Below are 118,385 nucleotides of genomic sequence, written 5' to 3'. Positions count from 1 at the left end.
TTTTGAAAGCAAAATGTTTTGCACTGTAAATGCTTTTAATACATTAAGTTTTCTTTTAGCTGGAAATAACATTCATGTGTCAAATATAATATGAGTATGAACATGTTATACATGTACTTTTATTTTTTAAATACGTAAATACGTAAATACTATCAAAATGATAGATGTATCTGCATCGAAAGTACAGCTTTATTCTGGTAAGATTGTGTTTCATGACTTAAAAAGCTGTGTAAGCTCATTAGAAACATTAATACAAAAATGGATTCTCTCTGATAAAATGGAAGCCTCCAAACTATGCATTCTTTTCTTCTCTTTTTGTTGTAACCTCACCATGTTTTATAATATTATTGTGTATGTCTATGTATTTCTGTATACCATTGTATCAACATAGGTTCTTCAGAATAAAATATATATATGAAATAAGTGCAAATATGGTTTTGTACTTATCACAAGGTAATCTTCAGGTCGTTTTGCCTTCCATCATTATAAAAACAACCCGTCAAATTTGAAGTTATACTCATTCAATCAATAATTAAAAAGGATTTATAAAAGGTACGATGACGCTTCAAGAAGCCATACGATCGCTTTGTACCCAATAAACAATTGGCCTCTCAATAACTCAAATATTGTTCTAGTCTTCATATCTATTATACATTCAAGATGAAATAAACGAACTAAAAAAAAAATTGAACAGGGCATTGTCATTTAACCATGACTTAATTGAGAAAGTTATGAACCAACATAAGTATCTCAAAGTACAAAACTGTAGGTGTTTACGGATAACCGCTTACTGTAAAATGAAAATGAGGACAAAGTCATATAATATATATAAGGTGACACTCGATAGCTTTGGTCAAAACTTTAATATATCCAGTGATTTTTTTTAATTAAATAAGCAAAACAAAAACAAAACGTCTTTCAGCATATACCTAATCATTTGATTTATATCATTTCAATACTTTTTCAAGATTGCAAGATCTAATCTCCTGACTTTTATCGACACATATAAATTGATTTATCTTAACATAAAAAGGAGAGTATTTATTTATCTTTCATGGTCATTTCTTAGATAAAATATCACATTTGAATGAAGCTTTGATTTTCTTCTCCTCTCATACCTTACACCTGTCTTCGCATCTTATAAATTACTAATAAATAGTATACGGAAGTACATAAAGAAAGTTACCATTAACATGACCATCAGATTTTAATATTTAAAACGTCTATCTCTAACAAACTTTTTGCGATATTATGGTAAAACATATATATAAATGCTGACTATAGCCTATTGCATTGCCTATAAATGCTTACATGCACATCATTTGAACTCTGATGGATAGTTGTCTCCTTTGCATTCATACCACATATCTATGTTTTCATTTGAAAGAAAAAAACAAACTCAATACGCGAGACGCTTACGTTTATCATGTTTATACTAATAAGACTCACCAGTGAAGTTCATAATAAAACAATTAGAAGACAAAAATCAAATGTGGTGTTTAGGAGCATTGAAAACAAGACATTTAATATGTATTGTTTTACATTTCCCAGCATGCATTCTGTTGAAATGTTCAACTTATGATTTGGCATTGAAACATGATATCATGTTTTTCAAACCAAAACTACATGTTCATAACACCCTTACATCCAGTCAGTCCGTTGGACGCATACTGATTGATACTTAAGTCTAGGAGAACTTGATCTTTTTATTAGTTGATATTGGCTTTGATAAGCTTTCAGTATAAAAAAAGAAGATGTGGTATGATTGCCAATGAGACAACTATCCACAAGAGACCAAAATGACACAAACATTAACAATTATAGGTCACCGTACGGCTTTCAACAATGAGCAAAGCCCATACCGCATATAGTCAGCTATAAAAGACCCCGATAAGACAATGTAAAACAATTCAAACGAGAAAACTAACGGGACTTATTTATGTAAAAAAAATGAACGAAAAACAAATATGTAACACATAAACAAACGACAACCACTGAATTACAGGCTCCTGATTAGTTGGGAATACTTTTGGGTCGGTACTATGTTTCTTTCGTCTTTACGTTAGATGTTTTTGGGCTTTGTTTTGATCTGATGATTCTATTCGTTTCCTATTTATCCTTATAGTTTATTCTTTTTGTGATTTTACGCCATGGCCAAAGGTTAGAGGTTAAGCGGTCCAAACATATGCAGCATGTGCCTGTCACAGTCAGTTAGAGGTTGAGCGGTCCAAACATATACAGCATGTGCCTGTCACAGTCAGTTAGAGGTTGAGCGGTCCAAACATATGCTGCATGTGCCTGTCACCAGTCAGTTAGAGGTTGAGCGGTCCAAACATATCCTGCATGTGCCTGTCACCAGTCAGTTAGAGGTTGAGCGGTCCAAACATATCCTGCATGTGCATGTCACCAGTCAGTTAGAGGTTGAGCGGTCCAAACATATCCTGCATGTGCATGTCACCAGTCAGTTAGAGGTTGAGCGGTCCAAACATATGCTGCATGTGTCTGTCACCAGTCAGTTAGAGGTTGAGCGGTCCAAACATATGCTGCATGTGTCTGTCACCAGTCAGTTAGAGGTTGAGCGGTCCAAACATATCCTGCATGTGCATGTCACCAGTCAGTTAGAGGTTGAGCGGTCCAAACATATCCTGCATGTGCATGTCACCAGTCAGTTAGAGGTTGAGCGGTCCAAACATATGCTGCATGTGCATGTCACCAGTCAGTTAGAGGTTGAGCGGTCCAAACATATGCTGCATGTGTCTGTCACCGTCAGTTAGAGGTTGAGCGGTCCAAACATATCCTGCATGTGCCTGTCACCAGTCAGTTAGAGGTTGAGCGGTCCAAACATATCCTGCATGTGCATGTCACCAGTCAGTTAGAGGTTGAGCGGTCCAAACATATCCTGCATGTGCATGTCACCAGTCAGTTAGAGGTTGAGCGGTCCAAACATATGCTGCATGTGTCTGTCACCAGTCAGTTAGAGGTTGAGCGGTCCAAACATATGCTGCATGTGTCTGTCACCAGTCAGTTAGAGGTTGAGCGGTCCAAACATATCCTGCATGTGCATGTCACCAGTCAGTTAGAGGTTGAGCGGTCCAAACATATCCTGCATGTGCATGTCACCAGTCAGTTAGAGGTTGAGCGGTCCAAACATATGCTGTATGTGCATGTCACCAGTCAGTTAGAGGTTGAGCGGTCCAAACATATGCTGCATGTGTCTGTCACCGTCAGTTAGAGGTTGAGCGGTCCAAACATATCCTGCATGTGCATGTCACCAGTCAGTTAGAGGTTGAGCGGTCCAAACATATGCTGCATGTGTCTGTCACCGTCAGTTAGAGGTTGAGCGGTCCAAACATATGCTGCATGTGCATGTCACCAGTCAGTTAGAGGTTGAGCGGTCCAAACATATGCTGCATGTGTCTGTCACCGTCAGTTAGAGGTTGAGCGGTCCAACCATATCCTGCATGTGCATGTCACCAGTCAGTTAGAGGTTGAGCGGTCCAAACATATGCTGCATGTGAATGTCACCAGTCAGTTAGAGGTTGAGCGGTCCAAACATATGCTGCATGTGTCTGTCACCGTCAGTTAGAGGTTGAGCGGTCCAACCATATCCTGCATGTGCCTGTCACCAGTCAAAAACCTGTGATTTAGTGTTTGTCGTTGGTTGCTGTCTGTTATATCTAGTTATCGTTTATTGTTTTGTCTTAAGATATACATTTTTTAATTTTTGTTTGAGCTTTTGATTATTTTGTCCAGTCGGGGTCTTAACAGCTCATGTTGGGTTCTGTTATAGTCCATGTCGGGGTCTGTTATAGTCCATGTCGGGTTCTGTTATAGTCCATTTCGGGGTCTTTGATCGCTGACTGTTCAGTTTTGAACATTGTTGAACATCCTACGGTGATCTGTATTTTCTTTAAGCCTTGTCATTTAGAATTTGTTCAATAGTTCTCCTATTGGCAATTTTACCACATGTATTTGTTTTACAGAAAAACATAGCGCAAACGCAGTTACAAAGTGAGCTAGTCAATTCCAATATGCAATTTAAAGTGTATACATTTCAAAGTTTTTTAAAACAATGAAGATTCTTCAATAAATCTTTAAAATGAAGTGTGATATTATTTATTGGGAATGGTTGTTTACTTATTCACGTGGCAACGATTCGAACTTCGAAAATAAATAAATCATAGCCGAATTAACCATCAAGTACTCAATAGAGCAATTGTTATACGTTAACTGTTCGTTCTCACAAGTTGCTTATATAAAATGTTTATTCGTCAGACTTTTTTTATTTACTGTTCCTTTGAGAAGCCAGTAAAAACATATAACATCTGCAACGAAAATCTCTTGGATAATTTGATAATTGGGCATCAGTTCATTTCTTAACTTTGAAGTTTAATTTTATTATCAAGTACTTGTCTTTTAGAATCTTCTTATCCTTAGTCAAATTGTTAAGCTTTATCGAGTAGTTAAAAATGTCGTATGTTCAATTCAATAAGGTTTACTACGCAGAAAATGTTTTCTTTGCATATTTCCTTTGTAAATGTTCGCAATCAATTATTTATGATGTGCATATAAATAAGATCCATTATCGCTACATCTCTAAAGTTTTAATAAATTACACTTGTTTTTGAAGGCTTTACTCGGTTAATGAACATAATGATCCTTATTATAAACAGTTTCGTTAAGTCGTTCACACAGTCACTTGTACCGATACCTTCACTAAAAAATAAAGGCACCGTATCAAAATATAGAATTTCGCTGAATTTATAACCTTGTTAAACTTTGCTGAGGCAAAACATGTAAATTGAGTAATTGGTTTAATACATTTTTAATTCGGAATCTGCGCTGAAACCAGCAAGTGTTCATTAGTGTTGTAATATCATAAAAAAAATGTTGTTTGTAGCCTCTTCTAATGCTTGCGGTTGTTACATTGTAAGTAGTGAAAAAGTTACGAAGCTTTACTCTTGGTCTCCTTCCCTCTCCTAATTGGATAGATTATGGACGACTTCAAACCTTTTCTAATTATTTTAGCTGATATGCACTCTGGTTTCCTTGGACACAAATAAAGGCAACAGTAGTATACTGCTGTTTGAAAGTCATACATCGATTGAGAGAAAACAAAACTATAAAATTACTTTTGCCATTTGCCTGACTTGGTACGGGACCATTTTAAGAAAAAAATGATGGATTGACCCTGGTTTTTGTGGCTTGCCAAACCTTGCGCTTTATTGGCAATGTGAGATATAACTCTTAAAGAACAACATGACATGACAGCACTGCAGTACAAATAAATACAAGAAAAACAGTAATACGACTTATAGGCCAGGAATTGGCTGACTTATGTAAGTTTAAACACTTTTTCAAGAAATATCATATAATAAAGCCATATACATAAATATTTTAAGCTAGAGGCTACCTTGCCCACCTTGGTCTCTGTGCATACATGTTTTGAACAAAGGACACTGATGGATTCATGACAAAATTGTGTTTTGATGATTGCGATGTGTTTGTAGATCTTACTTTACTCAACATTCTTGTTCCTTACAATTTTCTCTATCTATAATAAACTTGGCCCTTTATTTACGTTTTGTAAAAAAATTACAAAAAATTACCAAAATTAATGAAAATTGTTTAAAATTGACTATAAAGGGCAATTACTCCTCAAGGGGTAATCTGACCATTTTGGTCATCGTGACTTATTTATAAATCTTACTTTGCTGGACATTATTGCTGTTTACAGTTTTTCTCTATCTATGACAGTATTCAAGATAATAACCAAAAAAAGCAAAATATCTTGAAAAATACCAATTGGTAAAGGGGGGAGGGGCAGCAACCCAACAACCCATTGTCAAATTTATCTGAAAATTTTAGGGCAGATAAATATTGACTTGATAAACAATTTAACCCCAGTCAGATTTTCTATAAATGCTTTGGTTTCAGAGTTATAAACCAAAATCTACATTTTACCCCTATGTTCTATATTTAGCCATTGCGGCCATCTTGGGTGGTTGGCCGAGTCACCGGACACATTCTTTGAACTACATACACTAATGATGACTGTGGCTAAGTTTGGTTAAATTTGTCCAAGTAGTTTCAGAGAAGAAGATTTTTGCAAAAGATTACAAAAATTTACGAAAAAATTGGTACAAAATGACTATAAAGGGCAATTACTCCTTAAGGGGTCAACTGACTATTTCGGTCATGTAGACTTATTTGTAAATCTTACTTTGCTGAACATTACTGCTGTTTACAGTTTGTCTCTGTCTATAATAGTATTCAAGATAATAACAAAAAACGGCAAAATGTCCTTAAAATTACCTATGGGCCAGGTGAGCTAAAAAGCATATTCTCATTGTACACATGACGTTTTAGTCATAGGTGTGAACGCCGGTACCGATAAATTTTCGAAAATATCTATTAAAACCAGACACCCGTGTATGATGCTCAATAATTATGATATGAATCATCTTTTTGATAAAAAGGATTTGTTGATCGCAAGTTTCAATTGTGAACTTAGAAGTTTTATTATCAAGCTAGTGGCATAAAAGACTGAACTTCTTTTTTTTCTCCGACCTAAACATTTTTATTCTGATCCCTAGAATACTGGATTGAATTTGAAATTCTGATTATACATAATCATAAAATACATTAAAAGAATAGCAAGAAGTAAAACGTATTTCGTTATATCGGCGTTATGTTTTCCTTTAAGGATGAGTCTAGTGTAAATGTTTGGTGTTATCTGTACTAGCCAATATTTTCAAACTACACTGTCTGTTTTAGATGAATAGATATAGGAAGATGTGGTGTGAGTGCCAATGAGACAACTCTCGATCCAAATAGCAATTTAAAAAGTGAACCATTATAGGTTAAAGTACGGCCTTCAACACGGAGCCTTGGCTCACACCGAACAACAAGCTATAAAGGGCCCCAAAATTACTAGTGTAAAACCATTCAAACGGGAAAACCAACGTTTATTTCATTGGAATATCAACTCCTCTTGACGAGCAGACTAATCCACTCACAAGAGGGGCGTTCGTATGGCTGTGCGGATGTATAAAAATTCAGCCATGTCCGGTTGGAATATGGATATTAAAACTGACGCTATTAAGAAGATTGCATGGTTCCCTGCACGTCTGTTTACTAGTTGGAACAGCTATTTGAGTGTTCCGTACGTACACTTTTTGAAGCCGAAAAATTATATATCCTTATTCAACATACTCTTTTCCCAATGATGGCAATCTTAACTTTAATCATTTTCATTAATCCCAGTCATTCCAATTTTTGAATGATAATTATATAGCTCATCCAAAGTTTCGGTTCTTATACATTCTTGACATGCAAATATTTGGCTTTGAGTGTTTATGATAAATATCAATCCAGAAAAACGCTTAGAACAAATAATATTTTAAAGTGTTGTTTTTATTTTTGTTTGTTATGTAATCCTCGTCTTAGTATGTTTTACGAAATCAATCAAGATATGTCATTTAAAAAAAAATTCTGTCGAATTTCCTGATATATCGTATAAACTTTTGTTCTTGAATATGTGTTTGCCACATGAGAGCAGTAAGTTATAAGCATTATATTTAAATGGACAAAGTATGTTGTTTCAAATTGCCTGATCAATATTTGCTTGATACAATTGTTGAAGCTTCTTGTTTTCAACTCTTTTGAAACCCCATACCAAAAATAGATGAAGTTTATTTTAACAAGCTGGTTTAGGTATATCGCCCGTAATTGTGCTAAAAAAACTATTCTTATTTATTGAATATTTAATATAATCATTTTCCCCACCATGTGAGTTCTCAAAAATATGTTATAAAAACGGGGCATATGTACTGTATACTCTGCTTGTCTTGTAATTCGTAAAAACGTACGACATATGCAAATTTAGACGCGTTTGATTTAACTCCATCGCTAAAAGTTCACCAAATGCAAAAGCTGCCTTCTTGGAATAGATATAACTAGACCTTTACATTCACTATGAGTGACAAAACAATCCAATGGCAACTTTGCTAGGCCGATTCGCAACCAAATCCGCTTATATTAATTCCTCAAAAACAGTTGATAAAATTAAGCGGTTTTGATATTATATTTCAGTTGATTTTTGGCCTTTGTTGTATTTTTCTGTACATTGCAACGGCAGAAATATAGAAAAGTCAGGATCGGGATAATACCATAAGGATGATTTCCAAGAAAAGAGTTCACGTAGTCATTTAATTGAAAAAGGAAACAAACAATTAATAAAACAGAAACAAAGATAACAAATTCCTAGATATCTACCAGCAAATTTTTCTGTTATCCAAATGAAAGTTATATCTCGTTGTGTTTTATCAAACCAATATATAGTATTGTAAATGAAGACATAACAGCTATATATTTGACCAGACATATTGGTAAAGATGGTAGATTAACAATGATTAACGATGATAGGATTCCTCACCGAATTGTCTGAAGTTTTACAAACTAATAAAGCTTCCTTAATTATCATTGCATGTCAAAAGGTAGTGAGGAATGACAGTAGAGAATTATCTTAAAGACAAACTTATCAGACTTCCTATTCAAATCATTAAGACGACATTATATATATACAAATGTTCCTGTTTCTAACTTTGAAAGTTGATGTTTAGATTTTTCTTATGAATGACACAAGTGACAAATCTCTAATCAAATCGAACTTTTGAGATCGAAATAGTTATAAAAGAGAGGCGAAAGATACCAAAAGTATAACCAAACTCAAAAGTCGAAAACGATCGGAAAATAGTAATGACAAAAAACGACCAAGAGATAAGCAACAGTTTTCAAAAACACTTATAGAAAACAAGCACCAACCCCCTATCAAGGAAATCATGATAGAAAATGAAAACTTTTAAATATAGTATCGACTGGGAGGTATATAATTCATATGCAGGCGCTGCTTGGACTATGCTACACTAAAATGGAAAGTTCACAATTCAAAAGATTTTTTTCAACCGACATATTATATTTCTAGCCTAAGTCAAGAGATGAGGAACACTTTATTTCAAATTCGACAGGATCAATGTGTTCAACCAAACGTTCAACTACTTCGTAAGGACACCATCTATATAAGCAGAACGTGAAGTTAAAAACTAAAAAGTTTGTTTTGTTCTTCCGATGATACACACGAACAAAAACCACACATAGCATGGTAAATTGAATTCATTAGAATGAAAAAGCAGTGTGAATAATAAAAAGTGTGACTCGTTATATGACCTAAATGCTAAACTACAAAGCTTTCAGATAAATGCAAAATATCTTCTTTTCATATCTAATGTCCATTACGATAATTTAATTAGACTTGAGTAGAAAAGAATTAATAAAGCCTCCTAAGTGTCAAATAATGGACGAGTCCCTGTTTACTTTTTTTTTTTTTTTTTTTTTTTTTTTTTTTTGAAGTAATCATACTTTATTGATATTTTTACATTTGTTAGTGGATACATCAAATACCGGTACCTTATCCCGGCCTCGTTAACCGTTAGTAGCATATAATTAATTTGATTAGTATTTGTTAGTTTCTTAACTGTAATATATACATTCATAAATCATTGTAAATTATAATATATCCAACTAAAAACATTATCAATATAGAATGATCAATAAATCTGAATAGATAAAAAAAAATTAATAAATTATAAAGAATAAATAAATAAAAAAAAAAAAAAAAAAAAAAAACACAGAAGTTTTGAATTTTGGAAAAAAAATTAAAAAAATAAAAAATAATAAATATATTTTACTTGCAGGATATATTTATTCAAATATTTGTATACAGGCAATAACTTAGAGGAACCTACATGTAGTTATAAACATAGACAAAACATCAAGCATATATATAAAACCAGCATATAACAGTATTAAATTATAACATAGGTGGTGGTGTGGATAAGGAAAGGAATGTACGTATAAATAATTCTGGTACATAATGTACCAATTTTTGATAATAAACTAGTCTTCTAAAATCGGAAGCCAGGGGTCCCAGCAGATATTGGCCTTATGGAAAGGTTTTCTTTTAAAAAATAAATTCTTTTCTAGTACCAGAGATTCTTTGAGGTAGTTTTTAAGTCCTGTAAAATTTACAATATTTTCACAGAGTTTAGTTCTGTAAATATAGAATTTTGTCAGGAGTATTATTAAGTTTTTTATCCTGTCATTTCCATTGTTACCTAAATTTCCAAATAAAATAATATCTATATTAACTGATATCAATATTTGTGTTTGGTTATAAATCCAATCACCAAGTTCAATCCATAAATCTGAAATTTTATGGCATGTCCAAAATATGTGCTCAATATCTTCAATAGCTTCATTACAGAAAGTACATTTATCTGATTGTTTTACCTTAATTTTAAATAAAAATTCATTTGTGCCTATGATTCTGTGCACTATTCTGTACTGGAACCAATGAAGTTTAGAGCTTTTTGTGGTGTAGAAAGACATATTATGCACCTTTTTCCAATCAAATTTTTTTTTTAATCTTAAAGACCATTTATCTTCACAAGTAGGCCTAGTATTACTTTTTTCTAAGAAAATATTATACATATCTTTTGATCCTTTAACTGACAAAAAAAATGTTCTAATATTATTTGGTAGAACTGGTCCATGAACTTTATAAAGATTTTCTATAGAGATATTATGTTTAAGTGAATTTTGATATGATTTTATTGCTGATATAACTCCATTATAAACTAGAAAGTTAGATTTAATTTCATAAATATTTTTCCATTGTTCAAACGACATTAATTTACCCTCATTATCTACCAGATCGTTAATTAACAAAATACCGTTATTTGCCCAGTCTTTATAGAACACAGATCTGCTACCTATTTTAATATTTTCATTATTCCAAAGTGAAACTGTTAAAAATTCTTCTTCATTTTTTGTTTTAAGTTTATATTGCATTTCTGTCCATGCTTTAAAAACATCTTTCCAAAAGGGGTTTTTACATTTGTTTGGTGGGCCTAGAAATACTAGATCTTCAATATTAATATTTTCTGTACTTTCTATAAGTTTTTTGAGTTTTGTATTGTTTTTTAGCAACCGTCGGACCCACGTTAATTTTAACCCTTTTATATATTCTTCAATGTCTAACATTTTCAGCCCCCCAAATTTATGTTCCAGACATAATATTTTTCTTTTAATCTTGTCAGGCTTGTTTTCCCAAATAAATGAATATAGTGTATGAATAAGTTGTTTAAGAGTAGTATTGCATGGTGTTGGTAATGTTAGAAATAGATGATTTAATTTTGAAATAATTAGTGTCTTGATAATTGTTATCTTTCCCACTGGAGTAAGTGTTTGTCTAGACCAAATATTGATTATATTTCCAATTTCTTTTATTTTAGGATAATAGTTCAAAGATTCCATTTCTTGCAAATTGACAGAAAAGTTTATTCCTAATAGTGTAAACCTACTGGAACCCCATTCCAATCCCCACTTTACACACATGGTATCTTGACTATATTTTTTCTTTCCTATCCACACCACCTTAGTTTTGTCTAAGTTCATTCGGAGACCAGACATTTCAGCATATTTATGTAATAAGCGGAGAGATGTTCCTGTTTACTTTTATATTTCTATGGTAATGGCCATGGTTTGTAATGTACACACAAACAACACTTGTAGACGATGATTTCTCAATCAGTAAGTATGCATCATGGTGGTTGTGAGAATTATAGAGATTTATATGGGATCTTTAATACCCAATATTGTCTGACTTGGTGCATTGAGGACGAGTTTTTTCTTCAGTAAGCACTTCTCGCTAGAGAGATACTTCGTAGTTTTACTTATTTAATTTAAAACCGTCCAAAATTAACCAACACAAATACGATTGTCATTGATGAAACTGCTCAACATTCCAGATATTAAGAGCACCAATATACTAAGGAGCGAATCAAAATAATCAGCCAAAGATCAAAGAACAAATATGAAGAGATAAACAAAATTGAAAAGTGAAAGAGAGTCTTTGGAAACACTGTGAAACTGTTTAGTGGTATTTACCATATATGGATTCAAAAAATTTCCGAGGAACCTCTTGATAATTTTAAATGTCGATCTTTCTCTATAATAAGTAATATCATAACTAAATATATTTTTCAACTCTGTATACCACTATTTCCCATGTGAAATTGAAAATCGTATAAAAGAAATAATCCACAATGATTTCAACATAAAAAAATTGAATTGAAATGTTGTAACATACCGCTTGTTGATTTCTTACTAGATGTTTTCTTATGTCTTTGGTTTATCACACCATTGATGTGTACATTTTTTCGTTGTTGATCTCTTATTACTGTACGAGGGTATGTATTGGGGGCGTATGTTATTCAGTAAACATTTAATTTTCACCCCTTTTTTCTCTAATCTTCAAAAAATAAACCACTTTTCTCGAATCTTCATTGTTTTTGTCTGTTATTCTCTAATCTTCTTTTTTAAGGGCATTATTCGTTAATCATTTAACCCCATCCAAACCCTCCTGTATTGTACTCTTTCAAATTGGCTTGTCGGGCTCTTGATCCTTCAGGTTCTTGAATTTGCCTTTACAATTGCATGACATCATCTTTTCAACCATTACTGACAGACTCATCACAAATTTGAAGATGGGTTCCATTTTATTTTGCACGGTACTTCATTTCTGTAGGTTTATGCAAGTGCGGAATTACTTTTTTGCAATTTACCGGAATCTAATTTGGTATTCAGAGTAGCAATTTTTTTTTTCTAGTTTGTAATTTCTGTTAGAAAAAAAAATATGGAAAAAACCACTTGTACTGTATGGCAAATGAATTACAATTATTGTGCTTTCGTAATCTTTAGAAAAGTGCTTATCGTGTTAACATCGCCATGTACTTTTAACAAAAAAAAATCTGAACTGGAAAATTGAACCTGTATAAGCAAGGTGTTAAAATAATTAAAGTCTTAAGCTAGACATTTTTTACTTTCAATAAAGTTAAAAGTTAATTAGTCGAATGAATTTATCCAGCCGCATTTTCGCGTCTGTCCCTAGTTAGGGGTATGACTCTCGTTAGTCTTGAATGTATTTTAAAACTTATGTTCGTTTATATATGTTCTGGAGTTTAATATTAAGTTCATCTTCACTAAAATATTACATATTTCATTTAAGGGCCAGCTGTGGCCTATCTTCGGGTAAATAATTTTCTCGCTGCGTTGAAGACCCATAATGGGCCATCTGCTGTTATCTGCTCTTTGGTTGGGTTGTTTTCTCTTTCACATATTCCCGATTCCCATTTTCAATGTTATGCATGCTCTAAAAAAACTCTTTTGAATATAACTGCATACGATTTTGTTTTATAAACCTGGACTACTTAATTCACACAAGATGTCATCCATAGTGAAACTTTTTTCTTTAACAATAAAATACATATGAAGTATATTTATGATAACAAACAAAATTTACATTGACTGACGTTTATCTAAACATTTCTTTCTTTTTTTCTGACAGATTCGTTTGCGAATAATGTGTTTTGCAGCGTATAGGTAATATATTTCAAATGTATGAATGATCTTAATTCATTCTACAAGTTAAACATACATACATACACTATTTCAAATAGGTTTGTTTCTTCAGTCAGACTGTGTCATGTTATCACATCATATAAAATTGATAAATCAGAAAATACTTATTTATTGAAATTGATTTGACATTAAGTATCATTTTAAAAGGTGGACTGTTGTACAATGTTATAGTTAAGATAATAAAATAACATGGCACATATTATGCTGTAACATATATATTTGGAAATGTGAGTAGTAAGTTATACCTCAGGGTCCAAACTGCATCACATTTGTTAACTTATTTGGTTATTTTGCCAGGTTGTTGTATTGCTATTGACAAAACTGACAATACCACTATTTTCATAAACAAATAATGATGCACATAGATGATTTGATTCAAATTATAAGAAGCCTGTTTTATGTTTAAAATTCTACAGGGAAATACCAAATAAAGAGAACATTTAACGCTCATGAACATTTTATGCACAAACAATTGTGATATGGTTATTGATTGTTCTTCATCAATTGCTGCTTAATTTGATAAATTTTATTTGATACATACAAACCCCTTAGATTGTGTAGTATCTCGAATATGGAATCAAACAAATCAGCATGTCATACTATCTCATTCCTAATGAAAAACAGATAATAAATCCAGAGAGGTTACTTGTGTTTAAAATAGATTCCGAAATGTTCCGGTGATGTAATTAAGATCCCTCTGGATTTCAAAACTTTCAATAATAATTTCATTCAAAAGTTAAGATTATCTTTATTTTGATTACCGCTTGAATTGATATATTAAAACACTGTTTTGAATTAAGTTATATGATGAAAATATCTTCAAAATTTGATCAGATTTAAAACCTTCTATCAGAAGGTCACCATGATTTGGTGGAATGATCTTCCAATTTGATTCTAAAGATTGCTTTAGTAATTACTTTTTCATTTAACAGAATATAGCATGCAATGACAATGTGATCGAAAAAAGGTATTAACCACATAATGAACACAACATATCGTGTTGTGCTCTTCTATCAATGTACTGGCGATTTACCAGTTTGTTGTCTAGGTCTATGGCTATTCTTGGACCAATATACTTTGCATTTTTTTTTTTTTTTTTTTTGGATTCGAGCGTCACTGATGAGTCTTTTTTAGACGAAACGCGCGTATGGCGTATTTACAAAATTTAGTCCTGGTATCTATGATGAGTTATATACACATAAGATTTCTATAAAATCTGTTATTGTATTCTGATACGATATTTTAAATCAACACTTTGTACGTATTTAAACATCCGAACACTAAAAAACTTAAGCCTCTGCGTTTATGAACACTTTTTTGAAACAGTAAGGGATGCACTGATATCAGTTCAAATTCCATTGGAATAAGTTATAAGGACACACATAGGTTTGAAACAAACGAAATCACATGAATCATGAACCGAATGAGACAAAACTATAATACCACAAACTAAGTATCAAAGATTCGGAAGATAACAAATGTGGATGAATTATACATCATTCAGGGTGAGGTCGGTAAAATTGTGGAAAATAAACTTATATGCCGAAAGAAACAAAATGCAGTCGACAAAACACTACAAACAAAAGTAAAAACTGAGCATTGAAAACCACCCAACCACAAGTTTGATATCATCTGCTCTGGCAGGTTAAGCATATTTATCCCCCATAAAACACCTGTCCTGTTGTTCATGATACACATTTCAAGTGAGAGGTTTCACTAGCTATAAAACCAGTTTTAATCCTCCAGTTTCTACATAATAAAATGCCTTTTCCAAGTCAAAATTATGATGGTTGTTATCTATTCTTTTTATATATCACATATTTAAAAAGGCGATTAAGGTTGTAGGTATGTATGATTTCTCGTTCAATGAAAGAATTATTTATTTTTTCTCGTCAGGGAATGAGAAAACCCTTTATACCAGTATGTGTTTGGAAATTAAGTTGTAAAAAATTGACGAACTTGCCGTTATGGAAAAGGAAAAACTACAACCGATCCTTACTTCAGGATTATTTTTGTGCTACACCAATTGAGGGAGGCGTCTTACATTGGTTACATTTAACTAGCACATGTCTTTTTATATGTTTCTAAATATACTTTTTTTTACAAGTATATCAAAGACGACACAAAAGTGAACAACCAGATAAAATTTCTAAATAATGTTATGATACCTATCAATTTATAATGTACATTTCAGTATTTTTGTGTTTTTACTTTTTTTCTACTTCTTTGCCTTTTTTTTTAACCGAAATTGATACCTTCGCATAACAAATTATAGAGAAAATAGTAAATAGTTTTTTTTTTCGGATATGAAATGGCTCATATCTTGATATCAATTACAGTATGAGGCAATAATGTTGATAAATCAAAAGTATTAATAGTTATATCTGATAGAGGAATGCTTTATGAACATATGACGGTAGTTATTTGAGAGATTCATAATACCTTTTGATTACAAAATAAATGGCCCTCTAATAACTTTTTCAAAAATAATTCCTCCATAATTAATTGTTATTTAGAAACTACACAACCCCAAACTTATGCAATATATATATATATATACGATCTTCAACTTCGAACTTTTTGACTTTCTTATTTGATAGTCACAAATTTAGACGAAACGCCCGTCGGACGAACATAACTATAATTCAGGTATCTATGATGAGTTTATTGCATTGTTTCATTGGAAAGTATTTTCCAAGAAATACTCTCTTCTATGCTTGTGTGCTTATTGTAACTGGAAACACTTAAACACGTACATTGGCACGCGCCAAAATATATTTTATGTGTATTTATTGCTAAAAATGTCCATTGATAAGTATTGACTAATTCCTAAGACTAGAAAAATCGCCTACACAACAAAAACTCAGATGTTCAATAAAATAATAAATATTTGTAAGCAAGATAGATGAATTGGAAGGCTCAAACAATTTGACAACTCCATATCATTATTAGATTATTTTTTGTGTGTAAGAATAATACGCCTGTCATGAGATAGTTGTTATGAAATATATTGAAATATCAAATTCTTATATCTCTGTTTTGATCAATGAATTTTTAATAAATGATCTGGCGATATAACATGAACCCTGACATTATGTGTCTGCAATCACAGGGAGTTAACAAGGTTATGCAAGGTTTATTTACTTTAGATTAGACTTTTTGTACATCATGTCGATCTTTCTACTTGATAATATATATTTTTCATTTCCGGGGAAAATTCTGTCTTTAAGTTAGCTTAATTAATTCATGTTATAATTATCTAAATATCTCAATGTTTTCTTTACTTAGTTTGATTAATGATCATAAAACTTCTCGTATGTAATCACAAGGCAAATAAATAGATTGAAATTTCATTATCTAAATAGACTGTGTAAGGAAGTTCATACATAGATATTGAAAGAAAAAAAATATAATATGAAATAGAATACGACTAGATGAATAAAGTGTATGTGAAAATCATATGGTTTTCATAAAAAAAAACTTTGTAAACGTTGCGACATGAAAAAAATATTTTTAAAACACAAATTTATGACATTTCAAGGTCACTCGAAGTAATTCTAGTCCAGCCAATCTAGCATAAATTTGACCCTCACCTGAAAGTATTAGCAAAAGAAGATTTTTAAGTTTTAATCTTTAGCATTATATCCCAAATATACACAAAAAAAGTCCCATAAAATCTTTCTTGAGGAAGACTTTAAAAAATCACCATTTAAAATTCCTATGAAGATTTGCATTGAAAAGGGAGCTAAATCTTACGAAAAAGACAGAAATATCAATATAAAGTGATACAAAATTATAACTTGACCGCTTCTATTCATCAGAATGTATTGATTCTTCATTTTTTAGTGGTCTTTAGAGTATATCAAACAACTCTTAAGGTGTTTTCATATCTTTTATCAAGCTATAATCTAGATTTTGTAAATCACTAATTGACCATTTATTGAATTTTTCAACATGTCAAGGTAAAGAATCTCAAATGTATTAAAAATAATTAATAGATATAGGAAGATGTGGTGTGAGTGCCAATGAAACAACTCTCCATCCAAATAACAATTTAAAAAAGTAAACCATTATAGATCAATGTACGGACTTCATGTATTCTTCTTTTTGTGGTTTAAAGTTTCTTTAGATAAGTATGATACTGAAAAAATATAATATAAAGATATAACCAATACCACTTTTTCACATCATTTTTTCAAAATGGTCACAAAACTTCAAATTTGCAATTTGTTTAATGAAAAAGCCACCAAAAATAAAACTACCCATAACACTTCGGTTTTGTACATTTCATGAGCAGAAGATTATATAATTTAGTCAAATACAAACTTATAACCCCATCAAAGTATTATACTTTACATAAATTTCAAGAAAATCAACCAAAAACTGACAAAACAAAGACTCATGTTTTGCAGAGATATCTTCCCTTCCAGTGTTAATTTCCATAGGAAGTTAAAAATACTGATTTTCAGTTTTCCTTAAGTTAGATTTTATGGAACTTTTTATCTGTGTATATTAATAGCATAATGCTCAGATTAGAACTAAAACATTTTCTGTCGCAATTAGTTTTAAGTTTAATCTAAGTTTGACTGGACTATGCTGGAATTTAGGGATATAGGTCGACAGCAAATCAAAATGGCGAAAATAACTTTTGATGTCTTTCTAAATATATTTGGAAGTAAAAGGTATTCTTCCCATGTATTTAAATATATAATAAAAGATAAATTTGATTTTGCTCGTAGATGAAAAAAAGTAAAATCACAAAAAATACTGAACTCCGAAAAAAATTCAAAACGGAAAGTCTCTAATCAAATGGCAAAATCAAAATAAATAATATAAAACATCAAACGTTTGGACAATAATGAAATCACAGTAGAAACAAATGAAACTCACTATATCAATGTAAGGTGTTTTCATTAAATTTGTAATTTTGCATCTTTAATTATTAGCAAAAGCAATCTTTATTTCTATGCATTTCATTGATACATTTTTTTGCTTTGTTGCTTTTCTGCCACTACCGTAAAGGATTCAGGGCTGGTGATACCTTGGGGACATACATTCCAACAGTTAAGATATGGACATTGAAACGATTTTACTGCAACGGATATGCATTTCGATAATGTATCTTCAACGATGCCAAAGTAAAAAAAAAGTTCAAAATGTTGAAATTCTGATATAAACCCAAAGGAAGAAAAGTAATAACCTTGAAAAACTTCAAAAAATAAATCCCTTATGGTCATTATATATATGATAACTATGAATAATGTTGATGAAGACTGCTTCAGTTACACATCAACTCTTTATAGTATTCAATGGAAAAATGACCTATGGGGACATCCGATGAAAAAAATATTAAAGCTCTCTTGCAAAATAAGATATGACCATCTTCATTTAATTAGCTGTAGTTGCAAAAAGTATGTATTATAACAAAGTTAAATTATAGGAGTTAAACATGCATGACATAACGCAGATACCCTCTAAAGCACTTCGTATGACACGTGGTGGATCATTTAAATATGTCGGAAATAGAAGATGCTCATCGTCAATCTATGTACATAGTCTTAATGAATTTGTATGATACAAACTAGTTACCCTCTATGTGTTTCGGATGGAGTGGAACGGTTACAAGATTGATTGAAAGGGTCGAACAAGTAGATATATGACAACAAACGGAAGACTGAAATGATATTAAACCACTAATGAAACCAATTTTAACATATCAATAAAAACAAATTCATAAGGTTAGCTCAGTTTCTAAAAACACGAAGTAAAGTACACTCATTGGGTAAATAATGGAAAATATCATTACATTATCAAGTACCCCAAGATTTTTTTCTCGGATTTAGGATTATTTACATCGATAAACAACTGTTGGATCTTTTTCCACAAAAAAAATTTAAATGGTATATGCTAGTATGATAAGAATTTGCGAATTGATTAACAAAAATGATCTTCGAAACTTAAAAGACAACAGAAAGACTAACGTTTGCAATGATTTTTTTAATTAAAAACTCAAACATAATACTTAATCCAACCAAGCAAACTATTCTGCAGGTGTTATCGAACTTTCTACGACATTTCTAATCACCAAAAACAATATCTTAATTGCAAATGACAGTATAGCATAGCGAGGCTGATGACAACATTTTCTTCGTTTAAACATGTTTACAAATCGCTAATACTTTCAGTTTATTTTCAATCTATGAGTTTGAATGTCCTGTCCGTCTGTTATCTTTCGTCCCTCTTTTAATTGATTTGTGGAAGAGATAAGATTAATTTGCACAGTAATTGGTACAATTCGGATATAAATGGGTTTTTTTCCTTTTTAAAGGCCTTATTCGTTTGGAGTTCCTACGATCCATGTTAAGTTCACTCCAATTTTCTATACATTGATTGATCGGATTTTAACTGAACATAGACATACTACATTAATGATAACATCTTTCATATCATTTACTGCCATAAATAGATAGTTCAATTGAAAACAGTAAAACGTGAAATAACATAACTGTGTATGCTATCTTTTATAGCTCACGAATGAAACCCAAAACATGTTGTTGTTTCTAACATTTTATTTTAAAACTATGTAAGATCTTAAACTTTTTCAAAGGATAGATATTTGAGGACCATAATGTATAAAGGTATTTAAAAGTCAAAACCTATGTCACGAATATGTGAGTTGTATTTTCTTTGTTTTTGGTTTTGTCCGTTTTCATGGATATTGAACTGCATTGAAGTCTTGTACATTTGTTTTTCTTTTTTTTAATCGATCTTCTCATATACCTATTGTGTTTCTCTAACTTGCAACATTGAAGATAGCATTAGAAGTTCATGTAAGGGTGAAACAAGATTACAGTTAGAATGTAGCGTCGGGATTACGTATTTATGTATATTTCAAAATAGTCTGATTTTATGCTATTGTTTCAGAAAAAGGGAGAAGGTTTGTTACCATTAAAACCTTTAATCCCGCTGCAAATGTTTGCATCTGTCCTAAGTCAGGAATTTGATGTATAGTAGTTGTCGTTTTTTATATAACTTATACGTGTTTCTCGTTTCTCGTTTTTTTTATACAGATTAGACCGTTGGTTGTCCTTTTTGAAATAGTAATTTTGGGGTCCTTTATAGCTTTTTGTTCGTTGCGAGCGAAGGCTCCGTGTTGAAGGCCGTACATTTGACCTTAAGTGGTTTACTTTTATAAATTGTTATTTGGATGGAGAGTTGTCTCATTGGCACTCACACCGCATCTTCCTATATATGAGCCAATTTTACTTGACGAGCTACATAGCTACATTGTTTATAACCTAGAGCGGGTTTAAAACAAAAATGGCAACATTAGAAAGTTTGGACAATATGTGCTTAGTTTTATTTACATCAATTAGAAAAAAATGGATCTTCAACTAAAAGATAATCCTTGGACGGTACACAATCGTTAATTTCATAAAGGTTTACAACAATAGCAGCCAGTGCTTCGGTAAATGCTTGATTTGAATTGTTGATTTATGTTTTAAATTTTAAGTTTATTAGTTTTGTAACAGATCAATATATAAGAAAAGGAGTTGTGGGTAAACGTTGATAAACGAACAACTCACCAAAAAATGTAACAAAATGACACTTAGTAGGTGAAATTTGGTCATTTAAAATTCACAACGGGTAATGTGACACAGAAACATTAATCCTGCAAATTAATGTATTCTTGCAACACAACTTCATTACCATGGTTCACTTATAGAGATTTGATGAATGTTCATAGATGATTTTATATAAACTCATCATTGATACCAGGCCTTACATTTTGTCCGCCACGGTCTCGTCTACATAAGACCCAGTTAAGCTAGAATAAAAAAGAAATAAAGAGGCCAAATGAAGACCCACAATTCCAAAAGGTTTTACAACATACACACAAGGATGTCTTTTCAAAGAGTATTTCGAAAAAAAGACCAACAAAATAAGAAAGTAAAATAGAAATACAAGATTATACAAAATGAAAACAAAACTATAAAAGCCCGCTCTTCTGGACCCAATCACATTGAGAACCCCAAAAGCCAACACAAAAGCTGGATGAATAAAAAAAAGATCCACGGCAATAGACGTATGACCCCAAGAAACATACTGTACAGTAAGACAATTAACCGGAAACTGTAACGTAAATACAATGATACACAACGTCAGTATCTATTACTCAAGACCATCCTGTATTATTTTAAATGACACTGATATTTATCTTTAAGGTTTTGGTACTTTGCGTAAAACTTTATTAGAAAAAGGACATTTTTTTACAAAACCTGGCTCATTAATATTTCGCTCACACGTCGATGATCTTTTTAAAAGTCTGAGTAGCATCTGCAAGATCTTTTATAACGTACTATGCAAGAAAAGTACACTTCACTTTACTTTCCTCTATATGGATGATGTTCTCTTACTATATACATCATAATTTGGTGACTATGTGGAACGAATCTATCTCATCGAACTAGAGATAAAGGATACTACAGATACAGTTAATTCTGCCTTATATCTTGACTTACATTTAGAAATTGACAATGAGGGTCGATTTAAAACCAAAATATTACAACAAAATAGATGATTTCAGCTTTCCAATTGTAAAATATTCATTTCTATGTAGCATCATTTCAACAGTGCCTGCATACGGAATATGTATCTCTCAATTAATACGATATTCCATGGCTCGCATTTCCTATCATGATTTCCTTAATAGAGGATTGCTGTTCACAAGTAAGCTATTAAATCAAGAGCTTTAAATGGAGAAGTTGAAATCACACTTTTGTAAGTTTTACGGACGCCGTCATGAGATTACCGTTTCATAGATGATATCAGAAATATGCTATGTCGTAACTACAATCCCCTTCCTCTTTCACGAATGTGATCTACCGAATTAGACTATTTACCGGATTTGTAATAGCATAAGCAACACGACGGTTGTCACATGTGGAGTAGAATCTACTTACTCTTCCCGTGCACCTTAGATCACCCCCAGTTATGGATGGGGTTCATGTTGCTTAGTCTTAAGTTTTCTATGTTGTGTCTTACGTACTATTATTTAAAATTGAGAATGGAAATGGGGAGTGTGTATCCAAGAGACAACAACCCGACCAAATAAAAAAACAACAGCAGAAGGTCACCAACAGGTCTTCAATGTTGCGAGAAATTCCCGCACCCGGAAGCGTCCTTCAGCTTGCCCATAAACAAATATATACTAGTTCAGTGATAATGAACGCCATACTAATTTCCAAATTGTACACTAGAAACTAAAATTAAAATAATACAAGACTAACAAAGGCCAGAGGCTCCTGACTTGAGACAGGCGCAAAAATGCGGCGGGTTAAACATGTTTGTGAGATCTCAACCCTCCCCCTATACCTCTAACCAATGAAGAAAAGTAAACGCATAACAAAACGCACATTTAATTTCAGTTCAAGAGAAGTCCGAGTCTGATGTCAGAAGATGTAACCAAAGAAAAAAAACAAAATGACAATAATCATGATAATACATAAATAACAACAGACTACTAGCAGTTAACTGACATGCCGGCTCCAGACTTCAATAAAACTGACTGAAAGATTATGATTTCATCATATGAACATCAGGCACAATCCTTCCCGTTAGGGGTTTAGTATCATACCATCATAAGATATATGAGAAGAACAAAACCCGTGCCATGCCAACAACTGTTTTTAGAATAAATGTGTTTAGTTCCGACGCAGAGACCTTATCAGTGACTCAATATTAACGCCAAAATATGCAATCTTTAATGACTTTACAACAGTATCGTAATTATATCCCTTCTTAATAAGTATATTCAAAGGTTTTGTAAGTTTCTGAGGTGAATACTGACACCTTTGTGCTTGATAAAGAATATTTCCATAAAAAATTGGATGTGAAATACCTGAACATATAAGAAGTCTGCATGTTGAGCTATATTTACGATAATTGTCTGTTTGTGTTTTTCTTGTTTAGACATGGTGTTGTCAGTTTATTTTCAATCTATATATTTGACTGTCCCTTTGGTATCTTTCACCCTTCTTTATGAATGAGTGCTTATCTTTGTTGAAGTTATTTGCATCTTGACTCGTGGAAAATTCCTACATACCCAACTATATCAGTCCTATTCAGGACCGATAACTCTGTCGATAGATATTATCGGGTATACAATATTGTTAAAACCAGACCAATCGTATTATACGTCTCTGTTGGAATGTATACAATAACTTTTTTTTTACGCAATTTAAACTTTATATCGATGCATTGCCTGGATTAAGCTTTAAATATTGAATTAAAAAATAAATAATAATAAAATCATATTCAATGATCGAAATTCATTTAAATTAAAATTTGAATCAGAATATTTCTTTGAAATAATTATAGAAACATATAAATATTTGAATGCCTTTTAAGCAATAAATATTTTTTTTAAAGAAATTTTCATAACATTCATATTTTCCTGAAGTTTATTATGAACCATACTTCTTCTGATTTGACATGGGAAGTTTTGTACATTTATGAAAACATTTGTATATCACAAAATTTAAACTCTGGTAAAACATGTATACACACTGACAGGATGTTGAATGTCACCTGGTTGCTTTTGGTTTGCACGTCTACCTGACAATATATTATGATGTAACATTATAATCCAAGTTAGATTTCACCTGTTCGGTCAACGAATCAAATTTTGAAGGTATAGAATATTTAGCTATTATAAATTAATTGGACATTATTTTTTTTTCTCTTAGGATGAAATTTTTTTATGTTTTTGTTTTAAAAGAAATGTATAAATATATTTCTAAAGAAAGATAAAATATACAGAATACTTGGATACACCTTTAAAAACGAAGAGAATATTTTTTATGATAGATATTGAAACTATTTTCTGGTAACAGTATCTCCTAGATGAATATCTGTCAAAATAAATGTTCCCGTGTCACACTTAATAATATATTTTTTTTTATTAAGAAATTTTGAAATCAAGGATATTGAAATATTTCTAAAGGAAAATAAAAGAATCATCAGAGATTCTTTATAAAAAAATAGTTATAATCTAGGAAAGTCTTACTATAGAAATCATTGATGTGATGCAACATTTTCATAGGATACATCAGCCGCCATTTTGAAAAATCTCGGAAAATTCCCTTTTTTAACTCGATGTTTGACCGAATTTGCCCTGAAATTAAACTGTTTTAAGTACTATTCTTCGCCAGCTATATGTTTAAATATACTTAATCGATTTGCAAAGTTTGTGTTTTATTTACAGAATTTCTTTATTTGTTATAAAAGTAGACATGTATATCGGTAATTTAGCATTGAGTCAACGGAGAAATGACGAGAAAAAGTGCATGTTTTACGATTCCGATTTGACCGAATTAAATCAAAAATTAAACTGTTAAGACCAACATTGTTTGATAGAAATATGTTTGAATATCAAGGATTGATTTGCAAAATTAAGAAAACGGATCAGGTTTAAGAGAAAATTAAACTTTATTGAAGCATATATGCATTTTGTATGGGGAAATATAATACAAAATGGCGGCTTTTATACGTCACAAAAGTCACGTGATGTCTAACTTAGTTGGATATGGCCTGGAAAATAAATTTCACTGAAAACTGTTAATCTCTTTTGTTTTGTTTTCTTGTTTGATTTCTGTCTATCTCGTTGTATTCATATTAGAATGGCATTTGGTTATATTTGTTTTTTCATACCATTATAAAAATAGAATATCATATAACTCAAAAAGCTATTTATTAGGAATTATCTTTACTTTTGCAATTTCATATTACAAATATCAACCTAAGTGATACATATATAATATTTGTCAAAATTAGGTAATATTTATTTGATATTTCCGTAATAGATTTGGACAGTTAGATATCTTGTTTAACAACACTGGCACTTTTGGTTAAAACATGAAGCAAAATCAATAATAGTTGCATCACATCGTGTTATTTAGTTTGTCTGGAAAGCGTGTTATCTGTACTATTTCAAACTCGTAGTCTTCGGTGAAAGTAGTCATCTTTGCTATGTGCGATGTAAAGGTGCACTGCCATATCTGGATTTTCGGAGAACTATGTAATTCAAATAAAATCGTAAATAAATAAACTAAACCGCGTTAAAAACAAATGAATGTCTTTCATCGATGCAAGATAGAATAACAAACAAAAATACTTCTGTTTTAAAATAATGAATTTTAAAAGTCAATGAATATCCCTTTTTCAAGCAGGTGACGAAACCGGTCTCAATAGCTTTTGAGTTTATGCGATTCCCTCTGTTTCTGTATGTTGCCTTCAATTGTAATACGATCCTTTGCTAAAAAAAATAATAGGAGAAAAATAGTGTCGAGTATAGCCAACTATTGAAGGCGCCAACATTACAATTTTGAAACGATTCAAACGAGAATTGCTATTGGAATTGATACCAAAATTGCAAAAAAGTCTTTAATTCAGTGTCATTAATGTTTGATTTGTACTGCTGTTTGATATCTATTTTATCAGTATATTTTATACTTGATAATTCTTGTATTTTCCTGATCAAGACGAACATTACCTCGCTCATACTTTGAGTCTTGTCTGTTCTCTTAGTTTGTATATGCCTTTAATGCGAACTACCGTCTCACTTCGTTTGTCCCTTCCGTCCGTCGATACATCTTGGGAAGAAAACTTTGGTCAACGATTTTTTTGTGTCTTCAATGGAATGGAAAGATTTAATATATCTGGTATGCAGCTTAATACTGTTAATTTGCAGCGAGTAAGACATTTTTACATCCGTCATGCAAGAAGTAACTTGCTGATGTTTTTTTTAAGGCAAATCGTTTTAACATTTGGTCTACAGCTTTTATAATTTTGAGTTGTAGCAGGTTAGCAATGTTTAAATCTACCGTCTACTCACTTTGTTTTCAGATAATTTTGAAATTTTACAGCATTCATTATTGTACAACGAACATTGTAATCAAAATATTCTTGAAGTAGTTTTATGTTTTGTCTGCAGGTCGATTACTTTCAGTCAAAATGAGCAAGCAATATTTACAGCCTTCATGCAGCCACATCCCATTTGTCCATATTTTGAAACTCTCCTTGTACAAGGATGATTTCCGTCACTTACTTTTGTCATAAATGGAAGGGAATGATCAGTGTACATGTTACTTCAATAAATTGCAAACTGCGACGTGTGTCTAGATCTGGAAATGGTCTTTTTTATATTTGATTTGACAATTGAAAATTGATTAATGATTTATTGGATGAATGCCATCGGCTATCAAGTTTAATTCTAGAAATATAAATTCCTTAGCATCATTCCTCGACTGATTTTACCTTCTGAAATTCACTTTCATGAAGACATTACCTTGTTTTTTCGTTATCCTTTCTCTAGCATTACAGACTATCTGCTTCCAGTCATTTTACACTACTCCTATGTTGGAAGTCGAGCTCTTAAAATACACCACGATAAATATGGGTGACAATCAGGATTTTATTGTTTAGATGAAAACCGCTGTAGTGTTGGTATTTCTGATCAAATGGGATATTTAGTACTGTGAGTAATATCCTTCATGACTTTAGGAAAACCTTAAATATCTACCTCTTGGAGAAAACGTTTGTATTATGAAGGATTCCTACATGACTAAGATAATAATAATCAGTATTATGTATTGGTACACATTGTAGATATATCTTTTGCAATATGGGTGTAACTTTTGACCAACATAAGGTTTGATTTCGTTATGGAAAAGATCACTTATGTTCTATTTGGCAAAACCCTTCGGAATGTTTTATCCTGTATGCTGCACTTTATTAAGCCTTTCTAACTTTTTTTGAAAAAAAAAATAACAGATAAGTCTTTTGGCGTCAAAATTGCGATACTGGAATCTCACAAGAGACCAAACGACGCAGAAATTGACAACTGTAGATCGCGATACGTCCTTTAACAATGAGCAAAGCATTTTCTTCTTGCTTAGTCTTAAGTGTTGTGTTTTGTGTACTGTTGTTTGTTCTTTCGTCGTTTTTCTAGTGTTATCTTTTTTGCCATGGCATTGTCAGTTTGTGTTCGACTTATTAGTTTGAATATACATTTAGTATCTTTTTCCTCTCTTTGAGAAGACGCCAGTTTATATAAAAACAGTTATCAGTGAGCAGTTACAGCATAAATAATCTTCCAATAAGAATTGTCGTTCATCTGAAGACGTTAGAGTGTCAAGGTTACACTAACTTAGGGATGAATAAGTTATTGTTGTATTATTATCATTATAATTATTATCATTGTTTAGTATTCTATTTCAAATATCAACAATACAAAACTCATATTAATAATATATTGGTAATGAAAGAAAAGATAGTTTTACAATGAAAATCTCGTTTAATTTGTTTTATTTACATAAGCTCAATTTTTTGTCAATGACATCGGTACTAAAAGAAGTGAAGTAAATATATAATTCAGTTGTGTCAATGCGACTATGGCCATATGAAAGAGAATTCTACCATGTAAATTATGATGAGTATCACATCAAATATAAGAAATGTCTGAAGGTGGCTTTTCATGCTGGTTGCTTATGGTGATACTAAAGAATATGTTATTTAACTAGCTTGGACTTATCCATTTGTACATAATTATAAGAAATAGTAAAGTCACAGAAAATAAATGTTAAGAAACAAAGATAGAACAACAATTTACAAAATAAAAACAAGTGTGGTGGTGGTTTCAAATCAAACAACAGATCAGAGAACCTATTTTAATTTATGTTAATTCACGTAATCTGTAGATTCTTTTGTATTACCATTTAACTTTGATAAACACCAAATCCAAGTAAGCATTGTGTGTAATGACCACTTTCTATATGTCCATTAACCACGTGACCTCCGTTGTGACAAAAAAAAATCAGTTTTGAGTAATCGCAGGCTCTTTCGACAGTTCGTATTGCTTATAATTTTATATTTGATAATTATTTTCAAATGAACCTTCACCAGAATATATAATCATTTTCATAACAGCGTGGACTTACCGCAATGCTTATTTTTGTAATAATATTGAATCATTTACTTTTAACTTGTTTGTCAACTACTATCAATAACAGTGATTTTAGGCTAATTCAGTCTGTCAGATGCCTTCGAGTGGGAATTTAAATAGAATAAAAGAGTGAAGTACATGCAGGTGCACGAGAAGAAATAAGGAAAGTTTAAGTTTTCATCATTTAAATCAACACACAAGTTTAAGTTCTCTACTAGTTATTTTTGCAATTATAATCTTTGGAGACCTTACAGTTTAAATGTATATAACACGAACGATATGACATCGGGCGTTGCAGACGAAAATTCACCTAATCTGACCCAGTCAATTGCTAACCTGAGCGCAGCAAGAAATTTTAATGTCCACGCTGTTATGAAAATGATTCTATATTTATTAAACTGAAAGCATATCAACCTATTTACACTGTATTATTTACCGACATATATCACGTGATAGAATCATCCGGGTTCTGTGTTGGAAGTCTTACATAATAATGACCATTATCGTGTTTGGCTACTTGTGATTGGCTGTTTTCAGGAAGATCAATCATTACAGCATTCGTATAACTAGAGGAACGTTTTAATGATCGCCTGTTCCATCGAGGATTGTCAATATTCGTTAATTGTACCGATTCATCAGAACCATGTCTAATATGTCTTTGTTTAAAAGCTTCATTAGCTGAACTAGGAGAATGTTCCTCTTTCGCTTTGTTTTCAATATCATTATGAATTTGTACATGTCTGTTTAATGATAATGCAGGTGCGCCATTAAGCTTATGGTTCTCTCGACATGCACCTTTTACTGTTGTCACAGTTCTGTAAAAGAAAACATGAGTAAAGCATTTTCACTGATCATACAATCATTGGACTTTAAAAAAACTAACTTAATTTGCATGCGAATCGTTTCCGGTATTTTTTCTACATCTCCTTCCATCAAGTCTTTTTTTTTTTTTTCTTCTTCTTTTTTTAATCAACTTGGTTCGAATATTCCAAGTGGAATAACGAGTTAAGAACATCGGTAATTTACTGTCGCCTTTTATTTGACTGTAACCAGTCTTATATAATTAGTTTTTGTTATTATATTGCTAATGGTTTCATCATGCATCTTTTCCCAGAACGTTTTTCAGTTTGAAACAAATTCAGATTTTAACATTTGTAATTATTATTGACTCTTCATAATGCCTTTAAAAATATTCTTAATTGTGTCACTTCAAATAAGAAATATTTTAGAGAAGAGTACTTTTTCATGTATATTTTTTTTTTCATCTGAAAAGTATTTTAAATATTTATTCAAACAAAGAGGCCCTTCTTATCAACAGTTTTTTAGGGGACAACCGTTTGTTTTTCTTGTAGCCAGGAGTTGGGTTTTTTTTCTTTTTATCTGAAAAGTATTTAAGATATTTATTCAAACATAGATTCCCTTCCTATCAACGGTGATTTAGGAGACAACCGTTTGATTTTCTACAAGCCAGGAACTTTTTTTATAGATTAGTTATTCATTTTCATCTGATATAAAACAAGCTTATTTTTATTTCATTCTTACTTTTGTACACAATTGTGTCCTGATTGCATTTTGTGTTGCAGAATATTCATTTTATTAATCCTGTCTAAAGCAACGTTATTCATATTCAGCTCTTACCGATCCAGGTTTATTTTTGTTAAATATTCCATCAATCCGAACTCCACTCCCGATAATCAAATGGTTATCCCTTCCTGATTACAAGTTTCGTTTCCTTCTATCATTATTTTAAGTTTCTAAAAGTCTTACCGTAGTTGGTCTTGTAATTTCTGAATTTTTAACAACGATAAATCTAGCTCGTGCTTCGTTTTCCATATTTGAAGTTCACACACAGCATTTTTACATTTGTGCTTTCGGTGTATATCTAATGCTTCCCGGACTGACTGTTCAAAGTTCAATGATTTTCCCATACTCTAAAATTGCAATAATAATAAGTATATACTTATAGTACATAAACAATGTACATTATTAAAAAAAAAACCACTAGAGAAGATCACAAAATGATTTTAAATCAGGATTTCATCAGTGCTTTTGATTGTCTTTAATGTTTCTTGTTCTGTTGAAAATCTGGTTATGGTAGTAGTTATTTAAAATAAAAATCATTGTATTTATACATCGGTGTGACTAGAGATGACCAGGATAATGACGAACGAACGTACGAAAGCGTAACTTGACGAATCGTACGAAGCGGGAGCGGTAGTTTATACATATTAATGAATTAGTCCAACATAAAATCGTCCAAGTGAAAGAAATCGCATGGTTCTGCATGTAGTTTAAAGAAATATTACCTGTTTATAAGCTTACTCCGATCATAAATAGCTTAATGTTTGCTACAATAGAAAAAGGTTCACTCGATATTTAAGACTCTGTTTTAAAATTCGATGTCCCAAAAGTGTTTTAAGGGTAAAAAATGGTGAAAGCATAGATATCAAATTTTACCATATTGATATAATTTATTTTTAATTTTAAATCTTGTTTTCTTTTCCGAAATTTATCTGTCTTCGTTGGCTTATGCCCCTAGACAAGCCAGATAAGGCTAATTACAAGGAACCCTGATCAAATCAAAGAAATAAGTTCCTAAATTTTGTTTTTTGAAATTTTTTGCATGTCGTAAAAGGGGATGCTATAAAAATAGATATTGAAGTTTATTACCACTGTATTGATACTTTTGCTAATCAAAGTGCAGTTGCGTCTCTTATGGTTATTATATTTTCCGCTCATTTGATTAGCTTATTCGTTATATTTGCAAACTTATACGAATACTATTATCCAATTTACCACGTCATAGGAGGCGCATACGGGTGAGGGTCAAATCTTTGAGCACACAGATGGACCTATGGTACATTTCAACTGCCTGAGTATCACATTATTGCATAAAAAAAAAATTCAGACAATATAATTAAAACATCATTTTAAAATGTTGGTTTAGACATTCTTGAGACAAATACATTTGTTTGTGTGACATTTGTCCGATTGCTATATGGCTTAATGTGAAAATCGACAATTGAGGACAAAGCTCATATTTAAATTATAGTAAACATGGAATTACCGGAAATTAAGTTATTTTGTACCTATTTATCTACACTAAGTCAATGGATATATTACTAAACAAAATCCTTTCTCATTTTAGACGTCAAAAATAATGACCTATAGACTTGAAAGGCTTTTATTGGGAAGAAGCAAAATACATTATTTTCTCGCCGAAACTCCAAAAGTGACAACCAAGTTTACAATTTACGAATGACATACATTTGTACTCGATGCCTCAACAGCACTTTCTGGGTTTGAATCGTTTATTGTATTCTGTTACTTATACCATTGGTGTCTAGGATCATAACTAAAATTCTTAAACGAAATTTCCTTCCACGAGGACCAAAACTGCATTGGCTAGAGGTAAAAGGTATGATTGAGATCTCACAAAACACGTTTAACCTAGCCGCATGTTTGCTTTTATCCCAAGTCTCTGGCCTTTGTTAGTCGTGTATGCATTTTTTAATTTAAGTTCGTTTATATGTGTTGGAGTCTAGTATGACGTCCATTTTCACTGAACTAGTGCATACTTGTATTATGGGGTCAGCTGAGGCCCACCTCCGAATGCGTGATTTCTCGCGGAGTTGAAGACCTTAAGTAGCCTTCGCCTGTTATCTGCTCTTTGGTCGGGTTGTTGTCTTATTGACATATTCCCCATTTCCATTCTGAATTATATTTAGAAATATTGTTTGCTGATTTTATTTTGTAACAGCGGTCCAGGTTTTTGCCTAATTGTGAAAGGAGAATATGTCAGGAAATCACAATAAGGCTTGCAATTTCAAGGGACCATTTTGATTATTTGTTGTATTGTTATTTTGTGATAATTTAACAGAGTTACAGCCTTGCATTGAGTGTGTAGGTAGCTAAACATTGAAGTCAATATTATATAAGGTATACTACCCTCCTTTTATTGTGGGCCAAAGAACGGCCTTCAACACGAAGCCTTGGCTATAATGTATGTTTTTTATTCATAAGCTTGGGTGGGAGTGGGGTGTTCTACCTCACACTACCCCACAACCGCTATTGGTATTTTTTTATACACATTAGCATCTGCAATTATCTTATAAATTTGTTGTGAGGTTCCAATGTCGTCATTTGCATTTTTGAAGGACCAAGTAAGCCTTGTATTAAATCTCATGACCAGTTAAACACTAAAAAGATTGCTCCATCAGAGGTTGACAGGTATGATAAAAGACTACCATATGAGTTTTGGGGGTTAAAGGGGGTGGTGGCTAGGATGAAATTTGAAAAAGCAGGACATGAATGTGGTGTAAAAAAATGACAATTTATGTAATAAAAAAGTCAGGATAAACCTATATAAAAAGGCAGGACCGAATAGGGTGAAAAATAAAAAGGACAGAGATCACAAAGAGTGCAGGACAACATTTAACAAACTGCCCCACCCCCTCCTCATTTAGAATTTTTTTTTGAACGGGCTAAAAACGACATATTTTTTAAATATAAACTGATCGATGAGATTACATATCATAAAACTTGAATACCCAATTAAAAAGACAGACAAAGAAACGATCCCACAGCATCACATTTACATATTGTTTGAGATAATCTAAATTATGCCTTCATATCTGTACGAGTAAAGTAAAAGTTGTCGGTGCACTCGAATACTCCTGAGCGTGATGTTTATTTCATCATGCGTCCAACGATTACGAAAACTACATGTATACTATGATATCGTGACATACGTAACACTTGTATACGTCTTTTATCGATAAATCATGAAAACCATTTAAAATTGGTATATTTAATGTATTTCTCTCTATTATCTTGATTGCATCCGAATACATTTCAAACATATAAATCATTACATAACAACACTTTTTTTTTTAGGTACGTTTGTAAACATACAATTACCGCTCCTTATACGTTCGTTCGTCGAGATAGGTTCGTTCGTCAATATCCTGGTCATCTCTAATATAATGAAGTGTTAGGTATTTTGTCAAATAATGTGCTGCATAAAAACACATTCAATAATGAAACATACATGTAGCTGTCAAGATGCTGACTCAAATTATTTAAGTGCGTAAACAAGGTGTATAGTCATTAACTGACAAGTCTAATTCAAATGTATGACTGTGCTCATGTTTAGCTTGTTACATGATGTGGCATGTGTTCATTTTTGATGACATACGTGTCCTCATAACATATATTAGTTACTTTTCGTTGTTGTGTTGGTATCTGATTTACCTTTAAAACTCATTATGTTTGTTCTAATTCACGGTACATCCTTACAGAAATAATCTAAGAAAAAAGCAGTTCAGATGTCGGTGACCGTGTATACATCTGAACTGCTTTTTTCTTGGATTATTTATGTAACGTTTGACTTATAAGTTCCCAATAATGCGATTTGGTACCCAACACAACGCAGAAAGAGTCTGTTTATCGAGAATAGTATTGATGATTTTTTTAAGGATAAATTATATCATGGGAATTGAATTTTCCAACCCATTTGTAAAACAGACAATACTAATAACATTACCAAGTAGACATAGAAACCGAAAAAGGATAGTTATAACGGACAAAAAAAGAAAAGAATTTGTTTTCCAAATTATTTCCCAACTAATCCTAAATATATTATCATTACGGATGACTATAAACTACAGTTGACATACTGCTTTTAAGGTTTACGGCAAAATAGATTAATTTGGTACGTATAACGTAAACATATGGGTCACTACTAGTTGTGCATTATTATCAGATGTTGTATGGATAATACATTGAAAAACATAGAAATAGAAAACTAAACGATAAATTAAATATGAGGTCATAGCTCTTGTGATCTTTGTAAGCTTTCTATAAAATAAGTGCACCTTACTCGTTTGTTTGTTAATCTCACCTTTAATTGTTTGGATTGAAATAAGAAGATGAAACTTAGATTTTCTGTCAAACAATCTGCACATTTAATAAAGATGTAGACCGTTTTCAAAATCTTACTTGGCGGGAGATCCATAATTAGACAATTAAAGAAAAAAAAATGAAATCTTATTCCAGTCATATTTCATGTGGATGCAAACTTACCAAGCTTATTAGTGCACAACATCCACTTTTGTCATAACGTCGCAGACAACTTCTACCAAATTTAAAATATATATGCTCTAGAAGAAGGAGTAAACTTCCAAGAAGCATACCACCAGCTAGTAATATAAAGGCGCTGGTAAAGTTTAAGATACCAATATTTTGACTATGTTGACCTCGTTTTTGCTTTCTATGGCAAGCACCTGCTAACCAGAATTTCCTTAACCGTTCCAATTCCCCTAAAACAAAATAACACTTTATTAAAATGTATTTAAAAAAGAATATGTGCTGTGATTGCCAATGAAACAATTCTTCATAAGAGACTATAAATGGCACAGATATTATCATCTTAGGTCACCGTTCGGCCTCCAACATTTAGCAAATTCCGTACCTCATAGCATAGTCAGCTATACAAGTTCCTACCTTAATAAGGAAAACTCAAACTCAAAACTTCGAAAGTTAATTATAAGGAAATAGCTTAAATGAATACTTGTACGATTATCTAAACTGTCAAAAATGTATGTGCTTTTTTCAAGCGTCTTCACAATAAATGTATGATGCCGATAAACAGAATGAATTCTGTAATACTGCATTGGAATCAAGTTACAAGAAATGTTTGTCACATTTGCAAATCTCCTAAGATTTATTTTGCTTTTCTATTATGGAACTTTGAATTTTGCCTATTATTTTTTAGTTTTATTTTGACAATATGTTATGAGAACAACGCCAACTATTTATAGAACTGTTACCATTTTCCTGTAATTCTAATATTATTTCATTGATCTCCGCCATCAGATCTGATCCTTTGGGAACACCTACTCCATATCCTGTCATAGCATATCTCTCCCCTACTGTGATTAAATTACAATCTTTGTCTATACCCACTTGGTACTCTAATGGTGTAGCATCGTATATGAAAGCGTCGATCTTCCTATGGAGAAATCAAATCTCAAAGTAATTACAGATAAAAAAAAAATGGATGTGATTGCAGTTGTGAAGGAACGAGCAGTCTTATAAGAATTTCTGATATAATCAGTTATGAACTTTAGCTTGGCCAATGCAATATTGTCAATATTATGAGCAGCAGTATAATTGATTATTAAAATATTACTTAATTTTATTATCAAGATAAAATGCAGAACTTCAATTTAACTAATAACACTTTAATAAATCATACAAGCGTTTGAGTTTCATCTTTATGAAAATGTGGATGCATTTTTTTGGTTAAAATCTAAATTAAGATTTCAAGATGATGAAAGTTATACAATTGATTTGGAATCTTTGTGTCTTGTGTTTCGTGTAATATCTGTATCTCCCGATTCTCTACTTTTTTTGTATTCCTCGATTTTCATACGGCAACATTACATTGAGTTACCATTTCTGCCATTACTATGAATAAGGTATAAAACAATATATACTTAAAGGAAAAAAGAAACTGCAAGACGTAGGCGGCATACAAAAGAAGGCAGACAAACATACAGACAGACAGACTGAAGAAGACGGGCAAAAGAAGTCAGACAATATCATGCCTGAAAGTAAACAGAGAAAAAGCCCAACACAAAAAAACTTACACAAAAACATAAGATTGAGAAGCACAAGCCAAACAAAGTGATTTGATATTTGTATTAGGGTATTCTAAATTACTTATATAATTTCCTTTTTCTTATTCTGTTTTTTGTTAAAGTTGTATTCAGCTTTCGTATTTTGTTCTCCCATTGATTGAAATAAGATTGGAGTTCAAAACAATATAACTACTGCATGTGTATCTAAACCGTATTTCTTTGAAGTTCGTGACGCTTTGTTTCCTTTATTTGGATTTAAATAAACATGGTAAACCGTTCAGTGAAATATAGGGCTTACAAGAGACGGAATAGACATTTTTCGTATCTTTTGTTGCTAAAATTCAGAAAACAAATCTCTACAGCAAATGACACATTAATTTCATCGACTGTGTCTTTTCGCTACAAAAGAAACAAAGGTATCCACAAGAACTTACTGTGCTTTCAGTGACTCTATGCCCTCTGCAACCGTGGGTTTATTATATGTTTTCATGTATGTGAACATCTGTTTGTGATTCTGTCTCAAGTTCTCCTCTGTACTACCATTTGGTACTGTAGCGAACTTAAAGGGAGGCTTCAAGGACTTAGGATTTCTAAGCTGCAATTGTAAAATATAGGTTTACTTCAGCTTTTGTTGGAACTAAATTTCAAAATAATGTATTTTCATATCACTTTTTGTATACGTTGGAATTTCACAATGCAATCTCAGATCTGTTTTAACTCTTATTTGTCGAAAGTGCGTTTTGTGTGTTTTTGTTTGGTTGTTTATGTTTTTTTGTTTTTGCTTGCTTATTTGTTTGTTTTTTTGTTTTTGGTTTAGCTATGTTTTGTCTTTCTTTTTTTAGGGGTCGTTATTACATTATATAAATCTCATGAATTATATAATCAATTATTATATAATCAGCGACATGCAGTTTACAAATATAAATGATGATTTTATATGATATGTGCCTTTATTTTTCGGAAAACCATTAAACATTCACAAATAAAGCATACATTTACATCAGCGTGGTGCCACTGTAAAAATGAATGTGACAAGCTATTTGGTTTACTATGATTCTAAAATTATATTTATAAAATAAAGAGAGAAAGCGATTTATAAATTGGGGCAAAATGTGTAAACAAAATCTCACAAAAACTCAAACAGTTGCAACTGCCTCATGCAAAGTTCACTTTGCAAAATACCTTTTTTTTTTGTCTTTTCTTTCGTATTTTGGCTATAGGTTTCCTTTTAGTGGCTGTATGTGTTCTTTCATTCGATGAATCTTGTTATTATACTGTAGTTGTCAAATTTTACTGTTGTACCAATATAATAAAGATGGAGGGTAGATGTATATGAAGACCTTTAATCAAGATGCATGTTCTTGATCGTATCCCGAATTAGGATTTTATTCAGTTGTATCTTTGTTATGACCTCTGATAACCTTACTGACATGATTTTTGTACTCTGTGTCGATTTAAAATTTAACATTGTATGAACTCATCTGTATTATTGAACTCATTAAAACAAACTTTGATATTTCTGTGTTGTTTTCGTTTGGTTCCAGTATACTTGATATCTCGCCTATATCTCACATTATTCAAACGTAGATTAGTTGTATTTAAATGATAATAAATCATTTAAAATTGATAACCAATTCACACTTTTGGATTAATAAATTTTATATTGCAACAAAATGTCGTCACATTAAAGCTGACAAAAAAAATGTTATTAAAGTATTTTGTTGAAATATCATCAACTAAAGTTGGTAATGAAAACAGTTTGTTTTAATGAACGACTGAAATCACTTCCCTCTTTCATTTTGTAAAATTCCGTATTGACAAGAAACTTATGTTACAAACACAAATTTTACCCGCCAATCTGTGATACCAGATAACTTATAATACTCGTCTTTTGTTATCATGAAAGCAGCAAGATTGGCAGTATAACTAGCCAGGAATACCAGAGCAAACAAAGCCCACACATTGGTCATAAATCTACTGGCCACTCCTCGTGGATTATCTGTTGAAACCGAGGCTCCGAACAACATAGACCAAATCAACCAAAATGATCGGAATAAAGAAAATTTGTGATCTGAAAATAAACATCATAATGAAACATATGTCGCTTTAAGAACAGTTATAATATAAACAAGCATTTAGGTCGGCAATATAAGATGAGACATAAAACATAGTCAAAGCATAATTAAAAGAAATTTATACTCGAGCAACGTTTAAAGGAGAAAATTGTCATGGACTGCTTGTTATTGTCCGAAGATAAACACTATAATCAAAAAAATACACAATTAATGCAAAATTATTGTGGTTAGCCTAGTCGCTTTTATTTTGACAACTTAATCAAAGTAATAAAGGTCTTAAACATCAATACAAACTCTTCACAAACAAAAATTAATTATATGACCATTTTATCTGATGAGTAACAAAACATACATTTACTTAGGTCCTACTCCCACAACATTCTTCAGATACAATTTTATCTTTTTATGTTAGAGCTTATTCATATATGTTTGAAGAGGGCTTTTAACCTTAATAATAGAACTATATTAATATCCTTGTGTTTAAGTATTACATCGATATTTGTCTGAACACTTAAATCAAAATTCGAATAGTCTATCATTTGATGAATTAGAAACAGCAATATAATTTAGCTCAACTTGAAGCTTTATACAATAATTAGAGGGTCTTTGACAATAGTCTGACACTTGAATTAGGTTTGTACAAATATGATGCCATCAAGAAATGACATTATAACCTTTTATGCCAAACGATAGAATGACTTCACTTTCTTAATACTATTTATCCTAGAAATTGGAAAAATATTTGATTATTATTGTACCGAACATTTCGTATAGTATTCAGTTACATTAATTGCAATCATTTTATTTTAAGTGTTGCTAGTTGATAGCAACAGTTCTTTGGTTAATACGATGGCTTCATTTTTTACATTGAAAAACTTGTTCAAATTGTATCCTTAAACTGCAATTAATCTTTATTGCATCAATAACGATATATAATTCGTATTAAGTTGTATCAGCCATTAATATGAATTATGGAAGTAAAAAAATACTTTTTGATTGTTTCTAGCTTAAATTGAAACTATAACTTAACGGTTGATTTCGAATTACATCAACGAATCTTTTTAATATTAAAATTAAGTCAACAATATTTGATAATCGTTTTGTGTTATATAATAATGGGTAAACAGTTACGCTTGAGAACAGTTTGAGAAGCCATTAACAAACATTATGTTCTAGAGTATAAAAACAACCAGGTTTTTACTTAAAGTTACGTCCACCTCAAACCATTATAAGTAAATGAAGGCGAAAACATATAAAACAGAATGTAAATTTCGCACATCACGAAACGCTTGCAATTTAATTCTTGACTAATTGATACAAAAAATAACACTTCTTATTCAAAACATGTAAGTCTGTCATTTTCGTCACGCACTGCTTGGTATAGTTGAGATGGCTTAGATCATTACTAAATTTCTGACCTATGTAAAAGTGATATCAAAGATATTTAAAACAATGATGCCCTCTTAAACATTAAAAGGGAATAATTGAAAGTGAAAAAGTGACATGATAATTCGTTTTAGCAGTCAGTCTAATTTAATTTTGTCTATATCAGCTAGACTTGAAATATCGCTAATGAATTATATACTTACAAGGTCTTATAAGGTTAAAAGTAAAATCACAAAAATACTGAACTCAGAGGAAAATCAATTTGGAAAGTCCATAATCACATGGCAAAATCAAAAAACAAAAAACAAAACGCATCAAAAACGAATGGACAAGAACTGTCATATTCCTGTCTTGGTACAGGCATTTTCAAATGTAGAAAATGGTGGATTAAACCGATGATTAACTCATTTAATTTAAACTTAAATGTTAATATCAAACATACCTAGAGAAAATCAATTGCACGTGGTTGCAATCTATTTATATGTATGGTTATGTAACCGTAATGCAGTCTTCGGAGGTCATTTCGATGGTTAACTATATGACGTCCAGACTAAAAAACACGCGAAATTCAGATGTATATTATCAACTCCGTGCATTGTTAACTGACTTTTGATTTTTGTCCATGGATTTATGTATTTTTAACAGCGGTATACTACTGTTGCCTTTACTTATAGATATTGGATATACATTTCAGTATGTTATAAATTAAATAGAATAATCGTCAATTTCTAACGTAAGGAAAATGTAAAACAGTGGTGTCTTCTTTTTTTCTATTTTTTTTGCTATATGTTGTAACTGTCTTTGTGTAATAGCTACCGTTGACTAAATTCATCGCTTTAATCATTAGAAACCCCGTTCAATTATACCCGACACTACAATTTACCTCAAAGTTACCTCGCAAGCTTGTACGTCCTCTATTAAGGCCACTTGGACTTAACCATTCGTATATGAAGATTGATGCTCCTGTTGCGTGTACGCTGAACACCAATATCAGGCACCATGATGGATAATCATACGGTTCTGCAAATGAAAACAGGATTTTCCTTCAACAGTTTTCTGTTCACAGACATCGTACATAAAACTAGACATAAAAAGCGGTTATAACCTAACATCATTTTCATACAAGATATTGCACTAATCACATTTTATAGAAAACAACATTTAAACATTTTTGCAATTTTTTCATGTTTTTTGTTACTTCAAACGGACATCAAAATTATCGTTAAAAAAGTATTTATTATTAAAAATGAAGTTTACATTTTTTCATTTGTTGATTGTTTAATATGTAGGACACGCAACTATCACATTAAACTGAAAAGTGAACAAAAAAGTTGTGGATAATACGTTTATGGTATCATCATATTATAGAAATTTCAAAGCACAATAAAACGGTTTTCACATTACTTTACAAAACTTTTTCAACCCTGATATATATGATGAATTTATTTACAACCACTGGGTCGATTCCACTGCTAGAAGACTTTTAATTCCACGATAATATCACCAGCCAACCAGTCAGCACTTCTGTGTTGACTTGAGTTATCATTAATTAAGTTTAAATCATAAATTAACTGTTAACAAAACTTAGAATTTTCGAAATACTTTTTTACTCAGGAATAGATTACCTTAGCTGTATTTGGCAAAACATTTAGAAATATTTGGTCCTTAATGCTCTTCAAGTTCGTACTATATATATTTAGCGTTTTAAAAAAAAAACCATGTGATAAGTCTATTGTTAGACGAAACGCGGGTCAAATATAAAATTTCAATCCTGGTATCTAGGATATTAACTTTTTATTGCAATTGCAATTATTGATATCAAATTGTAAAGTAACAACTTTTTGTGTTGAAAAAAAAACACACACATAACGGAGAGGGTATTGTTTTACTATCTATCATACATAAACTTAACACAGCTTATAATTTTCTTTACCTAGGAAAGCAGTAGGTGATATGGCTCCCTTACGAATGGATACAATGATTGTTATTCCTGTCTCAAGGAATGGGATAGAAAATTCTATATGTTCATTTCGTGCTGGTGTTATCTTTAAAGATGTCAGAACCATGTCTGCTTTCCGATCTTTAACCTCTTTTATAAGACCGTTCCACTCACCAGTTACCTATAATGTAAGCACATGCTATGTTTAAAACTTGTTTTTTTCAAATTTCAATGATTGTGTTCTTAAAAATAATAAGACTAAAATTTAAACAACAAATGTTATTTTTTTCTATTATGAACGGATTTTTTAAATCCAAAATCATTACTCCTGGTATTCTTGAAAAAAAATCTTATCCACTTTTAAAGTCAGCAAATGAATTTTATATTTCTGCTGATCATTTTTTTCATTTCCAAGTTCTTTTAAACTTAAGCAATCAATACTCAAGGTAAAACGTTCATTTTTTTCTCTTGTTGATTTGTATCTTTCTCATTGACCTAAGGCAATAGAACTATCAAAATGTAAAACATAATACCGAACTGCATGGTAAATATTAAAAGGGATACCCGTAAAAGGTACCAAAATCAAGTTTCCAATCAATGGAATGAGTGAAAAATAAATAGTGATATTCCTGACTTGATACAGGCAGAAACAAATGTGTGTTTAACCTGAATTTATAGCTGGCTTACAAAAATGTATTGTCACGATTTTTTATTAAGTTTTTTTTTCACATTTGTTACAAATGCAACTAACTGACACTATTATCCTTTTATGTAACAAATTCCACAAGCCTCCGCACTTTATATAATGTAATAAAAAGGAATTGTTCACAAGAGAAATGCCATTTTGATACCAATTAAATTTGTTCCTCTAAGCTGAAAGAAGCACTTGTCAGCATGTAGTGAAAACTATCCCCATCTGTACCCTTGTCTTAACGCTGTTAAAGAGCTTAATTTCTTAGCACATTGACAATACAAAACGATGTGTTCTCCTTAAACTTAATTGATTACGCTTCATCTTGTGCCAATGAGTTTTGTAATCCGTATCGTCTAACGTTTAAAACTACTTCAACCAATTTCTTTAAAATCGTTACTAATTTGACGTAAAATCTTATTGAAACAAATCAATTTCACAAATTAGGTATCACATTTATCAACTTTGAGCAACACTATTAATTGTTTGAAAACCATTATCGTTTTGTAGGCTGGTATTGTATAATTTGTGTCTTTGAATATTATAGGCACTTCTGGCAAGACAATTTCATTCTTCAGTTGCTTTAATAGAATGAAAAACTTTAGGATCGATCTTTTATTTGAGGTCATGCATTTAAACTTCCTGTTTCATCAGATGTTAATGAATAAAAGAGGTTTTGAACAATATTTTTACAATAAAGTACCTGGTCAGGGAGGCCCCAAGTCTGATCCGGGACTTCATAAAAATCGTAATCGAATTTCATCTCTGTGCTGAGAATCTTCAATAGGTCAACACATAACCCGGCGCAGCATCGCAAAACTGTGTTGTTTGCTAAGGTACTATCGTTTCCACTGAAAAAGAAAAACACAACATTAATCATGTCAGTTGTTTCAGTACAAGATGAAGAATTGACATGTTCTAAACATGGTCTGTAGATTATTTCTGAGATTTGACTATTTAACAAACAAAACCACACCGAGTATGACTACATTTTGTAACATAACAATACGACAATATGTGTGATTAAAAAACAAATTACACCATTTTGTTTTTAAATCATTTTTTGTTGTTGATAAGATTAAAAGAAATGAAGGTTATGTGTCGATTTGACCCTGCCTATTTGTCTTTCATATACAAATTAGAATCCATTAAATTGTTCTTCGATGAAAATCCTACAAGCACATTAAATATTTTAATATACTGCATCATGATAATAGTCTTCAACATTGACGAGTAGCACTGAAAAACATTTTGTTTTAAAAATATTTGATATAAAGCATTTAAGATCATTTTACATTAATATTATGATAGTTCCAGTAGATTTAAACAACTTTCCATAAAACAAATGTGTTTAGCTTTATCTGTTTTAATTGGAATATGCACATGATTTACATGCAAATGTCATATTGTTCACCAAAATGAGAAGTTTTGCGTTTCAGTTTCTGGTAAATCGTGTCAGCATCAAATTATCTGCTAGGCAGTTCTTAAGACGCAATAACTTTATATTTTTAATGTGTCAATGAAACAGCATGGGATACAAAGAAAATTATTCAAATAGATAAACAATGAACCTTTAAACAAATCTTAATGCTTTTTTACGCAAATGACAAATCCAATTTGATAGTTATTAAAATGTACATTCAAGACATGATAACGATATCAAAAGTGTTAAAAAATCTATTTCTTTATTACGCAATTTTGGCATATCAATTAATATCTCATGAAAGATACCCCTGACAATCTGTAAATTACAAACAAAATTTATGGGCCCTGAAAACCTTGATCAATAATTCAGTTATCAGTTGAAATTAATGCATTTATCTTAAATTTCTCTGCTCCATATTTTCCAGACATTGGATCTAGAGATAGTGATTTTATGGGAATAAAATTGCCAGCCTAACCATAAATTTTCTTGAGAGATTTGGATCTTTTTGAGATGCCATCATCTGCTAACAGAATTTATATATTTTTTTAAAGAAAAAACATTAAGAAAAACAACGATTTTCAAACTATTATTTTTGTGATTTCAGTTTGTTTATAATGATCTTCGATATTTATCAATTGTTATATATATATGTCAATAGTGGAACAATTGGATTATTATTTTTGTCTGTGTGTATTAGTAATCTTTATTCTTTTTCCGATTAATTAGGTAAATGCCAAAGTTAACAAGATTTTTCTATTACATGATATTGTTAAAATTGTTATACTGTTCATGCAAAATAACTAGACTTTAACACAAAGCCTTTCGGAAATTGCAGACTATCCAAAATCCTGATTCGTAAATCCAGAGTTTTAGATGTTTTTCTAAGATCAAACATTATCTTACCTCTTTTACATTTATTGGAAAATGATTGGTTAAACGCAATCGCGCGGTTAGTACTTGTGTAACATTTATAACAACACGGTGTAATGGAAAAATCTTCAATAGACAAAGAAATTGATGACGAACGACTGAAATAAATTATAAAACACATTTAGAACTACAAAAATGTAACAAGTTGTTTATTGTTGGCATTTGTTTTTGTAGAGACCAATGGAAGTAGGTTCTTAATACTAACAGAATTGAAGACGTGATGACTCTGATAGGCCACTAGTCTAAATACTTATGTTAAGATAGTCGGTTAGATAAATAATTCGTTACATAGTGTGTTAGTGATCCAATACGATATGTATGGAATTATGGAATTTACTGACCCCATCTATATCGTATAAGGTCACTAACACACTATGTAACTAATAGTACAAATACCGTCTAGCAAGCTATAGGAGCAATACCAAATATGAATTATTTACTAGGCTAGTAAAAGACTTCAATCACCAAACCAAAAGAGTTGTCCAGGAATAATTGTGAGTGGCCTTATGGTGCAGGTGCGAGTTCATGTGGTAAAAAAGAAGAAGAATGTTTCCATTTTAGGCATAATTTTTTTTTTTAAATTGATACAATTAGCTATGCATCCTCTTTTCTCAACTATTCACCAAAACTACGTCTGAATGAGAGTATAACAACGAGTCAGATAAAGAAAAAAGTAAAGATTTCATAGCCGTCATCGACGAAAAATTGATCCTCGAAAGACCTCTTGCGAATTGTTACATGACTCTCTTGAAACATCTTCTATTGCCAAGTTGTACGAGTGTAACCTTTGACTATGGAAGATGCTCTCATTGCACATTTATGGCTTTTTGTTTTATGCATGCAGTTTTTTTATGGTTTTTTACTTTTATTACAAAGTCTTTTTATTTAGATTGTATTCATTATGTAGTAATATCATAAGTATGGGAATCCTTTTTAATTTTTGATCTAATGAAATATTTCGTTTAACAATCAGTTTGTCTTTCTTTCGAATATTTTAATCGACTTTTCATTATGGTGAAGTATAAAAAAAATGTTTAAGAATTTTACAGCAACGGAATCTTGATTACATGTCATTTAGTGTTGTTATTTTAGCGGTATATTTATCCTTGCCTTGAAGCGCGAAGTTCTGCAACCTCCAAAACCATGTTCAACCGCCATTTTTTTCTTTAAACGTCCTGTACCAAATCAGGAATATGGCAGTTGTTATCTTATAGTTCGTTTCTGTGTATGTTGCATCGTCGTTTTTTTTCTGCACTTAATCGTTTATGTTGTTTCGTTGTTTACCTTTTATAGTCGATGTGTTTCCTTCGGTTTCAGTCAGTTTGTAACCCGGATTTGTTTTCTCTTAATCTATTCATGACTTTTGAACATTGGTTTACTACTGTTGCTTTTATTTTTATAATCTCTGTGTTATGAATCTGTTTACTGTATTTTTGGAATCAGCATGTACTACTAGAAATGTGTTTTTCGTAATATCCAAAGATGCCTAAATTGAATAGTCACTGTCGTAGTTCCCTAAGACCAGCTTTGAGGTCTAAATTAATTTTCATGAAAGCTTTGAATTGATCTGGGTTATTCTTTAATTAAATAGTATTACAAAAGAATTGCGTTATTCATATCCAAACTTGAGAATTTTTCAACAATACTATGAATTGCATCATTCACAAATCTAATGATATTTATCAATACTTGGGTCAAGGGTCGCGATATTTATATGACAATTTCTTGGATTATGAATAGGAATTTGATTGATGTCTCCATTATTGTCAATAAACAAAAAGACAAAACTTCTTCGCAAATTCTAATCTAGATAAATAAAGGTTAGGAAATTCTGTCGCTATGGAAGTGGTATTTCTGATTTAGGATACTAGCTTTGATTTGATTTTTGACATTGCGTGTTTTCGTATTGTCATTATCACAGCATCAAATATTATGTTATCAGTATATTGCCTGAAACTAATACTATATTTCTATAGTCAATAATGCAATGTGTCTTTGTCTGTTCTTAAACAAAACATGAATAGAAAAATTACGGGTGTCATAGTTTTTAATAAAAGTTAATAATACAAGATGTGCAAAATAATATTTATCTTTTGATCTTCCAGCACAGTTTAAGAATAATAAAACCTTATAATTGTAAGCAGTCGTTCTTTTTCAGTTATACTAGCTGCTAGACTTTTTTTCTCAATGAGACTGTCACAGTTCATTATATTTTCAATTGAAGATATTTTTTTGACCTACGTTTTACTGATGTCAACAAAAAGATGGCGATGTTGTTAGATTACAAATGAGACAACTAACAATAATGATCAAAGGACAAATATATAAACCATTACAGGTTAGCCTCGATTTAGATCTATGTAGGCCTCTGTTGTCATATTTTTCTATTTGGTAATTGTCTCATTGAATACGAACTGTCACAATTTTCAGCTTTCATTGATCGTATCAGTATTGATGTATTAAACATTTTACTAGGAAGTAGAGTTGTTTGGTTTCAACAAACAGAAAAGGTCTTATAGTAATCTAAGAACGATTATAAAACCTTATAATAATATAACGTATTATTATTTACTGGAGTCAGAATAATCATTTGTTATTTATTGATAAACAGTATATAGCAGTAAAAGTCATTCAGTAACCGAATAGTTGGTGTTTGTGAATGGTACTACAAAATGTAAAACATTCAAACAAAGCTGGTCGTATAGTGAAAGACATTCTTTTACTAGTAACATCATTTAAAATAGTTGTTACATTAACCAATTCTCATTTTTACAGATGTATAAACAACTTCTATACAAATGTGACTTTTATCTAGCTACACACAAGGTTTAACACACTATTTGTGTGTACCGAATCAGTTATTTTCTATTTTTTCCGTTGGTTGATGTAGAACCAAGAAACTTTTAAAAAAAAATCATTTCTATGTCATTTAAAGAATCCAACTTCATGAGTCATCCATATGGACATTCCAGAGATGCAAACGAACGGTCACAACTTTCAGCTTTTATTTGTCTGCTTAATATTTAATGTACCAAACATTTCACAAGGAAGTAGAGTTGTTTGGTTTCAACAAAAAGAAAATGAATTAACGTTATTTAAGAACAGTTTATATAATGTAACGTATGATGTATTACTGGAGTCAGAATAATCATGTGCTAGTTATCGATTAACAGAATATAGCAGTAAAAGACATTCAGTAACAGAATAGTTTGTTTTTGTTTTGGTATGCTTACACCAAAAAGTAAGATTTGGCGTAATTGCCAATGAGACAACTCTAGGCCAGATAACAAATGACTATAGCTTTTAGTGAATGGTAACTGCACGGTATTCAAAAATGAGCATATTCTGAACTGGGACAATGGTGTAACACTAATACATATGAAAATAACTATAAAAATCAGTTGAAAAGGACCTTTATCATCAGATCCATACAAAGCAGAAAAAAATTAACAAAAACAAAGACCGGACGCGGTGGGATATTTGTACATCCCTACAACAAAAAGACACTTAGAACATATCGCAGTTACTGTTCAATGCAATAATAACAAAAACAAATCAGGCAGTGGGTTTTTAATGTATTAACCACTTTATAATGAAGAAGAGTTTGTTGTTTTCAACACACAGAGAACACCTTTTAGTAATCTAAAAACAAATTGATCTATTACCAGCGTATTTAGTATTATTAGTTATTGATTAACAGTATATAGCAGTTAGAATCATTCATTTAAAGAGGGGTCTGTTTTAGTGTGTGATGTTTTTTGTGAATGTTACTACAATATATAATATAAAACAATTAAATAAGGCTGGTGGTATTACGAAAAGGCAAGCTGTTCCAAGTACCACCATCTCAATTATTGTCTCATTAACCAATTATGTCTGTATTGGATGCTCAACCAATTTTATCAATTTTAACGGAGCAGTAAAAAACTGTCAAACAGGTAGGACGTTTGGCTATGAACCATGTTCATTCCATCAGTTTCTTCTGATCTTTGGAAAATGCCAGTACCAATAAAATTGAGAATGGAAATATAATAGGGAATGTGCTAAAGAGACGACAATCCGACAAAAGAACAATTAACAGCTCAGGAATATGAAATCAGGAATATAAAGATAGTTTTCTATTCCTGTTTATGGTTGATATAGACTTATACTTGATTTTGTCAAGGTGTATGGCATTCTTGTATTTGAATATACGTTTGAGTTTAGTAATTTTCTTATCTTTTATAATAATGTGTAATGTAATATTATTTAGTTAACGCTTTATACAAATTAGGACTTACTGTAATGAAGGGTTGTATACCAAACGACATGGCACTTCATGATGTCCACATTTCTTTTCTGAATTTAGTTTTCTGTACTTGACATATGGTTCTTCTTTAAGAGTGACGATTCTAAAATGACGACGATCCGGTTTCCCCTTGGGTGGTGATTTACTATCCCCAGGCCATGTTATATCATTCATTTCAATATCCATTTCAGTTCTACTTCCTGACTGTTTTGGAACCCAGTTACCTACCTAATATAATAGGTTAATTTACCATATTAACAACGTATGATTCCTCTTGTTATGTTTCAGTTAAAATAAAACTGTCTTAAGAAAAGCACGCATTTGGCCAAAATATAATTATACTATAACTGCAAGTATTAATCATTGTTTATAATTTTTTTCATCAAAACTTGTGACATAACAAATTCAACGTAACTTTTCATTTGTCATGAATTTATATAGCTATAAATAAGCATATATTTTCTCGATAGAAATTGGGTTCTTTCTTAAACACAACAATGCTTGATTGTTATGCATTTTCTTTACCTTAATAAGGTCCTGTTTATTCATAAATGTATATATAAATTTATTTATTTTCATTTACATTTTTTTTTCGTTCAGAGTTTATGAAATTGTCTTCCGTAGTAACCAGTCTATGTATTACCTGTCTCCAAACTTTATCTGTTCTCAAGTTCGTTGTTTTACTTTGAGTGTTGTAAATAACTAACTTTATAAACTGATTTAATCCGATTGGGTTAAACCTAACCGGCGGTATGTCTGTACTTATCGAGCTAACATCTCTTATATTTTTCATGTGCCTGCAATAAGAGCAAAGTAAATGTTTATAAATTATGCAAGGTGCAAGTGATTTTGTTTTAAAAACAATTAGGGGAAATTGCTGTTCAAATGCACATCCATTAAATTATTCGTTTGGCACATTGCAATCTTGTTTTATTCAAATATATTAACCCTCTAACGTCAAACGCATCGTTTCTGATACCTCCTTCTATAGGGAATATATTTAATAGTTGCCAAATTTATACTATACAAACTTTAACTTAACCGCATACATTTTATATACGTGTTGATTAAATGTGTTGATCTTTGAGCCGCGATGGTCCTCCGAACCGCGATTAACCTAATTATTGCAAATCTATAAATTTTAAACTGGCCATTATGTTTCATATGAACCATTGTACATCAGCGAAGGGACTGCCTCACTTCTGTACAGACCATCATATTTCAGCGAATGTCTTTCACTTTTTTTCATCCTTTTTTACTAGGAAACATTGTTTAAGATTGTCAAAAGATTTTTGAGGGATACAGCAACATCCAAAGATTACTTTGACAGACAATCATGAAATAGTATCTCAGGCATTTTTCTCGAACTTAAAAGGTCTCTGATTTGAAAAAGCCAAGAGACAAGATTATGAAAGATACAGTTTTGTGAATATAACCGTATGGTTAATCGGTTTTAAAAAAGAGGAAATTAGTGTGTAACAAGGCAAAAAGGATATCGCTATGGACAAATGACGTGACAGGCGATTTGATGGAGTCGGTTAAAATCACTTTATAAGTTTATCACCTGCTTAAAAGAAACCAACACATATAAATTTTGATTTGTCTCGAAAAATGAGCAAAACACAAGAGCAATAGTGAAAGAACAATATAATTGTTATAAACGCTGATTATTGAGCCGACTAAATTTTTGTATATTTCTATAGTTACAATATGGCCTTCTTTATAACGTATCATATATGATATCATAGATCTTGGCCTTAACTGCCATTAAGTGGTGAAGGACGTTTGGATATATAATGTCCCTTCAAATTTCAAAAAATAGCGATAGAACAAAGATTTGATACAAACAAGTAAAGGATGGTATGGAACACCTAATACGCATCAGTAATGATTATAGAAAATACAATACAAATATCGAAAACTGAGTCAATCATGAGTTTTGATCTATAATGGATAAATGGTTTCAATAATTGTTTGTTTTTACATACAATACTCAATATCAGTTGAAAATATGTTGAAATAAATTAGAGTAAGGTGGTATTTTCATAAAATATTTACCTGAAAAGTGCTAATCCATCATTCCAGAAGTTTAAATGTGACTGGTTACATGACATTTTAGGTGTAATTGTATAATTCATAAGGTAAGGTGCCATACTTTTCAGTGCTAATCCCCATACGTAAATGGATGTTTTCAATGCTATGTCTAACACAGATTCTAAGGTTTGACCGTCAACACCATAATGTTTGAATCCTATATAAAATAAAACAAAAGAGAAATATTCAATAAACTTGAATTAGTCTCATAATTTGATAAACGATATATTTTGAATGAATGCAGTATATGCTATTTGGAAATCACATGTATTACTTCACCTGACAAAATAACGAAAAACAGACGTAAAAAAAAGGACAACGCTTGCTAAACCATTTGTGTTTCTAAAATATACAAATAATTTTATTTATAATATTTATATATATAGGAATATATATGCATGTAGAGTAGCCCATACTTTAACATACATATGTTGTTATTTCAATTATGGAATTATCAACCATGCTCCTGTTTATCATTAATGAACATAATCATTGTAAAAATATGTCTTATACGTATTTATCTACAACACTGAAATAATGCTAAAACACATGAAATTTGCTTGTTTTTGTTTGATCAATTACATATCACTTTTCCTTTTATTCTCCATTTTGATATTGCTCAACATACGACATACCTAAGACTCCGATAGGATACGATTGCTCAGAATACATGCCTTAAACGTAATCATATATTGATTATTTCTACAAAAGACATACCTAGAAGTCCGAGCGGATATGATGGTGCAGCACGCCTTGCTTTTGACACAATGTTACCAATACTTGAAGATGATATTATCCACATATACTCTTTACTGGTCAGTCCTAATTCAGTAGCACAATCAAACAAGTTCTTTGCCTCTGCAGAACTAAAATAGAAGAACACTAACATCATTATCAATTGAATACATTTTAGTTTTCGCAGATTTAAAAAAAAAAAGAAGAAAAAAGTCTCTGAGATACAAGCAAATGAAATGTCAGCCTTGTTCAAATTGGTAATATTTCTTACAGAAATGTAAGGAATTGCATAAATTACATTTCCTAGTTTATTCTTTTTGGATTTATGACAAAATTAATTATTATTGCATAGTACCTTGAATGTAACAAAAAAACTCTGTTTTCTTTTACATTGTGTTTTTCCAAGTCATTCCTCATTTTGACTTTCATTTTGTCTTCATCATGTGACGAGGTATCTATAAGAATCTTTGACAATAGTTGTAACCTGAAATAGTGAAAAAGTATAGTACATATATATTTGTAACTGCAAATATTAAAAAATGTCAAATCATTTGTTATGCATATACGTTGCAAAGATTTGATAGTAGATATATTGATAATACATAGTTATAATTGATTTCTATAGTATATATATTTGTAATAAATATAAACAATTGATTTGCTTTGTAGATATAAGTGTCATACATATTTGTAATTGATATCTGTAGTAGATGTACACCATCGATATCTAAAGTATAGATATATTCGTAGTATACATTCACAACTGATGTAAAGAGTAAAACTCATAACACATAATTAGACCTAAAACGCCCTACATTGAAAATGTAAATCAGGCAACAGTAGTATACCATTGTTCAATAGACATAATTCGGTTAAGCGAAAACAATCCGGGCTACAACTTAGAACCTAAGGAACACGTCAACTATAGGAGGAAAACAGCGGAACAACAGAACACTAAACTGCAATAAAAAAAAACGTCAAAATACATAGAAACTGACAGTAATAACATTTGCCATATTCCTGACTAGTTAAACAACACAAGCGAGAAAATTTACGGCCTGATTTATGTACAAGGTAATAAACGACAAAAAAAACATGACCAACCACAACAAACAAGAACCACTGAATCACAGGCTTCTGACTTTGGACAGACACATGCAGAATAATTAGCCCTCCACCTAAACTGGGACAGTAGTTTAACAGTACAACAGTAGAGGAACCTGAGGTCAATTGTAAATGTATTATAGGTCTAAATATTTTGAGAAGAAGTAAGCTTCCATACTGGCCATAAGTATCAAGCCTTTCAAATTTCATTTTATGTCTAAATAGGTGACTTTATATTTTGATATATCTTATAAATTTGATGATAAAAGGTTTAATAGTTGTTCACATACTTCACAAAACTGTCCACTTTAAATTGCAATCACAATACTGTTGCCTTTAAATTCCGTAAACATCTTATAGTTTTGTACTTTAATCTATCTTAAAGCATTAGTAAAGTTGAAACAACAATTACAGCAAAATCCATTATTTTATTCAAAAAGACGTCACTATTAAAGACATGAAAGAAATGATCATTTATATTGCTTACTTACATCATCATTTGACTTAATGTTTACTTGGAAGGAGCTAACGGATATCCCAAAGGAATATATATAAATTGTAGAGTCTGGTTTGGATATATAGAAATAAGCACTGGTAATACAAATAGATGATGGAAATTTTCAGAATTGAATTTTTCTAAGGCGATCAAATTTGTGAAAATATAAAATTATTTTCATCCCAAAAAAGAACACGATTCTAAAAGAGGAATTTATTATTGAAGTATACTAATACACTTAGTTAATCTTTTCACCACAAAAAGACATACTATCGAAACAACATATTTTAACAGGCTGATGTCCACTAGAACTAAATCGCCTATATCTATGGCTATTTCAAGTTTTCTTTTAAAGACAAACTGATCAAAATCAATACGTTCAATGTGAAGACAATTTCTATCATAGAAGAGAAATCTGCATGTTTCTTCCTTCATTCACATTTTCTACATACGGAAATGCAAGTACCCAGTCAGATACTACATTCGTTTTCTAACTTTCCGTTTAAAAAATTTTAGGAGTTCGGAATTATTGTTATTTTACGTTTTGTCAATTAATTTTTAACCGATTTAATATCAAAAAGTTGAAAAATGAGTGTATTACTTACAAAGTAATAAGGAAATATCAGCAACGAATTACTACTAATTTTGATAAAGCAGTCGCATGTACTCAAAAGATGAAGCGAGAGGAAGTGCTTCTACATAAAACATTTATTGAACTGCTAACAATACCTGTCATACAAATCATTTAAATACGACAAAAACGTTTACAAAAATACCGAATTCTAAGATATATTAATTAAGGGGAGGTCCAAAGAAATTAACAAAAGCCAACGTTATCAATCACAGGCACCAGTGAAAAACAACTGCCATTTTCCTGACTTTTCAAATGACACTTAGTTGAAATTTCTACCTTGTTTTAAGATTAAATTTACAATAGTATAATGTTTTAGTTGATAATTGTAAGTTACGTAACCTCGACTTTTTAAATTTAAAAAATGCTTTAAGATTTGGAAATTTGGAAATATATATGTCGGTGCTATCGGAGGATTTGCAATATAATAGACCTTTTTAGATATCCCAGGCAATACAACGATTAAAAATGGAATGTAAATCGCGATTTGTCTAAATAAGGTCCATGGATGAATGGTGCATAGGCAAGATGGATAAGATGTGTTATGAAGTTTTATCTATTTCAACACTTATACATACTTTTAAAAATGATAATAATACACATTTTTTAGAAATAGAGTAATGTTCATTTGTACGTTATTGATGAACGTTAATCCATAAAAAAAACTTCGAACGCATGAAATAAATCAGAAGTTGTTTCTATATTTTTGTAGTGAACATGTTGATTGTTTATTTGAAGAACCAATTCCCTATATAGACAACTTTTAGGAAATCGCTTACATTACTATCAGACATTTACAAAATTCAATAGATATGATTGACACATTAATTTTGTCTATTCTTTCAGACAATATTTTGTATTTGAATAAGAAGTATATCATTAGCCATCAATACTACGATAGAAATAGCTACTTTTAATACATTAGACAAACGCGAACTCTGGGTTTATAAAGCTGACGATTTTTTGTGCACTTTTGGGAATTTGGACTTTAGAAAGTTTGTTATTATTGAAATTAATCGTAGTCAGCTGTTAGACATATGCCTGCATAATTGTTAGTTTATTGAGTTACGTTATCAGCAATATAAAGGCGCGAATGACTGGACGTCCATGAATAATATTTACAATGCACTGATAAACTAAACCAGAGACCAATAAAGGGACATTTACGTAAAATTAAAAAGAATGGATCATAGAGTTGTTTTACAAATGTTACAACGAGAAAAAAGATGTCTTTCGATAAAAGTACAAAACAAAGTTAATTGAAGATCTATTACACCAAGTGATATTCAAATGTATATTCTTAATTGCCTAGATAAATACGTAACAACTTTTTGGAAGATTTCGTGATGTGTTAACTTTCTCGTCGTAATTGTAGAAAACAAATTCTGATAACTCAAAAACAGATATGACCACATGTTTCTGTTTTTGTTTTAAAAATGAATATTAGATTGTTAAAGATATGGACGCTGCCGATATGATCAACTCGATATAATTACAATTGCAGCACATTACATATAACAATTCTAGTATAACCTTTGATTGATATCAAATACAAAAAGTAAATGTTATTTCTTCTACATAGAACATGGATAATTTGTTTGGTTAGTTTTGCTTTAAGGTCCAATTTGATACCTAGATTGTAAAGTGTACATGACATCTGTATATGCAAAACTGTTGATTTATGTATAACCCTTCTTCCAATAAAACATAAGTGATGACATACATTTGTTTCAAAACATTTTTTTTAATTACACATATAAATAACATAAGATCGAACTATTATTACTTGAAATAAATTAAATGCCGATGGGGGAACAGTTTTGGAAGCCATATTAATATCGGCAACAGTAGTTCACAATATGCATATCAGTAGACGCCGACCCTATCCACACATACCGTCTCCCTTTTGTAGGTCATGTGGTTTATTCAATTTGATTTGTTATTTTTGTTTTTGCGTAAGACGCGTGGTCCGTCTACAATAGACTCATAAGTGACGCTTAAATCATAAACAAATTAAAAATGTCAAATAAATTACGAATTTAAACTTTTGTCGGTTTAATATACAGATGTTCACGAAGAAGACAGCAATATCGCAACCTATGGTTTTATACGTTCAAATTTGCTATTGCAGAAAAAACAACTTTCTATCTTTATCCTTGAAACTATGTATGTATAATTAGGATAAAATCTTTCAAAGTATCAGTGATACAACTCTACGAAAGGCAATTTCAAATACTCTACTATCACAATTTTGCTGCCGAAAGTTGAGCAATAAGACGATTATGTAAAATGGTCTTTAAAACCGGCAAAACATGTATTCCAATTTCTTATTATGTTAATGTAATTGACGTGTATTATGTTTAGTTTTTCAATATTGAAATGAGTAAAATCAACTACTTAAGTTTTATTAAAAGACAAACATATTTTATTTATGTTAAAGTTTACTCAAAAGGAAATAATACATCCTCCACAAAACATTTTGGAACAAAGCAAGATTTTAATGTCCAAGATAATCAAACTTTTATTTATACAGTTTTACAAAATACTTAAAAACATTGCATATTAAAAATGGTATTTGACATTCTAAAGGAGTAGGTCCGGTAAGGGCCGATTTTGGCCTGAAATTTCAAGTTCATCTAACGGAAGATTTTGGACACTTTTTATTAAACACTTAAGTGTCTATTTCAATTGAATTGATTAGTTTTTGTGAAAGATATTAACTGAGTGTGTCATTAAAAGCCATATGATTGAAGTTTAAATGTGAAAAATCTATCAAATATGCCAAAAAACGTCACTTTTCAGATGGTTTTCACGTTTGAATGGTTTTACACTAGTAATTTTGGGGCCATTTATAGCTTGTTGCTCGGTGTGAGCCAAGGCTCCATGTTGAGGGCCGTACATTGACCTATAATGGGATTTTTTATAAAAAAAAATGTTATTTGGATGTAGATGTCTCATTGGCACTCACACCACATCTTCCTATATCTATCAATTCACGGATTTTTATTACAATGAAATATTAGGGTTTTTTTTCTATTTTTAAACAATTGTAGTAATTACATTAACGGTATGTGTTCTCAAAGAAAACATCTCTTGTAAACTTTTAATGTTGCAATTAACCCAAGAAAGTAAACTATTGACATAAGGAAACGTCGGGTAAATAATCTGTCAAAAATATTGCCTTTTATGCATATGGATCATCAAATTTACCAGGATCTTAATATAATATTAGTTACATGGTGTGTTAAAAAAATGAAAACAACACGTTTAATAATTTAGTGCTTCCGAAGCGCTTTTCTGGGATTACGTATAAGTACCGAAACAGCTGAAGAGCTATATGACAAAAATTCCAAAAATTAATAGCCAAATTCATCTAAAGTCAACTTTGCCTGAGAGAGTTAAAACCTTAGTTATTTAATAATTTGTAAAAATTGTAACTGGATAATTTTAGAAAAGTTTGTTAAACTATGTCATTGCCGAAGTACTGACTACTGTGCTAATGATACCCTCGGGGACTAATAGTCCACCAGCAGAGGTGTCGACCTAGTGATGTAAAAAAAATAGGAAACAACACGTTAAATAATTAAATGCGTCAAAAGCGCACTTCTTGATCTACCTTCATCAGGTGTTAGTGACCTAATACAATATGTATGGGGTCAGTAAATTCCACATGGGGTGAGAGCTGAGCTCGAATCTCCATATGGAATTATCTCACCCCATATATATCGGATTACGTCACTGGCACACCGTTAAACGAGTTTTTCTCACCGATTATCTTTACATGTGGTAATTTGACAAGCGGCCTATCAAAGTTATCAAAGTCTTCAATGCGTAGTATTAATATCCTACTTCCATTTGTATTTAAAGAAAACAAATGCCAGCGGAAACATCTTTGTAGCCTTAAATTTATTTTATGAATTCGTTCCAATCGTTCATTACATATATCAATTTCTTCGTCTGTAGTATCCTTTCTGATTAGTATTTTCAAAGGGAAGTTACTCCGTTATGCCAACAATAACAACTTGTTAGCTTTATGTTTTATGAACTTATTTTAACCTTTCATCATCAATTTCTTCGTCTGTTGAACCCTTTCAGATTTCTCCTAAGAGTAAACTTTAATTTTCAATTAAGTTTCATGGATATAATCTTATAATAATTTGTAATATCTCCTAGATTAAACATCATATCAGAAAGTGTGAACACGGTTTGAAAATTATGATTCCATTTTACAAAATACAAGATGTGATTTCAGGGATAACTGTATGGTTTGTTCCAGACAACATTTTAGAAGAAAAAGACTACTTCGAAACAAAAAAGAACTGCTTTAGAAAGCATCAAAGCATAAGGGCATATACGGAACTTCTAAATTTCCATCCTTCAGATAATTTGCAAACATAAAAAAATAAGAGACAAAATATATTAAATTCGGAATGCAAATAACCTACAGATGTGTTGTAACACGTACTCAGTTGGTGAAATTTTTTTTTTTAAAAATCAATTCATTTAAAGGACAAATTAATCATGTTCTGCAATATGTCAATTACTTAAAAGCCTAACACAGTGTTCGTTCTCAGATTTTCAATGTCCCAATTGTGTATTTTAAGTATTTCTAAAACATCTAAATTTTTAAAGTGATATCCATGTGTCATCGATGAAGTAAAAGGCAATTAAAAAAAATTGTTTTATCTGTTTCTGTTATATATTAAATTTCTTTAATGACAAAAAAAAGCATAAAAACTAAAAGAGTAGGTTTATTTTGTTGATTTTTAATCGAGCTGCCTTTCTTCCTTATATTGCTGTTGCTGGCATGCCTACTTTTGAACAGTTTTTTAAGATACCAGAGTGCTTGTCTGATCTGTTTATTTCCCTATTGAGTCCTACTGTGAAGCATGACATTTTGAAAAAGACGTGGTTTGCAGGCAGTTTGTGCATTCGAAAAATGATATGCTTCTTTTGTCGACAAACCCGGTCGGACTCTTTTTGAAGTTCTTTCGATTCCCTCAGTATGTTTTCACTTGTTTTGATACTGTAAACCTACTTATTTTCGCGACTTTCGCGAGTAGAAAAATAATAATATAAATCGTCGCGAATATGTAAATCTTTGACTTTTCCTTAATAAACTTCATCAAGAAAGCAGATAATCGCGAAATTAAATAGCAGCGAAGAGGTCAAGAAAGGGTAAAACGCGAAATAAAGTCTCCATTAAATAAGTTGGTTTACAGTACTTAAGCATCTAAGTATCTTAGAGACATCGATATATTACTGTTGCCACTTATTCGACATATTTCAGTGTACAACTTAACGTATATTGGTATTGATGGTGTGTCAAATTATTTGATTCGACAAATAGTGCTAATAAGGTTAACTAAAATTATGTTTTTTTGATTTTGTAACCGCAATACATCGCATACAAATTATATTTGAATGTCATCGAGATGGCTAAAAAATGAAATAATACAACAGAGAAAATAAAAGACAGAATTTAAGCTTATACCGTTATACAAAATACTGTTGTACTGTATTTTTTCTTTTTTTCATGATTTTGATAAAATTTGAAAATTTAGATGTTATTTAAATAGCGTTACACATGATATTTACGTGAAACTTACATGAACCGATTTCGCATGTAACCACGTTTCATGTGAAGTTCAGGTGAATTTCATGCGAAATAACCATGAAATTAAATTCCCGTGAAAATGACGCGAGTTCAATATCCCTGCGTATATTATATGAGACAAACTGCGAAATTAAGGTTAAAATATTTTAGATTTGATATGATTTATAACAAACCTTTCTGAAATTGTCCGTTTGAAAATTTTCAAATTATAAAGAAACTCAGGTTTTAAATCCTACCAACAAAATTTACATTTGATGTTCAACTTTTATTTTAAGGTGGTTTTTGGTCATATAGCTCTTTAACTGTTTCGGTTTTTATACATTCTTGATTTACGAGTTCTTCACAAAGCGTTTTCAAACGCACGGAAATTATGAAACATTGTTTTATTTCTTATATAAAGTAAATGCAAACACATTACGATACCTGAAACACCTACCTTGACAGACGTGTTATATGGGGATTTTCGTTGTGTTCTTTAACCAATAACTCGATGGAATTAAAGAAATCTAAATACTGTACAGTTGTCGTTGAGATGATAGTAAACGATGTCCAGTTGTATCGTAGTAATAAATTAATCATGGCGTGACTCTCGTGAGATATCGTTGGTGCCATCTGTAGGATATGGGTGTTCTTTGCTTCCTACAATAATGATGAAATATTGTAAATACATTTTATTATATTGTATGATACTTTAATTGTGTATGTAAAAAGTAAAAACACAAAAATACTGAACTCCGAGGAAAATTCAAAAAGGAAAATCAAAAATCAAAAGGCAAAATCAAAAGTCCAAACACATCAAACGAATGGATAACAACTGTCATATTCCTGACTTGGTACAGGCATTTTCTTATGTAGAAAATGGTGGATTGAACCTGGTTTTATAGCTAGCTAAACCTCTCACTTGTATGACAGTCGCATCAAATTCCATTACATTGTCAACGATGTATGAACAAAACAAACATACGCAAAGAGTAAAAATGTCAAAAATAGGGGTACAGCAGTCAATATTGTGTTATCATCTTAATATCACTATAAAAACAACAAATGTAGCGAAGAATCGCAAAAAGGCGTGATCTTATTGGCTGACAGTGGGTTTTTTTTATCAGCTCATAGACATAACTTTGTAATGGTACTGTGACGTCATCAACGTTTTTTCAAGATTAAGTCCGGTTTTAAATGGAATTTTGAATTAAATTATAAGGAATGACTGTAGTATTTTTCTTTCTATTCTAAGCAACATCAAGAAACGTGGTGCTCACTTTAAAATAAACCGCTACGCGAGATCACCACATTTTGGATGTTTTTTTCTTCATAGACAATAATTATTACAGTTATTACATAAAAATGAATAAGACTATTTACCGGATTAAACTATTTATCGTATTTGCAATAACATAAACAACAAGACGGGTGCCACACGTGGAGCAGGATCTGCCTACCCTTCCGGAGCACATGAGATCACCCCACGCTTTTGGTGGGGTTCGTGTTGCTTAGTCTTTAGTTTTCTATGTTGTGTCTTCTGTACTATTATTTTTCTGTTTTTCTTTTTATATTTTAGCCATGGCGTTGTCAATTCATTATCAATCAATGTTACTTGGTTACTCATCTTGTGAGTAAATGAACAGCAGATTAAAGACTCATATTTACTCATATTTACTCAATAATAGGTGGAGTAAACGTTAGATACTGAACTGAACGACAGATCAGAGTCACGGGACTTTTAACATATCAACTGAAGAGTGAACGATAAATTAATTTCTAAGGACTCAATTACTAACTTATAAATGAACTGCTGTCCAACAGTGAAACATTTACATTGTACATGAAAAGTGAGTTGTAGATCAGCTCTAGGACTCAATGTTAAAAGTGAATAGAAGTTCAGAAGCTTCATCCCACAATGAAGGGTATACCGATACAGGTCTCTGAATTACTTACCTTGAAAGTGAACGGAAAAACTAAAAAAAAAAGGCTAAATGATACATTTTTAAACCAATCAGTCCAACAATCAATTCCCGTCTGAAGAGTAAATAGAAAACCAGATCAGCGGTATTTCTGAGCGTGAACGACAGGTCAATATAAGGAAACATAACTAACCTGCAACGCTAATGATAGATCTGGGTCCCATGATATAAATGGATATCCAAGATCCTGTGTTAAACTCATGACGTAGTCTCCAGCTGAAAAACCTTTATCTGGGTTTATATTTAAAAACATAACTGTATTTATCTTTTTTGGAAAAATGTCTTCACAAAATATTTTCAATATTTCGTCTGGATTTTCATTATGTAGAAACTTGCTTACAACTTTGAAGTCATATGTGCCTCTTAGCTTCTTGCCCAACATATAACTTTCTTTTGTAACTTTCTGAGAAATTTTATCATATTGACGACTATATGGAACTATAACTAAAAATTCAACGTCTATTAAACTATGTGACGTCACAGGAAATAATCCAAATATGGTCAAAACGGTTGTTATGAAGATGTTACATAAATAATGTATGTTCATGTTGTCAGCAGTCTGCTTATGTACGAATCTCGTACTTCTGACCTCGTATCAACGTGATCAACTTTATTATCATAGTGCATAGTCTGAAGGCAATCTGTCACCACGCTGTGATATACATCATGAAGCTTTTGTCATAACAGTATCTGAAAGAAAATTTATATTACAATAGATATTAATATAAATTATCAAAAACAACATTATTGATAATTGTCGGGTTTTATTAACAATCAATCTTTAGTTGAAAAAACGGAAAAGAAACACTTGCTATTTAAAAAGGAAATCGTGCAATAAATTTGTTCTAATAATAGAGAATTTTTTACGTTACTTTATCATTATGAGTAATTTAACAGGATTTCTCGATCTAAATAAGCAATAAGAAAAAAAAAGAAGAAAGGGTGGAGATACCAAATACCAAAGGGACAACCAAATACCATTGCACATCCGTATCTTATTCTGTACGCGAAGTCTGACTATTTCTATTGAATGATGAAAAATCAACAAATTAAACATAAGGTTTTACTCAATACTTGATAAAGAAATTATTTAATTTGTTGATTAAAAAGGTACATCTGGTATTGGGAAATGTATTCATATCGCATGAATCACGTTAAAGCAATTAAACTATATGCATATAAGTTACATATCTATATTGGTAACATGCAACAGATTTCCACCAAAAAAAAGAAACCTTTACAATCGAAAATTAAATTAATCGCATTGCTATCATATCAGGTATGGAACCCCTAATGTATGTCTTGTCAGAAAGAACAAATTTTAAACAAAACATTCCAATGCAAAGCTTAAACTTTGTAAAATATTTTGATTATTTTGATATCATATACAAACTCAATGATTTGGAATCACTATAGATACACTCATCATAGATACTAGGACTAAATTTAGTATATACGCCAGACGCGTGTTTTGTCTACAAAAGACTCATCAGTGACGCTCGAATCCAAAAAAGTTAAAAAGGCAAAATAAAGTACGAAGAGCATTGAGGACCAACATTCCTAAAGGTTGTGCCAAATACAGCTAAGGTAATCTATGCCTGAGGTAGAAAACCCTTAGCATTTCCAAAAATTCTAAAATTTGTAAACAGTAAATTTATTAATATAAATAGAACCCGTCTTGACACCTTTTTATTTTTACATATATAGTTTAAGAAATTATGATAGGAGGGCACATTTGTCCTGTTTTTCATATTATAATTATTTGTTTTAGGTCTGTACTAGTGTCTAATTGTATTTGATTTGTATTGCATATCTGAAATCAAAGGTATATTTAATTTTTCAGCATATGTCCGGATAAGGTTTTGATTTACATGAAATGAATTTCACATTATTTGAATAGTCTTTAAGACAAAGTAGCCATTAATGCTTGACCTGCACATAAAAAGCAACGGGGCTACGAATTAGTTGTTTTATTCCATGAGGCTATAACAGACTTCTTTTCCGTGTCTAAATACATGCGTCTTCTACCACTATATACGCAGATATTACAGGTTTTTAAAGCCAGAATTAATGTAATAAGAGTTTCATTAAGTTTAAGAGAATGCTTCGAAATCAGTTAATTGTTTCAACCTTGCCTCAGCCTCTGCTACGAAAATGTGATTACTTAGGCACACTTATTCAATTTGTTCTTCACATTATTACATAATTAATATGACTTGCTTCTGGACTTATTTCTCTTCGTTCTATAAAATGTTTAAGTTACAAAGTTAATTGTAAATCCAGAAATGATCATAGTGGTATATAAATATTTTGCCTATTAGAGATTAAGCATCGATTTTTACGATAATACAAGTAATTATAGTCTGAGAAAAGAGTTCTTCTAAAACCCTCATCTTACGCCTCGTTTAAACAATTTGTCAAATTGATATTTTATAGCAAAAGATGTAATTCAATTTATTGGAAAGAAAAACTTCAAACTAACTCATCAAATACCATGACATAATGTTTAACTCAATTTTTGTTGATTTCCATTTTGACGTCGCTTTTATACCGTTATTTCTCCTTTATATGATTAAACTCGTCTGTATTTGATCAATCAGTACCAATTGGCAAAGTTGAAACCATAACATAGATGTAAAAGATTAATTTGATGACATTGTGCTGCTCAATTTGCTCTTCTGTACTACAAAATTGAAAACAAGATTTGTTTAACAAAAACCAATTTAAACAACCATGTCCTTAATAAATCGCTAAAAATAACACTCTTAAAAGATATCTGCGGTGTTTTTTTCTCTATTAGGCATATTTATTAAACAATTATTATGATTATAGGCAGGCAAACTTACTGAACTATAGTTTATTACTATATGGATAAAACAGTTACAGTTACAGTCTAGAAGATATTTGATTATAAGTTCGGTTCGTTTGAAAAAGAAATCATCGTAAATCTTTAACATAGCGATGATAAGACACTCTTAATTCAATCAGAATTTTTATAACAAAGGCAATTGCTTTTGAATGATAATTTTCAAATCATTTATTAGTGATTTTAATCTGAATGTTATGATACGAGTGAACACACAATTAAATGAAATAGAATTGGTCTAGCAATGTTCGGAAAATATCACAACCAAAAGAAATAATCAAATAAAAGATAGAAAAGCGTATGAGTACCCCAAGGAGTACCCTTACCGTGTTAGATTTAAAGGAGTACCCTTAACGTGTGAGATTTATTAAATTGAATGAAGTATTTGTTAAAAATCAATTATATCTATGTAACTGCAAGACATCTTCTTCAAAACATATGGGTAAAATTAATTCGTCCTAGTTTGCTTTATTTATTGTAGTGATCATCAATCATATGGGAGAATGCTGCAATCAAACTTGTCAGAGTTGTCGTTTCAAACTAAAATGTTTTAAGTACCCACTAAATTGATTGAGTGTATTGAAGAGTCCTTCTATGGAATCTATTAACCTTCAAAGCCTTGAAAATGAAGATTGATAATTATTTTAATTGATATATCATATGACCTTGAATGATCACAATCCCTGAAAGTCTGATATTATCTAACAATCGTCTTGAAATACGTAAGGTTTCTAATCTCTAGCTGAATTGGAGATTGTAACTCCATGACATTTTCAGAGCTCGATATAAGCAATACTGGTGATTTTGAAAGACACTCTTTTACAAATATGTTGTCTACTCAATATTTTTTCCAAAATGTGAGAAATAAGCACATCTGATTACGTAAAATATCAAAACGATATAGTACAATTTCAATTCAGACATTGAATTTACATTTTGATTTTGTTCACTATGAATCAGATTGCTCCTACAGCACAAAATGCATTCTTCCGATTCATATGAGACTAAGTAATCATCCTCCGAACCTCAAAATAATAGTTTTCAAAGGTACCAGGATTATAATTTAATACGCCAGACGCGCGTTTCGTCTACATAAGACTCATCAGTGACGATCAGATCAAAATAGATGTAAAGCCAAACAAGAACAAAGTTGAAGAGCAGTGAGGACCCAAAATTCCAAAAAATTGTGCCAAATACGGCTAAGGTAATCTATGCCTGGGATAAGAAAATCCTGGTGATCCTGGTGATACCCTCGGGGACGAAACGTCACCCAGCAGTGGCATCGACCCAGTGTTGTAAATAGTTATCAAATAATACATGCGTTCTAATGAAACCGTAAAACCAATATTAAAGTTTCCCTCTTATTTTAATGGTTTTATTTCATGATGGATTTTTTTTTAAGTTTCTTTAGTAAATATGCATGCCGCCATTTCATCAGAACATAATCTGTTGTTTCAGTGGAGGCAACATCAATATCTGCTATACACTCACACATTTCAAATTTCATGAAAGTTCACAATTAGTGTAGTTAGACTAAACGATTATTTACAGGAAACCCGTTGTACTTATAGGATGGGCAAAACTATAATTGTGTAACACCATGAATTCAATACCTTTTCTTTTTTAAGAAACAAAAAATCGAACAAAAACGTTATAATGATGTTCAAACTTAACAAACCCTTACGAGTTAAAATATCAATTCTATAAGAATGTTATATATCTCTCTCGGGTACAATCTTGATATAACATTGTAAAACAATTAACGCTAGTTCAGACTAAGTTTACACATTAGACTACATCACTTCTAAATGATAAATATATCAAACCTATTCCCAAAAGCTTTACAAAATAATTATTAGGTAATCAAAGCAAAATATTTTTTCATAGATAACTGCAGTAGAATAAATTATGAGATCCAAACAGGCACAATTTCTTTCTTGCCATGGAGTCCTGCTTTTCTCATCTTGTGTGTTTTAAACTTCCGACTGTGAAAAAATATCTTTTGGCTGATCAGTGCAGCTTTTTGTTTGAAACTCATTTGCTTAAATTTATCCTGGTTTAAAAAGACATGTTCTGAATGAAGAAAAAATTACTACTTTATAAAAGTTAGGCATCCAAGCACTTTTCTAGATTTACCTTCTACAGAATCTCTCTATTCCAGAAATATTTGAAAGCCCCGGATGTAAAAGAACAGAATCAGTTGGAGAGCTATATGACCAGAATGTACCTAAAATAGTAGCCAAAAGTTTCTGAGGTCAAGTTTGCCCGAGTGGGCTGAAAGCTTAGTTTCTTTGTGATTTATAAATAGCCCATTTTAGACTGTAATGAAGAAAATTAATTTCCGATATGTTCGTTTCTGACTTAATCTGAAGCATAATTTGATTACATACTTACCTATGTATATCTTAACATAAAATAAACAACTAAAGAACGGTATCCTGGTTAACTCATTTTTACTGCTCCACGTCGGAAATTTTATTTTTTATTATCATTTCTTTATTTATCTTCTTCGTATAAAACCCTTATAAATAAGGACATTTGATATGAATGTCAATGATGCAACTGTCAAACACAATCAATTTAAGCAACTGTTGGCTTTAACATTCTAAACGCAAAACCTAAATCGTATATTGCAGCCATAAAACCTATCGAACTGCAAAATACAAAAAAACTCACCGGCGTGATGTATGACACCACAATAAATGAAAAATAAATATGACGGACAACAACTAAAAAAAGGACTGAGTTACAGGCTGTGAAAATATATAAAATATAGTTGGGTTAAACATTTTCTAATAGCTCAACATTACCACCCCTCCCCTTTTTTCACATTGGGAAGTGGTGTATAAGTACAAAACAAATTGTAAAAATTGGTTGGATATTAAATTCTCTGTATGTAAACATTTGCCATAAAAATAACGCAAATTGTCCCCTTTTGATTTTACAAATACCTAACTGTAAGGATACTGAATGGCGTGAAGATTGTTTTCAAATGTCAAAACAATGAATGTCTAACCAATCGTACAAACTATTTTTTTGTATTGGTGTTTGAGCAATGAATTTAAACAGAATCCGAAAATTCTGAAGAGGCTGTTTTTCAATTTAAATGTGTTTTCTTCCTATATATTTTTTCAAAAGAAAAGATTCAACAAGTCTATGCTTAACATAACTACTGAGCGCAAACATTCAAGCAACTGTAAAGGTACATACAGTCATAAAAATGTGGTTACTTTTACATGTACTAGTTATTTTCCAGCATTTTCTTCGGAAATTGTCTCATTGAACTGATTATGCAATATCATTTGAACAGCGGTATGCTACTGCTACCTTCATATGCTACACATATTTCATTGTCATATGGTAGAAGTACCACTAAAAAAACCTTATGCTCGAAGAAGCCTGAATCACTCGTCTGGTCAAATATTCTAATTTGATATTACCATAACAGTAACTGTCTGGACAATTTTCCCATAAATATGTATAAATTTTGTATCGATGATAATCTGTCTATGTGTTCTTAGTGGAAGGTAAAAATGCTTAATCGCAATTTAAAACAACTATTCAATTTGGGTTTTTGTAGATCCTGTATAGTTGATCATGTTTGCTGTTTACAGTTTCTATCTTTCGTTAAAAATAATCAATTTAGGGTAACAGGTCATGTAGAGGACAACTATTATTATTTACGTTTTGTAAATCGTGTATTACTCATATTTTTCGCCATTTACATTTTCTGTACTTATAGTTTAGATTATATAAAATGCTACAATTAGTCAAATCTGCAATTCTTGTGAAAATTCCTTTAAAGGGTATCTACTTATTATTTTAATGTAACAGTTTATTTTATTGTATAACCAAAAAGGATATTGAAGCCACACAACTAGATATGAAAGCACGATCTATATATGCCCATGGAATAATATAGAATTCATACTATAAAATGTAATGTTCAATATTTTTATATAGTTTCAAAAAACAAACAAAAGGTGAACGAAGCATGATGCTTTCAAAGGTCTGGTAAGTTGAGTGCATTGTTGCTTTTGGTTTCCTTCTAGACTATAAGCTTAAATTCAAACACTACCTAACCATTCGTCCAACACTGATATATGTAAATCTATTTTAGTCAGGATTTTTTAAAAGGAATAACTGTTCATCTTTATATTTTACTCTCAATTCTGTAGAAGAAAAGAAAAACAAAAAGAAGAGCGTAAAACATGAACGGCACAACTCAACACACCTGAACGTATTGACTAATCACAAATTCATCTCTAGCCTGAATGTGTGGAATTTATAACAGAGATTTGTTGTAATCACAACGTGTTTTTAAATTATTCACCTTATAAAAAAGGACTTTGCCCAAAGACGTTTAAACAAATATACCCCTTATGGTACTTCTTCTAAAAAAACAATGACAAGGTTTTGATTTAAAGCTGTATAAAATTCTACGTTGAGAGAATGTATCAGCGTGTTGTTAAATATAATAAGATGCATATTCTCTAAACAGCATAATGAAATTTACGATATAGGATTAAAAAAAAAAAATTAGACATGAGAAAATATTTTTTCAAGGTATATGATTTTGCAAGAAGTGGGATTGCATTGATATTTTTTGTTTAAAAAATAATCCGACAGATCATTATATACTTTCAATGACTATCATTTGAAAGGTGCTCTGCTTTTAACAGAATATTACTTGATAACCCCAGTGTTCTAGTTTAAGTTTTATTTTATCGTATTACAATTTACCAACTAAATTAAAACTCTACAAGGATCAAATTTTATTAGTTGTTTCAGAAGAGAGTTATTTAAATAGTTTTACGACAGATAACGACGACGACGGACGCCATGTGATGACAAAAGACGGGGATGCTTTTATAGATCCATATTTTAAATGAATTATACAATTTGTTATTGCTCTAAAAGCAATTATTTCAGGCGAAAATGTTATTACGCGTTCCTCGTTTTATTCCCCATGAGAACATACACTGTTATTTTAAGAAATCGTATCTATAAAACGGCTGAATAAAACTAATGGTTCTATCTTAAATTGTTATTCTTGCTCTTTATCATCAGGCAAAGAGTGCTTGTTTCGTATGTTGATAATTTGAAAGAAACTCTACCGATTTTAGTATACGACTAGACATTCCATTGAAATAACTTAACACTTTTCAACGGCAATTTTGAATCTGTTCATAAAGTTAAAATATTGCATTCTCTTTCCTATTTAGAATGTCAAAGAAACATAATGAAAAAGTAATTTAGTTTCAAATGAAGAGTTAGTTTTGTCAATTTATATTGCTATCTAAAATCATAACATTTTATAATCTAGAGTTAGCATCTATTGATTATTATATCAGCAACGAATTGAGACTTGAATAGTAAAAGCAACATAGTCATAATGGCATAGGCAACAAATCCCTAGATATACTGACGAAGAAACAACAAATTCTCTTACGAGCTTAAACAACACAAATTCTCAAGTAAAAATTGATGCACCTAGAGTTTATTACATTCGTTGCATTACACAAGAAGCAATGGGAAAGTGAATGGAGCAACCGTTTAAATAGAATAAATATAAAAAGGAAAAATGTGATACGAAAGCCATACACTAAAGAACAAAGATTTGAAAAATTACCATACATATGTCAAGTGTGCATAAATTTGATGCTTGAAGTTATAATGTGAAATTCAGTCCGTTTTTCATAGATTTGAGAACTTATGTGAAAGTTAGTGGACAAAGGAAAGAAGCTGTATTTAGACAATGAAAGATGTATCGATAGTTTTTACCTTAATCTCCAACTATTGCGGCGATATAAATTGAATCAACTCAGAACATTATAGATCAATAATATAGAGATGAACACCAATATAATAAATATAATGAAACGGTAAGGGGGGAAATATAAAGATGATCGCCAATATAATATATATAATGAATCAGAAAGGGGGGGAATATAGAGATTATCACCAATATAATATATATAATGAATCGGAAAGGGGGAATATAGAGATTATCACCAATATAATATATATAATGAATCAGAAAGGGGGGGATATAGAGATGATCACCAATATAATATATATAATGAATCGGAAAGGGGGGGAATATAGAGATTATCACCAATATAATATATATAATGAATCAGAAAGGGGGGGAATATAGAGATGATCACCAATATAATATATATAATGAACCGGTAAGAGGGGAAATATAGAGATGATCACCATATTAATATATATAATGAATCAGAAAGGGGGGGGGATATAGAGATGATCACCAATATAATATATATAATGAATCAGAAAGGGGGGAAATATAGAGATGATCACCAATATAATATATATAATGAATCGGAAAGGGGGGGATATAGAGATGATCACCAATTTAATATATATAATGAACCGGTAAGAGGGGAAATATAGAGATGATCACCAATATAATATATATAATGAATCGGAAAGGGGAAATATAGAGATGATCACCAATATAATATATATAATGAATCAGAAAGGGGGGGGGGATATAGAGATGATCACCAATATAATATATATAATGAATCGGAAAGGGGAAATATAGAGATTATCACCAATATAATATATATAATGAACCGGTAAGAGGGGAAATATAGAGATGATCACCAATTTAATATATATAATGAACCAGAAAGGGGAAATATAGAGATGATCACCAATATAATATATATAATGAATCGGAAAGGGGAAATATAGAGATGATCACCAATATAATATATATAATGAATCGGAAAGGGGAAATATAGAGATTATCACCAATATAATATATATAATGAATCGGAAAGGGGGAAATATAGAGATTATCACCAATTTAATATATATAATGAATCAGAAAGGGGGGAATATAGAGATGATCACCAATATAATATATATAATGAATCAGAAAGGGGGGAAATATAGAGATGATCACCAATATAATATATATAATGAACCGGTAAGAGGGGAAATATAGAGATGATCACCAATTTAATTAATATAATGAATCAGAAAGGGGGGAAATATAGAGATGATCACCAATATAATATATATAATGAACCGGTAAGAGGGGAAATATAGAGATGATCACCAATTTAATATATATAATGAATCAGAAAGGGGGGGGATATAGAGATGATCACCAATATAATATATATAATGAATCAGAAAGGGGGGGAATATAGAGATTATCACCAATATAATATATATAATGAATCGGAAAGGGGAAATATAGAGATTATCACCAATTTAATATATATATAATGAATCAGAAAGGGGGGGGGGATATAGAGATGATCACCAATATAATATATATAATGAATCAGAAAGGGGGGGATATAGAGATGATCACCAATATAATATATATAATGAATCAGAAAGGGGGGGGGGAAATATAGAGATGATCACCAATATAATATATATAATGAATCAGAAAGGGGAAATATAGAGATGATCACCAATATAATATATATAATGAACCGGAAAGAGGGGAAATATAGAGATTATCACCAATATAATATATATAATGAATCGGAAAGGGGAAATATAGAGATGATCACCAATATAATATATATAATGAATCAGAAAGGGGGGGGGGATATAGAGATGATCACCAATATAATATATATAATGAATCAGAAAGGGGGGGGGGGAAATATAGAGATGATCACCAATATAATATATATAATGAATCAGAAAGGGGGGAATATAGAGATGATCACCAATATAATATATATAATGAATCGGAAAGGGGAAATATAGAGATGATCACCAATATAATATATATAATGAATCAGAAAGGGGGGGGGGGGGGATATAGAGATGATCACCAATATAATATATATAATGAATCAGAAAGGGGGGGGGGAAATATAGAGATGATCACCAATATAATATATATAATGAATCAGAAAGGGGGGGATATAGAGATGATCACCAATATAATATATATAATGAATCAGAAAGGGGGGGGGAAATATAGAGATGATCACCAATATAATATATATAATGAATCAGAAAGGGGGGGAATATAGAGATGATCACCAATATAATATATATAATGAACCGGAAAGGGGAAATATAGAGATTATCACCAATATAATATATATAATGAATCGGAAAGGGGGGGGAAATATAGAGATGATCACCAATATAATATATATAATGAATCAGAAAGGGGAAATATAGAGATTATCACCAATATAATATATATAATGAATCGGAAAGGGGAAATATAGAGATGATCACCAATATAATATATATAATGAATCAGAAAGGGGGGGGGGGGGGGAAATATAGAGATGATCACCAATATAATATATATAATGAATCAGAAAGGGGGAGGATATAGAGATGATCACCAATATAATATATATAATGAATCAGAAAGGGGGGGGGGGGGAAATATAGAGATGATCACCAATATAATATATATAATGAATCGGAAAGGGGAAATATAGAGATGATCACCAATATAATATATATAATGAATCAGAAAGGGGGGGGGGATATAGAGATGATCACCAATATAATATATATAATGAATCAGAAAGGAAGGGGGGGAAATATAGAGATGATCACCAATATAATATATATAATGAATCAGAAAGGGGGGGGGAAATATAGAGATGATCACCAATATAATATATATAATGAATCAGAAAGGGGAAATATAGAGATGATCACCAATATAATATATATAATGAATCAGAAAGGGGGGGGGGGGGGAAATATAGAGATGATCACCAATATAATATATATAATGAATCAGAAAGGGGGGGGGGGGGGGGGGGAAATATAGAGATGATCACCAATATAATATATATAATGAATCGGAAAGGGGAAATATAGAGATGATCACCAATATAATATATATAATGAATCAGAAAGGGGGGGGGGGGATATAGAGATGATCACCAATATAATATATATAATGAATCGGAAAGGGGAAATATAGAGATGATCACCAATATAATATATATAATGAATCAGAAAGGGGGGGGGGATATAGAGATTATCACCAATATAATATATATAATGAATCGGAAAGAGGGGATATAGAGATGATCACCAATATAATATATATAATGAATCAGAAAGGGGGGGAATATAGAGATTATCACCAATATAATATATATAATGAATCGGAAAGGGGAAATATAGAGATTATCACCAATATAATATATATAATGAATCAGAAAGGGGGGGATATAGAGATGATCACCAATATAATATATATAATGAACCGGTAAGAGGGGAAATATAGAGATGATCACCAATATAATATATATAATGAATCAGAAAGGGGGGGGGGGGGGGATATAGAGATGATCACCAATATAATATATATAATGAATCAGAAAGGGGGGGAATATAGAGATTATCACCAATATAATATATATAATGAACCGGTAAGAGGGGGGATATAGAGATGATCACCAATATAACATATATAATGAATCGGAAAGGGGAAATATAGAGATGATCACCAATATAATATATATAATGAATCGGTAAGAGGGGAAATATAGAGATTATCACCAATATAATATATATAATGAATCAGAAAGGGGGGGAATATAGAGATTATCACCAATATAATATATATAATGAATCGGAAAGGGGAAATATAGAGATTATCACCAATATAATATATATAATGAATCAGAAAGGGGGGAAATATAGAGATGAACACCAATATAATATATATAATGAATCGGAAAGAGGGGAAATATAGAGATGATCACCAATTTAATATATATAATGAATCAGAAAGGGGGGGGGGGATATAGAGATGATCACCAATATAATATATATAATGAATCAGAAAGGGGGGGATATAGAGATGATCACCAATATAATATATATAATGAACCGGTAAGAGGGGAAATATAGAGATTATCACCAATATAATATATATAATGAACCGGTAAGAGGGGAAATATAGAGATTATCACCAATATAATATATATAATGAATCAGAAAGGGGGGGGGGATATAGAGATGATCACCAATTTAATATATATAATGAATCAGAAAGGGGGGGGGGGGGAAATATAGAGATGATCACCAATATAATATATATAATGAATCGGAAAGGGGAAATATAGAGATGATCACCAATATAATATATATAATGAATCAGAAAGGGGGGGGGGATATAGAGATTATCACCAATATAATATATATAATGAATCGGAAAGAGGGGATATAGAGATGATCACCAATATAATATATATAATGAATCAGAAAGGGGGGGAATATAGAGATTATCACCAATATAATATATATAATGAATCGGAAAGGGGAAATATAGAGATTATCACCAATATAATATATATAATGAATCAGAAAGGGGGGGATATAGAGATGATCACCAATATAATATATATAATGAACCGGTAAGAGGGGAAATATAGAGATGATCACCAATATAATATATATAATGAATCAGAAAGGGGGGGGGGGGGGGATATAGAGATGATCACCAATATAATATATATAATGAATCAGAAAGGGGGGGAATATAGAGATTATCACCAATATAATATATATAATGAACCGGTAAGAGGGGGGATATAGAGATGATCACCAATATAACATATATAATGAATCGGAAAGGGGAAATATAGAGATGATCACCAATATAATATATATAATGAATCGGTAAGAGGGGAAATATAGAGATTATCACCAATATAATATATATAATGAATCAGAAAGGGGGGGAATATAGAGATTATCACCAATATAATATATATAATGAATCGGAAAGGGGAAATATAGAGATTATCACCAATATAATATATATAATGAATCAGAAAGGGGGGAAATATAGAGATGAACACCAATATAATATATATAATGAATCGGAAAGAGGGGAAATATAGAGATGATCACCAATTTAATATATATAATGAATCAGAAAGGGGGGGGGGATATAGAGATGATCACCAATATAATATATATAATGAATCAGAAAGGGGGGGATATAGAGATGATCACCAATATAATATATATAATGAACCGGTAAGAGGGGAAATATAGAGATTATCACCAATATAATATATATAATGAACCGGTAAGAGGGGGAAATATAGAGATGATCACCAATATAATATATATAATGAACCGGAAAGGGGAAATATAGAGATTATCACCAATATAATATATATAATGAATCGGAAAGGGGGGGGGGAAATATAGAGATGATCACCAATATAATATATATAATGAATCAGAAAGGGGAAATATAGAGATTATCACCAATATAATATATATAATGAATCGGAAAGGGGAAATATAGAGATGATCACCAATATAATATATATAATGAATCAGAAAGGGGGGGGGGGGGGGAATATAGAGATGATCACCAATATAATATATATAATGAATCAGAAAGGGGGGGGATATAGAGATGATCACCAATATAATATATATAATGAATCAGAAAGGGGGGGGGGGGGGGGGGGGGGGGGGGGGAAATATAGAGATGATCACCAATATAATATATATAATGAATCGGAAAGGGGAAATATAGAGATGATCACCAATATAATATATATAATGAATCAGAAAGGGGGGGGGATATAGAGATGATCACCAATATAATATATATAATGAATCAGAAAGGGGGGGGGGGGAAATATAGAGATGATCACCAATATAATATATATAATGAATCAGAAAGGGGGGGGGGGGGGGGAAATATAGAGATGATCACCAATATAATATATATAATGAATCAGAAAGGGGAAATACAGAGATGATCACCAATATAATATATATAATGAATCAGAAAGGGGGGGGGGATATAGAGATGATCACCAATATAATATATATAATGAATCGGAAAGGGGAAATATAGAGATGATCACCAATATAATATATATAATGAATCAGAAAGGGGGGGGGGGGGGAAATATAGAGATGATCACCAATATAATATATATAATGAATCAGAAAGGGGAAATATAGAGATGATCACCAATATAATATATATAATGAATCAGAAAGGGGGGGGGGGGGATATAGAGATGATCACCAATATAATATATATAATGAATCGGAAAGGGGAAATATAGAGATGATCACCAATATAATATATATAATGAATCAGAAAGGGGGGGGGGGGGGAAATATAGAGATGATCACCAATATAATATATATAATGAATCAGAAAGGGGAAATATAGAGATGATCACCAATATAATATATATAATGAATCAGAAAGGGGGGGTGGAATATAGAGATGATCACCAATATAATATATATAATGAATCAGAAAGGGGGGGGGGGGGGGAAATATAGAGATGATCACCAATATAATATATATAATGAATCGGAAAGGGGAAATATAGAGATGATCACCAATATAATATATATAATGAATCAGAAAGGGGGGGGGGGGGGATATAGAGATGATCACCAATATAATATATATAATGAATCGGAAAGGGGAAATATAGAGATGATCACCAATATAATATATATAATGAATCAGAAAGGGGGGGGGATATAGAGATTATCACCAATATAATATATATAATGAATCGGAAAGAGGGGATATAGAGATGATCACCAATATAATATATATAATGAATCAGAAAGGGGGGGAATATAGAGATTATCACCAATATAATATATATAATGAATCGGAAAGGGGAAATATAGAGATTATCACCAATATAATATATATAATGAATCAGAAAGGGGGGGATATAGAGATGATCACCAATATAATATATATAATGAACCGGTAAGAGGGGAAATATAGAGATGATCACCAATATAATATATATAATGAATCAGAAAGGGGGGGGGGGGGATATAGAGATGATCACCAATATAATATATATAATGAATCAGAAAGGGGGGGGGGATATAGAGATGATCACCAATATAATATATATAATGAATCGGAAAGGGGGGGAATATAGAGATTATCACCAATATAATATATATAATGAACCGGTAAGAGGGGGGATATAGAGATGATCACCAATATAATATATATAATGAATCGGAAAGGGGAAATATAGAGATGATCACCAATATAATATATATAATGAATCGGTAAGAGGGGAAATATAGAGATTATCACCAATATAATATATATAATGAATCAGAAAGGGGGGGAATATAGAGATTATCACCAATATAATATATATAATGAATCAGAAAGGGGGGGGAATATAGAGATTATCACCAATATAATATATATAATGAATCGGAAAGAGGGGAAATATAGAGATGATCACCAATTTAATATATATAATGAATCAGAAAGGGGGGGGGGGGGATATAGAGATGATCACCAATATAATATATATAATGAATCAGAAAGGGGGGGATATAGAGATGATCACCAATATAATATATATAATGAACCGGTAAGAGGGGAAATATAGAGATTATCACCAATATAATATATATAATGAACCGGTAAGAGGGGAAATATAGAGATGATCACCAATTTAATATATATAATGAATCAGAAAGGGGGGGGGGGGGGATATAGAGATGATCACCAATATAATATATATAATGAATCAGAAAGGGGAAATATAGAGATTGTCACCAATATAATATATATAATGAACCGGTAAGAGGGGAAATATAGAGATGATCACCAATATAATATATATAATGAATCAGAAAGGGGGGGAATATAGAGATTATCACCAATATAATATATATAATGAACCGGTAAGGGGGGAAATATAGAGATGATCACCAATATAATATATATAATGAACCGGTAAGAGGAAATATAGAGATTATCACCAATATAATATATATAATGAATCAGAAAGGGGGGAAATATAGAGATGATCACCAATATAATATATATAATGAATCAGAAAGGGGGGGGGGGGGATATAGAGATGATCACCATATAATATATATAATGAATCAGAAAGGGGGGAATATAGAGATTATCACCAATATAATATATATAATGAACCGGTAAGAGGGGAAATATAGAGATTATCACCAATATAATATATATAATGAATCAGAAAGGGGGGGGGGGGGGATATAGAGATGATCACCAATATAATATATATAATGAATCAGAAAGGGGGGGAATATAGAGATTATCACCAATATAATATATATAATGAACCGGTAAGAGGGGAAATATAGAGATGATCACCAATTTAATATATATAATGAATCAGGAAGGGGGGGGGATATAGAGATGATCACCAATATAATATATATAATGAACCGGTAAGAGGGGAAATATAGAGATGATCACCAATTTAATATATATAATGAACCGGAAAGAGGGGAAATATAGAGATTATCACCAATATAATATATATAATGAATCGGAAAGGGGGGGGGGGGAAATATAGAGATGATCACCAATATAATATATATAATGAACCGGTAGAGGGGAAATATAGAGATGATCACCAATATAATATATATAATGAACCGGAAAGGGGGGGGGGGGGGGAAATATAGAGATGATCACCAATATAATATATATAATGAACCGTAAGAGGGGAAATATAGAGATGATCACCAATTTAATAGATATAATGAATCAGAAAGGGGGGGAATATAGAGATTATCACCAATATAATATATATAATGAATCAGAAAGGGGGGAATATAGAGATGATCACCAATTTAATATATATAATGAATCAGAAAGGGGGGGAATATAGAGATGATCACCAATATAATATATATAATGAATCGGAAAGGGGAAATATAGAGATTATCACCAATATAATATATATAATGAACCGGTAAGAGGGGAAATATAGAGATTATCACCAATTTAATATATATAATGAATCGGAAAGAGGGGATATAGAGATGATCACCAATATAATATATATAATGAATCAGAAAGGGGGGGAATATAGAGATGATCACCAATATAATATATATAATGAATCAGAAAGGGGGAATATAGAGATGATCACCAATTTAATATATATAATGAATCAGAAAGGGGGGGAATATAGAGATTATCACCAATATAATATATATAATGAATCAGAAAGGGGGGGATATAGAGATGATCACCAATATAATATATATAATGAATCAGAAAGGGGGGGAATATAGAGATGATCACCAATATAATATATATAATGAATCGGAAAGAGGGGAAATATAGAGATGATCACCATTTAATATATATAATGAACCGGTAAGAGGGGAAATATAGAGATTATCACCAATATAATATATATAATGAATCAGAAAGGGGGGGGGGGATATAGAGATGATCACCAATTTAATATATATAATGAATCAGAAAGGGGGGGGGGGGGAAATATAGAGATGATCACCAATTTAATATATATAATGAACCGGTAAGAGGGGAAATATAGAGATGATCACCAATTTAATATATATAATGAATCAGAAAGGGGGGGGGGATATAGAGATGATCACCAATATAATATATATAATGAATCAGAAAGGGGGGGAATATAGAGATGATCACCAATATAATATATATAATGAACCGGAAAGAGGGGGAATATAGAGATGATCACCAATATAATATATATAATGAATCAGAAAGGGGGGGAATATAGAGATTATCACCAATATAATATATATAATGAATCAGAAAGGGGGGAAATATAGAGATGATCACCAATATAATATATATAATGAATCGGAAAGGGGGGGGGGATATAGAGATGATCACCAATATAATATATATAATGAACCGGTAAGAGGGGAAATATTGAGATTATCACCAATATAATATATATAATGAACCGGAAAGAGGGATATAGAGATGATCACCAATATAATATATATAATGAATCGGAAAGGGGGGAAATTGGTCTCTTTTCTAGCACCATTATGTATTAATTTATCATAGTGACACCTATTTTAAAAGAATGCTGTCAGCAAATAAATCGAGCCTAATGATAACCTGTTTGTCTCTAGAAATTATTTAACTTTTGTTTGCAATTATGACACAAATGGTAAATTACAAAACATTCGATTATCTTGATATCTCTAAAGTTGAAGACCTCGAAAACATAATATCAACATATTATATATATTATATTGGTGATCATCTCTATATTTCCCCTCTTTCTGATTCATTATATATATTAAAAGGGGGGGGGGGGGGGGGGATATAGAGATGATCACCAATATAATATATATAATGAATCAGAAAGGGGGGAATATAGAGATTATCACCAATATAATATATATAATGAACCGGTAAGAGGGGAAATATAGAGATTATCACCAATATAATATATATAATGAATCAGAAAGGGGGGGGGGGGGGATATAGAGATGATCACCAATATAATATATATAATGAATCAGAAAGGGGGGGAATATAGAGATTATCACCAATATAATATATATAATGAACCGGTAAGAGGGGAAATATAGAGATGATCACCAATTTAATATATATAATGAATCAGGAAGGGGGGGGGATATAGAGATGATCACCAATATAATATATATAATGAACCGGTAAGAGGGGAAATATAGAGATGATCACCAATTTAATATATATAATGAACCGGAAAGAGGGGAAATATAGAGATTATCACCAATATAATATATATAATGAATCGGAAAGGGGGGGGGGGAAATATAGAGATGATCACCAATATAATATATATAATGAACCGGTAAGAGGGGAAATATAGAGATGATCACCAATATAATATATATAATGAACCGGAAAGGGGGGGGGGGGAAATATAGAGATGATCACCAATATAATATATATAATGAACCGGTAAGAGGGGAAATATAGAGATGATCACCAATTTAATATATATAATGAATCAGAAAGGGGGGGAATATAGAGATTATCACCAATATAATATATATAATGAATCAGAAAGGGGGGAATATAGAGATGATCACCAATTTAATATATATAATGAATCAGAAAGGGGGGGAATATAGAGATGATCACCAATATAATATATATAATGAATCGGAAAGGGGAAATATAGAGATTATCACCAATATAATATATATAATGAACCGGTAAGAGGGGAAATATAGAGATTATCACCAATTTAATATATATAATGAATCGGAAAGAGGGGATATAGAGATGATCACCAATATAATATATATAATGAATCAGAAAGGGGGGGAATATAGAGATGATCACCAATATAATATATATAATGAATCAGAAAGGGGGGAATATAGAGATGATCACCAATTTAATATATATAATGAATCAGAAAGGGGGGGAATATAGAGATTATCACCAATATAATATATATAATGAATCAGAAAGGGGGGGATATAGAGATGATCACCAATATAATATATATAATGAATCAGAAAGGGGGGGAATATAGAGATGATCACCAATATAATATATATAATGAATCGGAAAGAGGGGAAATATAGAGATGATCACCAATTTAATATATATAATGAACCGGTAAGAGGGGAAATATAGAGATTATCACCAATATAATATATATAATGAATCAGAAAGGGGGGGGGGATATAGAGATGATCACCAATTTAATATATATAATGAATCAGAAAGGGGGGGGGGGAAATATAGAGATGATCACCAACTTAATATATATAATGAACCGGTAAGAGGGGAAATATAGAGATGATCACCAATTTAATATATATAATGAATCAGAAAGGGGGGGGGATATAGAGATGATCACCAATATAATATATATAATGAATCAGAAAGGGGGGGAATATAGAGATGATCACCAATATAATATATATAATGAACCGGAAAGAGGGGGAATATAGAGATGATCACCAATTTAATATATATAATGAATCAGAAAGAGGGGAAATATAGAGATGATCACCAATATAATATATATAATGAATCAGAAAGGGGGGGGGGGGGGATATAGAGATGATCACCAATATAATATATATAATGAATCAGAAAGGGGGGAATATAGAGATGATCACCAATTTAATATATATAATGAATCAGAAAGGGGGGGAATATAGAGATTATCACCAATATAATATATATAATGAATCAGAAAGGGGGGAATATAGAGATTATCACCAATATAATATATATAATGAATCAGAAAGGGGGGAATATAGAGATTATCACCAATATAATATATATAATGAATCAGAAAGGGGGGAATATAGAGATGATCACCAATTTAATATATATAATGAATCAGAAAGGGGGGAATATAGAGATTATCACCAATATAATATATATAATGAATCAGAAAGGGGGGGATATAGAGATGATCACCAATATAATATATATAATGAATCAGAAAGGGGGGGAATATAGAGATGATCACCAATATAATATATATAATGAATCGGAAAGAGGGGAAATATAGAGATGATCACCAATTTAATATATATAATGAACCGGTAAGAGGGGAAATATAGAGATTATCACCAATATAATATATATAATGAATCAGAAAGGGGGGAATATAGAGATGATCACCAATTTAATATATATAATGAATCAGAAAGGGGGGGAATATAGAGATTATCACCAATATAATATATATAATGAATCAGAAAGGGGGGGATATAGAGATGATCACCAATATAATATATATAATGAATCAGAAAGGGGGGGGATATAGAGATGATCACCAATATAATATATATAATGAATCAGAAAGGGGGGATATAGAGATGATCACCAATATAATATATATAATGAATCGGAAAGGGGGGATATAGAGATGATCACCAATATAATATATATAATGAATCAGAAAGGGGGGGGAATATAGAGATGATCACCAATATAATATATATAATGAATCAGAAAGGGGGGAAATATAGAGATGATCACCAATATAATATATATAATGAATCGGAAAGAGGGGAAATATAGAGATGATCACCAATTTAATATATATAATGAACCGGTAAGAGGGGAAATATAGAGATTATCACCAATATAATATATATAATGAATCAGAAAGGGGGGGGGGATATAGAGATGATCACCAATATAATATATATAATGAACCGGTAAGAGGGGAAATATAGAGATGATCACCAATTTAATATATATAATGAATCAGAAAGGGGGGAATATAGAGATGATCACCAATTTAATATATATAATGAATCAGAAAGGGGGGGAATATAGAGATTATCACCAATATAATATATATAATGAATCAGAAAGGGGGGGGGGGATATAGAGATGATCACCAATTTAATATATATAATGAATCAGAAAGGGGGGAATATAGAGATGATCACCAATTTAATATATATAATGAATCAGAAAGGGGGGGAATATAGAGATTATCACCAATATAATATATATAATGAATCAGAAAGGGGGGAAATATAGAGATGATCACCAATATAATATATATAATGAATCGGAAAGGGGGGGGGATATAGAGATGATCACCAATATAATATATATAATGAACCGGTAAGAGGGGAAATATTGAGATTATCACCAATATAATATATATAATGAACCGGAAAGAGGGGATATAGAGATGATCACCAATATAATATATATAATGAATCGGAAAGGGGGGAAATTGGTCTCTTTTCTAGCACCATTATGTATTAATTTATCATAGTGACACCTATTTTAAAAGAATGCTGTCAGCAAATAAATCGAGCCTAATGATAACCTGTTTGTCTCTAGAAATTATTTAACTTTTGTTTGCAATTATGACACAAATGGTAAATTACAAAACATTCGATTATCTTGATATCTCTAAAGTTGAAGACCTCGAAAACATTTTGCTAGTGAATTAAGACATAGATACATCGTATTGGTTACCTACTCGTGATGGTGACCGTTAAACTGTAAAAGTAGTGTGCAATCAATTCTTTCTTTCAAATAACTCTGTTAGGGCAGATAGTGTGTACGATAAGGGGAATATTGAAAATGACAATGTATGAAACATCACCTGGTTTGTTGTTCCTTCACTAAATGTCTTACAGAAGGTTTTCAATTCGTTTACTCTGTTATTTTGTAATTTTGTAAACAAACAATGCATTACATTCCCCCATGATAGAAGAATGAATATGATAAAACGGGAAGCTAACAATAGGATAATATGTTTTATGCAAAAAAAGATGATCATTAATACAGTACGCAATGTAAGTAGGTGTCATAGAGCGAGTAAATGTGCTGATAATAAGGAGACGTTTATGTGAAGCTATTCCCCGACGTAATGAGTTCTGTAACCCCCGTGATAAATCATTACAACTCAATTTCCTTTAGATATCACCATAATAATTAAGTCGAGTTTTTTCAATCAACTGTGACAAAGGTATTACATTAGTATAAATATCAGAGTACTCAGCCGAAAGTATTGGATATGGAAGTTGTACAAAGATCTAACGAGAAACCTTATATGTTGCAATTACGTACTGATAACAGACTGAACAGTTCTATGTAATGCTATAATATTCATCGTTGTTTAATTAACAGACTAGAGTTTGGGATCTAGTAGAAAATACTTGATTTTTTGGAGGGCGGGAAAAAAGTGCAACGTTTAATTGTTTTGTACTTTTATTATGTTAGACTTCTTTCTTGGGGACATTTATCTAATTAAAATTTAGTGTCCATTCAAGTTGAAATTACATACGCAGTGCCGTTACGAAACAAAATATGAATTTACATTAAAACAAAATATTACCGAATAAAAGAAATAGCAACATCAGTAAACCAAACCCAATACTTATAGATAACACATACCAAAGACTATTTCACCATGTTTCTAAAACAAAAGTCCTATAGGTTTTGTCGCTAACCTCCTATAGTATTTATAATTATTATTTGCTTTGAAATAATGTATGATGCGTCATGACTTTGATCACCAAAAACAAGACATTAATTAGCTATAAGCATAGAAACTTTTTAAATCGTCACTCATTCGAAGACCCTAGATGAGGATTGTGTATATGTATATGGTAACATACATTTGATTTTCATTTATTAAAAATTATTTATGAAATATAGCTGACTTTTGGATTGGTAAATAATTTTATTTGTATTGCCAAATGTATGGTGCTACTGGAAATATTGATTTATTTCTATGATTCTGACTGATGCCAACATATTTATTATTTCAAAATTTAATTTCTTTATTCGAAACCATTTGAATACACTAAATAGAGATTATTGGCAACAAAATAAAGATAAAATTTTACGTCTGGGAAATATAATGATATTTGTAAATAAATTAATTTAAAAATTCTCTCTTGAAAGGTAAATTATATAATTCAGTTTGAACAAATTTTTAAATTGCATAAAGAAAGCTATTTTGAAAATTGCTCCCGTTCAAAAAATGAATATAATACACAGGATTAAGTTCAATACATTGATTTGGAAACACAAATTCAATTAATGTAGGTTTATATTTGGAGAAAAACTATTATAAAATAAAAATAAATCACTTTTGGTAATCTCAGAAGTGTGCGTTTGGGATTTTTTATTCGCTTCACATGCTATTTGATAAATAGTTTGTAAGCTTCAAACCTTGAAATTATGCTGTTAAAACAAACATTAATGTATATGCCATTACCAACGTACAGGCTTCCATTAATCTATAAAAATATCAATTTCTCAAGCATTAAGCCGCTATATCGTGCACTTTCCTAATGTAAATGATAATAGTTCAATTTTTAAGTTCGATATCAGTTTGCTAATAGGTGCTGCCAATAGAACACCAATGTGAAAAGTGTATGGTCTACAAAAATTGCATAAACAAAACTCAATAGGAAGGATTTTTATCGGTTTCGTTACAACTATTATTATAAACAGACGTTTTATACAAAATAACATTATTCGACGTTAACTGAACTATCTTATTTAAACCACTCAGCATATTTAAAAGATGAAATAATTTATTTATTATTACTTTAGACGGGTTTTAGAGTATAATGAGCACAACACAGAATAAAAAACGAAATAATCTCTGTTATATACATTTAACTCCGATTTATTGTTATGTTATGGCATTACTTTTGGTTCTTTTTTTCATCAGATCTCAAACAATTTCATTAGGTTTTGGAATTTCAAATATTTTGGCATCGAGCATCACTGAAGAGACATTGATTGTCGAATTGAGTATTTTGTGCAGTTAAATTAGTACTGCTTATGTTATTTCTGATACAAGAGGTTCATTGTTGCGTTATTGTTGAAAACGTAAGTCATTAAATACCTCTGAATAGATAAAAGAAGTACAAGTAGTGGATAGTTGTCTCATTGGCAATCATACCACATCTTCTTTTTTATATTGTTAAAAGTGTGTGCCAAGTGATGTAGTATATGATGTTTTGGTATTTTTGCGTTAACTGCAAATCATATGCAGAAACAAATTTACTACTATAGGAAAGGTTAATTACGATTGACAAGTATTAGCAAAAATAAAATAACAAAATACCGAACTCAAATGAAAATTCAAAACGATAAGTCCCACACCAAATAGCATTGCAAAATCAAGAGCTCAAACACATCAAATGAATGGAAAACAGCTGACACATTATTGCCTAGGTACAGACATTTTCCTATGCATGAAATGAGGAATTTTAAAAGATTATATTGCTAGCTTAACCTCTCACGTATGTAACAGTCGCATAAAATGTCATTATGTTGACACCAATGTGTAAAAACAAAACTCAGACATAATAGGTAAACATGACAAAAATTTGAGTTAAGCAGTCAATATTGTGTTATAACCTTAATTTCTATGAACACAAACTAATATGTCAACAAAGAAAAACAAAATGACATAGAGACAAAGCGCAAAAGCAAAAGCAAAAATAAAATGCGGGTATACAAAATATGATCATAGCACAATAAAACAATGGCGGGATGAATAAGTACCGAGCCACGCCAAAATGATTTTTATCAAAAAATACTACACAGTAAAGGTAAAAATTTAACAAAAACATATAAAGGAACGATATAAAGCATGATTAAAATGATAAACAACGTCAGTACCAAGAAGCCGTTTACTTAAAGACCACCGTGCATTATTTGGGAAGTTGATAGAGAATAAGACCACCGTGCATTATTTGGGAAGTTGATAGAGAATAAGACCACCGTGCATTATTTGGGAAGTTGATAGAGAATAAGACCACCGTGCATTATTTGGGAAGTTGAAAGAGAAAAAGACCAATGTGCATTATTTGGGAAGTTGATAGACAATCAAATGTCTGTCATTGATACCACTTTACCTCAAAACACAACACTGTTATAACATACGAAACTACTGAAGCGGTTCCTGATGTAGGACAATCCACAAAAAATATGTGGCGCCACGTGACTTGTTAAATTTTGTTCCTATACAAGTTTGGTTAGATCTGGGTCATTGGTTGTTCATTTTTGTTTGCCTTTGCTTGTACCTGGACCAAGTTTGGCTGTATCTTGATCTTTTGCTGTTTATTGTTGTTTATTTTTTGTTTGTACCTTATCAACTTTGGCTATATCTGGATCAATTGTTGTTAATTGTTGTTTGTCTTTGCTTGTGCCTGTACAAAATTTGGTTATATCTGGATCATTTGTTGTTCATTGATGTTTATATTTGTTTGTACTTGTATCAAGTTTGGCTGTATATGGATCTTTTGTTGTTCATTGCTGTTTATATTTGTTTATACTTGAACCAAGTTTAGCTATATCTGAATCATTTATTGTTAATTATTTCTTTTAACGTGTACACAGTTTGGTTATATCTGCTTCATTTGTTGTTCATAGAAGTTTATATTTGTTTGTGCTTGTACCAAGTTTGGCTTTATCTGGGTCAGGCATTGTTCGTTGCTATTTTGCTTTATTTTACCTGTAACAAGTTCAGATCTATCTAGATCATTTGTTGTTCATTGTTGTTTGTCTTTGTTTTTATCTGTTTCAAGTTTGGCTTTATCGTGATCCTTTGTTGCTCATTGTTGTTTGACTTTGTTTTTTATCTGTTTCAAGTTTGGCTTTATCGTGATCCTTTGTTGCATATTGTTGTTTGACTTTGTTTGTACCTGTATCAAGTTTGGCAATAACTTGATCTTTTGTTGTTCATTGCTGTTTTTTATTTGTTTGTACCTTACCTTATTACTTTGGCTATATCTGAATCTTTTGTTGTTTATTGCTGTTTATTTTTTGTTTGTACCTTACTAACTTTATCTATATAAGGATCATTTTTTGTTCCTTGTAGTTTGTCTATGTTTGTAATTGTACCAATCCTGGTTTTATCTGGATAATTTGTTGTTCGTTGTTGTTTATTTTCTTTACGCATATGGTTGTGTTATTTGTAAGGAGTCGGTTGTTAATTTCTTTTGCGGTCTGTAGTGCTTTTAAATATTTTTTCGGCATTTCCTGTTATCCTTCATAAGGATTATTTTACTTTTCTTTATTCAACCCATATTGAAGAGATATTTTATCTTTTATATCAATTCGAAATAAACAGACAACTCCGTGCAAAAGAAAAACGACTTAATATAAAGAGAAATGCACAAAATATTATACAGAACACTTATGATTGAACAACACGCTCCCTACAAATCTCGGGGATGAACTCACAAATAAGTACCAAACTTTTCTTCGAAGACCTGAGGAATTTATAATTGCAAACCACATATGTTTTCTAATACGGTTCTAGGGTTTGAAGATTTAAGGAGGCTCGCGGGTAATAAGATTTTCAGAAAAAATTTAAACATTTATTTTTCATTTCAAAATTTATTAATTACCTTCAGTAGTTGTTACTTTAATATCATATGGAACAAAAATCATTCCAAAACATCAATTCGTGTTGGCCCCAGGTGACATTTAATTTTGGTCCTCAATGCTCTTCAACTTCGTAGTTTATTTGGTCTTTCTAGCTGATTTGGATTCGAGCGACACTGATGAGTCTTTTGTAGACGAAACGCGCGTCTGGCGTATTTCCAAATTTTACATCTGGTATATATGATGAGTTTATTTAAAATTTAGATATCATTGAAAAAGCTCCAATTTATCTTCCTTTGGTGCAAAAATGCCATTTTTTTGGCATTAAAATTGATATGTCTTTTTTAACTCATCGGTGACCTAAATGTTTTATTGTTGTTTTCGAATAAGCTGTACATAAACTAAATAATGGTAACATTTAAGCGATTTCTGTAATTTAGTTCTTTTTTTATTTCGATATTACCGCTTTAAATTTTCTCCTATTAGTTCAACAGAAAAAAAAGGACATTAACAAAAATGTATACTTCCTTCGAAGGTAGATTATGAGCGTAAATGAACGGTGACCCCATTTTTTTTATTTCATTTTTCTGTTAAGTGTAAGATAGAGTCCATTTATAGAAAAATATAGCGAAATCAAATATCAAATCAAAAAAAATGATTTAGACCCGCGGGTCCCCCTTAAAGAATTACATTAAATGTCCCTTTTCTTTAAATAAAAAAAGTTATAAATAAAAAAATGTAGGCATCCTTGTTATCTCAAGTCTTACAAAAAATCTATTACCATTATATGGACAGAAGGATACAGAAATTGGAAGAGCAACTGAACGAAATGATCAGATAACAGATGATAATTTCATATTTTCTCTTCTAATCTGACCTAATTGAGTGTTTATTTTATTCCATAAATGTTTGTTATGTGAAATATCCTGAGAAGATGTAACAATTAATAAAAACTTGAAAATACTAATTTAAAAGCATTTTGTCTTTTAAGATGTCATATCTCAACTGAGATTATTACATTTGTATTAGTCTACTGACTCTGTCTATAAGCGGCTCTGTTTACATTTGCTGTTATTTTGGCTTTGTCTTTGCTAAATTTGCTCAAATATGACTACCGATTGAAAAGTAAATAACGTGTCTAGATGCAATTTGACGTTGCAAATATTTGATTTCCACGAAAACAGATAAGCGATTCGTTTCTGCCGACGATGCACATTTTTTGTTTACTATCGTTAATTCATACAATTGTATGGAAAAGTGCAATACTCTGCATGCCAGAAACTCCAACTAATAATCCATTTAACTTAAACAACCGGACGACAAAGGAAGCTCATTTCAAAACATGTTTCATATAAAAGTTCACGTGTATCAAGTAAAGAAAAGATAACATTTTGAGCAGAATATTAAGAAATGTGTATAATAAAATATCGGAATAATGTTTGATTTTTATAAAATCTATTATAAAATCTAGTTTGTGATAAATCAGAATATTTTATTTCTTGTATAAAGTCTCAACTAAGATATGTGGATATAAGAAGATGTGGTATGAGTGCCAATGAGACAACTCTCCATCCAACTCAATCTACTAGCATATGAATATATAAGAAGATGTGGTATGAGTGCCAATGAGACAACTCTCCATCCAACTCAATCTACTAAAATATGTGGATATAAGAAAATGTGGTATGAGTGCCAATGAGACAACTCAATCTACTAACTTAACATATGTGTTCATTTATGTGGCCATTTTTCATGTATTACTAATATTCTATATTTTACAGATGTGACAAAAACGTATCAATTGGATATTGTGTAAGACTGTACAAAATCTATGAACATTTCAATTTTTTAAACAAATATTTAATTTTTTTCTAATGGGTAAAATAATAAATCATTTTTATTGTGTTTCAGTATTATATCGTTTCAGAATATGAAACATATGTTAAAATAATAATATGAGCTCAGAAGTTCAGTTGAACTAATTATTTTTGTTCAGGATGATTAATGGAAGCTAAGTACGTTTAAGTAAATACAACAGAAACACACAATTGAATAAAAAATAAACATAAATTAACTTAAAAGAGGGACGAAAGATACCAAAGGGACAGTTAAAAGACATGTCATCAGGTTTTTTTTCTTATATTCCACCAATTTTGTGAGAAAAAAAGGTTTCGGACATTTAAATTTGCATTCATGAGCTGTCACCGGAAACGGCAAAAGTAAAACTCTCGCGTTCATTTCATGGTTTACAGTACTATTATTAAATAACATTAAATTAAATAAAAAACAGCATACTTACATCGGTTCGAAATGATGTCGAAAGAGTAAACCACACAGCTCGAAAGACGAACAAAAGTCAGTAAGAAGAATGCACCTTTCGACGTTTGTCAAATCCAAATTATTTCAATGCTCAAATGAATTTTTGTTAATCATTAATTCTGAAAGCAAGTCTCAGAATATCAGACACAATTTAGGCACTATATGTACTTGTGTCCGCATCAATTAGATCACATAAAAGCTTGTAAAGTTCCTATATACGGTTCAATAACCATTTAATATCCTTTTATAGGGTTTATTTTACCCTAGTTTAACAAATTATTGTTTTTCCTTCTTTTTCTTAAGATGGTTTGCAGTGGGAATAATTATAATGTAACTCTAAATACGTTATCAAAGATGCGTAGTTGTTCCTATATCGATCTGACAACTATATTCAACATCTGTTGATGCAGTCTAAACTATATAAATCACACCGATGGTTAGTCAGTTATTATCAATACACAGCTTAAGTGGTGTTATTGTTTTCATCTCACTGACCACAGCTAAGACTTGGACTTTGTATTGTTTTCATCTCAATGACCACAGCTAAGACTTGGACTTTGTAAAGGTCTTTCCTGGTAAAAAATGTATATCCCAGACAGAGATTTGTATGTCTTAATCCATGAAATCTCATATATGTCTATCAAATAATCTTTATTTTTTGTACTTTTATTATTTGCCTAGCTGTTCAGAAATCAGCATGATTGTTGTTAAAAGTCAAAGTTTGGAAGTTTAAAAAATAATTGCGTTTTCATAGAATTTTAAAACAAGCATATCGGATAGAGAAAGTAGTGCGATATTTAATTTCTCAATACATAAATATAGATTTTTAACAAAAAGAACAAAATTGAAATATATCAAATGTGAACGGTAATGACTGTCCTTTCCTTAATACTTCAGTTGTACACGGGAAACTCTATGTTTAAATTTACGATAAAAGGAATGGCTTTCGTTCCCTGTTGTTAATGTTCCCTTTTCAATCAGCGATTTTCCTTTATCATATAAGTCGGTTGAAAGCCATACGGTGATCTATAGTTTCTGTGTCATTTGGTCTCTTGTGGAGAGTTGTCTAATTGGCAATCATAACAAATCTTGTTTTTTTTATTGTTATTGCCAAAAACTTGACCTTACTATGAAAAGTAACTATATATATCAAAATTTCTTTATTTAGATAAAATAGTAGATAAAAAAAATAAAAATGAAGATAATAAGCACAGATCAACTCGCTCTTTGGCTACCTCTTCGTTGTCAAAAAATGAATGTCCCTCCTCAGGGAAACACACTGCACAAATGAATCTTTAATTACAAGATCAATGTTTAAATTCGAAAATAGACTTTATGTAGATTTTTGATGTCGTGCTCTGAAGCCATAAGCTTATGATATTCAAGTTCTGCGTGAGAAGTGCAGTTGATTCATTTTATAAACGGTATAGAGAAATTACACCCTCGCCAAACTTACGTTTCAAAACTTAACTGTTTGTTGAAATAACGTTTAAGAAATATGTGATTATTGTCATCTATGTGTTTTCATTTTAAAATTGTTTTTAAAAGAAACTAAACAAACATTGCATAATACAGCAGTAAATAGTATGGTACACGACCAGGATGATCGTAGTTTCTAAATTTCTAAGTCCTAAAAAAACTCAAAACGCAATACTGTAATAATTTACATTACAAAATTGCATTTGTAACTTTGTGAGATGGTTGCGGTCCAATTCTACATTCATTTACATTAAAAGAAATTTTTAAAAAAATCATTATTTCATCAGTCAATAGTGAGAGTATGACGGCAAGATTCTCATCAGTAGGTTAAGTAAAGTACTTTAAGATTCCTTTCAATAATCGAAAGCATGTTTTTAACAATTTTACATATTATGTCTATTTGTTTTGTTCACCCATCGTTATCAATATAATAGATTTGACGTGACTGCCAAACAAGTGAGAGGTTTAGCTTACTTTAAAATCAGGTTTAATACACATTTTCTACATAAGAGAATACAGGTACCAAGTCAGGTATATGACAGTTGTTATCCATTCGTTTGATGTGTTCGAGCTATTGATTTTACCATTTGATTAGGGTCTTTCAATTTTGAATTTACCTCGGGGAATAGTATTTTTGTGATTTTACTTTTTAATACTTTTTTATTTCTTTTTTTTTTTTATCTATTTTTCATTATATCATGAAATGTTGGGTGCACGTTTTATTTATCAACTAACGTAGTTTTAAAGTGGTTGGTTTAAGATTTCGTGTATACTAGTTGAACGCTGGTAACTAACTTTGTATATCTCCTTAGTCAAGAACCTCGTCAGTAATATTTGTATATCATATCTTAAATGAGCTTGATATTTTGTAGGATTGGGTGCTGTTGGAAGTTCTAAATGGATTGTTTCTATTAAATCATTAACAATTGGTATTGTTTCTGGATAACAGTGCTCAACACATTCTATAGAAATAAAGACAAATCAAGTTTAGTCCATGGGTTGCAGTATCAATTTCGTATATCACAACATCTCCTTTTATTTATAATATGCAATATTATGACAGTTTAGATGGCACCTTTCTTCTTAGCAGATCGATCTATCGTAGATCGAGATGTTGTCCTTTTTTCACAATATGACGGCAACACTCTTTAACTAGATTATGAAAAGTTTATTAGAACTATCATTTATATTCAGATTCTAATTCTATGATATAGGAGGCTGAAGAACTAAACCTATAAATATCCGCAGTAAAGATGTTATCATAACTAATTTTACTTTGAACGAAACCATGAAATATCAATTGACATAAATGGTCTTAAAAAATAAAACCAGTCCATACTGTTGTATAGTTTATACGGCTTTTTTTCTTCACAGAATCAATTGTTATTGGCATGAGTCGAACTTGCCATTAATTCCGTCTCCTATCCAGAATTTGGCTGCCAAGTTATATCCCTTGTGGCGACATCTGGAAATTTGTAAATCTATTACGATCTTTAACAATTCCCCTCAGACTGGGATGCTAGAGATAAAATGAGGTTTACTTACAACATCTAGAAGTAGAATAAGTAGAAATGTCAGTAACAACAAAGATATGTCATGTGTTGGTTCCATTGACGTCGACAAACCTTCAAATATCATCTCGTGAAGCTACTAACGAGATTAATACTGAACAAATGTTTAATTAGATATTGCTACATTTAAATTTTGACTAAGAGGTTTGGTGCAATTACATGGTTTGTTATAGCGATAAATTTCTAATCTCAAACACACTGTTTTGAAATCAGGAGATTCCATACAAATTAAAAACAATTTTATCAGTTAGAAAAATAAAACCATCAAGATTACACAAGGACTCAGCCTTTTCGTTGAAATATTGGACAGCAACTTTTTGTCTTTTAGTTTATATCGTTAAGTGTAACAGTTGTATGTTGTCTTTTTTCTTTTTACTTTTTTACTTGCTGTTAGTAAATATGAAATAAGGGTAGTATCAGTTGCTGTTAGATCGAAGAAGATTTCATGAAGTACGTCGATTACTATTCAACCAAATAAGATCTCGGGTCAATAATCTTATAAATGTGAACATACACAATAAAATAAAATTTCTAAATATAACGGTTTGAAAAAGATGGATATAATCAAGATCTGTATATTAATTTATTTCTAAAGTTAGTTCAAGAGATTTTAACATTCCGAATAAGCAGTTTTACCAACAACAATATATAAGAAGAGTCGGTGTGATTGTCAATGAGACAATTATAGTTTATACGGAATTAGCAATTGAAATCAAAGCAAACGAGTCACCTATAAGTTATACAATACAAGAAAGAACTACATTGGTTTAGTTTATAACAAACAAATAAGACCTCGCTACATCATACATGTATCTGGCCGAAGTCATGAGCATGTAATTCAGTTGTCTTTTTCTTTTGTGTATATCATATTTGTTTCTCGTTCATTGTTTGGTTCATGTATCGGGCCGTTAGTTTTCTCATTTGAATTGTTTTACATTTGTCTTTCAGTGCCTTTTATAGCTGACTATGCGGTATGGGTTTTACTTAATGGTGAAACCCGTACCACGGGTGTCATTCGGTTTATCGAGAGAAATGATCGTGAAAGAATATCAAACGGCGGTCAAGTATTGAGAGACGATCGTGAAAGATCTGGTAACGGATCGTGAATGACATTTAATCGAGAAGACATATTAAAAGTCAGTAAATATTCTAATTTAATTAATTACACTTTTACGACAAAATGAAACTGTCTGTAAAAATGGTTCAACATAATGATCAGTATGTCAGAATATTCAGTTTCAAAACTATATAGTTATTACAAAACGACAAAAGACAGATTCCTTCTCGACATTTGAATGACATAAAAAATGTAAACAAACACGATTTTTTCACAAATTCGAGTAGATAAACTACGTTTATCAGAATAAGGGCATTGTATTTGAATTAATTAAACGATTCTCATAGTTATTTTGTTTCAATATAATCTGAAACTTAGTAAATAAAGAACTGTTTACACAAAATTGATTTTTTGGATTGTGAAAGATCACGTACCGCATTTTTGAAGATCGTGAAAAGGATCGTGAAAGATCTGATGCTACGAAGACGTTCAAATTATTCTTCCATCATATGCTAATTGATATTTGTTTTTGGTATTGAGAAAGGCTAGATAGGTCAACATCCTCAATAGGTTTAATCATTTTAAAGTATTATTTTTTTCAGAAAATGAAAAGAAATTACAACTATGGCAATAAGAAAAGACAATGGGTGACAAAACGCCGAAAATACATTAAAATTAATATTTGGGCATTTGTGAACATGTTATTTGTAAAACAGTTGGATGATTGTAGGATAAAGTTTTTTATTGTCATGTGAAGTACTCACTTATCATGAGTTATAGGATACCTATATTTTGTATAATGGATCCTATAAACTAAATGTCCGCCAGACAGGATTTGCCTCATTTCATGGATTTGTTTTAGTGGTCAAGTCCGTATCGAGGATTCGTTAAGCTTTAGGATAACTGTCTGATGTTATGATTGTAAGGTGTATATTTTCGACTTGTGCAAGGTTTCAACTAACATTGAACTCATTATCATGCATCATTCGGCAATGTTTGTTTTATGTTGTTTGACCTTGGAATATATATATATATACCTGTATGCTATAGCGAGGAGGTGTTTCGTGTATGGTGTACATGTCTGTCTGCATGTTTCTTATATGAACATGATGATTTCAATTGTGCTTGATTTATTAAATGATAGTAAGATTTCTATGTCTGGCTCTCGGTCAAGGTTCATATATTTTTGACCTTATGTTCCGAATTAATTGGCCAAGCATAACTTTTACATTTGTCAGTTTCTATAATAAGTCACTGTAAGGATTGGAACACATTTATTTGGTGTACGGGATATTTGTAGAGATCTGTATGGCATGGTTCATCTGACCTTGACCTTTTTTTATGAAACATTGACTATCTTAAGCGCATTTGACACTTCTAGTGAAACCCTTGATGTTTATAGACGTTCAACAAATATACTATCATAAGTAAAGCAAACAAGACATTACAGCATTTGTGTTTTGGTATTCTATAGTATGTACTATATGGTTAAGTCAATCCTTATCTGTGTTGTTTATAAAGAACTTAAAAAGTTTTGTTGCACAAAATGTTGGTTATCGTTCAATCCCAAATTACACATGAAATGTGATGTTTCTGCTTTGATTTTTTGTTCGGTGGATGACATTTTGGTTTAAACGTTGCATATCCATATTATTGGCTAACTAGTGTCGGTCTGCCTGAAGTGCACTAGACCGATTCACAGAGCTGAGTCTTTCTTTAGACACGTTATTAGTTTGGTTTTTTTTTTTTACTTTTGAGGTAAAGTGTTGAATAAAAAAAAGGATAATAGCTTTAATGTTCATCATTATCAAAATAGTTACAAGCTTCAATCACCCGCAAAGTGGAAAGGGATTAATATAAGTTGCAAAACTTGTTTCCCAATCCACTATAAACAAATATGTTTAAACTAAAACTAAACTTCAACCACTTGCAGATTTATCAAATGGTAAAAGAAATACTATTTTTTGTTTACTAGTATTAAGTCTGGTCACGTATTTTCTTTCACGATCGAAATAATACGTTGCCTGATCTTTCACGATCAAGTTTGATGAAAATTCAACAAATTCAAGGTTTTCATAAACAAATTAACGCTTTTAATGGAAGAACATTCTTTAATTTTACTGTACTATAAGAAACACAAAAGATTAAATTTCAAATATATCATGATATTCTGAAATATGACCATTATACGTACAAACAGCGTGTTATTTGTAATTAATTTCATAGACACGCATTGCGCCTTTTGTGTTTTTTTTTAAAAAGTACTTCATATTTTCTTTATCTTCTTTCACAGTTATGTTGAGGAAGTTAAACCATTTTGACAGACATATTTTTTTGTTCCGATTTGGTCCGCGTTTTGAAAATTAAGCAATTTTTTCAAAGATTCTGAACAAGAATGTACATTAATGTCTTTCACGATCCGTTATATCAGAACTTTCACGATCGTCTCTCAATACTTGACCGCCGTTAGATATTCATTCACGATCATTTCTCTCGATAAAACCGAATGACACCCGTGCGTACGATAGCCTATAGTTGTTAATTTCTGAGTCAATTGGTCATTTGTGGAGAGTTAATATATTTTGCTGTCACCATACATGTGTCTTGTATATGTACTGAGACGGAAGAGACCTATAATATTTGCTAATAACTTGTGACTAATCAAACTGCTTGATTATTGCAATATCAACAGTATTAAATTAAATAAATATTAATGATTATTTCAAATATTATATGTATAGACGATGAATTTCGACACCACGTTTATAGAGCTGTATAATATTTCAACTAAATTGTATATCTTTTATATACAATGTAAATATATTGTTTATAGAGTATGTTAATATACACATTGATTTGAAACATTAAAAATTTGGAAATCATTTGAAAGTTCATTTGGCTGCATTTAACATAAAAACCCCAAAAACCATACGCATTGCCAGTAGACGCACAGGCAAAGGTAACGAAAATGCAATTATGACCAAATAAGACCACAAGAAAAACAACCAAATTGAAACCGAGGTTTCATTAACCTCCTCCCCCTTTTGTCTTTTAAATAATTATAGTTTATCAATTTTATTTTGAGAGATAGACCCTAATAAAATTCATAGATTCAAATAATACTTTACAAATGATATATAATAAATCCAACGATCTTAATAATTGACAGTATCATAAACTAGTGGTGAGATGACACACAATCATTAATATTATCATTGATATCAACCATTTAAAACATTTGGTCATCACACAGCAAATAACCACGCCACCAGTCAATTTGTATATCTTTATGTATTTGGTTTTGATGTTATATTTGTTATTCTCATCGGATTTTGTCTAATGCTTAGTCCGTTTCTGTGTGTGTTACATTTTAATGTTGTGTCGTTACTCTCCTCTGATATTTAATGAGTTTCTCTCAGTTTTAGTTTGTTAACCCAATTTTGTTTCTTTGTCCATAGATTTACGAGTTTTGAACAGCGGTATACTACTGTTGCCTTTATTTACAAAAGCATATGGCACATTTGTATGCCCCGCTAGTGCAGATATGGATCTAATTTTTTTTTTAAATCAGTGCATGTGTAAAGATGACTTACAAATTGAATTTGCTTTTTGTTTAATTTAATCGTATTTTGCCAAAGTACTTCAGTACGTTTAAAATTTCATTAAAACTGTAATTGTCTGTCTTTCTATAATGCCAGTCTCTATGAGTACCAGTGTATAATGATGACTTAATGATAGAGTTTGCGTTTCGTTTCGGTTGACCGACTTTATTGGAATTTCCAACTGATTTATCGCAATAAGGTTGCATACGAAATGATTCGTGTTGTACGGACACACCTATACTAGTTATATAACGTAAAGTGGAAAGGGATTAATAGAAGTTGCAAAACTTGTTTCCCAATCCACTATAAATAAATATGTTTAGACTAAACTAAACTAATATGCAAGTTTTGTAAAAAAAAATCTCTATTCTTTATCTGCACTTTTTTGTCAACATAATATGAAAATTGTAAATGGACTGCAAAACCTTTCAATATAGGCGACGACCTTTTTAATTTTGTTTTCCTAAAACTAAAGTCTGTTTTGAAAATTTATAGGTATAATGTTTCTAAATAAAGGGAGATTTTTTGAAAATTTATAAAACGCATCTCTATCATAGAAATATCTAAAAGAAGATCCTAACTTAAGTAAATAAGTAAACCTCTATGTGACTATAAGCCGTTCTAGTAAAACGAACTTGTCAGATAACTGTGAGTACTCTCAGACCTGTTCTTTTTGTCTTTTTGTGTCGGGATGTATAAGTACCCGGCCACGCCCACTTTTATTTTTTGTCTATCTGATGAGTTAAGCCTTTTTCAACTAATTTTTATAGTTCGTTTTTTATGTTGTTCTGTTTTACCACTGTCCCAGGTTAGGGGGAGGGTTGGGATCCCGCTAAAATGTTTAACCCCGCCACATTATTATGTATGTGCCTGTCCCAAGTCAGGAGCCTGTAATTCAGTGGTTGTCGTTTGTTCATGTGTTACACATTTGTTTTTCGTTCATATTTTTTACATAAATAAGGCCGTTAGTTTTCTCGTTTGAAATGTTTTACATTGTCTTATCGGGGCCTTTTATAGCTTACTCTATGCGGTATGGAATTTGCTCATTGTTGAAGGCCGTACGGTGACCTATAATTGTTTATGTTTGTGACATTTTGGTCTTTTGTGGATAGTTGTCTCATTGGCAATCATACCACATCTTCTTTTTTATATTGATAGAATAATTTTTTTTAGAATAAGTACTGGATCAAATAGAAAGAATAGAAAATTAACAACTGATTTATACTAGCTTTATATTTTCCTTTTAAATAGGTCAGCTCAAACATCTTTTACGTTGTGACGTTCCAATTGTGAACTTTCCATTTCTAAGTAGCAACATTCCAGCAACACCTGCATACGGGGTATATATCTCCCAATTGATACGATATTCCCGTGCTTGCATTTCCTATCATGATTTTCTTGATAGAGGGTTACTGCTCACAAGGAAGCTATTAAACCAAGAGTTCCAAATGGTGAAGTTGAAATCATCCCTTCGAAAATTTTACGGACGCCATCACGAGTTGGTTGACCGTTGTTGAATAACCGTTTCACAAATGATATCGGATATGTTCCTTACGTCGTAACTACAATCCCCTTCCCTTTCATGAATTTGACCTACCGAATTAGACTATTTACCGGATTTGTAATCACATAAGCAACACGACGGGTGCCGCATGTGGAGCAGGATCTGCTTACCCTTCCGGAGCATCTGAGATCACCCCTAGTTTTTGGTGGGGTTCGTGTTGTTTATTCTTTAGTTTTCTATGTTGTGTCATGTGTACTATTGTTTTTCTGTTTGTCTTTTTCATTTTTAGCCATGGCGTTGTCAGTTTGTTTTAGATATACGAGTTTGACTGTACCTTTGGTATCTTTCGTCCCTCTTTTACGTATTTATTTCAGTGGATGCTAGTAATATTTCAACCAATTTGCTACTTATTGAATCAGCAACAGGTAAAATAGCCAAAATTCATCACGACAGCTAATTAGGCACTCCGTATGCATATTTTCTTCGATATGTCTGTTAATACCTGTATTAACGGAAGGGTTGTTATGGTCGTATAATGTAGCAATGTAACTGTAACTATAGATTACCATTGTTCAGATAATCTGCTAAAAACTTTCTTCGACAGATTGCTACGAAGGCTTTTATCGGATTTGGAGAAGCATGTATTTTCAACCAAAAGATAGTTTATCAGAAAATTTTACCTAAAGATGACAATCAAAAGATAGAATTATTAAAACCCGAAATATGATTGTCCAAATAATTGACATAGTTCCGTCCGGTCATTTTAGTATCAATGCTTATCAGCTATAATTCGTATACTTGAACTGATAACTCCTGGACATTCACACGTTTGTTTTATTTGTGTATTTCATTAATGATGCGTTACATCTCCATATCCGTGTGTGTCCTTATAACCAGCCTCACCTGCTTCAGTTTGGCAAATGACTTGGGTCCTAAGAAACAGGAACGTTTATTAATGAGTGATCCAGACGCAATAAACGCTCAACTTCTTACACTAGAGCGGAAGTTACAGGAAGTCATTGCGAAAATGTCATTGATAGAAGATGAAAATTCACAGCTGAAAGTGGAATTAGTAGCAAGCAAAAAGCAAATAGAGATGAACACAAACAGCATATATAATCAATTGTCATATAAAGGTATGTATATGTGCCGCAGTGTAAGGGATGGGGATGATTTAAGGGGCAATCACTATAAAACTTCTAATTAATTATACGGAAAAGACTATCTATTAAAACTCACGTAGAAAAAAACCAGTGTATATGCTTTGGTTCGAACTCAAGACCTTTAGCATATCAAGCCACGAAACATACAACAAACCAGGACGGCTGGATACGAAATAACAGTGATTTAACATACCTAAAGGAAGCAAGATCTTTTTAAAAATGGGGCGAGATGACAAACCTTTATTCAGTGGGGTTTAAACCATTTTCGTTAATAAGTGAGTTGTCAGACTAATTGTTCAATGTGATTTTACACTTTTTCAAAAGTGGGACGAGTCGGTAAACAAGAATTGGGCGATTTTTTATACAGTTGCGATAAAGTGTGGACCGATCGGCAAATAGGGCGAGTTGACATTGTTTGATATCTACTCATCGTGTTCGGGGGTCATAAAGGGTATACATCATATAGTAATACATAAAGTATATTATAATGGTTGTGTGGCGTTCTAAACTAGATTTTACGAATTGTAAATGGTTTTTCGTTAAATTGAAAACAGCTGGGATGTAAAATAGTTATCCCACTCGGGCTTGGTGTGTCAGTGTAAGATCACCCTCTGGCCTCCGGCCATCGGGGTGATCTTACACTGACACAATGCGTCCTTGTGGGATAACTATTTATGAATAGCAGAAAATAAGTTAATTGAAATTTCCACAGGAGGTACCATTTATACACGATGGGGAAGAAAGGATTGTCCAAATAAGAATGGTACTCAACTGGTATATACAGGTAAATATCAAAATAAATTGCAAACGAAAATTATCTTTTTGCATACAAGATTATAAAACAGAAAGAGCGCCCGAAGAAAAAATAGACGAAAGCCGGGCTAAAAGGAAAAAGAAACGAAACACCCCAATAACTAAAAACAGACCAACTGGATACTATCTAACTCTAGTGATAATTTTTAGATTTGTTTTGTTCTGTGACATATAGTCCGAGATTACTCTGACGTCCAACGGCTGTTATGCCAGACAAGCTGGGGTCCCACGGCCCCAGCTTGTCTGGCATAACAACCGTTGGACGTCAGAGTAATCTCGGACTATGTGACATATTGTCATATCTTCTATTGAAATACATGTATATCGATGGTCCGAAAGCGCTATATATTTTTTTCTCAAATGAACACTTAGCTTGTACATGGGATTGGATCACAGGCATTTGTGTCCCAATGTTACCTCTAAACCTTAATTAATATAGGGGGATTAGTCAGCGACAAGTGACTGCGGATTGGATTCTTTTTATGCTATTTCGTTTTCAATGGTTCCGTTTTAGAATGTTAGTACATTTCTATTGTATTTAACTTTTTAAGTTTTTATGTGCAAAATCAAAATAACATCTATCTATAAAACTTGTTTAAATTTTTTTTAAATGGTTTCTAATTTGTTGTTATTGTATATGAATTCAACACCATTCATTATTATATAGGTATAGCTGGTGGAGGAAGCCATGCTGAAACCGGAAGTGGTACAAACTACTTATGTTTGCCGCACAATCCCGATGAAAAACCTGCACAATTATCCATTGGGCTCGAATTAAGTAATTATGTTGCACACGTTTGGGGAGCCGAATATCAGTTCTCCCTCGGCAAGGTCAAGGTTGACGACGACGTTCCATGCGCAGTATGTCGCGATACAACGACTGAAACTTCTTTGATGATTCCTGCAAAATCGTCATGTCCGTCTCTCTGGAAAAAACAATACAACGGATTACTGTGTGCCAATATGTATGGTCATCCTGCAGCTTCCGAATATGCATGTGTTGACTCAGAGGCACAATATTTTGAAGGAAAACGCGGAAGTAATGATGGCAAGTTGTTCTATCCAGCTGTTTCAGTTTGTGGTTCATTGCCATGCCCACTTTATGAGAACTTAAAATATATGACATGTGTTGTTTGTTCAAAATGAATATAAGCTTTGTATCTTTGAACGTTTAATACAAGTTTTCCATTCATATCAAACGTAAGAATAAATTTCGAAAATATGAATCATAAGAAATATATATGTTTATAAATAAAGTCATAGTATGCTGCTAAATTATATCAGATTTTTTCGAAAGAATTAATTCCTACAGAGACATAGCCACAACAATATCGATGTCTTATCAAGTAGAATTTTAGAACTAGTTAAATATTTTCAATGTCAATGCCAGGCGATTAGCAGTTAAACATTTAATTATGAGAAAATGAAAACAACATATTATAATATGTAATGTGTCAGATTTATATGTCCAATATGTATATTTGTAACAACCTGTCTATATCCAACGTCATTTGTTGGCTCTGCTCGCATGAGAAATCAGACAATGAAAGAAAGATATCATTATTGGATTGGTCAGATGCAGTTAACGCTCACTTTCTGGCACTTGTAAGGACACTGCAGTAAATGAAAACAATATTGAGTTCTATAGTAGAAAAAAAGAAAATTCGCAGTAACGTCGAATTGGCAATAAGCAGACAACAAACAGGTAATAATTACCGTATTTATTATTGTTGAGATAGTTATCCCTTCTAAAAATGAATTACGTAACTAGTCATATGATTTTAGGTCTTATCATGTTTGATTTCATTAATAAAATTGAGAAAGGAAATGGTGAATGTGTCAAAGCGACAACAACCCGACCATAGAGCAGACAACAGCCGAAGGCCACCAATGGGTCTTCAATGTAGCGAGAATTCCCGCACCCGTAGGTGTCCTTCAGCTGGCCCCTAAAAATATGTATACTAGTACAGTGATAATGAATAATTAATACATATATCTCTTTAAGTTAATTGGGTTTTTTTTTTCACCTCATTTTTCGAATCCAGCCAGGTTTTATTCAACAATCAATTTTAGGGATTCTGCTAATATCATTTGAGAAGTAGACGTTAGAGTGTTGAGTTTTCCAATACTCCCGCCATAACATAATAAAACCAAACACATAATCGCAAATGTGTCATGTACACAATTGAATGATGTATATCATTCCTTTTTATAAAGACTCATTATTGATGTGAAATATCTGGGACACAAGTCATTTTTGCCACATATGTATATTATACATTATACAATATTCGATATATACTAGTTTGTTATTGTGATTAACATGGCAATCAAATACAATCGTCAACGTGAAATAAAGAACAAAATAACGAAATATCATTGTTCCGTCTTATTCATCAAAGTATAACTATACGAATTTCATTTAGTTGAATATTAAGAAGTGTATATTCTAAAAATATGTTATTATTTATCGTATTGTCTAACAGGTTTTGGCATTTTCTTATGTAGAAAATGGTGAATTGAACCTAGTTTTATAGCTAGTTAAAACTCTCACTTGTATGACAGTCGCATCAAATTCCATAATATTGACAATGATTTGTGAATAATAGTTTCAAAAGTACCAGGATTATAATTTTATACGCCAGACGCGCGTTTCGTCTCCATAAGACTCATCAGTGACGCTCATATCAAAAGAGTTAAAAAAGCCAAATAAATACAAAGTTGAAGAGCATTGAGGACCCAAAATTCCAAAAAGTTGTGCCAAATACGGCTAAGGTAATCTACTCCTGGGGTAAGAAAATCCTTAGTTTTTCGAAAAATTCAAAGTTTTTTACACAGAAAATTTATAAAAATGACCATATAATTGATATTCATGTCAACACCGAAGTGCTGACTACTGGGCTGGTGATACCCTCGGGGACGAAACGTCCACCAGCAGTGGCATCGACCCAGTGGTGTAAATAGTTTTCAAAAGTACCAGGATTATAATTTTATACGCCAGACGCGCGTTTCGTCTCCAACGTGCATTAATTCACAAAAGGGTAATGTTACATGTGTATTTCTCTAAATGGTTAATTGTGTTTTACATTGTGATTTCGGGTCCTTTTATAACTGCCTATGCGGTATGGGCTTTGCTTATTGTTGAAGGCTGTACAGTGACCTTTAGTTGTTAATGTGTGTGTCATTTTGGTCTCTTGTGTAGAGTTGTCTCATTTGCAATCATACCGCATCGTCTTTTTTTATATTATAACATGGTTATCTAAGCTCACGTACAATAGTTTCTACTGAATAGGAGTTTAAGTTAGGGACACAATGGATTCAAAATAAAGCTTTTCGACCTCTGTGGTCATGATTTTGTTATCAGGAATCAACGCTTATCCAATGAAGCTATAATACATACACTTCCTTGTTGAAAAGAACATCTGTATAGGATCCGAAAAATTTACATTACGTAAATTATGGTCTCAATCGCTATCAGCTCTAACTTAGTCATAAGCATCAGCTGATAGCGCCTTAAAATACACGCATTTGTTGTATTAAGACTGTTTCGATTATGATGTGTTACAGATTAATTTTCGTGTATTTCCTTTTAACGAACCTCGTTTGCTTTATTTTGGCAGGTGACCTGGGTTCTAAGAAACAGGAACGTATATTAATAAGTGACTCGGACGCAATGAACGCTCAACTTATTACACTGGAGAGGAAGCTCAATGCGAAGATTTCATCGATAGAAGCTGAAAATGCCCAGCTAAAAGTAAAATTGGTAGCAAGCGAACAAAACATAGGGATAATCACAAAAACTATACATAATCAGTTTTCGTATAAAGGTATGTTTTGACCTATAATGGTTTACTATTTACACATTTTACTTGGATTGAGAGGTTTTTGCACTTAACTTAATCTTCTTATTTCTATGTATATATTCTACAACCAAAAGGTTGTGAATGACGACATCACGCGTTGGATGACCGTTATGAATTATTTTTTTACAATGAGGAGAACGGATATCTTCCAATGGTCATATCTAAAATCTCGTCTTGTTTTCCTCGAATGTGACATACCAAATTATCGCTGGATATGTACTTACATGAACAATGCAATGGGAACCACACGTGCAAAAGGATCTACTTACCATTTCGGAGCACCTCATATAACTCCCGGGTTTTGGTGCGGTTCGGTATAGTTTCTTGTGTTGTGTTTTATTTACATTTTGTCTTTTGGTCGTTTTTCAGGATTTTTTTTAAATGTCATTGTTAGTTTGTTTGCAATGTACCGAATAAATTTAAATACGTGCAGCCATATATGAAGGGTAAATGACATAGATATATCTGTTATTGTTTGTCATCTCATATATATAATTGTTTTTTCTCTCCTGGAAATGTTTATGACTACAATGTCATGTAACCACGGAGGTATTTTTTATTAAGGCCGAAGATTTTTCATTTTTTTTACCAAAATCGTTAGTTATGGTAAATAAAAACACAAAAAAACAGCAAGAAAATCCATAAACCTACAAATGTAAGTGCAGTATAATTACTAATATATACTAAACAACGGTATTTTTCCAAAACTCGTTAATGAAAAACGCCTTATACGGAAATAACGTAAAACATACCATTACTGCAAAGGGACAAACATTTAGTTATTTTGCAAGTATCCATAAAATCAACAGTTATTTTTTTTTTTTTTTTGTAATACACGTTAATTTTTGTGCAGAAACAATTTAAAAAAAATACCTCTTACTGCAAGTTTTTATGTTTAAATTTTAATTTCAAATATTTTATTTCTTCAGGAGGTACTTCTTATACACGATGGGGAAGAAATGATTGTCCAAATAAGAATGGTACTCAACTGGTTTATGCAGGTAATATATATGTAAACAAAAATGCGAAAGAAGATTGGTTTATATAACAGAAACTCATTTCATTAGTGTAGATTAAGATAAAGGCAACAGTAGTATAGCGCTGTTCGAAAGTCATAAATCTATACAGAGAATTAAAATCTGGTTACAGACTAAAATTAGAACTAGATTTGAAATAGATAAACGCGTCGTCAAAATATGTTTTTTAGAGGAAATGATGGAAAAGACACCACAAAGACTATAGTTTTTAATTTCTTTTCTGCTTCATATCGACATATCTTCTAATGAGACATCTTGACGATTTGAAGGCACTCTTATTTTTGAATTGTTTCATAAAAAAAGTCGAAAATTAAAAGGTCACGAGTGTTTTGCTTATTCAACAAAATATGAGGTAAAGTTCAAGTTCATCAATTCGTTGTTTTGCTGATTTTTTTTTGTTCGGTATCGTCACCGTATTTTAGTACATCGTTATTTATGATTCAGGTATCGCAGGTGGGGGAAGCTATGGTGAAACCGGAGGTGGTACTAACTACCTATGTTTGCCACATGATCCCGATCAAAGTCCCGCAGATTTTCCTCATGGGCTCGAAGGAAGTGGCTATGTTGCACGTGTTTGGGGAGCCGAATATCAGTACTCCTTCGGTCAGGTCAAGGTTGATGACGACGTTCCATGCGCAGTATGTCTCGATACAACAACAGAAACGTCTGTGATGATTCCTGCAAAAACGTCATGTCCATCTCTCTGGAAAAGACAATACAACGGATTTCTATGTGCCAATTGGCATGGTCATTCTGGGGCTTCTGAATATGCATGCATTGACTATGATGGAGAATATATTGAAGGAAAACGTGAAAATCAAGATGGAAAATTGTTCTATCCAGTTGTTTCAGAATGTGGCTCATTGCCCTGTCCACCTTATGTAAACGCTAAATATATGGTTTGTGTTGTTTGTTCAAAATAAATAAAGGTATTTCATCTTTAAATTCGTTGGAAAGAGAGAAAAAAACCATAATAGTGCCTAAAAAAATTAGAAAAACAAATACCTGGAACATATTTTTGATTTACATATGCATGATTGATTAATTGACTAATGTTTTGCGCTTTTTTTACCCCTGTTGTGATATTTCATGGCAGTCAGTTTTAATTATTGAAGGAGGCTGTAGTGATCAGGTGATCACTTACCATTGGTAGAAAAACTAACAATCATATAAAAAAAACACATATCTAGATTTTGTAAGGTAGACGAAAATGCCCTTAAAATAATCGTATTCACTTTTGATGTCCAAAAAGAGGCAGATCGAACATATTTTGATTATTCCAATGAAACTGATGGAAATGTTATTTACTTGTAATGATAACCATCAATTTAACCTGGCGTAGCCGTGCATAAAATGTATTTCTGTGAAATTATAAAAAGTGGCAATTATTACCTATCATACCTTTAGTTTCATTAATGAGACATGATATAAAGTAATCATGTGCCCAATTTGAAGGTCATGCGTACACATCTATCTACATTCTGAATTAATCAATAAACATGTTTGAAAAATAAACAGTTTAAAGGTTAACTTACAACAAATTAATCCAATCAAATTTCGTAGGATTCAATAACAATGAGCGGTCCACATCATGATAAGTTATAGGAATACACTGGGTAGGGAGAAAAGGACAAATATATTAAGCTCTTTTTTTTCCGATAGCGAATGAAAAAATGTTTGAAACAATAATTTTGCTATGGTTTCAAAAGCATGTTGTTCTGTATTGGTATAGCTTTCGGATCTTTCATTTAAATATTTAGGGCAATGGGAGTTTGGGCTTCAAAAGAGTACATATTCATTGGCTTTATACAGAAAATTCGTGTTTTTAAAAGTAAAAACACAAAAATACTAAACTCCGAGGAAAATTCAAAAAAAAGGAAAATCAAAAATCAAAAGGCAAAATCAAAAGTCCAAACACATCAAACGAATGGATATCAACTGTCATATTCCTGACTTGGTACAGGCATTTTCTAATGTAGAAAATGGTGGATTGAACCTGGTTTTATAGCTAGCTAAACCTCTCACTTTTATGAAAGTCGCATCAAATTCCATTACATTGTCAACGATGAATGAACCAAACAAACATACTCAAAGAGTAAAAATGTCAAAAATAGGGGTACAGCAGTCAATAATGTGTTATCTTAATATCACTGTAAAACAACAAATGTAACGAAGAATCACAAAAAGGCATACATCAAATTTATGTGTTTTTCTTATACAACTTAATTTATGTATGTAAAATCTTCCCGTATAGGATGGAAGGTTTTAAGTACTGGTGTCAAATTGCGCGCTTGAAATTCGCACAAGTAGACATACAAATAATTTTGTCGTTCAAAGTATGACGGCATAAATACATGTAGAGTCACGGAAAGTAGACATTAAAAAAAACAGATTTAACAGTAAAAGTAATAATAATAAATGAAATAATTGTGTGGTTAAAGTATGACGGGATACATAAGTACAGTTTCACGTCGAATGAATATCATAAAAAACAGACTTAACAGAAAAAGTAGTATTATTGAATAAAAAAGTATTGTCATTTATAGTATTCAAGATCAATACATAAAAGTAATAATCATCATCTCAAGCTTTATCTAATAAAAACATACCTAAAATCAATCTTTCTATTATGGCAACTCTAAGACCAACTAGAGACCGGATACCTACACAAGTCTTCACTCCATCTAAGGTCAACGTCTCAGTAAAATCCTACTTACTGAATGAGCAAAAAGCCATCGGGAAAATAGTGGACGCCACCATACGACCAACAGATGTAGACTTGCAATATAAACATGGTTATATTATCTTGGAATTCACTGCAGCAACCTTTCTGCATTTCAGCAAAACTCTACTTCAACATCTTGAGGCACATACTGATGTCACATGTAGCATACATGATAAACAGGACAAATCTGGTAAGGTGGTAGAACAATCTATTGCAGTTAAATGCAATCAAAACCAGCGTCAACATTACAGAATCAATCTATATAATACCACCTGTAGAGTGGAAGTGAATGGACGTAACCACCACATGTTTTTTTGATGAATTACAGGCTATATCTAAACAAATGGACTGCATCAAAGACTATTCATCTGTCAATAAGATAATTAGGGAAGAATGTATTAAATTGCAACAAACATCTGCAAAGAAAATAAATAAAACATCTCCTCCTGCCATCCTGAACAACGGTACATGCGATGATCAAACTGAGACTACCAACACACTCTCTAAAGAGCTGACTGTAGTGAACAAAAACCACCAGGACACAGTTAAAAAAGGTGCTGACAAATCAGATCCAGACAATATTTGTCCTAAATGTAATCGAACACTACTTTCACGAGGCGTCTTCTGTATTAAAGGCAACCATTGGATTCACTATGACTGTGAAAAGATAAAAAAAAATCTGAAATTGAAGAACTTGAAAAAGAGTCGAACAACATCCAGTCCACTTGTACCATATGTAATGCAAGAGACTCTATACCTGCTGATGGAAATATACCAACCAGGCAATCACAAAAAGTCAAGAAACTTATGCCAGTTGTCATTCCGGATGTTGCATCACCAATTTCTTGTGTCTCTGCTGCCAGGGCCATCTTAAATGAGGAAACAGTCATCAGATATCAAATAGAGGACCTGCCTCAACCAATTGTACAGTCACATCTGTCACTTACAAACAGAGTCCCAATAACAGTCACAAGAAATGACATTCCTTATCTGACAAAGAATTACGGCAAAAGGAAGGCAAACTGCGTAAAATGGAAGAGGAATTAAAAAAGGAAAAAGTGACAATTAATGATGCACTGAAAGACCAGGCACATCTAAAAACATACTCCCTCGGTCTAGAGGCCAAAGTAAAAGAACTGGAAAGCTCGAATAAGATATTGAGGATGAAAATTGTAGGTACACAACACTCAGGATCTACTGAAACCATGAACAAACAACCTCAACCTATCTTTCAAGAAAATCAACCAGTGTATACTCCTCAACACACAAATAGTATGGATACTTACATCTCATCACTTGAAAATAACATCATCAAAGATAGAATAACCCATATTGAAAATACTCGTCAGTTATATAGACAAATGCACGACATGGAACTGTGGTCCATTCAACAGAGGCTCAGAACTCTAGAACTGACATTATCACAATCAGCTAGGCCACACTATCAGCCATATCATACAAGCCACTTCCAAATGCAGTACCCAATTCCACAGGGCCCTGCCTACATGGCTAGATTACCTACATATCCCCATCATTACAGACCAATGAGCACCAACTGGCCAGGTCAACCACAACACACGCCAGCTTACCTTCCAAACATGCAAAGACCAATATTTCCTTCGCATGGATTACCTCCACATCCTTCAAATATTCCGCCTCCGTCTTATTTCCATCATCAAACAACGGTAAACAACCAACATAACCGTCAACCAGCCCAGCAAACATTTACAGGAGCAAACCTGCACTTCAGGCATGACAACAAAAACAACGAAACCGTGAATACTGATATTAATTCCACAACAGGGCCTCAAGCAACCAATTTGGTCAATCAGCCTCATAAATATGTCACAACTACACCTCCGACAGAAAATGCAATCTCAAACATGGCAACAACACCAACCATGTTAAATTCTACAGATACATCTGAACTTCTTAACACAGTAAGTGAAATCAAAAGGTCACAACAAGAACTCACAACAGAACCTGAGGACGTCAGCAGTACGTTAAACAAGGAACAATCTATACCTGACAAAGAAGTTCCAAATGTTCAAAGAAATCAAATATCACAGGAAGCTATTGGACCCAGCTCAAATTCTGAGGATTATCCAACAAATCAGCCGGACTCTTTTTTAGAACTTTGCCAGAACATCCAGATAATCACATAGCACAGGATGCCTCTACTCTAACTTTACTAAGAATATCCTCCTTCAATTGTAAAAATGTATATAACTCCCAATCTTGTATAAAAGACATTTTAGATTTTACCGATTTTATATGTATTCAGGAATATTGGCTATTCAAGTTTGAACAGGACAATATAGGAGAACTCTTTAACAAAACATCTTAGACATGCAAGTCAGTTGACGAAAACAACCCTATACCTCCAACTCAAAAACCTAGAGGATATGGTGGAGTAGCTATACTTTGGAAACAGCATCTCGATCATCTTGTAGAAAAAAATAATGATGGCTCAGAGAGAATTATATGTATAAAGATAAATGTAAAACCAAAGCCAATTCTATTAATCTGTGCTTATATGCCATGTAGAGGGTCAAAACAGGCAAACGAACAGTTCAAAGAATGTCTTGACCAGCTCCACTAGATAATTTTCAAATACTCCGACACATGTACACCTGTCCTATGTGGAGACTGGAACTGTGATCTGATGAAAACATCTATAAAATCAGCACGGTTAAAGGAACTCGAAGACTTCATAAGTTCTAAGAAGCTATTGTTTAAAGCAACCCCATTAACATTCATTCATCCAAATGGCAATGAAACATCAACAATTGACTATATCTTTGTACACGACAGTCTAGCCGATAAATTTTACAACACCATTAGACTGGATATGTTGTCAAACAACACCTCTGACCACTATCCTCTTTTAACGGAAATTGAAACCGAGATTGTTAGCAAGAAAAAACAAGACCAACCAGTAGTGTCAAATAAAATCAAATGGGATAAGATAGATTTACAACAATACCAAGATAGTTTAACAAAATGCCTTACCAGAAATTAATCCAATCAAATTTCGTAGGATTCAATAACAATGAGCGGTCCACATCATGATAAGTTATAGGAATACACTGGGTAGGGAGAAAAGGACAAATATATTAAGCTCTTTTTTTTCCGATAGCGAATGAAAAAATGTTTGAAACAATAATTTTGCTATGGTTTCAAAAGCATGTTGTTCTGTATTGGTATAGCTTTCGGATCTTTCATTTGAATATTTAGGGCAATGGGAGTTTGGGCTTCAAAAGAGTACATATTCATTGGCTTTATACAGAAAATTCGTGTTTTTAAAAGTAAAAACACAAAAATACTAAACTCCTAGGAAAATTCAAAAAAAAGGAAAATCAAAAATCAAAAGGCAAAATCAAAAGTCCAAACACATCAAACGAATGGATATCAACTGTCATATTCCTGACTTGGTACAGGCATTTTCTAATGTAGAAAATGGTGGATTGAACCTGGTTTTATAGCTAGCTAAACCTCTCACTTTTATGAAAGTCGCATCAAATTCCATTACATTGTCAACGATGAATGAACCAAACAAACATACTCAAAGAGTAAAAATGTCAAAAATAGGGGTACAGCAGTCAATAATGTGTTATCTTAATATCACTGTAAAACAACAAATGTAACGAAGAATCACAAAAAGGCATACATCAAATTTATGTGTTTTTCTTATACAACTTAATTTATGTATGTAAAATCTTCCCGTATAGGATGGAAGGTTTTAAGTACTGGTGTCAAATTGCGCGCTTGAAATTCGCACAAGTAGACATACAAATAATTTTGTCGTTCAAAGTATGACGGCATAAATACATGTAGAGTCACGGAAAGTAGACATTAAAAAAACAGATTTAACAGTAAAAGTAATAATAATAAATGAAATAATTGTGTGGTTAAAGTATGACGGGATACATAAGTACAGTTTCACGTCGAATGAATATCATAAAAAACAGACTTAACAGAAAAAGTAGTATTATTGAATAAAAAAGTATTGTCATTTATAGTATTCAAGATCAATACATAAAAGTAATAATCATCATCTCAAGCTTTATCTAATAAAAACATACCTAAAATCAATCTTTCTATTATGGCAACTCTAAGACCAACTAGAGACCGGATACCTACACAAGTCTTCACTCCATCTAAGGTCAACGTCTCAGTAAAATCCTACTTACTGAATGAGCAAAAAGCCATCGGGAAAATAGTGGACGCCACCATACGACCAACAGATGTAGACTTGCAATATAAACATGGTTATATTATCTTGGAATTCACTGCAGCAACCTTTCTGCATTTCAGCAAAACTCTACTTCAACATCTTGAGGCACATACTGATGTCACATGTAGCATACATGATAAACAGGACAAATCTGGTAAGGTGGTAGAACAATCTATTGCAGTTAAATGCAATCAAAACCAGCGTCAACATTACAGAATCAATCTATATAATACCACCTGTAGAGTGGAAGTGAATGGACGTAACCACCACATGTTTTTTTGATGAATTACAGGCTATATCTAAACAAATGGACTGCATCAAAGACTATTCATCTGTCAATAAGATAATTAGGGAAGAATGTATTAAATTGCAACAAACATCTGCAAAGAAAATAAATAAAACATCTCCTCCTGCCATCCTGAACAACGGTACATGCGATGATCAAACTGAGACTACCAACACACTCTCTAAAGAGCTGACTGTAGTGAACAAAAACCACCAGGACACAGTTAAAAAAGGTGCTGACAAATCAGATCCAGACAATATTTGTCCTAAATGTAATCGAACACTACTTTCACGAGGCGTCTTCTGTATTAAAGGCAACCATTGGATTCACTATGACTGTGAAAAGATAAAAAAAAATCTGAAATTGAAGAACTTGAAAAAGAGTCGAACAACATCCAGTCCACTTGTACCATATGTAATGCAAGAGACTCTATACCTGCTGATGGAAATATACCAACCAGGCAATCACAAAAAGTCAAGAAACTTATGCCAGTTGTCATTCCGGATGTTGCATCACCAATTTCTTGTGTCTCTGCTGCCAGGGCCATCTTAAATGAGGAAACATTCATCAGATATCAAATAGAGGACCTGCCTCAACCAATTGTACAGTCACATCTGTCACTTACAAACAGAGTCCCAATAACAGTCACAAGAAATGACATTCCTTATCTGACAAAGAATTACGGCAAAAGGAAGGCAAACTGCGTAAAATGGAAGAGGAATTAAAAAAGGAAAAAGTGACAATTAATGATGCACTGAAAGACCAGGCACATCTAAAAACATACTCCCTCGGTCTAGAGGCCAAAGTAAAAGAACTGGAAAGCTCGAATAAGATATTGAGGATGAAAATTGTAGGTACACAACACTCAGGATCTACTGAAACCATGAACAAACAACCTCAACCTATTTTTCAAGAAAATCAACCAGTGTATACTCCTCAACACACAAATAGTATGGATACTTACATCTCATCACTTGAAAATAACATCATCAAAGATAGAATAACCCATATTGAAAATACTCGTCAGTTATATAGACAAATGCACGACATGGAACTGCGGTCCATTCAACAGAGGCTCAGAACTCTAGAACTGACATTATCACAATCAGCTAGGCCACACTATCAGCCATATCATACAAGCCACTTCCAAATGCAGTACCCAATTCCACAGGGCCCTGCCTACATGGCTAGATTACCTACATATCCCCATCATTACAGACCAATGAGCACCAACTGGCCAGGTCAACCACAACACACGCCAGCTTACCTTCCAAACATGCAAAGACCAATATTTCCTTCGCATGGATTACCTCCACATCCTTCAAATATTCCGCCTCCGTCTTATTTCCATCATCAAACAACGGTAAACAACCAACATAACCGTCAACCAGCCCAGCAAACATTTACAGGAGCAAACCTGCACTTCAGGCATGACAACAAAAACAACGAAACCGTGAATACTGATATTAATTCCACAACAGGGCCTCAAGCAACCAATTTGGTCAATCAGCCTCATAAATATGTCACAACTACACCTCCGACAGAAAATGCAATCTCAAACATGGCAACAACACCAACCATGTTAAATTCTACAGATACATCTGAACTTCTTAACACAGTAAGTGAAATCAAAAGGTCACAACAAGAACTCACAACAGAACCTGAGGACGTCAGCAGTACGTTAAACAAGGAACAATCTATACCTGACAAAGAAGTTCCAAATGTTCAAAGAAATCAAATATCACAGGAAGCTATTGGACCCAGCTCAAATTCTGAGGATTATCCAACAAATCAGCCGGACTCTTTTTTAGAACTTTGCCAGAACATCCAGATAATCACATAGCACAGGATGCCTCTACTCTAACTTTACTAAGAATATCCTCCTTCAATTGTAAAAATGTATATAACTCCCAATCTTGTATAAAAGACATTTTAGATTTTACCGATTTTATATGTATTCAGGAATATTGGCTATTCAAGTTTGAACAGGACAATATAGGAGAACTCTTTAACAAAACATCTTAGACATGCAAGTCAGTTGACGAAAACAACCCTATACCTCCAACTCAAAAACCTAGAGGATATGGTGGAGTAGCTATACTTTGGAAACAGCATCTCGATCATCTTGTAGAAAAAAATAATGATGGCTCAGAGAGAATTATATGTATAAAGATAAATGTAAAACCAAAGCCAATTCTATTAATCTGTGCTTATATGCCATGTAGAGGGTCAAAACAGGCAAACGAACAGTTCAAAGAATGTCTTGACCAGCTCCACTAGATAATTTTCAAATACTCCGACACATGTACACCTGTCCTATGTGGAGACTGGAACTGTGATCTGATGAAAACATCTATAAAATCAGCACGGTTAAAGGAACTCGAAGACTTCATAAGTTCTAAGAAGCTATTGTTTAAAGCAACCCCATTAACATTCATTCATCCAAATGGCAATGAAACATCAACAATTGACTATATCTTTGTACACGACAGTCTAGCCGATAAATTTTACAACACCATTAGACTGGATATGTTGTCAAACAACACCTCTGACCACTATCCTCTTTTAACGGAAATTGAAACCGAGATTGTTAGCAAGAAAAAACAAGACCAACCAGTAGTGTCAAATAAAATCAAATGGGATAAGATAGATTTACAACAATACCAAGATAGTTTAACAAAATGCCTTACCAGAAATTAATCCAATCAAATTTCGTAGGATTCAATAACAATGAGCGGTCCACATCATGATAAGTTATAGGAATACACTGGGTAGGGAGAAAAGGACAAATATATTAAGCTCTTTTTTTTCCGATAGCGAATGAAAAAATGTTTGAAACAATAATTTTGCTATGGTTTCAAAAGCATGTTGTTCTGTATTGGTATAGCTTTCGGATCTTTCATTTGAATATTTAGGGCAATGGGAGTTTGGGCTTCAAAAGAGTACATATTCATTGGCTTTATACAGAAAATTCGTGTTTTTAAAAGTAAAAACACAAAAATACTAAACTCCTAGGAAAATTCAAAAAAAAGGAAAATCAAAAATCAAAAGGCAAAATCAAAAGTCCAAACACATCAAACGAATGGATATCAACTGTCATATTCCTGACTTGGTACAGGCATTTTCTAATGTAGAAAATGGTGGATTGAACCTGGTTTTATAGCTAGCTAAACCTCTCACTTTTATGAAAGTCGCATCAAATTCCATTACATTGTCAACGATGAATGAACCAAACAAACATACTCAAAGAGTAAAAATGTCAAAAATAGGGGTACAGCAGTCAATAATGTGTTATCTTAATATCACTGTAAAACAACAAATGTAACGAAGAATCACAAAAAGGCATACATCAAATTTATGTGTTTTTCTTATACAACTTAATTTATGTATGTAAAATCTTCCCGTATAGGATGGAAGGTTTTAAGTACTGGTGTCAAATTGCGCGCTTGAAATTCGCACAAGTAGACATACAAATAATTTTGTCGTTCAAAGTATGACGGCATAAATACATGTAGAGTCACGGAAAGTAGACATTAAAAAAACAGATTTAACAGTAAAAGTAATAATAATAAATGAAATAATTGTGTGGTTAAAGTATGACGGGATACATAAGTACAGTTTCACGTCGAATGAATAT

The 118,385-nt window shown here is 31.7% G+C and overlaps 3 protein-coding genes across 3 annotated transcripts; 2 read left to right on the top strand and 1 right to left on the bottom strand.

Annotated features, from left to right (window-relative positions):
• Positions 1–27,898: 27,898 nt before the first annotated feature.
• LOC134726705 (glutamate receptor ionotropic, NMDA 2B-like) lies at positions 27,899–91,777 on the bottom strand. The gene is made up of 17 exons (XM_063591121.1): positions 91,392–91,777; positions 61,696–62,252; positions 60,038–60,240; positions 52,109–52,237; positions 51,736–51,884; positions 50,983–51,175; positions 49,568–49,721; positions 48,917–49,152; positions 42,984–43,131; positions 41,584–41,770; positions 40,545–40,670; positions 38,040–38,260; positions 36,624–36,784; positions 35,377–35,558; positions 34,631–34,866; positions 30,314–30,477; positions 27,899–29,361 (listed from the first exon to the last, which is right to left on the bottom strand). Exons 2-17 carry the CDS (start codon positions 62,107–62,109, stop codon positions 28,992–28,994), a joined length of 3,273 nt encoding a protein of 1,090 aa, XP_063447191.1. The 5' UTR covers positions 62,110–62,252; positions 91,392–91,777; the 3' UTR covers positions 27,899–28,991.
• Positions 91,778–101,480: 9,703 nt separating this feature from the next.
• LOC134726704 (short-chain collagen C4-like) lies at positions 101,481–103,746 on the top strand. The gene is made up of 3 exons (XM_063591120.1): positions 101,481–101,760; positions 102,500–102,571; positions 103,268–103,746. The coding sequence occupies exons 1-3, from the start codon at positions 101,481–101,483 to the stop codon at positions 103,744–103,746; spliced, it is 831 nt and encodes a 276-aa protein (XP_063447190.1).
• A 2,373-nt stretch (positions 103,747–106,119) lies between these two features.
• LOC134726703 (short-chain collagen C4-like) lies at positions 106,120–108,423 on the top strand. Its single transcript, XM_063591119.1, has 3 exons — positions 106,120–106,427; positions 107,396–107,464; positions 107,945–108,423. Exons 1-3 carry the CDS (start codon positions 106,154–106,156, stop codon positions 108,421–108,423), a joined length of 822 nt encoding a protein of 273 aa, XP_063447189.1. The 5' UTR covers positions 106,120–106,153.
• The last annotated feature ends 9,962 nt before the right edge of the window (positions 108,424–118,385 follow it).

The sequence above is a fragment of the Mytilus trossulus genome, chromosome 7 (genome assembly GCF_036588685.1).
Source record: "Mytilus trossulus isolate FHL-02 chromosome 7, PNRI_Mtr1.1.1.hap1, whole genome shotgun sequence".
Lineage (NCBI taxonomy): Eukaryota > Metazoa > Mollusca > Bivalvia > Mytilida > Mytilidae > Mytilus > Mytilus trossulus.
The sequence above is the reverse complement of the archived record's forward strand: the minus strand, read 5'-3'. Positions and strand labels throughout refer to the sequence as shown.

Bases quoted from the DNA above. Each gene is read 5' to 3' on its own strand.
- LOC134726704 (XM_063591120.1), top strand. From the start codon at position 101,481: ATGCGTTACATCTCCATATCCGTGTGTGTCCTTATAACCAGCCTCACC. The intron at 101,761-102,499 runs GTATGTATATGT...AAATTTCCACAG, and splicing joins TAATCAATTGTCATATAAAG to GAGGTACCATTTATACACGA. The intron at 102,572-103,267 runs GTAAATATCAAA...ATTATTATATAG, and splicing joins TACTCAACTGGTATATACAG to GTATAGCTGGTGGAGGAAGC.
- LOC134726705 (XM_063591121.1), bottom strand. From the start codon at position 62,109: ATGAACATACATTATTTATGTAACATCTTCATAACAACCGTTTTGACC. The intron at 49,153-49,567 runs GTAATACATAGA...CTATTATATTAG, and splicing joins CAGATAAAGTTTGGAGACAG to GTAGGTAACTGGGTTCCAAA. The intron at 36,785-38,039 runs GTAAAATTTGTG...TTACAATTGCAG, and splicing joins CTGGTATCACAGATTGGCGG to CTTAGAAATCCTAAGTCCTT.
- LOC134726703 (XM_063591119.1), top strand. From the start codon at position 106,154: ATGATGTGTTACAGATTAATTTTCGTGTATTTCCTTTTAACGAACCTC. The intron at 106,428-107,395 runs GTATGTTTTGAC...TTTCTTCAGGAG, and splicing joins TAATCAGTTTTCGTATAAAG to GTACTTCTTATACACGATGG. The intron at 107,465-107,944 runs GTAATATATATG...TTTATGATTCAG, and splicing joins TACTCAACTGGTTTATGCAG to GTATCGCAGGTGGGGGAAGC.